Below are 144,179 nucleotides of genomic sequence, written 5' to 3'. Positions count from 1 at the left end.
TATACTGCAAGTGCTCAATAAATGCCAACTGTAATTCCTAGTGCTTGCCAGGAAGCCAGAACCCAGATTCCTACTACTCCAGGGTAACAAGGATTTTTCTCCACATTGAAACAGGAAAGCACCCCCTTCCCCTCTTCCCCTGTTTATTTGGAATGAGCAAAAATATTTTGTTCATTTTAGTAAATCTCATTCTCTCTACCACTTCTAGGTACCCTCTAAGTCAATAAAACCCCAACTTGGTTGCACATTAGAATCACCAAAGGAGCAGCTGAGGTCAATTAAATTAGATTACTTGGGGTGGAACCCAGGTGGCAGTATTTTTTTAAAACTCCCCAGGTAATTCCACGAGCAGCTAGGGTTGAAAACTGCTGTGTAAGTTCTCCGGGGGGCTTAGAATTTGCAAAAGAAATCAGTTGGCTTTGGGAATCTTGGACTGATGGTATTTCCCTCATAACAACTTGTAAAATGCAATGTCATTACAATGGTTCTGCCTTATGAAAGATTATGAATATGTTCTGTCTGCAAAAAATACTTACTGGAGTCTCTGAATCAAAAGGTAAGAGATTGTTCTTTCAAGATCCAATAGGTGGCACAAGGAGCCACTTACACAGGACAAGCGCTGGCCAGCAGAGAACTTGGATTTTCTGTTTCCAGGGGGCCTTCATCTTGGAGATGTCCTAGTCATGTTACACAATCATTCCGTAAGTAGCTATGTATAATAGGCCCCTTTGATATACTGATTATAGTTATTTTGGGTTTTCCTAAAGACAAAATATATGGTCTATAGGGTAGGTTCGAGTGAATCTAGTCTTCCCTAAGTATCTCCCCCAATATTTCACTCATCTGAAACTCATTAACTAAATGAAACCACTTAAATTCCAGTTGTCCTCACATGAAAGTGAAATAGCGGTTGGGCGCGGTGCTCACGCCTGTAATCCCAGCACTCTGGGAGGCCGAGGCAGGCAGATCATTTGAGGTGAGGAGTTCGAGACCAGCCTGACCAACATGGTGAGACCGCCCTCACCCCACAACCTGATCTCTACTAGAAATACAGAAATTAGCTGGGTGTGGTGACAGGCACCTGTAATGCTAGCTACTCAGGAGGCTGCGGCAGGAGAATCACTTGAACCTGGGAGGAGGAGGTTGCAGTGAGCTGAGATAGAGCCACTGCCCTCCAGCCTGGGTGACAGAGCAAAACTCCACCTCAAAAAAAAAAAAAAAAAGTGAAATAGCATTGGCTTTAAATATATTTTTATAGAGACACATAATCCAACAATCTACTAGAAGGGCTATTGTCATTATTAGTAGTGCCAGGCCTGTAGTCACTGAGTAGCATAAACTCTCAAGCAGTAGAGCACTGGTCAGTGAGCTTGGATGTGGGGAGGAAGGGGTAGGTGTGCTGATCAGCAGTGTTTGCTAATTTCCATGGTGAAAATATTCCTACTATGACCACTTTCAAGCTACTAAGATGAAGACACTTTACAGACAGTTGGGAAGAGATGAGCACAATCTTCTGATCGGTCATGCCTGAGACTTCTTTTTGGAATATTTCCATTATTATCAGAGCTGCTAATAAAATATCCCAAAATGATCATTTTGGGATTCTTCTTCTCTATCCTCTGATCGAAAAGCAGGGAGCAGAAATTAAAAATGAGAGAAAGAATGATCTGTTAGACTAATCCACAGACTGGAAAATTGGACTTGAATAGAGAAAAATTGATCTTACTAATTTTACCTACCTGGGCATAACACATTACGCAGAGTAAGGGCTCTATGGGACATTGCTTTCTGACTTGTAAATAATATGATAATATATTACAAATAGAATCAGATTAGAGGCCAGGTGTGATGGCTCACACCTATAATCCTAGCACTTTGGGAGACCAAGGAAAGAGGATCATTTGAGCTCAGAAGTTTGAGACCAGGCTGGGCAACATAGTAAGAAACCATCTGTCCTGGAAAAAAAGAAAAAGAAAAAAAAATTCATTTCACATTAGGGACAATCCACTCCAATTTTAGAGAGCTCTATTGTTGCCTGTATTGTATAAAAATCTGTTTGTTTTTTAACTTAAATTCACCTATTGAAGTTCTGTCTAGGGAGGGAACATAGAAACACATATCATTCATTTTACAAACAAGTCTAGGCTGGGCACATTGGCTCACACCTATCAACCCAGCACTTTGGGAGGTCAAAGCAGGAGGATCACTTGAGGCCAGGAGTTCAAGACCAGCCTGAGCAACACAGGGAGACCCTATCTCTACCAAAAAATTAAAAAATTAGCTGGGCATGGTGGCACATGCCTATAGTCCGAGCTACTCAGGAGACTGAGGAGGGAGAATCACTTGAATCCAGGAATTTGAGATTATGAGTGAGCTATGATCTCACCACTGCACTCCAGCCTGGGTGACAGAGCAAGATTCTGTCTCTAAAAAAATAAAAATAAACTCTAGAGCTAATTAAGGATGATATTTCATCTCCTCTAAGGCTTTATTTCTCCAGGATGAGTACCATTGGCTCCTATAAACAGTTTCCCATCACCCTTATCACATTTCTCTAGTCATCCTCCAATTTGCCCATTTCTCTCTTAAAATAGGCCCAATGACTGAACACACTGCCAGCTGAGAATAACAGTACTTGTCCTGTTCAGATTATCATAAGTGTATCAGTACAGCCCAATATCACAAAGGTTTTTTTGTCAGTGCAGTGGTATCACACTGTTGATTTACATAAACTTACAGCTGACTAAAATCCTGTCCTTTAAAACTATTAGACCTCATACCTCTTATGCTATAATTGCATTTTAAGAAATCTAAATATGGGACTCCATGTTTGGGTCCCCTTCCACGAACACTCCCTTCATGGAAGCCATCTTTCTCTCTCCTGGATTTCTCCTTTGGAGTCCCATTCCACACTCTCTCGTGGAATCCTGTCTTCCCCTCCTAAATTCCATCTCTCTCTCTATTCCCTTCCACTCAGTGTGGAAACTGCTTTTCTCTCCTGAATTCCATCTTTCCAGATTCTCTTACTCAGTGTGAGAGCTAGCTGTTTCTTTCTCTCTCCTTCTCCTGTTTCTCTCTCTCTCTCTTTATATAAAATCACTTTCTACAAACAAAACAAAACAAAAACAGAAATCTAAATACAATGAATATACTAAAAACCACTGAATTGTATACTTTAATTGGTGAACTGTATGGTATATAAATTCTATCTCAATAAAGCTGTTAAAAAATCTACATGCAGGGGGAGTTGGGGAGAGATAGCATGGGGAGAAATGCCAGATGTAGGTGATGGGGAGGAAGGCAGCAAATCACACTGCCATGTGTATACCTTTGCAACAATCTTGCATGTTCTTCACATGTACCCCAAAACCTAAAATGCAATTAAAAAATCTACATGCAGGAAAGAAAGACAGTTGTATTTTATTAAATACCTGCTAAATTTTGCCAGGTACATTATCTCATATGATCTTTTCAACAATCCCTTTGGATTCTAGAGAAATTATGAAACTCATCTGGCTGGGCACAGTGGCTCATGCCTGTAATCCCAACACATTGGGAGGCAGAGGTGGGCAGATGATGAGGTCAGGAGTTTGAGACCAGCCTGACCAACATGGTGAAACCCCATCTCTACTAAAAATACAAAACTTAGCCGGGAGTGGTGGCACATTCCTGTAATCCCAGCTACTTGGGAGGCTGAGGCAGGAGACTCACTTGAACCCAGGAGGCAAGGCAGAGGTTGCAGTGAGTGGAGATCATGCCACTGCACTCTAGCCTGGGTGACAGAGTGAGACTCCACCTCAAAAAAACGAAACTTGTCCAAGTGGAGGAGCAAGGATTTGAATCTAGGTCTGTCCAGATGTTCATACTCCTGTCATCCTCGTTCCATCATGCCACACTGCCTCTTTGTTACTCTGCTGCAAGTGACTAGGGTGTCCGGGTAAAGTCAGTGGGAGGCGGTCTGCTAGGCAGGCAGAGCTTTGGGACCATATGGACCCTCAGAGTAAAGCAGGTGATATGGTACTTTAGAGAGCATCAAGGTTAGAAGGGTCTAGCAGGTGACACAAGTAGGTATCCATAAGTAAGTAAATGTGATTACTGGCTTGGGGAAAGTGGAGGTGGCAGAGTGGTGGGGAGATGCTGGGAAGAACAGTGTGAGTGACTCAGACTGCCAATGTGTGTCAGGCAGGACAAGGGGTAGGGAGAAAGGTCTCAGCTTATTAGAAAGAACAGGTGTAAGAAAATTAGAGTTCTGATTTTGAAGGGACCAAGGAGCTGCATGGGTTATGGAGGCAGGGGCTGAAGCTTGCTGAATCAAAGCATCAGATCCTATAACAGGGAATGAGAACTGAGATGAGAACTGAGACTCAATTCCAGGATGAAGGCAGAATCCCAGAAGCCAGAACCAGGGGGTCTGATCAATACAGGACAAGTCAGAGAGTAAACTAACTGCGTCTCCTTAACTACTGAGACAGGGCTTCTTCTTTTTTTTTTTTTTTTTTTTTTTCTCAAGGCAGAGTCTTGCTCTGTTGCCCAGGCTGGAGTGCAATGGTGTGATCTCGGCTGACTGCAACCTCCAACTCCTGGATTCAAGCGATTCTCCTGCCTCAGCCTCCCAAGTATCTGGGATTACAGGCATGCGCCCCCACGTCTGACCAATTTTATATTTTAGGTAGAGACAGGGTTTATCCTTGTTGGTCAGGCTGGTCTGGAACTCCCGACCTCAGATGATCCACCCACCTCAGCCTCCCAAAGTGCTGTGATTACAGGTATGAGCCACCATGCCTGGCTCCAGCTAATTTTTTTTAGTAGCGACGGGGTTTCACCATGCTGGCCAGGCTGGTCTCGAACTCCTGACCTTGTGATCCACCTGCCTCAACCTCCCAAAGTGCTGGGATTACAGGCATGAGCCACCATGCCCGGCCATGACAGGGCTTCTTAAAGCCTTCCATCTAGACAGAGGATTTGCATGTGAACCTTGGGCAGGGCCAAAGCTGCAGACAAGTGTCAAATGCCCCAGCAATGGGACTGACTGTCAGGAGAATTGGCAAGACCAGTGCCAATCCTGTTTTGCTCTGGGTGGCATCTATAATGCCATCCATCCACTTCCCTACTACAGAAGAAGGTTTATCAGGAAGTGACTAGGAGAACACATTATTTTAGGGATAAGTGTGAATCTGCTGCATTTAGTATTATCATCAGTAAAAATTATCTGTGTGCATGTCTGATTTAGATGGGCCGGTTGAGTGTGATGGGACTAGCAGGGTGGACGTGAACAGGCAGACCGTTTCTGTGCAACCCGAATCTCTGGCTAATCTTCTCTCTCTGCCGGCCCGCAGACTTAGCCAAGGCTCCTTGGGTTTCCAGGAACAGAGATCTCTCACACTTGCCTGAGCTAAAATGGAGAGTGTGCTGGGCATGGGCCAGAGCAGGAAGGGCACCCAGGCCTCATGGGGTGGGAACAAAGCCCTGAGAGGCCACTGCGAATGGAGACAGCTCTTGCCACCTCCCTTTTTCTCTTGAGGTGACCTGGTTTCTCATCTCTCTTTCTCCCTGACACTGTGTCAGTGTCCTATCTCCACAGCACGGTTTTTCTTCCAGGGTACATAGTGAAAATGGCCAGGCCAGCCCCCTGTTATAAGCTGTCCTAGTTCCAGGGCCAACTGTAACTGACCAGAGGCCTGTGTCCTAATTCCAGCTGCCCTGGAGAAAGAATCTGGTTGCTCAGCTTGGTTCAGGAGTGTCTACCCTGGTCGTCTTTGGCAGAGCCGCAGGGCTGCTTGAGGAGATAGTGACTGCTGGGGCCACCCCTGTGGAAGGGGGCTGGGGGAAACTTTTACGAAAGGAGGCACAGACTGAACAGAAGACCCTAAATGTGCCCACTCCCTCCAGGCGTCTCTGTTGCCTTTGGCACTGCAGCTGGTGGCTCTGTGTCCTCCCCTCCAGGCTCCCTGCCTTCTTCCTCAAACTCCCAGCATTAATAGGACATCATTTGTTAACTGAAAACATTTTCTCCGTAAACTTCAGCAAACTGGTGGTGAATGTCTACCACAGAAACATTTTTTCATGTGGAATAATCAAATCTGGGGACCACATGTTGAGGGGAAAAACCATTTAAACTAAAGACATGCCAAGTACATTGGGACTGACTCAGTTTATAAGGATCTACATGTGTCTAACAGCATATTTTACAACCAACAAAATTACTATGCATAATAAGTATGCACAGTAATTTTTAAACAGCCCTCACATTATGTCTAAATGAGAACTATCTTATTCACACTTCTTCAAGTGGTCAAAGAAGAAAATCTGAAATTAGAGGTGAGAAGCAAAAAATCTAGAGGTTCTGACCTAAGCGGGTTCCTGCTTCTGATTTATAAGGTGCCATTAAGGGAAATATGGGGCCCGTTGTTAAATCCAAAGGCTATGCTGTTAGCCTTGGAGAGCAACTAAGGCTCTTTCCTCCACAATCTCTGATCATGGTGGTGGTGGTGATGATGATATCATCATGCTAAGCACTCTTCACACGGATTATCTAGTTTACTCTTTACAACATCCCTATGAAGTGGATAGTAATATTACCCCCATTTTACACATGAGGAAACTGAGGCACAGAGGTAGTTAACTTCCATTCCTAAGTTCTCAGAAATGGTAACTTGCAGAGCCAGCCTATAAACCTAAGTCTGGCTAAAGCTAAAGACCTTTGATCCTTATGAATATAATATATCTAGATCTTGCAACAAGATTTTTTTTTTTTAATTTTGAAAACAAAGCTCCCTAATGGACATTAAGCCTTCCTATCATTTTCATCACCACTCATTAGGTCTTTTTATTTCCACTGCATTTGAAACAACATCTTTTGTGTTTCCTGTAAGGAAGTACTGAGGTTGAGGGCATAAAAATGATTAAGACCCTCTTGGGGTTTTTGAGAAGCTCAAGGTCATCTAATATTAGGAAGAGGCTATATCAGCATAATTATAACATATATAACAACATTATAATAATAATATTCAATATGATATGTCATCCTAGAAACACAGGGCTCTAGGAGATAAAGGGAAGGAGCGGTCACATCCACTCAGTATATACAAGGTATGATTTGCTGCATGTGAATGTTGCTAGATGAATCGTGTGAAAGAGACAGAAATCCCATGTTAGCCAAAGTAACCAACAGTTCCCAGGTGTGATCCTCAGTGGGACCACTATGATTCTGGTAAGTTAGGTAGCCACGTGTATTAGTCTGTTCTCACATTGCTATGAAGAACTACTTGAGACTGGGTAATTTATTTTTATTATTATTTTTGTTTGAGACGGAGTTTCGCTCTTGTTACCCAGGCTGGAGTGCAATGGCGCAATCTTGGCTCATCGCAACCTCCCCCCGGGTTCAAGCAATTCTCCTGCCTCTGCCTCCTGAGTAGCTGGGACTACAGGCGCGCGTCACCATGGAGACTGGGTAATTTATAAAGAAAAGACATTTGATTCACAGTTCCACAGGTTGTACGGGAGGCATGGCTGGGGAGGCCTCAGGAAACTTACAATCACGGTAGAAGCGAAGGGGAAGCAGGCAGGTCTTACCATGGTCGGAGAAGGAGGAAGAGAGTGAAAGGGGAGGTGTTACATACTTTTAAACAACCAGATGTCATGAGAACTCACTATTACAAGAGCAGCAAGGGGGAAGTCTGTCCCCATGATCCAATCATCTCCCACCAGGCCTCTCCTCCAACACTGGGGAATACAATGTAGATATGAGATTTCGTCAGGGATGCAAATCCAAACCATATCACCATATCTTTAAGTGAAATAGGAAAGACACAAGACTTTAAAGGAAGAAACGAATCCTAGATAGGCCTGAGCCTTGTAGCGTGTTCTCAGTAAGCAGTGTCCCTGAAGAAAAGACTGCTAGCTATTGCGAGCTGTCAGCCAGCAAACCCAGGCAGGGATGATAGGAAGACCTGCAGGGGAGATCTTTGGAAAGAGTTCTTCCCTCAGTGTGACACTTTAGATCTCTAGGATCTCTCCAGAACAGTCCCTGGAATGAATGGATACACCTTGTTCTTTGTACTTTGATTGCAAAAGCCAGCCCATCATCTGCCACCGGCTGCACTCAGTGAATCTTGGTGCTGCCTGCCATGCAGACATCTGAGATATGTGTTGATTACATGCTCTGCCCCCACTGCCATTACTAAGCCCTGCTTTCTGTTCAGGCGATGTGAGCTGGCTGTGCCTTCCTGCTCCTCTGTTGTCTGCAGCAGTCTGCGATCAGGACTTAGAGGCTTAACCATGGCAGTGGAAAGCAGGATGCTCTCCAAACTTAGCTGACTTTGGATAAAATAGCTCTAAAGCTCTTTTTCATTTATATACAACTTTACATTACAAAGCCCATCACAATCATCATTAATTAAACCTGCCACTCATTGCCCTCTGAGGTAGAGCTGAATGAGTCCGCTCATTTTACAGCTGACAAAACAGACAGAGAGGCTTAAGGATTTGCTGAAGTGAAGGGGGGTTCAATCAAGGAAGTCTGGCATGATTCCCTTTCTAGTTCATTCTTCGTCTCCTGGAGGAGGCCTTCAAAACGCCTAGCTCCTAGCTCCGAGCAGCTAAAGGAAGCCAACTGGGGAGAGGAACTTGGCAGAGCAGCTGTGGCTATCTAGAACAGAACATCAGTGTGAGGTTTGGATGATGTGAACACTTCCGTGTCATGTTTTCCTGATTCTCAGTGGATATTACACACATGTGTGCAGACACACACACACACACACACATGCACACATGCGCACACCCACACATGCGTGCGCATACACGCTCACAGGCACACATGCACACACACACAGAGTTTTCTCTTGTTGGGCCAGGTAGCAGAAGGATGTCAGAAGGTAGTTGGAACGCTGGTTGGCAGCAATGCTCTGTTTGACCTGGTGGCAAAGTGGCGCATCCATTACCCTCCTTGCCAACCACTTGCCAGAACCCTTATATTAGAATTTTAAACAAACTCAAAATCAAATACATTCCAAGGACAGGCCCAGTTTCCCATTTTGTGGAACCTAGAGCAAGAATGAAAATAAAAACCCATGTATCATATGTCTAAATATTTAAAAATTCTAGCCAAAGCTAACAAACTTGGGTTTCCCACCTTGACTGATACACCTTTACAATGATGCAGATAATTGGTTTGATTTTAGGATATTTCAGCTCCTTAGAGCTCCATATCAAAATGTGGTGGCTCAGGAGAGCAGCCCTGGCTCAGACCAATGCCCTTCCTCCACCCCTCAAATTGGGCCCACATCAGAAAGGGCCTCATCATGATGTGGATTCTAGCCCCTATGTCCAAGCATTGGCCATATCGCCACCCCCTTCTGGTTGCAACTTGGGCGTATGGCCCAACTGTACAGTCCACCCTCAGAAGGATAGATCAGGGCCGGGCGCAATGGCTCACACCTGTAATCGCAGCCCTTTGGGAGGTTCACTTGAGGTTAGGAGTTTGAGACCATCCTGGCCAACATGGTGAAACCTTGTCTCTACTAAAAATACAAAAATTAGCAGGGCATGGTAGTGAGTGCCTGTAATCCCAATTACTTGGGAGGCTAAGGCAGGAGAATCGCTTGAACCTGGGAAGTGGAGGTTGCAGTGAGCCATTGTGCCATTGTGCTCTAGCCTGGGCAACAGAGCAAGACTCCACCTCAAAAAAAAAAAAAAAAAAGAAAGAAAGAGCAGGAGAACAGAAGAGCCCACACCAGTCTTGGAGCAGGGCCATTGGCAGGAAATTCTGAGTTCTGAGTACCTGGAATGTAGCCTAAAATGATGGCATGGCTCTGGGTGAGTAAATTCACTTAGCCCGTAGACTCCTTGTCCAGTGGGGAGGACTGACCAGAAAAGAACAAGGGTAGCATAGGGCTCTCTACATAGTGGGTCACAGGGGAGAGGCCCCTCTTGCCAAGACTTAAGAGCAAATCATATCTGGCCAAATAATAAATAAGCCAAAGGTGTGAGCTAATACAGTCTACACAAATCTGGGTACCATTATTTCTACCTAAACTATAAAACACAGAGGCATGAGCTGCTTCAAGTATTTTATCTGCTACCTCCAATAAATAACTTATTTATTCTTGGCAGGAGTTATGATCTCTAGTAGGTATAAGGGCCAGAGACCAAATGAATGAGCTCTGTATGTAAATATTTTACTGGTAAGGTTGCACTCCCATACAAAACCAGACATCAAAACTCTAGAAGGTGATCCTAGGTCAGTGTCACTGCTGCCTCCCCAGAATGGACCAAGGGGAAGGATGAAGAGAAGCTGGACTTCCTGGACTGCTGGGCATTGCTGTGGCAGCTTGGGTCAGTCAAGGTTGTGAGGAGCTGTGAGACAAAACAGCTTCTGTCCACATCATTTTCTTCAGAATCAGGGTCATGATCGTAGTCCTGGCTCTGAGATACAAAGAAGCCAAAATTATGAGCTTCCTTATTGTTAACCGTATCTCAGTTTTGCATAAACTTTTACAACATTTAATATTAAGGGAAATATGTCCACATGTAAAAAGTATTTTCATCACCAAATTCTCGAGGCAAAAGATGTAAGGAAATGTGTGCAGTGTTTATTTTGATGCAAATTCATTGTTGTATGTTTAAACGCTAATAGCACTGAATTCTGGATTCTTGGCTCAGGCAAGGGTTAGTACAACTTTCTCCCACAGTATTGTTCCTAATATATGAGGGACACATTCCTTAATGATCTTTGGAGGTATGTTATATAATTTAATTTCCTTTACATTTTTTGTTTCTGAGATGGAGTCTCGCTCTGTTGCCCAGGCTGGAGTGAAATGGCCAGATCTCAGCTCACCTCCGCCTCCCAGGGGGTTCAAGTGATTCTCCTGCCTCATCCTCCCGAGTAGCTGGGATTACACGTACCCACCACCATGCCCAGCTATTTTTGTATTTTTATTAGAGACGGGATTTCACCACGTTGGCCAGGCAGGTCTAGAACTCCTGACCTCAGGTGATCCACCCGCCTCAGGCTCCCAAAGTGCTGGGATTATAGGCATGAGCCACCATTCCCGGCCTCATTTAAATTTTTTTTTTTTTCTTTCCCTATGGAGGTAGAAACAGAGCCCAAATCAGAATTTAAAAGTTGTTTCACACTAGTAGGTGGTGATCCCTTCTGGGGTGTGAACAGGTAGGTTCTCTTCCTACCCCCTTCACCTTCTCCACAACAGAGCCACTATCTGTTCAGACAGAGCCACTCTGAAAAGCTATGGACAATTTGTATTCCCTGACTGATCCCATTTTTGGTTGTCACTTGGCAACTTGGTCTATGTCGCAGCCTGTATAAAAGCATCCAGTTTCCCAATAGCATCTCTGAAACCTCTCTCAATGCAGTTTGGGTTCCCGTGTCATCATGATTTATCCTCCTTGCTCATCAGTTAAGGTGGATTGTGGGTCCAAAGTAGGTGGCTCAACGCTGGTCAGTAAGAGCTTGCTGGGATGGTCCACCCAAGAGCATCGCTGATGACTGCTAGTAAAACCCAATGTCATTGATACTGAGTGGGGTAACCTTCTATTTATTAACAATAGTTAGGGAATGAGGTGTTTAATACATTGGGTAATCCACTTAATTATAGACTACCAGTGTCTAAAGAAATATAAACTAGTTTTGAAAGAACTATAAGGCTGGGCATGATGGCTCACGCCTGGAATCCCAGCACTCTGGGAGCCTGAGGCGGGTGGATCACTTGAAGTCAGGAGATCGAGAGCAGCCTGGTCAACATGGTGAAAACCCATCTCCACAAAAAAATACAGAAATTAGCCGGGAGTGGTGGTGCATGCCTGTAATCCAAGCTACTTGGGAGGCTGTGGCAGGAGAATCGCTTCAACCTGAGAGGCAGGAGTTGCAATGAGGGGAGATCGAACCACTGCACTTCAGCCTGGGTGACAGAGTAAGACTCTGTCTCAAAAAAAAAAAAAAAGAAGAAGAAAGAAAGAGGAACAAAGAACTTTAAACTAGCACAGCAGTACATTACCAGCATATCATAATTCTACCTAGTATTTTAACTATTTAAGTGTGCATCCCATCTCCCATAAAGGCCATAGGCTTCTTCAGGAATGGTCTGTGTCAGTTTTATCTTTATTCCTCTTATGGTATCTTGCAAGTTGCTTTATATATTGTAGGTGCTAAAAGAGTTTTTATTGAATGAATGAAACTATAGAACACAAACTATCATTTACCAACATGACTTAATCCTTCTTTGATGACTCAGAAGGCCCTCCAGAATCACACATTTCAAGGTTGTTATTACGTGTGTTATCCTGGGGATGTTTAAGCACAGACCAAGTAGCTGAAAGGGGAATTCTGCAGTGACTGAAAGATCGGACTTGATAACTACCAGCTCATTCCAATTCTTTGTGTATGTGTTGAGAAGTCAAATATAGAAATGATCTCATTTATTATTACCTGAAAGAAACACCACATCACAGTACAATTATGATCTGGTGTTTGTGAAACCAGGAGATTACAAGTGAAAACTGTTAAATGGCTTCTGTTAATAAGAAAACCAGATTTCATGATCCTTCAGTATGATAAGTCAATTAATCTGAAAAGGGAGGATATCATTAGTGCTGTGAGTGTATTATTACCATTATTTAATTTTATTTTATTAAAGCCTGCTCGTTAGATTACAATTTACTAATGCAAATATATTTGTCACTATGTGGCTAATATATGCCAAGCCTGTGTTAGTCATTAGGGATACAATGTGAATATAATTCATGCCCTCAAGAAATTTAAGTAATTCATCTGTAAAAACATTTCATTGTGCAGATCATTTTTACAGCACTTTAAATGTCAATGTGGGAAATTAGCCTGGGTGTGATGTGACCCTCTAACCTGTGCTATAACTCGTTCAAAATACAGAATAGTACAAAGGAAAAAATACCAATGTTAGCTTAATTACTTGACATTAGTGTTTTTCTGAAAAACACAGTATACAGAATGTTCATTCAGAATTCCAGGTAAATATGTTTCTGCGTGGAAGGTGATTTTAATTTCAGTTTAGTGCAAGGTCTGCTAGCCCCCCAGAACTTCAGGGTGAAGCAGCCTCCCCAGGTGGGGAGGAGAGAGCCATCACAGTGCCCAACCCTCTTCTCTGATCTTCCTGTGGATCTGATAGTGACAGGGGTGGTGGCAGGGAGCCCTGCCCTGGAACTCAGGAGAAGCCTGGGAGGCAGGGACAGGTGTTCTCAGTCCAGTCTGTCAGGTATTGTTGTAATGGATGCTGCCGTCATTCCTCACAGCTCCTTGTAAACATGTTGATTTTCAGCTCTATAGGAGAACTTTGCCATTTAGTGTTTTCATATCTAAAACTAAGGCAGGGTGGCTCAGCCTCTAATCCCAGCACTTTGCAAACCCGAGGTGGGCGGATCACTTCAGGCAAGAAGTGTGAGACCAGCCTGGGCAACACGGTGAAACCCCATCTCTACCAAAAAAATATAAAAATTAGCTGGGCGTGAGTGGTGTGGGCCTGTGTTCCCAGCTACTCACGAGGCTGAGATCGAAGGTCACCTTGAGCCTGGGAGGCAGAGGTTGCAGTAAGCCAAGATCACCCCACTGCACTCCAGCCTTGGTGACAGAGAGACCCTGTCTCAAAAATAAATAAATAAATAAATGAAAATAAAAATAAGGGCCAGGCACAGTGGCTCACGCCTGTAATCCCAGCACTTTGGGAGGCCGAGGCAGGCGGATCGCCTGAGGTCACGAGTTCGAGACCAGACTGGCCAATATGATGAAACCCTATCTCTACTAAAAGTACGCTGGGTGTGGTGGCGCAGGCCTGTAGTCCCAGCTACTCGGAAGGCTGAGGCAGAGAACTGCTTGAACCCAGGAGGAGGAGGTTGCAGTGAACCGAGATCGTGCCACCGCACTCCAGCCTGGGTGACAGATTGAGACTGCATCCCCCCAACCCCGCAAAAAAAGAGGGTTCAGATGAAATCAGTTTCCCAACATACAGTGTGCAGGAGGACACAAGTCCCATAAGATGCGCCATCAGAATGGACTGTGTGGAAAGCCATGTGCTACACCTTGCAGTGGAGACTCACAGTGGCGCCTCCGCACACTGACCCCAGAGAAGCTGCACAGTCCAAACAATTGAAAGCAGCATTTCTCAAAAGACTTAGCCCTGAAACCCTTTCTTCTCGTATCACCTACTAGCATCTGCTGACTCACTTAATGTTCTGAGATACACATTTTGAGAAACCCTAGAACATCTCTATAGTTATTGTGTTTTTGTTGTTTATTGAGATGGTCTTACTCTGTCACCCAGGCTGGAGTGTAGTGGCGCAATCTCAGTTCACTGCAACCCCTTCCTTGCGGATTCAAGCAATTCTCCTGCCTCAGACTCACGAGTAGCTGGGATTAGAGGCCAGTGCCACCACGCCTGACTAATTTTTGTATTTTTAGTAGAGACGGGGTTTCATCCTGTTGGCCAGATGGTCTCGTGATCTGCCCACCTCGGCCTCCTAAACTGCTGGGGTTACAGGTATGAGCCACCGCAACCGGCCTAGACATTGGTTTTTATGGCCTCTTAAAGCAAAAAGTAGTCTTAGAAATCAGAGGTCCATTGAGGTTAGATAGTCTGTCAGGGATCTCATTACTGGGCAGACTAGGTTCGTCTCATTTGTCAATTTCTTATATTCTGTATTCTCATAACCTTGATGAATAAAATTTTACTGTAAGAAAAGTTAGACAAAGCATCAGCGATTTAAATCCACAGACAATTCCTAAGCCTTGGAGTTTCTACTGTTAGGTGAACACTATTGGTTGAAGGGACTCCTGATTAAGCAAAGTGATTAGAAATACTATATTTTCTAATGAAGGCTATCTATAGGCTAGTGGAGATGTTACTGAATAGAAAATTACACACAATTCAAGAAGCCAATGAGAAGAGCAAAAGGAGAAACAGTACGGAGTCCAAAGCCCAGGTAATTAGCTCTTGGTGATGAAAAGTAAATTACTTTTTTTGATACTGAGCTCAAGGAGATCCTCTGATTTTTTATTAAGTATGAGTCACAGATTCAGTTGGTGTCAGATCTTTAAAAAGAGAACTGATACTATACTGACCTTAAAGTCTCTTGTCTTTAAGGTCAGCTTGAAAAAAATCTCACACCTCTCTCCACTTGGTCTTTGCCTTGAGTTAAAAGTACAAAAATAATGTTCGGCTTTAATCCCTTTTCTTGCAGTTTGCCTGTAAAGAATTCTTTAAGTTGGTGTCTAAGTAAACAACGGTATTCTCCCAGCAGTGAATTCCACTGGCTATTCCACAGTCCCACCTATAGTATAGCCTAGCCCCAAAGTAATTAAAGAAGCAAGCAATTTGCATTCTTTTTCTACAAAACTACTCTTGAGTAGCAGATGGCAAACACAAATGTTTTGCTCTAGAGACATATGGAAATCTCTCTGTTTCATAAAAGCCTCAATAAATATTAAACCCCAAATGATGCCATTCATTGCAGAAATAAAATGTGATAATCCCCCAAACAGGCCTAATTAGGCCATAGAGCTACTTGAGTTTCTGAAAGCGATTGGTGGGAAATGGCTATGTGATTGGGATTTCATTCTTGGTTTCTCTTAATCTGAATATTCAACCTGGCCCAAAGGAGTCACCTATTCAGCCTTATTTATTCAGCATTCTATTAGGTTATCATCATCATTCAACCTTGTAATTTTAAAAGTGAAAAATCAAAGAGTCCTGCTTGATTTCATATTAACTCTTCAGTTCTGTCTGAAGCAGTGAGAGTAAGGAATTTCACAAAGGGATAGGGTGTTTTACCATAGGTTTTGGAGCAATTCAACACGTTCTCTAATTAACTCTGTCTATAAGCCCTTGCTGCTGTTAAACAAGGAAAAAAAAAAAAGTCAGAGACAGGCGCAGTAGTGTGCTCCTGTTCAGTCCTAGCTATTCGAGAGGCTGAGGCAGGAGGATCACTTGAGCTCAGAAGTTTGAGGTTACATTGAGCTAAGATTGTGCCTGTGAATAGCCATTGCACTCCAGACTATGGAACATTGTGAGACTCTGCCTCTCACTCTCTCTCTCTCTCTCTCTCTCTCTCTCGTCTATGTTTAAGGTTATTCGGTAAATGATTATTCATATTAACTAGTAATTGCAGGCATAAATCTGATTGGAGTTGGCTCAAAATACAAAGCAGAATTTCATTTTTCTCTTAACACAATAGTTTGGCAATCCAATAAATCATTGTTGTCATCTCAGGACTGAAACTTTGCACTCCTTAGAAAGAGAGAAGCACTGATAACTGAGTCATAAGGCTGACTTAAATGTTGTTTAGAACAAGGAACTAGGTCTTGAGCTCCTTTCCTGGCTCCACACCCTGCATGGCCTCAATGGGACTCACAAGGCCTCTGTGGCTCCTGATAAATCCCCTGATTCACCAGGGTGTTTGGGTAGCCTGGGAGACCATTGTGTAAAAGACCAGAACTTCCAGATCTCAGGACATCTGTTATGGGAGCCTGGAATCAAGAGCTTAAAGGATTTTACAAATGGGAATGAATAATCTCATTCAGCTTCTCTCATTTTACAGTTAGGGAAACTGAGGCACAGAAAGGTTGTGCTTGTTTAAGGTCATAGAACTAGTTAGTGGCAGAGAGGGAAACAGAACTCAGGTCATCGGATGCTGAGTTCAGTCCCTTTTGTCATTACAAAGTCCCAGGACAGATTTGTCAGAGCCTGACAGAAAAATTAGAAAGTTTGCTTCAGGAACCAGTTAAGGGTATGAAGCCCACTTTAAACTCTTTGCTGCCAAAATGGGCTTTATACCCTTAGCTGATTCCTGAAGTAGGGCAGAAAAGGGACCAGGTGTCCAAGTGCCTAGGCTCTGGGTGACCCATTCCCTCCTCAAGGAGGCCATATTTCCTTCTTCCCAGTTAAGCATCAATCCATCTGTGTAGAGAATGACAAATCAGACTTTTCCTGCGTTCAGTTCTGTGATTTCTGCAATGTAATCAATCACTTGATAGTACTTGACACAAATATCCAAGTGATGGCCAGGTGTGGTGGCTCACGCCGGTAATCCCAGCACTTTGGGAGGCCGAGGTGGGCAGATCACCAGAGGTCAGGAGTTTGAGACCAGCCGGACGAATATGGTGAAACTCTGTCTCTACTAAAAATACAAAAACTAGCCAGGTGTGGTGGCGCATGCCTGAAATCCCAGCTACTCAGGAGGCTGAGGCACGAGGATTGCTTGAACCTGGGAGGCACAGGTTGCTGTGAGCTGAGATTGTGCCACTGCACTTCAGCCTGGGCAATACCGTGAGACTCAGTCTCAAAAACAAGTGAACAAATATTCCTGTGCATTTGACACTTAAACACAGATGGTGCTCATTTGTTGGTTTCCCAGCCTTATCTTTTCCCGTCTTCACTAATAGAACCCTGTGTTTAGGGTGAGGCTGACTCTGCCAGTTGACTGAGGCCACTCTCTTGGGCCCTGGATTGGTTCAGGAAAGCACAGTCAAGGCCCATGCAACTCAATTCCTTCCTCCCAGTTAAGCTTCAATCTTTTGATGCTTAGCATTTATTTGAACTCTTGGGGAAAAGAATTCTCTACATTCTGCTCTGTTTGAATCTGGAAGCATGGTGCCCCAGGAGTTTCAGGAAGACGTTTTGCAACCACATGGGGCTCGCCTGTTGAAATAAGTACTATTTTGAATACGCGTTGCTAAGAAGCTGACAGAGAGAAACCAGGAATTGGGCGTGTCATTTGAGCTGCTGGATTAAGCGTCACCGGTCACTAGGCCTATATCTGATTATTTCAGTATAGAATTAAATATTTTTGTTGTTTAAATAAGCATTTTTATTTAGGTCATTTAGTATTCTCTTATTTACTACCATAGCATCCCAATACCTGTTCTGATGCTGATTGTGAGTTTCAGCACATCTTGACTTCGCTATTGGGTAAGAGTCCATTTTAAAGACTTAAAAAAAAAATCTTTTGGCCCCAAAAGACTTTTAAAAAAACCTTCAAGTTTACAAGAAGCTGTACCGAAAATGCAAAGTCCTTACTGCACGTCTTACTTTACACAAAATCCTACAAAATCGCAATGCCTAGCTTAATGAAAGGAATGAATTTTACTAATATTTGATTCTTAGCAACTTTATTAAAAGAAAAAGAAATAATATAAGAGGTATTAGAATGATTCCTGCCAAGCCACTCTTTTTTTTTTTATTGTACTTTACTTCTGGGGTACATGTGCAGATCTTGCAGGATTGTTGCATAGGTACAAACATGCCATGGTGGTTTGCTACCTCCATCCTCCCGTCACCTACATCAGGCATTTCTCCCAATGTTATCCCTCCCAATGTCTATACCCCCCGATGTCCCTTCCCTAGCCCCCACCCCCCACCCCCCCAAACAGACCCCAGTGTGTGATGTTCCCCTCCCTGTGCCCATGTGTTCTCATTATTCAACATCCACCTATGAGTGAGAACATGTGGTGTTTGGTTTTCTGTTCTTGTGTCAGTATGCTGAGAATGATGGTTTCCAGATTCATCCATGTCCCTACAAAGGACATGAACTCATCTTTTTTTTTATGGCTGCATAGTATTCAGCACTCTTTACAATAGCAAAGACCCAAATGCCCATCAGTGATAGACTGGAAAAAGAAAATGTGGCACCTATACACCAAGCCAGTCTTTAGTGCAGGAGTCCTCAAACCCCGAGGCAGTGAACCGGTTCCGTCAGTGACCTGTTAGGAAACTGGCTACACATATCAGGAGGTGAGCAGCAGGTGAGCACAAGCATTATCACCTGTGCTCTGCCTCCTGTCAGAACAGAGGTGGCATTAGATTCTCAGAAGAGCACGAACTCTATTGTGAACTGTGTGTGCGAGGGATCTAGGTTGCGTACTCCTTATGAGAATCTAATGCCTAGGCTGGGCACGGTGGCATACACCTATAATCCCAGCACTTTGGGAGGCTGAGGCAGGTGGAGTACCGGAGGTCAGGAGTTTGAGACCATCTTGGCCAACACGGTAAAACCCCATCTCTACTAAAAACACAAAAATTAGCTGGGCATAGTGGTGTGCACCTGTAATCCCAGCTACTCGGGAGGCTGAGGCAGGAGAATCGCTTGAACCCAGGGGATGGAGGTTGCAGTGAGCCAAGTGCACTGCACTCCAGACTGGGAAACAGGGTGAGACTCCATCTCAAAAGGAAAATAAAAAGAATCAAATGCCTGATGGTCTGTCACAGTCTCCCATCACCCCCAGATGGGACCATCTAGTTGCAGGAAAATAAGCTCAAGGCTCCCACTGATTCTACCTGATGGTGGGTTATATAATTATATCATTATATATTACAATATAATATAGAAATAAAGTACACAATAAATGTAATGTACTTGACTCATCCCTAACCCATCCCCCTGTACCTCCTGGTCCGTGGAAAAATTATCTTCCACAAAACCAGTCCCTGGTGCCAAAAAGGTTGGGGATCAATGCTTTAGTGGATTAAAATATTGAGCCCCTCTCTCTAGGTATGCTAAGCTGCACCTCCTCTTTCTGTGGGCTGGACTTATCCAGAACTGGTGGATCCAGAATAGCTGCAACTTCGCTGCCTTCTTCTCTATTCTAGGTGATTAGGTATCTACCTCTGGCCCCCAAAAAAAGAATTTTGCCTTCATCTGGGCATTGGCCTTAGCCCTTGCCCATACTCTAGAGGCCTATGCCAAAGATAGCCTCTTATTCAGTCATGTTTATTAACTCAGAGCTGAGGGATGTACAGTGTCCTCCCATCCCTCCATACCATGCTGACTTTGTTATGAGAAGCTAGGTTTATAGAGACTTGTTAGTCAAGCAGATACTATATTTTCATGTAGCAATTTTTGGGGGTCTTATCATCTCTCATTTTTATTTAACTTTTGCATCCAGTGGTGATACGCATAATATGTAACAATCAGTCTGGCATGAACACTTGACCAATTAGATTGGAAGACTGGTCAATCAGAATGGATGCTCAAATAATCAAAGTCGACACCCAACCAATCAGAATGGATGCCTCACTAACCTAAATGAAAAGCCAACCAATCACAATGGACACTTGAACTATCAAAATAAATGCAGCGTGTACCAGCCTCACATTTACCGTTGAACTTTTCACTTGTGGGCTCTCCCCTCAATTAGGTGGGAGCAAACTGAGGGCAAGGACCACATGAGACACCTTTTTGTATCCTCCAGTTGGTCTTGCTTAGCTGATTTCATAGTGTGAACTTAATGAATGTTTGAGTGGACATTCTTCACCCAGTGATTGCTCAGGAAATATCAGTGAGTGGAAAGGGTACACTTTGTCCCTCTGATTAGGATAATTGTAGAATTCTACACTGGAGTATCACTAAATATCATGTGTTTTTATGACACACAGGTGATATGATAAATTGGTATTTTTAAGGGCTTATCATTCAATGTGATCTTGACAAACCAGAAAAATAATATATAATTATACTGATTTCTTAAACAAAACAATGAATAATGTACTTAACGAATGAATAACATATAAATACAAGGTAGAATACAAATAGAAAGGTATTAGTGAGGTCCCAAACACATGTTATAGCAAATAATAAACTAAAGGTGTCCAGATGTTATAAAATTAGCTAGTCAGCTGATATGCCAGTCAGATCTTCATTCATTCATTCAACACCTTGAGTACCTACTATGTGTAAAACATCATGCTAAACATGCTGGGGATGCAGCAGTATATTAGCAAAGTCTCTTTCCTCAAAGAGCTCAACTTTTAAGGGAGCAGACAAAGAAGCACACAAACCATTCGATAACAGAGAGAGAACTTATTCCACAGCTGAGTCATCAGTCAATGAAGATAATCACCATAAAGGACATCTTTGTAGCCCACCGGGACAGCTGTGCTCAACAGATGGCAGAGGGCCAGAACCTAAGAGTGGTTAGGCAGAAGTGTCAACCGAGATGGGTACACACTGATTTCCAGAGGCTGCTTTGCCTTTAATTTTTCAGGACGATGTAAGCTCCTGGATTCTTGTAAGATACAATTAAGGGGAGGAAAAGTCCCAAAAATAACTGATATTAGGCCGGGCGCAGTGGCTCACGCCTGTGATCTCAGCACTTTGGGAGGCTAAGGCGGGCATATCACCTGAGGTCAGGAGTTTGATACCAGCCTGGGCAACATGGTAAAATCCTGTCTCTACTAAAAATATAAAAATTAGCCAGGCATGGTGGCGGGTGCCTGTAATCTCAACTACTAGGGAGGCTGAGGCAGGAGAATCGCTTGAACACAGGAGGCAGAGGTTGCAGTGAGTTGAGATCGTGCCATTGCACTCCAGCCTAGGCAACAAGAGTGAATCTCCATCTTAAAGAAATAAAATAAAATAAAAAGAAAAATCTGATATTGGTTTTGCCAGGCTTTGACAAGCAGGGTCTCAGCCAAATTTAATTTTGTTAAAACAATTAAGAAAGGTGACATTTCTTGCTCTCAGTGTTACAGATCAACTTAAACTAGTTTTAAAATTCTTAAATTATTTTGAAAATTTGCTTAGAGAACACACAGACCCTCAAGATTGTGTTTGTAGAATCTTGGGAGTAGACCCCTAAGATGAATACATTACTGTGGAGAGTGAATAATGCCTTTGGAATTGTGCAACATGGCAGTCTTGCTTGCTACTAGGAAGAAAGCTAGCCTGAGGACAAAGTAAACACAGAGGAGAACAGGAATAAGAGAACACAGGAAAATGAACTAAAGCCTTGATCAAAACCAGCCTAAAACTCACATAGACCACATACCAGACAGACCTCCTTTCAGCATCATAACCCACCTCCTTAGAAACTTCACAGGGAAGAACTCCGATGCAGCCTGGGTCACATGCCCACCTCTGTGGCATGTGGAGTGAACTGGCATGATTCACAGCCACCATTAGAAAGTGGAGCAGCTTTCCAAAAGCAGAAAGAGTGTTGGTATGACAAAATTCACAGAAGGTAGACTCCTTGGGCATCTAGATTTCTGTAGTCAAGCTGTCATGTACAATGTTAACCCTATAAAAGGCTTCAATAAACATTTGCTACATCAAATTGAATGTGCTGGTCTGCCTAGCGCTCTCAGCGATGCAGTATTTACAGGGTGGGCTTGGGAAACTGACAGAAAGTACTGATGTGGTGTACTCAGAGCACAGTAACATGGAGTTTAAAATGGGGTCCACTGATGGCACTCAGAGAAAGAAGAAACAGTGGCAGCCAGCAACCTGCTACCTGAGGTAACCACAGTGCTACAAATATACTTAACATCCAATCCTTTGAGCAGAATGCCTTGATTCAATAGTACTCAGTGACTACTTCCAGAATCTGATTTCTAAATAACGTTGTTGCACAAACTATGGAAATGAATAATGTGTAAAAGAAAAAAACCTGATTCTTCTTGAAGTAGTATCAGTATGTCAAAATGCTTGAATGGTTTAACAGTGGTACACAAACTTACCAGCTAGAAAGTCCCAATATTATATATACTTGGTAGCAGAGAAAAACTGGGGAAGTGAAAATAAGACAACATTATTATTTTTTTAAAATTCCCATCAATTAACAAAATTCCCCTAAGAAAACTTACGGACTTTAAAATTCCTAATGCTAGTTTCTCTTTTGAAATTAATCTCTTTACCATACCGGCACATTTTCATTCATATAGAAAGAGAATGAAAATAGTTGCATACAGACGGTGGGACTAAACATCATTTTAATAAATATACATTATTAGAAAGAAAGAAATTTCACTGGTCCTTGCAGAATTTTTTCCCCTTCTTTTCCAGGAATGAGGAGGAAGGTATAGAACAGTCCACACTGTTCAGACCATGGCTGAAGCCACATTCAGCGGCTTGCTCCAGGACTGGCTTGGGAAAGACGGCTCAGCCTGCGCCAGAGGGCAGAATCCTTCTTCATTAGGGGCAGGCACTGTGACTTTGACCTCATTAGAGCTTTGTTCCTATCTAGTGGGCCCTAGGAATGAGACATTCCGTAAGCAGCAGAAGCAGCAGCCCTCTGGCTATTGTGTGATCAATAAGTTAATGATGATGCATTTCATCTTTTATCCACAGAGAAAATGAAGTTCTATTCTAGGACCAAGTCTTCTGCCACAATGGGACTGAGAATGGCACTGTACGTGAAGTTAAAGGCACACAAGATGTGTATTAGTAAAGCCTGCTGGCTTGCTCAACTAACTGTCCCCGTTTTTTGTTTTTTTCTTTTCTTTTCTTATTCCACTAATGGTGGAGTCCACTGGTTCCCTTAATTACCTCTAGCCTTCCAGAAGGTGTATCCTTACAGCTAAGGTAAATGTCTGGACCAGCGGTTCTCAAATATTTTGGTCTCAAGACCCCCTTACCCTCTTAAAAATTATTGAAGACTCCAAAGAGCTTTTGTTCATGTGGGTTTTATCTGTCGGCATCTGACACATTAGAAATTAAAACTTGGAAGGCAGAACAACAGATGAGAGACAGAGAGGCCTGGCAGGATGGACTCCTGGTCCCACACCTCCTTAGCCTTTTGCTTCCACATTACCTGAACCAGTCAACTCCCCTTTCACAACAGCTTATCTGGTTAGGTTTCTACCACTAGCAAATGAAAGAGGACTGAACAATATATCCACAAAACAAAGAATTAGCCGAAGACAATAAATAATAAAGGATTAACTTGAGTGTAACAGAATGCTGTTTCCCTCCTATATTTGTCATCAGTTAATTGAGAGCCTACTGAAGAGTAATGAATATTACCATCACTGCCAACAGTTCTACAGTGCCTTATGGGTTTCGAAGAACCTTCACGTTTAGCATTTCACTTAATTTTCAGTAGAATCCTATGAAGTATCTTGTCTCATATCCATTTTGCAGATGAGAAAACTGAGATGTACAGTGCCTTCGTGACTTGTCACAGCGGCTAGGCAGCAGAGCCAAGACTAAATTCAAATCTTATTCTCTAAGTTCCCGTGGTCCGGTTCCCGCCTCACAGGATGCTTGCAGATTTATGGGGCACAGACCTGTAGCACAAGGCTTCCCAGATTTAAAAATCCAACGTCCTGCGGGGATAGGGGAACGATCAGCGTAGTAGATCCTCTAAATACCTACCGTGTTTGGCTCTGGTCTGTGTGATTCGAAGAAAGGGGCACGAGTGAGGTTCGAGTTAGCACGGGAACCATTCTTTCCCAGCTCTGTGACTGAGGGGCTGCGGGTGGGGGGTTACAGCGGTGCTAGGCATGGCCTGGGAGAGAAGCTGGATAATGCACTCTGCAAAAACCCGTAGGCTGCGCCACAGCAGCTCCAAGGAAAGAAAGCATCTCTGCTCCGGGTCTCCGCGGAAGAGATGCGGGAACTACGGGTTTCTGATTCTGAGGTCCTGGATTTGCAAGGAGCCCGCACACAAAGAAATAACAAAGTTAAGTTCCGGCGGCTTGACCAGCAGAGTTCGAAACGGAGCCTCCCTTCCCAGCTCCGGTGGAAACGCCTCCACCCTCTCACCCCACCCACAGCAAGTCTTTTATCCACTGTAGCCGCTAGGACGGACAGTCCGCGCGGGTCACGCCCGAAGCTCCCCGGAGGAACTACAAGTCCCATGAAGCCTCGGGTAGCGGGCGGTGATGACGAAGCCCTCGCGGATTGGCAGTATGGGGCGGGGCGCGCAGGCCTTCTCCGAGTGGAGGGGCGGGGAGAGGGGCGGGGCGAGCAGCGGCGGATTGACGGGCACGCCCCCTCGCCCGCGGCCCCCTCCCCGCCTCTCTCCGCCGCCTCCTCTGGCTCCCCGGTCAGAGGGCCGGAGCGAGAAGATGGCGAAGACGTACGATTATCTGTTCAAGCTGCTGCTGATCGGCGATTCGGGGGTGGGCAAGACCTGCCTTCTGTTCCGATTCTCAGAGGACGCCTTTAACACCACCTTCATCTCCACCATCGGTGAGGGAGGGGCTGCGGCCCGGGACCGGGGAGAGAATTGGGGGGCGGGTACGAGGGGACGGGAAGAGGGCGGGGGGCGCTTGGGAGCCCGGGAGAGGAGACTCCGGGGACTGCAGGGTGGCGGGGGCACTGAGAGGGACGAGGGCGTGAGGGAGAGGGGCGAGCGGGGCGAGCGGAGACCTGAGGCTGGGGCGAAGGGGGATCTTGGGGGCAAAGGAAGGAGAAGGGGAACAGACGAACAAGGAATTGGGGGTTTGGGGGAAAGGGAGGGTTCGGAGACTGACAGGGAGGGGTCCTAGAGGGACAAAATGTGTTGGGGGGAAGACGCAGGAAATCTCATGTAGCGAGAGAAGGGGATAGTGGACGTGAAAATGGATTAAAAGACAAGAGAGGAAGGAAATGTGAAAGGGGAAATGAGGGGTGGGGGGAATGAGAGGGATGTGAAGTAAAGGAACAGACGACACAAGGGACAGAGAGGTGAGAGCCAGGCAATTGGAAGGGAATTCAGGGGAATGGGCGGTCAGGAGGTGAGGAAGAAGGGGGACGCTGGCCACAGGAGGTCTGGACAGAGATGTCGTAGGAGGGGGCAGAGGAAAATTGCAGGTGGAAGAAGAGTTCAAGGGACTAGAGGGCGGAATGAGGATACTTAGTGGAGAAAGTAAAGGAGAGCTGGGTGTGAGACAGAAAGGAAAAGCAGAAGCAACATCGTAGTAAAGGGAGGTTGAGCAGAGAAGACGGGAGATGGAAAAGGGAGGAAATGGAAAGTAGTAGTGTGCAGGACTAGTTCCAGTAACTGATTACCATTTTCTCTTTACTTCCTTTGGGTCAAGTGCAGGAGAAAGCAAAATGTGACTAATGCTGGAATAATGTCTATAGAGCGTTAATTTGTTCTGTGATTGTTAATGGATGTTAAGGGAATTGGTGACTTTTGGAAATTATGTGGTCAGGAAAATATGGTTCACCTCCTTACTACCACCTCCTGAGAGGCAAGCCTTCTCGGTATTTTAAGTCCTTGGGTTTGAATGTTTAACAACTTCTCAGCCAAGGAATTGATCTTACATTCTGCCCACCTCCCGCCTCCTTGTATATTTTGCTTTGGTTCTAATTATTGTTAAATGAATCACAACATGCGATATACCTCCCAGTTACTTCCAATTGATTCAAGAGTTTTTCTGATCTTGGCTGGAGCTGTCCTTCCTACTTTTGTACTGGGAGACACGGTGTTCAGGTAACAACATCTCTTAACTTACCATAAACTGAAGACCAAGTCAAAGCTGGTTTTAAGCTCTTAGAAATGAACACCTTAACATCATTTTCTCTTGTTAAATAGCTGCAGATTAATTAAGTACCTTAAGAGTCTCAGCTTTTGGTTGTCTTGGTGATGTTTCTGGCCTCTAATAATAGCTTATTTAGGCATCTTTCATATGGTTCTTACAGCATATTTCACCATGAATTTCTGGGTTGGGAAATAATAGGGAGCTAGGGCTTTGGTAATACATGTGTTTACATATTTGTGTATTTTTGAGGATAATTTATCTTTTTGTAAAAGAGAGTATTTGGTATAGAGCACTCTTTACGTATTAGAAAAGACTGTGGTTTGTTTGTTCATTCTGGTGTCTTTCATATAGATTGAATGATCTAAAACCTCCTGTGATGTCTGGGCTTAAGGAAGTTTGAATTGCAAGTTCTTGGCAGTCAGTCTTGAGTGGGACTTTTTCTTTTCTGAGAAAGCACATTTTAAATGTCATCTCTCAAGTATAAGCCTAAGATTTGGTGGTAGCTGTTGGTACAGCAACTGAAGGGCGTGAATTTTTAACACATATTAATTACAAAGCCTCAAATAATGACTTTTCATTGTCGAATGCATACCGCAATACAGATGATAAGGGATAATTTCTAACAAGTTGAGTGGGTGTCCTTTTGGCCATTCTGTGTTTGATCCTCCGAGGAGTATCTCCTGCCTTGAAAGTAAGTGAATCTCGCTGATGCTGTTTCTCTTAAGTTTCTTGGATGACTTGCTTGTTTGTAATATTTTTATTCATTTTCTCTATTTTTCCTTCTTTTTGTCCTGTGTTTCCTGTAAGGATGTCTGCTTCCTTTGAAAATAGTAGCTTTGGCCGGGCGCGGTGGCTCAAGCCTGTAATCCCAGCACTTTGGGAGGCCGAGGCGGGTGGATCACGAGGTCAAGAGATCGAGACCATCCTGGTCAGCACAGTGAAACCCCGTCTCTACTAAAACTACAAAAAATTAGCTGGGCATGGTGGCGCGTGCCTGTAATCCCAGCTACTCGGGAGGCTGAGGCAGGAGAATTGCCTGAACCCAGGAGGCGGAGGTTGTGGTGAGCCGAGATCGCGCCATTGCACTCCAGCCTGGGTAACAATAGTGAAACTCCGTCCCCCCCAAAAAAAAAAAAAAAAGAAAAGAAAATAGTAGCTTTTAAAAATTACTTTTCATTTTGAAGGATTCAAGTCTGTGAGTCAATTTCAAAAAAAAAAAATGATGGAAATGAGGCTCTTTGGAGGATTAACAGCTATGAAGGCGTGAAAAGGAGCATCTTGAAACAGGTTAGAATAGGAAGTGGACATTAAAAGGAGGTGAATCTCATGGGAGATCTGGGTCTTTATATTTTCTGTGAGGTGGATGTGGTAAAAAGAGGCTGTGAGCTGTGCCTTCAGTTGATGTGGAGGAGGGGAAATCCCATCCATACCTCTTATTTAGGCCCGGAGCTCCAACAGGAAGTGGTAGCACACTGCCTTCAGACAGCAGAATTTATATACCTGAAACCTAATGCTGTGCAGTCAAAATTAAGCTGGGAAAATAAGGTGAATGTTAGCACCATTCTGGTTCCACAGAGTCTTCACTGCTTACAAGCATAGATTTTGGGTGTTCTAATCTCTAGCAACCACTTCCCCAGGCCTCTCACCTCATTCCCAGGTGATCTGAAGTTGTTGAGGTGACAGTTGGTGGACCATCTCCTCCCTAGTCATGAAGTACCTAGGTATGTAAGCTTTTCTGAGTGGGTTTTGATGAAGTCTGCCACAGCGTTGCTGACAACACTTCATAAGCTCTGTGTCACATGGAAAAGATGTATTTCTTAACGCCTGGGGTTTGTGTGTATGTGTTTTGGTAGATATGTATGGGTGTCTGTTTCTTCCCATGAAGAGACATTTTAAGTCTTAATTTTGCTTTGTCAAAGTTATAGTAGTTGTAATAATGGAAATCTGCCATCTTTCAACACTGTTTTGATAGGGGTTTTGTCATTATGCAGGGAAGGAGACAATAGTCATTTTGATTCCAGATGTAGTTATCTCACAGATACTTTCTTCTTCTCATTTCTCCGAGGTCCTGGCTGGGTGTGGTGGCTCACGCTTGTAATCCTAGCACTTTGGGAGACTGAGATGGGAGGGAGGATCGCTTGAAGCCAGGAGTTCCAAGACCAGCCTGGGGAACATAGTGACACCCTGTCTCTACAAAAATACAAAAATTCCCCAAACATGGTGGTGTGTGCCTATAGTCCTAGCTACTTGGAGGCTGGGGCAGGAAGATAACTTGAGGCCAGGAGTTTGACACCAGTCTGGGCAACATAGTAGGACCCACATCTCTACAAAAAGTAAATTAAAAAATTAGCCAGGTGGAGTGGTACACACCTGTAGTACTACTTACTCGGGAGGCTGAGGCAGGAGGATCACTTGAGCTCAGGAGTTCAAGGTTACAGTAAGCTATAATCGCACCACTGCACTCCAGCCTGGGAGACAGAGTGGGATTCTGTCTCTAAAAAATAAATAGATAGGCCAGGTGCCATGGCTTACACCAGTAATCCCAGCACTTTGGAAGGTCAAGGCAGGTAGATCACGAGGTCAAGAGATCGAGACCATCCTGGCCAACATGGTAAAACCAACCTTGACTAAAAAAACCAAAAAATTAGCTGAGCATGGTGGCACATGCCTGTAGTCCCAGCTACTCGGGAGGCTGAGGCAGGAGAATTGCTTGAACCTGGGAGGCAGAGATTGCAGTTAGCCGAGATCGCGCCACTGCACTCCAGCCTGGGTGACAGAGCAAGACCCTGTCTCAAAAATAAATAAATAGATAGATAGATAAGTAAATAAAGTCTTGCTATCTCCTCTGATATCCCAGGTTCCTACATTTCCTTTTTGCTCTTTGAAGGGTGGTGAAAGATTTTCTTTTATTCGACTTATTGAGGATCTTCTAGTATATCCATCAATAATATTAGTTAACTATGGATAAGGGATGTTTTATCCATTTGAAATTATTGGTCCAGTGCCTAGGACCAACTAGCCTTTCAGTTCAAATGTTTGAAAATTGAGTTTTTTTTTAATTGGCTCTAAAAAACCCTTATGTAATTATAATTAACATTTAATTAAGTGTCTGTAAAATGTAACATTAAGACAACTAGGAATGGCAATACAGTTAGCTATAGATTATATTTCCTATGGGAAATGGATGCATTTTAATATTGACGTGAGAGCATACCGACATCTTGAAATGCCCTGGACAGAACAAGGTACTGGTTGAACAAAAAACAGATAACCCAGCCCTGTCCTCTGACAGGAGAATCAGAGCTTCTTCCCTTTGCCATCTCTCTCCTGCCCTGCCCCCTTCTTCCTGTTAGATATTTCCTGAGTGGTTTCATTATTTAGTATAGTCATAGTTTAAGAGCAGAAAGAGTCTTAGAAATTATTTACTTTATTCCTGTCCCAATTTTATAAATAAAAACAATGAGGGTTTAATTGACACCCTCAAAATTACACAACTGATTATAGCAGATCCTGTGGTGAAACCTCAAATCCAAGTCTGTGTCACTTTTCACAACTGAGCTGCTACTACTCCTAATCAGTATGATTGTCCCCATAAATTCAAGTCATCACCTATTCCAGGGAAGAATTAGAGTTTGCACATACGCCTTTATGTGAGGACAGTTAAGATATTTCCATTTTGATTAGCCAGTTGTGTTCAGGTGAATAGCAAATGTTACTACAACGTTCAGTTGGAGTTTATACTGGAATGACAGCGCATAGCTGTCCTTTGTCCTTTCTTTCCGTGTCTGTAGTTTCAGGTTAGGAGATCAAAGTGTATCCCATCATTAGAGTTTCTTCCATATGTAAAATAACTAATGAAATCATATTAATGAGGGTATGTTGCTAATTGTCACAGCTTAGTCTCATCACAGTAATTTTAGACATTTTATTCTGTAACACTGCATATTTTTCTTGGGTTCACTTTCCTTAAAATCAGCAGTTAGCATGCTATAGCCCGTGGGCCAAGCGTGACCTGCAGCCTGTTTTTTGTGCAGATCACAGGCTAAGAATGGTTTTTCCATGGTTTAAAGGTTACTAAAAAATAAAACAGTATGCAAAAGAGACCATATGTGTCCCACAAAGCTTGAAAATATTTACTAACTGGTTCTTTGTAGAAAGTTTGCTGACCGTTGCCTAAAATTAAAAACTGTTTTTGGTTGGTAGCATTTCAAAGCTTTTATCAAGACTTATTGACTGAAAAACAAACTTAGTCATATTTACATTTTTATCCAAGAATGATATCCGCATTTGGCCGAGCATAATCCAGATATGTAGAGCAAGTTGATTTTCATTTTCATAGTTTTCCTTGGTTTCAACTTCTCAAACAAAAAATATGCAAGGAACATGCAAGTTCAAATTGAACATTTTGTACATAAAGCCTTATTTTAATGTCGTTGTGTTCTTTCAAAGCTGTCAGTGGATTTCCCATCTAATCAATGACTTTGATAACAACTCTGGTTCAGAAAAAGTAGAATTTGATACTTGATCATAAAGGGTTAAACTCATCTCCTCAATCGGTGTTCTAGTGAATGAAAAAAGCATTCCTACATATAAAGGATAGGCATGGGGAAACTGAGTCTTGGGTACAAATATGAGTCTCTCAGAAGAATGTGTACTTTAATGAAGAGCTTCACCAGCTGCTCTGCAGGCAGCAAGTCAGGGAGGAGGTTCTCTTGGCAACAGCAGTGAGATTGTTTGGATCCACTGAGAAAAGCTGGAGGGAAATAGGTTTAGATATTGTCTCAGAGGGAAATAAGTCCAGTCTTTGAGGACAGGAAAAATTTAGCAGTATCTTTTTGAATTGAATCATAGATCCTGAAGTAGATGAGCCTGAGGCTGGCTGTGCTCTAGGTCCGCCTGTCTGCGCCCAGCTCTGGACATCAGCTCTCCTGCATGTGTTAGAATTGTTACTTGAGAATATTTTGCAGGAATAGAGTTTTCATAGCATGAGAAGATGGTTGGGGTGAGGATGGGGAAGAAGATTTTAGGTGGCGAGTAATATTGTGGAGTACGATATAACTAAGCTTCGGAAATGCAAGCAGCCATGGACACATAAAAAGGGAAATTCAAGGTAAGATTGTAGATTCTGACTGCCTAGGTTAGGGGTTGCAGACTCAAATGGGTCTGATGGGAACTATGAATAAAGGGATTGGCCCCACATGGGAAGCAGCAGGGTGTGATGTGGAGCCTGGTGTATGTATTCCCTCTCTCAGAGAGTGGCTGATTTTCATTTGCAGCTTTATTGTTGCCTTGCTGGAAAAGCATCACATATTTCAAGATTAGCTGAAAATTTCTCATAAAAACCCAACGTTATGGGCAATTAAAAAAAAAAACAAAACCCAAAGCAAACAAAAAACAATGTGAGGGCCATTAGAGTAAGGGCCAAGCAGACATGTCTGTGAGCTAGATGAGGACTATGAGCTACCAGCTAGCAAAGTAGGCATGGCCATCAAGGATGGATGGTGGTTACGGTACTTTAGAATAGATCCTTTATCAGACCTGGTCTTGGTATGAAAAAGCATTAAATTATTTTCATTTTCTAGGGAGATGAAGTGGACTGTTAGGTTTGGCATTATGGAGATAGTGTGTTGAAGTAAGAGCAATGGGCATCTGCTCTCTAGCTTTGTGGTCTTTGGGGAGTCAGTTATCCTTCTAGGGCCATAGTTCCTTCAATTATAGCAGAGCGTAAGAATACTGTGTCTACCTTTCATCGTTGCTGTGAGCTCCTTAAGGCAAAAATCAAGTCACATTCACCTTTTAAATCTCCAAGGCCTGTATTAAATGTCTGGAGGGTTGAATCGTGAAAGCCCTATATGAGCTGGAAAGCATTTCTTGAATTTGTTACTATTCTCTTTCATAGTATTATAGATGATTAGATGATATTTGAGTTAACATGAAAAGAAAGTGTTTAATTTGAATTAACACAGGAATGTTACTTCCCCCAGTATAAAATGCTGCATATCTTTCTATAATCAGTTTTAAAGGGTTGTTTTAGAATATCAAAGATATTTCACTTATCTTTCAGTCTCCATAATAAGCTGTTTTAACACCCAGCTTCCAACCCCCCACTAACATAAATACCAAATAGAAAATGAGTGAAATCACTGGGTTTGCATTATAAGAGCCATTTCAGCTTTGTCTCTGCCCATTAGCTTCAAACAATGCAACAGATGCCTGTTAACAGTTTCATGCCCATTTTTAATTAGCAGATGGAGCTGTGTTTGTGTCTGTGTTCTGCCCAGCACTCATCTGAGTGACAGGGTAGTGGGTGGATTAGACCTGGACTGGGCGTTTGGGTTGAATAAGGCCAAATTCTATTTTTAAAAATATTTATGTAAACATTTTTATATAGACCCCTTGTATATCTCACTGGAATAGCATATGCCTATAGTACATTGATGTTTATGGTTATGTTTTCCTCTTGTCTTACAGGAAAAAAAATGATCATTTTATAGTTTAAATATAGGTTTTCTTTAGTCTCAAAACTGTCATGAAGTGGCTTTCTTTTCCTTCCTCTCTCTCTCTCTCTCTTTCTTTCTTTCTTTTTTCAACAGTCTTGCTCTGTTGCCAGGCTGGAGCAATCTCAGCTCACTGCAACCTCCACCTCCTGGTCTCCAGCAGTCCTGCTTTAGCCTCCACAGTAGCTGGGACCACAGGTGTACACTTCCATGCCTGGTTAATTTTTGTATTTTTTATAAGACAAGATTTTTATGTGTTGTCCAGGCTGATCTCGAACTCCTGAGCTCAAGTGATCCATGTGCTTCGGCCTCCCAAAGTGTTAGGATTACAGGTGTGAGCCACCATACCTGGCTGAAGTGGCTTTCTTTAAAGACCCATTTCAATATTTTGGCATAGTATGTTGAAGAATATGCAAAGCTGGGATGAAAAATGTCAATATTGATAGATTGGTAGTGACTGCCAGGAATGCTATGTTCTGTTCAGTTCTGAGGTCCCCAGTGAGCTCAGCATGGCTGAGGGCTGTGATGGATTCCTATTGTCTGCCATAGACAACAGGGAAAGAGAGGGAGGGTGGCAACTTCCTATACATTTGCTGTTTTCTAAAATGAATAGGTAGCTATTTGCTGTCTAACATGTTATGGCTAAATTTCAGTATTAGTAATATTATTAGTAAATAATGATTAGATATAGTATGTCTGGAGAGGTGCCCTTTTCCTATGTTCAGTTTTGTGTTTTGGGATTTTTCTTATTTCCAGTTGAATTAATAAGAACCTGAAAGGAGGTAGGCACCTGATTGTCCTTAGAGGAAGAAACAAATCGGCTTTTCAGAAAAAGTTACCTAGTTGCTTTGGACTTTGGGAAGCTACGTAAAGTGGTGGAAACAGTTCTCCACAGCAGCTTACTTAGCTGTGAAGGAAGTATTTTCTTATTGTCCTACTTGTAGCATTTAGCATTAGTTTAATTAAGCACTTTGGTATTTACCTGTTACTACAACTTTGGACATTTTCCAGGGAGCTCTAATCTTCCTCAGCCCCGAATTTTAATTCTTGGCTCTCAGGGAGAATGCCAACACTCTGGTTGTTCTCATGTTCATCACATTTGGGCTTGCTACCACTGAGAAAGCCTGAGTAATGGTGCTGCTTGTGGTCTCCTGGTAGCACTGCAGGATTTCAAAGCACATTGCAAAAGCTGAATTAGGTGTGGAATCCCACTTCATCATGCTAAAAACCATCCACAGAGCTGTTAAGCAACGTGTAGTATTGCATGGCCTTCTGCTGGCAGAGCTAGGACTGGTGTGGCTTCCCATATCACGTTATAATTTTGCACTTTTGCAAAGAACTTGGTGGTAATTATTTTAATAAATCATAGATAATATCCTGATGTATAAAGTGGAAAGACAATCTTTGAAGATGTGTGATCAAGTTTTAATGTGAAATATTGGATGATTTATTAAAAGTTGAATTGTAAATTCATTTCTTACGCAATATTTGTTAATCTGGGATGGATATTGCAGCATACTCTAATCTCCTTACACACACATACATGTGAATACACCAAATCCATTACAAGAAAAAGAGTTTGTGTTGTGAGATGTCAGTGACTAACCCTTCTGTAATTTGTTTATTGCTTATAAATGTGGATGTGATCGCTGTTTGTGGTTTTCAACAAGGAGTCTTTTACTTTTTCTCTTCTAGAGATCTCTGAGTAAAATCTTGATAGAGCATGGAAAATAATTTTTTATTGAGAGCCAAGTGCTTTACTTTCGGAATGATTCCAACCACTTTATTATTTCATTGTCCCTTAGCACCTCACCCATACCAAGATTTAAGGAGAGGGGATTAGTCTGGGGAGAGAGAAATGAAAACATCTCCCCTCCTCCATCCGTTTCTTTGGCTACTTGGTTCAGTGTCTTTTTGCTTTTGTCAGCAGTTGGAGCAAACTGTTGGGTGAAGAGTTAGAAACTTCTCTGTAGAATAGTTTGAGAATTAATAGTGACCTTTGACTTCTATATTTCTTTATATTGTTTAGAACTAGATGATTTTAAAAAATTGGTGCCAGTCTCAGTCATAACCAGTAATGAACACAGACCAGGGTGTTGTCTGCAAACAAAATAATTTGAGTAATTGCATTCCCTATTTTGTCTACATTGTTTTGAAAATTTCCAACCTTTTAGAAGCATGAAAAACTTGTGGAAAAAGTGAAATAATTTCTTTCACATACACAAAATTCCATTATAATCAAGTTGAAAAACTTTCATATATAAGTATATATAATATCATCAGAGGTATGTCTTTACTTTGGCCGTTCAGCCTTCAACTTTGTTTTTTTCTTTTTTTTTTTTGAGACTTTGTCACCAGGCTGGAATGAGTGGCCTCCTGTGTATCACCCCACCCAGCTAATTTTTGTATTTTTTGTGGAAACTTGGTTTCATCACGTTGCCCCGGTTAGTCTTGAACTCCTGAGTTCAAGTGATCTGCCCATCTCGACCTCCCAAAGTGCTAGGATTACAGGTGTGAGCCACCGTCCCCAGCCAGCCTTTACCTTTGATAAGCACTATTACCTTTTAAATTTCTGTTGTGATCTTATTGTATGATTTACCAGTTTTTCTTCAAGTTATCTCTTAATTCTTATTTTAAAAAATATGTAGGGCTGTGAAAAACAATTGGTTTGTGTTTTGAATTACTCATGGCACAAACCCTTCCTGAAAACCTCAGACTAGCCTGTTTTCTGATCACAAAGGGTGAGTGCAGGCCTCAGTCTTCAGATCTCTTCTAGCTGCAGCATTCTGTGAGTCTGTGAAATCAAACAGTGTATATAAAAGGGTTTGTCTTTTTCTTTCTTCAGTAAATGATTGTGGATGAGGATTCTCTGCACTGGTAGACACTAGTGTTTTGATGACATGAAGACGGAAGAAGTAGCATTAGTTAATTCAAACAAGCCTGTATTGATCTTGTAAATTGGCTAAAATCTTTGTTGTACTAAAGGGACTGGTTAATGTTTTTGAATCCCGTTCTTTAAATGCTTTGGTTTGGGTCATAAAGCTAAACATCATCAGAAAAATAACTTCCTGAAAATTGTGAAAGTATTTCTTTGAGAAGAAATGTATAAAGCATTTTCAAATAGTCTCATTTTCTTTCTGTAAAACTGGTGAGGCTAGATACAGTGGCTCACACATGCAATCCCAGCACTTTGGGAGGCCGAGGAGGGAGGAGCCCTTGAGCCCAGGAGTTCAAGACCAGCCTGGGCAACATAGTGAGACACCCATCACCCCAAAAGGATAAACAAGACAAGACAAAACAAACAAACAAAAAACTCATGGTGAGGTAGGTGGAAAATAATCTAAAATAATAGGAAGCCCTTTGCTGGTGCTAAATTTCCATTTGACAGATGATGGGTCTAAGGCCTAGAGGCACCGGAGTTGCCCAAGGTCACACAATACCTGACATTGAACATTCATTTTTAAATTTCAAATCTATTTTCTCTTACACCCCATGTGCCTTTATTTCTCTTGCTATGAAAAGACAGTGATGGTTTGACATACAGTCTGGGTGTAGTTAACATTTTGTGGGAGAACAGAAAGGAACTGGACTAGGAGATCTGGAATGCAAGTACATCTTCGGCCCTTGATTAGCCTTTTGCTTTGGGGTTAAAAGGGAGTGGCTGGGGGTAGGTGAGTTCTTAACTAGAACTCCAAGAACCCCTTTCCCTCCTTGCTTAGGAAGTTGGGGGTAGGGATACTGTAGTGGTTTGTTAGTCAGCTACTCATGCCAAACGTTAGGTCATGGTCATTCTCACTAAATTCACTCATTCAACACTTTTTGGTCTGCAAAATTTTGAAAGGGGAGAGAGTTAGGGAGTGTCCAGGCAATTTTAACACAATGATGAAAAGGTCTTCAAAGGAGTAAATCTAAGTGTTTATGAGCGTGCAGAGGAGAGGTTGGGGAAGGTTGCCAGGAGGGAATTACATCTCAGCTCAGATTGGAACCCGAAGGAGGAGTTAGTTGGGTAGAACAGAAGAGAGTAAGGAGGGAGGCTCTCTGCCCACCAGAGAGACCGCATAGCCCTTGAAGGGGGAACTTGAAGACATCTTGTTCGGCTGATGCCTCAGGTAAATGACAGAAGTGACAAGAGGCGAAGTTGGGTCATTAGAGGGTAGAAGTGCTTCTAACCTTATTCAAGAGTCTGGACTTTATCCGGGAGCAGTAGGGAGCCACTGTGGGATCATACATGGGGAGGCTGATTAGTACGTTAAGAGACATTTCCGGCAGTGGGTCCTTCCGGGGGGGTGACATTCAGCCGGCCATTTGGGGCGATGGACTTTCCATCCCAGAACCATGGCCCAATTTATCCGTAACCTTGTGGAGAAGACCCCGGCGCTGGTGAACGCTGCTGTGACTTATTCGAAGCCTCAGTTGGCCACATTTTGGTACTATGCCAAGGTTGAGCTGATTCCTCCCACCCCTGCTGAGATCCCTAGAGCTATTCAGAGCCTGAAAGAAATAGTCAATAGCGCTCAGACTGGTAGCTTCAAACAACTCACAGTTAAGGAAGCTGTGCTGAATGGTTTGGTGGCCACTGAGGTGTTGATGTGGTTTTATGTTGGAGAGATCATAGGCAAGCGTGGCATCATTGGCTATGATGTTTGAAGACCAATCTTTAACATCTGGTTATATTTGATTTATTATTTGAGTGTTGTTGGACCACGTGTGATCAGACTGCTATCTGAATAAAATAAGATGTGTTAAAAAAAAAAAAAAAAGAAAGAAAGAGACATTTCCCTTCACTTGGACCTTTGCCATTTACAAAATACTTTCACTGGCCAGGCGCGGTGGCTCACACCTGTAATTCCAGCACTTTGGGAGGCCTAGACAGGTGGATCACTTGAGGTTGGCGTTTGAGACCAGCCAGACCAACATGGAGAAACCCCACCTTGTTAAAAAAAGAAAAAAGAACTTATGTTATTACTTTATATATACTCAATAATCATATAAGGTAGAAGATGCTATCTCCTTGTTCTAGACAAGGTAACTAAAGTTCTGAGAGGTTAATTGACTTGATTAATCAAGTAAGAAGCTAGAGGGGCCAAGACATGAGCCTCGCACTTCAGTTCTGGACTGCACTGTGTGTGCAACAGCCTGTTCCTCTCAAAACAGGTGCTGGAGTTTTCCACGGGACTCAGTATGTTGGGCCCTTAGCCATAGGACCAGTCCTTTTCAGTGGTCTGTGAGAACTATTTAAACTGGCCAGCAAACCCTTGAAAAGAATGTTGAGTGAAAAGATGAGATCAACCTCTTCTTGGACAAGCCTGGGTAATAGCTAATGCAAACATGCATCAAGTTCCCTCTGGGGCTCCAGAGGTCAGTGGGCTTGTGGTTTTGGGCTGTCTTCTGGCTTCTAACTCAGGCCCTTAGGAAGCAGTCAAATATGTGCACAGCAGAATGGAGACAGGAGAGCACAGAGTTTAATTATGAATCTGACTCTTTTGTGAAAAGGAAACTAATGATATCAGAAATCTCAGTGTTGCTGTCCACATGGGGCCTGTTGGTTTGTTATGCTTGCATGCCGTTGGCCTTAGACTACTAAGTGCTAGGAACAGCTACCTTAATTGTGAGCTTCCTTCCTTGCCAAAGGCTTCATGTAAGCCTGTCCTCCTATTTGAGGGTGAAATTGCATCTACTGTAGCTTTTGTTTGTAAAAACCCTGTTTGGCAAAGTTTTCCTCACAGACACAGTGGCATTGTAAACTAGATGAACACCTGATTTGTTTAAGTCTCCGTAATGCCACTGTGAGCCAGAAAGCAGAGAAGCCTAAGCAGCTTGACTTTTGATATAACAGAGTCCACTTGATAAAACTCGTGAGCTTCCCTCATAGGGAAGCCTCTGAGCCCTACCTTAGCCTTTCTAGTCTTGATTTATGCAGTGATCATTGGTTTCTCTATGGCCCAAAAAGATTAGGAGCAGGGCTGAGAGCCTCTTGGAGGCAGGCCACCAACATCAGAGAAGAAAAAGTGGCAGTATGGGACTATGGAAATGACATTCAGTATATGACTTCAGATAAGTCCACAGTAAACTTCCTGGGCTTTTATTTCTTCATGTGTAAAAAGGAAATGTTCTAGATACACTGTAAAGTCTCTGTCAAAACTCTGGTCCTAAGTTATCACCAATGGAGTCACTGACAAAATGGAAAAAGTAGACATAAGGACTCAAAATAATGGTGTAGATAAAGAACTTGGGCTTTTGAGATAGAAACTCCAAAGTTCAAATTCTCATTCTACTACTTCCTATTTGAGAGCCTTGGACAAATTATTCAACCATTGTCTTTATTATGAGAAGGATAGTAACTCCCTTGCAGGACTTTTTTTTTTTTTTGAGAATTGAATGCTGTTATTGTGTATATGATATGTTTGGCACATGGGAAGCACACACAAAGAGTGTGTGTAAATGTGTATGAACGAAATCAGTCCCTAGTTGACTGAGGGCAGGTCCAGACAGCTGTTAAGAACCTTGGTAATCTTTGGGGGCTTGCTTCATTGTTATAGCACTTGATTTTAATAAGAGTTAACATTTATTGAGTGCTTACTGTATACCAAATACTGTTCTAGTCATTAATATTATTCATGGATTGAGCCATTTAATTCTCACAACAGTGCCTTAGTTGTGTTCTGTTATCCCCGTTTTCTTTTTTTTTTTTTTTTTTGAAACGGAGTTTTGCTCTTGTTGCCCAGGCTGGAGTACAATGGCGCGATCTCGGCTCACCGCAACCTCCGCCTCCCGGGTTCAGGCAATTCTCCTGCCCCAGCCTCCTGAGTCGCTGGGATTACAGGCACGCGCCGCCATGCCCAGCTAATTTTTTGTATTTTTAGTAGAGACGGGGTTTCACCATGTTGACCAGGATGGTCTCGATCTCTTGACCTCGTGATCCACCCGCCTCGGCCTCCCACAGTGCTGGGATTACAGGCTTGAGCCACCGCGCCCGGCCTGTTATCCCCGTTTTCTGAATGAGATAACTGAGGTACAGAATGGTTGAATAACCTTTCAAGATCATATAGCTAATAAAGTCTAGTTCCAGAATCCATTTGTCACCCCATACTTTTTTCTGTCCCAACAGTGACTCAGAAATACTTTTTCTGATTCATTATCTTCAGGGAGGTAGTATTGTGCAGGGTGAATTGTGGGTGCCACTCCTTACCAGCTGGATGACCTTGGTGAGTTCTTTAACCTACGTGGTCTCCTAATTCCTCTTCTCTGCAGAGCATTGTCATGAGCCAGCTGAGTGAAGTACTGTGGTAAAGCATTAATGAAGCACAGGGCCTGTCGTGCAGTCAGGCTCAGTATTTGGTGAGGGTTTTCATTTTATCCAGGTAATGTAAGAAGCACCTGTTAGGATGAGCTCCATACAAAATATGAATGGAAGCATTCATTTTGGTTACTTAAAGGAATGTATATCAGTTTTCTAGAAAATTACTTCTTAATAAAGTTTAGGAGTGCATGCATTTTACAAAGCTATAATTAGAAATATTTGTCTTCAAACTCATCCCCAGAGTGACAATGATTATCCCTTACATCAGCTGGCGTAAGGAGGCGTTGAAAATCAGCCCTTGATGGCTGGCTGTGGTGGCTCACGCCTGTAATCCCAGCACTTTGGGAGGCTGACCCAGGCAGATCATGAGGTCAGAAGATCGAGACCATCTTGGCTAACATGTTGAAACCCCATCTCTACTAAAAATACAAAAAATTAGCTGGGTATGGTGGTATGGTACGTTCCTGTAGTCCCAGCTACTTGGGAGGCTGAGGCAGGTGAATCACTTGAACCCAGGAGGCAGAGGTTGCAGTGAACCAAGATCCCACCACTACACTCCAGCATGGGTGACAGAGCAAGACTCTGTCTTAAAAAAAAAAAAAAATCAGCCCTTGACCTCGGTGCAGCGTGTTAGTGTAATATAAGGAGCAACTTCTTCCAATTGCTGCAGACTCTCAGGGCATCTTGAATTACCACTTTGGATGAAAACATAAACAAAAAACAGCATAGAATACCCCGTCTAGAAGGGACAAATGTTTCCATTTAAATATTCTAGTTCAATACCCTCTGGTAAGGGCCCTGAATTTTAAGTACAGTGAGTTTCTGAGTGAAATCTCCTGAATTTTAATGAGTTTGTTTGCATACATGAATTCGAACAATACATTAAATCTTAAAACACGTTAGCTGATTTTAATGGAGTAAATTGCCCAACTTGAAAGTTAGTAAATAGGTTTTTCTTTCCCTAATAATGAAGATGATACTTTCATCTCAAAAAAGCCATTAATCATACTTTTACAGTATCAATATGTGCTGTTAATTTCTTTTTCATCTTTAAACTGTCTCAAGAGATTTAGGAAAATAAATGTGCATAAAGTATGATTTCCCGCCTTTAACACTTTTTCTCATACAAGAATGAGGGCTGGGCGCAGTGGCACACACCTATAATCCCAGCACTTTGGGAGGCTGAGGCGGGAGGCTCACTTGAGCTCAGGAGTTCAAGACCAGTTTAGGCAACATAAAGAGACCTCATCTCTACAAAAAAATAAAAAAAATTAGCTCATGTGGTCATGTGCCTGTAGTCCCACCTACTCACGAGGCTGAGGTCAGAGGATTACTTGAGCCCAGGAGGTCAAGGCTGCAGTGAGCTATGATGGCACCACTGAACTACAGCCTGGGCAACAGAGAGAGACATTGTCTAAAAGAATAAATAAATAAATAAAGGATGCACGCACACACGGATGATAGTTGGTAGGGACAAGGGCAGGAAGGGCCTCAAGCCAGTGTAAGTAAGGAGGACAGATTTTGTTCTGATTATAGTTCAAAGGGTTACATTCAGGGAAGTGACACTTTTTTTTTTTTTTTTTTTTTTTGAGATAGAGTTTTGCTCTTGTTGCCCAGCTTGGTGTGCAATGGCGCCATCTCAGCTCACTGCAACTTCCGCCTCCTGGGTTTAAGCAATTCTTCTGCCTCAGCCTCCTGAATGGCTGGAATTACAGGCGCCCGCCACAGTGCCTGGCTAATTTTTGTGTTTTTAGTAGAGATGGGGTTTTGCCATGTTGTCCAGGCTGGTCTCAAACTCCTAACCTGAGGTGATCTGCCTGCCTCGGCCTCCCAAATTGCTGGGGTTACAGGTGTGAGCCACCGCACACGGCCCACACATTTCTTTGCTCTGAAAACATGTCAGGTTCATAAGAAGTGACACATTTGATTTATGATTTTAAAAGCAGTTTGAAGAGCGTTCATTTTAAAGTTTAATGGCACTGAAAAACAATGCCATGAAACCCTCTGGTCCAGCCTATTCCCTAAAATTTTGATGTACTCAGAAAAGTATCTTGTAAAAAATGTTCAGATGGTGAGAGTTGTACTTTCTAATAAAGCATACAGATTATGATGGGGAGTACAGCTCATGTGCAGTAAAAGCAGTGAAATGTGCCTAGATGGTGGAAGAGCCGGAGCTTTCAGGGCCTGTTGTACCGGATTGGAAGCGCCCGAAGGACAGGAACTGTCACTGGCTTCTTCAGAGCTCCTTTATCTGGTGCTCAGGCACACAGTATCTGTTTGTGGAATAAATGAACTAACACCATGTATTTCCTTCTGGATTGACTCTTAGGCTCCTGCAGTAGTGATATCTCCCCCATTAGCATGTACATAAGCTTCAAAGCATTTGTAATTACCACCTGTTAGTGCCTATGGTCTTTTTCTAGATGTGAGAGCAATCAAATCAGCCCATTTCTTTTTTTACCCAGAATATTTACCTATAGTAATAAATGCCCGCTAACTTCATTTATGCCACACATAAAGGTACAGTTCCTGGTGCAGAGAAGACCCTCAGTAATGTTTTTTTAATGACTGTGCAGTTGATAGCCCCTAGCAGTCTCCTTAAGTGGCAGCTGTTGGTGTTTCACTAAAATCATAGCAGAAGACTCCCCTCTTCCACTCATTTTCCTGAAAAGATCCTCAGCTCCCTAACAAGTCGGTCCTCAGCATCCTTTCTCACTATTCCTAATTTCTTGGTGTTTTCACCTTCCCTTGTTTCTTTCTCCCTTCTCTCCAAGGAGCCAGTGCTAACCTGTCGATCGGTATGCTTGATGTAGTAATACCTTCCCACTCTCCGGGAGCTGGCCCTGGCAGTCGTTCCCTTCCCTCCTGCATCCTGTCTTCTCTGTCTGGTTCTCTACGTGCCCTTTCTGCTCTGCTTTCAACCCTTTTGAAATCATCCTCCTTCTCACTAGGAAATCCTGTACATTCGCTACTTTCTCAAGTCACCCATCTCCCCTTTTCCCCTTCCGTGTTCCTTTGTTTAATTTCTTAAAAGAGAGAAGTCTTGTCCCCTGTTTCCTCACTCATTAGCCCCCTTCAGAACTGCACTCAGGTCATTATGGCCTCCTTAACAGCAGTCTGGCAGTCCTTGTTGTCTTGGCCTCTCAGCAGCATTTCACACTGTTTATTATCTGTTCCTTGAAACTCATTCCTCCTTTGGCTTTCAGGAATTGTCTGCTTTAGCATAATTCCTGCTCTTCTAACTGCTCCTCCCCTTTCCACTGGTGGTCCCATTTTGCCTTTTAATGGAAGTCACTTCCAAGTATCTCTACTCTATGTTTTCCTTTAGAAATTAGACACTTTAGGCCGGGCACGGTGGCTCACGCCTGTAATCCCAGCACTTTGGGAGGCCGAGGCGGGTGGATCACAAGGTCAATTTATCGAGACTATCCTGGTCAACAAGGAGAAACCCGTCTCTACTAAAAATACAAAAATTAGCTGGGCGTGGTGGCGCACGCCTGTAGTCCCAGCTACTCGGGAGGCTGAGGCAGGAGAATTGCTTGAACCCGGGAGGCGGAGGTTGCAGTGAGCCGAGATCGCGCCATTGCACTCCAGCCTGGGTAACAAGAGCAAAACTCCATCTCAAAAAAAAAAAAGAAAAAAAAAGAAATTAGACACTTTAATAAAATTTGTAGTTAGGTCCATCTGTGTGATTGTTGCATTAATGTCCGTCTGTTCTGCCTGATTGTAAACTCCACAAGTGCACATACCAGATCTGTTATGGTTCTCATTATATCCCTAGTTCCTCCTGCAGTCCTAGGCGTGTGTGAGTGCTCAAAAGCTCCCACGTGGTGATGGAGCTAAGCTTGCCTGCCCCCTTCCATGTGTGACTACCCAACTTCCCGTCTCCTCTTTCCAGCCTCTCTCAAGACTCCTCTGTGTGCATCCCACCCCACAGTCAGTTCATTTCTTCCTTTTATCTAGCACCCTTTCATGAATTGTCATGTATATTTTTGACCCTTTCATCATTTTTTTTTTTAGGCATCTAGGATCAAAACACGGAAGTCATCTTTGACTCTTTTCCCCAATTCTTACATACAATTTGTTTCCAAGTGCTTTCCATTCTTTCTTCTGCCACCCTAATTGAGGCCCTCCATACCTCTCTCTTGGACTTTACCATCTCCTCCTCAGTGCCCCGACCACTTCCAGTATCATTTGGGCAGCGTCCTTCCACAATTCCATTCTACTAATTTGCTTCAAGCAAATTAGTTTTAGAGCATAGATCTGATTATCATATTAATCCTTTATGCCTCCCTTAAAAGCCTTATTTTTAACTTTTCTCACCGGAATACATCATCCTTGGCCTATCATTCCAAACTCCCAACAGTGTGGCTTCAGCTGTCTCGCTCTCTGTTTTTCACAAGAGTCCTAAACTCTAACCCAGGAACCCTCAACATCTGTGCTGGGTGGGCTGTGGTCACATTTTCACCTAACCAGTGTAAGGGTTTTACACGCCCTTACTTGAGAAAAAAATGCCATTTTTAAGTCTCTGAGATGATGTGCTTTTTACATTTTTGGAATTAAAATGCTCCTTTACTTATAAAATGCTGGTAATAAGAAATGGTCATTATCTTACTATCTTTGAGAAAGAAAAAACTATTGTAATAGAATTCTTGCTATTTTGTTTCTCTAAGGGAGAGAAGTTTTCTCCCTAAGCAAACTTTATGGCATGCACAGTGCCTGGCTTTCAGCTTCTCTTATTCTCCATATCACCACCTTTTATTTCCCCCTGTACATTTTACTAATTCACAAAATTAAAAAGTCTAAGAACCGCTGCTCTACTGCTCTGCCCAGAATGGGAGGTTCCAAGAACACACCTCATTTCGGCCTGTTGTCATCTGTCTTTCCTGATGTACCTCATATGTCACTTTCTTTATGAGACCATGTCAGAATTGTCTCCCTTTTCCCCCAACCCAACCACCAAGATGCTTTCTCTTTCTTCATTGGGACTTTGTACCCTATAATACTTTGGTCTTTCATGTGGCACTTACCATGTTGTTCCTATAAGTAGAACCATCTTTCTTTGATTCTTTGTTTCCCCAACCCTCCACTTCCATGATAACTGTTTTGTTTTGTTTTTTTTTTTGAGAGGGAGTCTCCCTCTGTCACCCAGGCTGGAGTGCAATGGTGATCTCGGCTCACTGCAACCTCCGCCTCCCAGGTTCAAGCGATTCTTCTGCCTCAGCCTCCTGAGTAGCTGGGATTACAGGCACTCGCCACCATGCCCAGCTAATTTTTTGCATATTTTTTTTGTTTTGAGGCAGAGTCTTGCTCTGTCGCCAGGAACCAGGCTGTAGTGAGTGGCATGATCTCAGCTCACTGCAGTCTCTGCCACCTGGGTTCAAGCAATTCTCCTCCCTCAGCCTCCCGAGTAGCTGAGATTACAGGCATGCACCACCACGCCCACCTAATTTTTGTGTTTTTTAGTAGAGATGGGGTTTCACCACGTTGGCCAGGATGGTCTCGATCTCTTGACCTCGTGATCCACCCGCCTTGGCCTCCCAAAGTGCTAGGATTACAGGTGTAAGCCACTGCACCCCAGGTGTAAGCCACTGCACCCGGCCAAAAATGTATCAAAGTAGTAGACTCAAATCTCATGTTGAAGCTAAAGGCTGGCTCTTTTGTAAGTTTCTGTTAATCCATTTTCAAACTGCATTTGTATTTTTAATTTTATTTATTTATTTATTTTGAGATGGAGTCTCTTGTTGCCCAGGCTAGAATGCAATGGCTAAATCTCAGCTCACTGCAACCTCTGCCTCCAGTGTTCAAGCGATTCTTCTACCTCAGCCTCTGAGTAGCTGGGATTATAGGTGCCTGCCACCTGCCTGGTTAATTTTTGTACTTTTAGTGGAGACGGGATTTCTCCTTCTTGGCCAGGCTGGTCTCAAACTCCTGACCTCAGGTGATCCACCCACCTCTGTCTCCCAAAGGGCTGGGATTACAGGTATGAGCCACCGTGCCCAGCCAATTTTTTGTATTTTTAGTAGAGATGGAGTTTTGCCATGTTGCCCAAGCTGGTTTCAAACTCCTGAGCTCAGGCAATTTGCCCGCCTCGGCCTACCAAAATGCTGGGACTCAAGATAAATTTCTTTAGGACAGAAACATGTTTTGTCTTTGTGTTATTTGCATTGCCAAATGCTGTACTTGGTACATATTTGGTGCTTGAAAAATTGTCATTGAACTGAAATTTCAGGATGATACTGATGCAGTAATTTGATGAGGTAAAACTGTCATTTTTTGGGGAAGGGAGCCTTTAAAGGTATTAGCTTAGATTTTTTTTTCTGGTGATTCTGAAATTAGAATTACAGTTGCTTACTGAAACATGTTAGGAACAATTGCCCGTTTATCTTTTTTTTATTATTATTATACTTTTAGTCCTGGGATACATGTGTAGAACGTGCAGGTTTGTTACCTAGGTATACACGTGCCATTGTGGTTCGCTATACTCATCAACCCATCTACATTAGGTATTTCTCCTAATGCTTTCCCTCCCCTAGCCCCCACCCCCGACAGGCCCTGGTGTATGATGTTCCCCTCCTGTGTCCGTGTGTTCTCATTGTTCAACTCCCTCCCACTCATGAGTGAGAACACGCGATGCAGTGTTTGGTTTTCTGTTCCTGTGTTAGTTTGCTGAGAATGACCATTTATCTTTTAAAGATAAAATAATCTTAGATGGCAACTCTAAACATCTCAGAGTGGGATTCGGGCCTGCTATGGTTGTGGTGGCAAAGTGGAGAAGTTGCATGTTTCATTGGCATTCTTTTGTGAAAATTGTTTTTTTTTTTTTTAATTTCGACAGAAGAGGCCCTGAAAATCTTCTTTTTCCCCAGGTAAGAGGCTATGGTTTCTTCGCCTCTGGCCCTCTCTAGAGCTGTCAGAACCCTGTGAACATTGGCCTGATTTAGACAATGAGGCTTTCTCTGTGTCTTTGAGAAAGCCATCTTTGTGCTATGCACAGCACTGTCACTTTTATTCTTCATTACAAAATGTTTCCTTAATGAATTTGGTTTTTCTTCCTGCTTTGTCTACCTCTTCTCTCTCCCCTAAAATCTTTTGTTCCTGAGATTGAATTGTGTAAAGGCAAACCTGGGTAGGAGAAAGGTAGTGCCACAGCTAGGCCTCCTGCTGTCTGCACAAGGCAACCTTTGGTGCCGTCCAAGTACCTGCTACCTCCAGCTTCCCAACCTTCTGTGGATCATTTTTCAATTTTTTTCCACCAAAGCACTGAGATAATTTTGGACGTGGGGAATGTGGCAGGGTTTCTGACACGGAAGACCCTGAAAGGAGCAGGAAGTATGTGCCATGGCCGCCCCCTGTCTTTTCTATTGAAAAAGAGGTGGGCGAGTAGTGGGTGGTAGCTGCAGCCGTAGGCAAGGCCCATTCTTGGCCTTTTTTTTTCTCCGCTATAGGCCGGTTTTTGTTGAGTAGCTGATATGCAAATAAAAGATGAGAAATTTAATTGTCTTCTGAGGAGAACAAAGAGAAATTTAATTGTCTCCTTAACATCACACCCATAGGCATTTTCTAGCAGCATACTGGAGGTACTGTGTGGTGTGGGTCTGATTAGCTTTGAAGAGCCAGAGCTCAGCTCAACCTGAGGAAGCCTCTTTTACCAAAAGATACCAGTACACAAGGGACTCATCGGAGCTCTTGCAATATCAAAAGATTAACAGCAGGGAAAGAGTTTGGGGGAGGATTCTATGGTTGGTTTGAGATGTGTGTCTTATCTGCAAAAACCCAAATAAAAGTGAAAGATCAGCTCGATCAGCTCTGCTTTTATTAGCTTAAGTTTTTTTGTTAAAATCTCTTCTGGCCTAACTTTTCTTTTTTGACAAGAGAACAAATAATAGAATATCCTTTGTAGATCAGAAGTATAGAAATTACTGAGAATATGGGAAATGCTTCACACATGTTCCTGAAACTACAGCCAGATTGAGTGAATTCTTGTCTCTTTCTGTGTTGAGAGGTTGGGAGATTATTGTCTCACGTGCTGGGGTATTATAACTGCGTTCTACGCCAGACTGTATGTTCACCATCTCTCTCATTGAGAGGCTTGTTTAACCCTATTATATCCTTAATTTTGATGGCCATTCGAATAGGAAAGAATGTTTACGCAAGACTTTAGAGAGAGCCATAGTTTGAAATTTCCTTTATAAGCTTCGTGATAGTGTATTTAATGTTTACTTTCTATAAATGTATCTTCTTAAAGGTACAGGTAGTGTGTAGAGTTCAAAATTAACTTCTGGTGTTTTATTTATTTATTTTTGCCAAGCACAACATTTTTCTTATTGTCCCATATTGACTGGCACTAGTCAATTGGTGACTAGTGACTGGTCATGATAGATATTGGTAGACATCTCATTGCCATTATGGCTGAAGGGGAGTTGCCCCTAGGTGATCATGCAACATCATGAAGAGCCCTGTGTTTTTTCCTTTTTTTAGAGACAGGATTTCACTATGTCGCCTAGGCTGGAGTGCAGTGGCACAATCATGGCTTACTGCAGCCTCGACTTCCCAGGCTTAGGTGATTCTCCCACCTCAGCTTCCCAAGTAGCTGAGACTACAGGTGTGTGCCACCATGCCCAGCTCATTTTATTTTATGTTTTTTTTTTTAGAGAAAGAGGCTCTCTGTGTTGACCAGGCTGGTCTTGAACTCCTGGGCTCAAGCAGTCCTCCTGCCTCAGCCTCCCAAAGTGCTGGGATTATGGGTGTGAGCCACAGTGCCTGACCTAAGAGCCCCATCTTCCTGCACAGTGCATTATAGTCTTTCCTTCTGAGTTGGTGTAGAGGCATCCTTGGTGTATAACAAGCAGAGCATGCTGAACTAGTTCACAGCAAAAAACAAACAACAAAAATGTGATATCCAGGTTGTTCTTGGATAGGTCACCATGCTTATCATTTTAAACGTCTAGGGTTGTGAGTTAAAGTTGTTAAGGGAGGGATTTCACTGGCACATTTTCTGTTTCAGTTCATATTCATCTGTGACTCATATTTATTCTAGTCTAACCTCATTTTGCTTGAAAATTTTTGTACTAGAAAATGTCACTTTCAATTAGGGGAGGGGAAATTCTGATTGGGGATCAGAAGAGTCAAGTTGTATTAGTGATGATTTGGCATCACTTTTGATTCAAGGTAAAAACACAGAATCCCTACAAGGAAGAATGTTGTAAAGTACAAAGCGATTCATATAACTAGATAGGCAAAAGGAAATGTCACTGTCGAGCTTTACTGTGGGAAGAGGGGGAGGTGAAGGAAATTATTACAAAATTTTTATATGTGATGAGGAGACAGCCTCTGGATTTCCCCAAATATTTCCGTATTCCCTAAAACAGCTCTAGTGAATTGCTTCATGATCGGTGTATGAATAGAAAGACACTAGAATTCTTAAACTTGATCTTGAAAGGCCCATCTTCGTATATAATCATTCACAGATGTCCGTATGTGATTATATATTCCCATAGTGAGGCAATGATAAATGTAAATGAGAACCATGATATAATTTTGCCTTGCTTGCGTGCACATTTTCAGAATATAATTAAAAGCACATGTCACTGTCAGTAGTTAACTATGAGGTTTGTCATAGTTTTTTATAAGACTTTGGCAGAGCCCTAAAGAATGTTTTAGTGCCTAAGTGCTCCCTCCCTCCCTCTCTTCCTCCCTTCTTTCCTTCCTTTCCTTCCTCCTCTTTGGAATCAAAAGGGAACTCTCTAGGTTCTGCCTATTTTCTTTTCAGAACTAGGGATAATTTCAAGTTGTACGCAGGTTAATTTTCATTATTCCCTGCTGATACCTGAAATTGTAACTAAATTATTACTAGATAATTCCTTTCTGACTTCTTCCTTCAAATAAAATCCAGTGAGGATAAATGTTTTCTAGGTACGATTTCACTACCAAAACCAGGTGGATATGTGTGGAAGGGGACGTGGAGGGAAGCAGAGTTTAGGCTAGGGATCCAGTTATAATGTAACTTAGGTCAGTTGATTGGTGCTTAGTAAATCACGGTTTTCTGTAGAGTGCCAAATGCTCAGAAAATCTGTACTGCATAAAGAATTTCTTGTTCAAGTCTATTTAGTTACTGTACTTATGCCTAAACTGGAATGTGTGCCTCTTTTAAATTCAATAAGCTGTGCATTTGTGACTGTAGATGATACCGCTTTCATTTTAAAAATAATGATAAAAGTTTAAGTTGTAATATGGACATTTTTTTTTTTTTTAAAAACCCCAAACAAAACAATCTTCTTTCTTGTCATGGGGAATTCCTACATGAGTTATTTCCAACTGCTTTTGTTTATATGAGTGTTGAAACTTAAAATAAGTAAATTGTCTTCCAAATAATTTTCTACATTTTCCATGTATTCCCATATCTTGTATCTGCTCTCAAGAACAAAACAAAAGTGGTTTTGAGGCCAGGCACTGTGGCTCACGCCTGTAAACCCAGCACTTTGGGAGGCTGAGGTGGGCGGATCTAGAGGTCGGGAGTTCGAGACTAGCTTGGGCAACATGGTGAAACCCCGGTTCTACTAAAAACACAAAAATTAGCTAGGCATGGTGGCGCGTGCCTGTTGTCCCAGCTACTTGGGAGGCTGAGGCAGGAGAAGTGCTTGAACCTGGGAGGCAGAGGTTGCAGTAAGCTGAGATCGCATCGTTGTACTCCAGACTGGACAACAGAGTGACACTTCATCTCAGGAAAAAAAAAAAAAGTGGTTTTCTGCTTTTTACTAAGGTGTAAAATGTTGAAATTTCCAGTGTTTAAAAACTCTGATTGGCCACTCCTTAAAAATTCTGATTGGCCATTCCTTTCAAGATATTACAGTGTGGGAAGTAAAGGATCTAATGTAGTTATCCAAGAGTTTTATTTCAGTTTGAAAAAGAATTCACCAATGGTGTTGAATTCCTTGGAAATAGGTGTTCTCAGTTTCTTTTCTTTTTTTTTTTTTTTTTTTTTGAGATGGAGTCTTACTCTGTCATCCAGGCTGGAATACAGGGCCGTGATTTCTGCTCACTACAGTCTCCGCCTCCCGGGTTGCAATGATTACAGGCACATGCCACCACGTCCAGCTAATTTTTGTATTTTTAGTAGAGATGGGATTTCACCATTTTGGCCAGGCTGGTCTCAAACTCCTGACCTCAGGTGATCCACCTGCCACAACCTCCCAAAGTGCTAAGATTATAGGCATGAGCCACCGTACCAGGCACAGTTTCTGACACTTCACAAAGCTTTTGCATCTGACAGTGGATGTGACCAGGGTGGGTTTTCTTGCTTCCAATTTCAGCAGCCGTTCATTTCTCTTTTTTAATGTAACCCTTGAGCTGTGAGGGTTACAATCTGTTTCTGAGAATTCGTGTTTCTTATCTTTTCCTCCTAAAACTACATATAGTGGTGTTTTTGCCTTCCAAACAAACAATAAAAATAATTTCCTATGGAATACACATATAGTATTTAATTTTATTTTTCTTGTTTACTAATGTCTTTAAAATTGAATAGCATCTAGAGCTCTCTGTCCTCAGACCTTCCATCTCATTCTTATGGAATCAGGAGTCTGTGATTTCCATAGGATTCTGAGCTCTTTTCCCATTCCAGACACAAAAGATACCTGCTGTTGCTGTTTGTGACCAAATACCATATTTGTCGAAAACCACCAACAGGGGCTCTGGGAATGTGGAAGCTGAAGACATCACACTTGATAATTCAGTCCAAGGGCCCTTTCTCCCTCATATCTATTCCTTCTTTCTGGAATTTAGACCTTTGCCTTTCTGCAGCTGTCTCATTGTGAAAATGTGAGTACTTTCATATTAGATCTTACTCATTGGTGCATTGATTTTATTTTAAAATTCATTTGTATACTTCTATCCTGCTGATTAAAGTATTCCAAAAGTTGTCTTCGTATTTTTTACTTAATGCTGGGTTTTCAAAGATATTAAATGAAAAACTGCCTTCTAGTCAATATTAAGCTTGTAAAGAGTAGGAAGTAGTTTTTATGCTTATGTAAAAATTTAGCCAATTAACATTGTATCTTTGTCATATTGCATTTCTTTGTAGTCTTGGAAGGAATTGAGAATCCCTGTGTGATAGACTTTGCTACTTGTAAAATGGACTATCAAAAGGAAAGTTCTTTCTACTTCATTTTGAAAAATGCCTAAGGTCCTCATAATTTTCATTTTTATTTAATCAGTTTTAAAATTGTCAACTCAGGCTTATTTTCACAACCCTTTACTTTTTACTGAAAGTTGAAGTGGGAATTGGCAGAAGATTCAGAAAAAAAGAGGAACTATATTCTATTTGCCCTTAATAATTTACCCTATAGGCCAGGCACAGCTGCTCATGCCTGTAATCCCAGCACTTTGGGAGGCTGAGGCAGGATGATTGCTTGAGCCCAGGACTTTGTGACCAGACTGGACAGCATGGCAAGACCCTATCTCTGTAAAAAAATTTTAAAATTAGCCAAGCGTGGTGACATGCACCTGTGGTCCCAGCCACTCTGGAGGCTGAGGTGGGAGGATCACTTGAACCCAGGAGGTTGAGGCCGCAGTGAGCCTTGTTTGCACCACTGCACTCCAGTCTGGGCAACAGAATGAGACCCTGTCTCAAAAAAAGGAAAAAAAAGAAAATTACCCTATTCAAGAGTCTATGATTAGCATCTTAGCACCCACCATATGATGTTTTTCTTCTCTATAATTTTTCATATATATTATCTACTGTGACTTCTCCTCTTTTTTAATGTCCATAAAAATGTTTCAATCCAGCTTTTATTTAATTTAATTAATTTATTTATTTTGGAGACAGAGGCTGGCTCTTTTGCCTAGGCTGGAGTGCAGTAACACAGTCTCAGCTCACTGCAACCTCTGCCTCCTGGTTTCATGCAATTCTCCTGCCTCAGCCTCCTGAGTGGCTGGGACTACAGGTGCACACCACCACCCCTGGCTAATTTTTCTTATTTTAGTAGAGATAGGGTTTCACATGTTGCCCAAGCTGATCTCGAACTTTTGAGCTCAGGCAATCTACCCGCCGTGGCCTCCCAAAGTGCTGGGATTACAGGCGTGAGCCACCACGCCCGGCCTCAACCCAACTTTTAAACATTAAGTGCCACTGATTTAAAAGTTCTGACCTGAGGCCAGGCGTGGTGGCTCACTTCTGTAATCCCAGCACTTTGAGAGGCCGAGGGGTGGATCATGAGGTCAGGAGTTTGAGACCAGCTTGTCCGATATGGTGAAACCCCTTCTGTACTAAAAATGCAAAAATTAGCCGGCATGGTGGCGTGCGCCTATAGTCTCAGGTACTCAGGTGGCTGAGACAGCAGAATCGCTTGAACGCAGGAGGCGGTGGTTGCAGTGAACGGAGATTGCCCCACTGCACTCCAGCCTGGGCAACAACGTGAGACTCTGTCTCAAAAAAAAAAAAAAGTTCCTACTTGTAAAATATTCCTCCTTTTTCAGTTATAAGGCAGTATAAGTGCAGTAGTCTCTGTTGCTAACACACTGGGGGACTTTTGCTGGAGAGAAGTTGGCCCCTGACTAGATGCATATGGGTTGAGTTCATCTATGTTTCTCTTAGTTTACCTTATCTTTAGAAAGAATAATCAGATATCTCATTAGATAAATCATATATGATTAACGTATGATTAGTCAGATAAAAGGAATCCGGATGTACTTCGAAGAAACTAATGAAAAGATGGTACATGTGGGGGCCTAGAGGAATAAGCATAAAGGAATTAGGATCGTTCTGTATGATTACTTTCTTTTTGTGTAAAAGATGTAAAAATAAAGGTCCTTGACATTTAAAAATATTGAATGGAATATGGGGTTTTTCCATTGGAATTTTCTAATGTTTTGCAGCAATTTTTTCCAGCAGCAATTTAGACATTTAAGGAAAATGTTTTTTTCACAATGTGCCATGTTTTCGGGTCAGTGAGAAAGCCTTAACCAAGACTATTGTTTGGCAGTACTGTTTATAATAACTCCAGATCCTTGACCAAATTTGGAGAGTCACTTATGGCCATTTGAAACCAAACGAAGGATTAAAGGACTAATGATTCTGAATACCTCCAGTGTTTTCCCCAAGCTTGAGAAGAGTTTCATTCAGCTATAAAATGCTCACTGTGCACATGAGTGGTTTTCCTGCTGTATAATTAAAGCATTGCCTTTAATAATATTTTGTTACCTTTACCTTAGCTTGTCTTTTTAATTTGAGGAAAATTTAAAAACCTAAACAATTAAAAGTAAGATATGATAAAGACAGTTTTTCAGAGGAGAGAAGGGCAGATTTCTATGTTTATTCCACTTAATATCTATATCAAATATTTGTAACAAAAGCAGAGTCTCACTATAAAATTATTCTTCTAGGGGCAAGATTCTTTTCCCTAAATTGACAGTACAAAGCTCACATAGTAATAACTGCTGTTAAAATAGACACTAAGAACTAAAGAGCTAACGCTTAGGTTCCAAATTAAGGGAAGCTGCCGTTTTCTGAAATAATGTGTCTTTTTTAAAAGGACCAGTTCCTTTTTGCCTTTTTCTGTCCTTCCTCCCTTCCTTCCTGTTGCTCCATGTATGTTGTGCATGTGGTTATCTGTCCTTTTTTTTTTTTTTTTTCCTCTACCCCTTATGTTTGCAAGATAAATGTGCCAGCGGGAGATGATACAACAACCGAGTTCATTATTCCAGTCTTATTGCTTTCTAGAAGTATAAGCAAGTTACTTATCTAGACCTCTGTTTGCTCTTATGTTAAATGGGGATTAAAGCCCCCTTGCAGGCTTGTTTGTTATGAGAATAGTGATAAAGTATATTCAGTACCTATCACAGTGCCTGGCCCTAAGTGGGCTGTTGAGAAGTGATAGCTATTTTTATTAATGATAGCCTATCCCATTATAGCTGTCAGCATCATTATCTGTTGAGCCGGGATCTCAGGAGAGTATCTTGAAGATATTATTGGACTCCACTATTCAGCATTATCTAATCTGAAGATCCTTTTGTTTGGCTGCATTTTGTTCTACTTAGCCATTCTGGATTGTTTTAAGCTGGAGTCATTGATTTTTGCAGGCAATTATTTCCCCATTTAAAGGGTATAGTCCCACTTCATTCATTTGAAATGAGGTCAGTTACCAAACTGCTGAACTCTTCTGGCCTTTTGTGATGGGCCTTTCTCTCTTTCGTTTCTTGGCCTTAGGCTGATAAATCAAAGATCTCAGGTGAGAGAGGAATTTCTGGCAGTCATACTCTATAAGTATTGGGCATGTTGCTTAAGCAGTATTTCCATTATTGGAATTCTCCTTTTTTCCTTTAAATCTTAGCCTCCCTGCTCCTTAATATGTTACTTTACTCACAAAATAGGAAGAAAAAAATAGCTTTAATATAGCCTCTTAAGTAACAAATATTTAAAGGCAACTATACACAAGACCTTGAAGTTGTCATTTTTCTCTCTCTCACTAAAAAGTGAAGCTAAAGTGACCTTTCCTTCCAGCAGTGGATTCTTTTTTTTTTTCTTTTTTTTTAAAGAAAGAGATCTAGAGAGAGAATGTGACCTTTACTTGACTTCCAGAATGTTCTTTAAGCCAGTGTTTTCAGTATGGGTTGCAACTCATTACTGGGTAATGAAGTCAATTTACTGTGTCCAGACCAACTTTTTTTTTTTTTTTTTTTTTTAAACAGAGGGAAAGAGAACAGACAAGAACATGAGAATAGAAAAGAGAGTACAGAGTCCACTGTACATGTAAGAGTAATAAGGAGTAAGGTCCAGTGCTATTTTATGAAACTTTTGTTTCAGTTATGTAAGTATGTATACATGTGGAATGTGTTGTTATATAAAAATTATTTCTTTTCTGGGTCAAAAAAGTCAGAAAGCCACTGCTGTGGGGCAGTTTGCCACTGAAGACTTGTCTCATTTTTTAGAAAAACCAATTCTATGGAGGCTGTATTTGATCAGACAGATTCTGTTTTTTTCCATGAAAGAAAACTGGGTCCTTTACTGCTGAGCCTATTTTGATGGGAAGGCTTCTGCTGCTGGCTTAACTGGCTGTGTTTTTGAGAGGTTCACTTGGGTAAGAGTCTATTGTCTCTCTCCTTTTTTGGTTTACTGCTTTCTGCTCTTTCTGCATAGACTCTGGAAGCCATTCTAGCTGTTGGGTCAATGGCAGAAGTTTCCACACAGCATAGAGACATCTGCAACATTCGGTTTTGTGATTGTTGTTCAAGTGTTAAGAAAATTATGGTTTCTTGGCCGGGCGCGGTGGCTCAAGCCTGTAATCCCAGCACTTTGGGAGGCCGAGGCGGGTGGATCACGAGGTCAAGAGATCGAGACCATCCTGGTCAACATGGTGAAACCCCGTCTCTACTAAAAATACAAAAAATTAGCTGGGCATGGTGGCGCGTGCCTGTAATCCCAGGTACTCAGGAGGCTGAGGCAGGAGAATTGCCTGAACCTAGGAGGCGGAGGTTGCGGTGAGCCGAGATCGCGCCATTGCACTCCAGCCTGGGTAACAAGAGTGAAACTCTGTCTCAAAAAAAAAAAAAAAAAAAAAAAAAAAAAGAAAATTATGGTTTCTGGCTGGGCGCAGTGGCTCATGCCTGTAATCCGAGAACTTTGGGAGGCCGAGGTGGCTGGATCACAAGGTCAAGAAATCAAGACCATCCTGGCCAACATGGTGAAACCCCATCTCTACTAAAAATATAAAAAAATTAGCTGGATGTGATGGCACGTGCCTGTAGTCCCAGCTATTAGGGAGGCTGAGGCAGGAGAATTGCTTGAAACTGGAAGGTAGAGGTTGCAGTGAGCCAAGATCACACCACTGCACTCCAGCCTGGTGATGGAGCAAGACTCCGTCTCAAAAAAATAAAAATAAAAAGAAAGAAAATTATGATTTCTGAAGAAAGTAAGACTTTCTAACCAACATGATATAACCAATTCTTTCCCTCCACTTCAATGGTAGCCCTTGTGTCAGGCTTCTTAATATAATTACAGAATTGGTATTTATTTCAGTATGTTGAATTTTAAATAATCACCTGAACCCCTAAATCTATCTAAATTTACTTGTGATTTTTAAGGCTTAGAATTGAGACAATGGTAGAAGAACCTTTCATTCCATTCCATTTCTCTAGAAGAGACTGCATTGTTGCCTTTTCTTCATTCTAAAATGAAGACATCTACTTTATGTATGCTTAGTACTGTTTTGTCATTTGTACTTTTCTTAATAATTTAAGAAAATTTTAGGCCAGTGTTTTTAATATGGGTTGCAACCCTTTATTGGGTCATGAAGTCAATTTATTGTGTACAGACCAACTTTTTTTTTAATGGAGAGAAAGACAATAGACAAGAACATAAGAACAGAAAAAAGAGTACAGTGTTCATTGCACATATAAGAGTAAGGAGGAGTAAGAGTCAAGTGCTATTTTATGAAACTTTTAGTGGTTTCATATTTTAGTGGGTTTTTGTGTTTTGGTTTTTGTTTTATCACTTAAAGTTACTCAAATATGTAACTTCATTTGCCAGCCATTAAGATGCATCCCAGTAGGATCAGTCTTGACATATGTGAACCTGACTGTATTTCAAAGTAATTGATTAATGTCAAGAAGTATTTATTGAGTGCCTGTTACCTGCTTGGCAAATAGGAGTGAGGTTCCAAATGAAGTGCTATAAGTAAAAGATGAGGCTGCTGCTTTTAAAAGGGTTTATCTTTCGTTTATCCCTTTAAACATTTACCAGGCACTTACTCAATCAGCCATATACAGTGCCAGATCCTCTGTTCAAGTGTAATTGGGAAGGTAAAACTTATATGAAACAACAAAAATAATTAATTGCCACATCTAATGATGTATATTCTAAATTCTGTAGGAGTTTAGGGTGAGAATGAGCAGAGTTGGCTGGGATAACTGGAGGACGGAGGAGATAGAGTTTCTGAATCTTGAAGCACTTTCAAGATTCAGATGGAAAGGATGGAGAATGTTCCAGACAGTGGGGAGATCTTGAAAAATGCTTAGAGGCAGGGAATACCACAGAGCATCAAGGAGGCATTTCTGAGTTGTGTGTTGAGGAACTGTGAAAAATCAGGTTGGATATGTTGGATGGGGCCATTTATTTTAAGATGGGTGATTGTAGAGTTACATAAACTAAAAAGGTGTCCAGTATCCTGTGGTACATACAGTCTACTTTGGGAGAAGGGAGGGATTATAAATAATTGATAAAGCTATATGGTGTGTATTATGATGGAAGCTGGTACTGTGCTGGAAGTATTATAAGCAAAAAGCTTGAGTGGCCATGTCAGTGGTAACCTTTGAGCTATATTAGTACTGCTCTGGCTTAGGGCTTGGCAACATCGCTGACTCAGTGACAAACTTCCTTTTTGGAAGGCCTGGCTCCTGACTTGCCAGCATATGACACTCCCAGTTCACCAGGTCATCCTGTCCCAAGCTGCCCCACTGATTGTGAAGCTACAAGACAGTCCTGGCCAGAAATCATCTCCACCTCTAGCCGGGGATCCCACCACATGGCTAGACAGGTTCCTGAATGGACTTGTCCTTCAGGACTGGGGCTTGGTTGGGGGTGTGTACATGTGCTTGCCTTCTACCCTGGGCTCACCAAATAATACTGTAAATGTCTTCAAAGCAATTATTAAAGGTGATTATTGCTATGATTTCATTTTTTGATTCTCCATTTATTTCACTTCTGTCTGCTTACATATTTACCTACTCAGTGTTTGTGGAGATGTATATCAGTCAGCTTTTACAGTCATATAACCCCAAAATCTGTTGCTTGTAACAGTCACACATTTGATTATTGCAGCTGAGGGTTAATGGTAGCCCTTGGTCAGTTTTCTCTCAGATTCATTCTTCCTTCTTTCTCCATCCAGGCTCCGGGGTCAGCTAGCTTCAGGCTGGATTCAGCTGATTAGAGAAACTAGCAGGAAGTGGTGCAAGAGGAGAAAGGGAGAAACTCGATATTTCTCTTTTTCCTTTCCTGCCTTGGGTGGCTTCTCCAGCAGAGACTGTTTCTCTCTGGCTTTAGTTCTCACTGGACAGGCCCCGCATGGTTCTTGTCACGTGACTCCAGGGCTTTAATTCCCACAACACCGTCTCCTCCTTTTGTCTCCCCGGCTTTGGTAGTGACTCCCTGCTGTTGTTAAACCTTTTACCATCCCCAATAGGACTTGCAGCAACTTAATGGCTTATATAGCCAGTTTCCTCTATTAAATTCCTTCTGTTGTAAATACAGTCATGCAACCACATAACAACATTTTGGTGAATGACGGATCACGTATACAATGGTGGTCCTGTAAGATGATGATGATGATTTGAGATGGAGTCTCACTCTGTTGCTCAGGCTGGAGTGTAGTGGCCCAATCTCGGCTCACTGCAACCTCTGCTTCCTGGGTTCAAGTGATTCTCCTGCCTCAGTCTCCCAAGTAACTGGGACCACAGGCATGTGCCATGACGCCTGGCTAATTTTTTTTTAAATATATTTTTAATAGAGATGGGGTTTTGCCATGTTAGGCAGGCTGGTCTTGAACTCCTGACTTCAAGTGATCCACCCACCTTGGCCTCCCAAAGTGTGGGATTACAGGTGTAAGCCACCATGTCCAGCCCCCATAAGATTATAATGGAGCTAAAACAGTTCTATTGCATAGTGACATCATAACCATTGTAACATTGTACTACAGTTACTTTATTTTTTAAATATAATTTTGGTGTAGCCTAAGTTTATAGTGTTTATAGAGTCTACAGTAGTGTACAGTAATTCACTCACCATTCACTCATTGATTCATTCAGAGCAACTTCCAGTCCTGCAAGCTCCTTTCATGGTAAATACCCTATACAGGTATACCACGTTTTGTCTTTTATGCCGTGTTTTTACTGTACCTTTTCTATGTTTAGACGTTTAAATACACAAATACTTACCATTGTGTTACAGTTGCCTACAGTGTTTAGTGCAGTAACATACTATATAGGTTTGTAGCCTAGGAGCAATAAATAGGCTATACCACGTAGTCTAGGTGTGTAGTACACACTATGATGTTTGCACAAAGATGAAGCCACCTAACAACGCATTTCTCAGAACCTTCCGGTTGTTAAGTGACACATGACTGTACTCGAAGTGATTTCTTTTTCTTCACTAGATCCTGACGGATACACTGTTCCAAAAAAGGAGTTTTTCTTTTGTCTTTTTTGTTGTTTTCTTCTATAGTGCGGCCTCGGATAGAGGAATAAAAAGAACCCATTTTATTACCCCACAAAATGTCTCCTAATGAAGCAGTGTGATATAACAGACAGGATATTGCATTTGGAATCACTGTCATTTATAGCACTGTAGTGCTGGGTAAGTCACTCTTTCTCTCTGTGGAGGTACTTATGATTCCTGTTATACCTACATCTTCAGGGTTGTCTGTGATGATCAAAACACGGAAATTCATTAGAAACCATCAGGCTTTATTCAAGTGATGCAGGGAGCCTCAATTATGTTACAGAACAGTCTACCAGCTGGCCATGTTTTATTTTATTTATGTTTATCATTTGCAGTTGTTTCCAACATAGTTTCTTTCTCATTATAAACTCAGAATTGGAAGAAGCAACTGTGATTCGATAGAGAAAAGTTATACAAAACATTCGTCTCAGGTTGGAAGATATTTATGTGTATTTAAAAGGTAGTCTTCAAATGGCCAAGTACATTTGACCACTGATAATACCCCAGGTATCCAAAATTTTTTAGTTCTTCCTAGCTTTACTGTAGAACCAAGAGCATGTTTCCTGGAGCAGCATGATTGTCACAGTCTCTGTCACATAGGCTAACATGGAATGGATTTCAGTCATATGAGTGGAAAATTACCTATTGCCCATCTTCTCAACATCTCTTATTTTGGACATTGCCTTGGGAGAGAGCTTCATTCTGATTCAAAACAGACCTACATAGATGGAGTCTTCTCTAGTTTGCCAGGATGATCAGATCTATTTCAGATTAATCTAGAAATGAGAATTTCCTAATAAAATGGCTATGCTAAGCATACTCAGAGACTCGAAGAACTAGTTCCCAATATATAGGTCTACCACAAATGGACCAATTTTCCTTTTGTGATCTCAGCATAATCTGGAGTTAGGTTCAGCTTTAAGGGATGTATTGGAAACAGATTCCTCCCAAATCTTCCATAATCTAAGCTAGTACCTCCTCCAGGGTGGACTCTAAAGGGTGACTCTCCTGTTAGCGTCACTCAAGACACAGAATTCTCATCCTTAGCTCAATGAGGGGAGATGAGATGTCAGAGATGGTCAGACATGGGTTGAAACCCTATCTCTGCCACTTTCTTATTGTTTTGTACAAGTTACTTAACCTCCTAGAGCTGCAGGTTCTTTGTCAGTGAAATGGGGGTTAGTGATGGCTATTTCCTATAGTTTTACCTGGCACGTGGTATGTACACGATAAATATAATATCATGTTTAACGTACTATCATCATGTTTATCAGACAAAGGACTTTGGAGTCAGGAATCAAGTCTATAGCTGCGCTACGGAAGTTTGCTGGTTTGCTGAGTCCCTTAGCTTTTGTTAATGTAACTTAACCATGATAGAGTTTTTAATAGTATCATTCCTTACAAATATGTTTGATAATTTTTATTTTCAGCTAGTCATCAAAGCTCTTACAATTCAGAGAGAATTTCAAACTTGACCAAGACTATAGTTTATTTACTGGAGTACTGGAGAGAATGTGAAAGTGATGGCATATTGAGTACTTTTAATTTTTTTTTACTGTCTTATATTTCAAGCCAAATTTGTTTCTAAACAACGTGAAAAGTTACTAGTACCACTTTTGACATTTGTGACAGACAAATGCCACTTGCTTACTCTTAGCCTTTTGGGAGATAAATATATACTTGCTTATGGACATGACAGAATTAAAACAGACAGTTTCAAATCTTAGGAAATCATGTTTTTTTGTCTTCATCTATTGTTAGTTTCTGCTACTGCAGGGTGAACCTTAGAATATTGTCTTTAACAAAGATACAAGCATGGAGTAGGATTTTCACATTATGAATTTTAATGACTACTAGCCTAGGAGCTCCTTGAGACTCATAACTTTTCATTGTTGTATTCCTCTGCCTAACACAGTGTCAGGCTCATGGAGGTGCCCACTATTTCTTTTTTTTTTTTCCTTGTTTAGCTCATTGGCAAGAATAATATTTTTTTCCTTCTCTCTTTCTTTTTCTTTTCTTTTTGAAAGAAGTCCTTTCTCTGTCACCCAGGCTGGAATGCAGTCACATGATCATAGCTCACTGTAACCTTGACTTCCTGGACTCAAGTGATCGTCCCGCCTCAGCCCCTTGAGTAGCTGCGACTACAGGCACTTGCCACCATGCCCAGCTAATTTTTGTATTGTTTGTAGAGACAGGATTTTGCCATGTTCCGAGGCTGGTCTTGAACTCCTGGGCTCAAGTGATCCTCTCGCTTATGCCTCCCAAAGTGCTGGGATTACAGGTGTGAGCCACTGTGCCCAGCTACTCCTTCCTTGTCAAGTTAAATCTTGAAATTTGTCCAATTTGATTTTCACTAAATTGGACTTACATTTGACTAAGGTAAACCTTACTGTACTTGTCATGTGTGGTTGAGCACTCTAGCCATATCTGTTAACATAGCTAGAATGAAGCAGCCTCCATCAGTTTTCTGTTCTACAATTTGATAAACGGATTACACTCACACGTAGGATAAGGAATTGGTTGTAAATATGATAAGGAGCCAAATCTCCCACTTTTCTGACTGCGGTATCAAAATCTACAAATATGGACATTAACCTTCAGCTCTGAAGGTTTATTACCTATGCAAAATAGATTACATAACAGTTTTTCAGAATGCACACTTTTTTTTCTGCTTTCTTCTTTCACTCTCAGAAATTCATGCAAAGATCTGCCATCTATGGTTGTGATCTATTCCTAAAATGGCCAGTGACATTTTCCTTCACACCTCTCATTCTGCTGACAACCATTTGAGGTTAAAAATACATAGTCATTGTGTTTCATGTTTCTTAACTTCTTTGTGTTACAGGAAAAGGGGTCCGATCCAGACCCCAAGAGAGGGTTCTTTGATCTCATGCAAGCAAGAATTGAGGGCAAGTCTGCAGTGCAAAGTGAAAGCGAGTTTATTAAGAAAGTAAAGGAGTGAAAGAATGGCAACTCCATAGACAGAGCAGCCTCAAGGTCTGCTGGTTGCCCATTTTTATGGTTATTTTTTGATGATATGCTAACCAAGGGGTGGATTATTCATGCCTCCCCATTTTAGACCATATAGGGTAACTTCATGATGTTGCCATGGCATTTATAAACTGTCATGGCGCTTGTGGGAGTGTAGCAGTGAGGACAGCCAGAGGTTGTTTGGTTTTGGTGGGTTGTGGCCAGCTCCTTTACTGCAACCTGTTTTATCAGCAACGTCTTTATGACCTGTATTGCTGTGGTTCACATGCCTCTGATGTTTGCATCCCCCTTTGTTTGCATTTCATGACCTAATGACAATGCAGACCAAAGTGAGAATACCAAAATTGTGACCACCAGATAATGGACTTCCTGCCCCAGGCTTGCCTGAGGACATCCTTGAAATGACACTGTGTCTGTAAAGTTATCAGTGAGTGAAAAGTTCTGTTTTTGTTTTTTATATTAGTAACTTAGGGTTACTGTTAGGGTGCTGCAAAAGTACTTTTGGATCCGTCAGAAACTGGGTAAATGAAGTTAACATTGTAAATACTAACTTCTCAGTTGCAGAGATAAATTGACAACTTGATGTTCAATTTTGTTTTGTTTAGTTTTCGTTGTTTTCCTCAACTGTTTATGTATGGGAACATGCTCTGTCCACCCCTTGTATACCCAGGAACCCAGAATTCTTCACCCTCTGAACCCCTGGATTTATTTTTTAAATAATCTGTATATACTTCTGTTTTGTTTTGTTCTTAACTTCATTTGTATTATGGGGCTTTATAAGCAGAAGGATGAATTAAAAATATAACAAATCAAATTGTTCACCGAAGCTGCATTTCCTCTTTGTCTATGTGGGAATTCACCATGATCCAATGAGCGCCCCCTCTTTTCTTTTCTTCCTTTTCTTTCTCTTTCACAGGGTCTCACTTTGTCACCCACGCTGGAGTGTAGTTACCCAGGCTGGAGACACAAACATAGCTCCCTGTAGCCTAAACCTCCTAGGCTCAAGCAGCTCTCCCATCTTAGCCTCCCAAGTAGCTGGGACTACAGGCACACACCACCATGCCCAGCTCATTGTTTTATTTTTTTGTAGAGGTGAGGTTTCCTGTGTTGCCCAAGCTGGTTTCAAACTCCTGGGCTCAAGCAAGCGATCCTCCTGCCTTGGTCTCTCAAAGTGCTTTGATTATAGGTGTGAGCCATCAAACCCTGCCCCAGTGAGCTCACTTTATTAAAACTTGCACTGTTGCTCTCTCCTGGTTTACAGCTGATTAGATTAAGTGAATGTTGTTAATAAATTATGGTATGGCAAACTCAGAATTATCTGTGTTAATTAGGGACAGGAATAGCCTGGAAAAATGATGCCTTTCCTCCTGGGTTTGTTTCTGCAGATGGCCATGAAACCGCATGTGAAAGCAAGTTCATGTCTTGATCCCTTTCTTTGTTTCCCACACACTGTCTTGCAGGTGACAGCAAATAAACCAGAACTGTAGTATTAGAGAAACAGGAACAATTTTGTCTGGGCTCTTTGGTAGATAATGATTACAGTTCCCACTTAACACCAGCTCTTTCAGGTGGATCGTGTGAATTAGTTGTTTGGTGTCCTTTTTTGTGCTTTTTTCCCATGAAAACAACATTATACTGAATGCTAAGATTTTGCAGGGGCAGTCCCTAAAAGCTTCTTTAATTCAGAATTTGAAGTAGACGTACAGTGAGTACTGTTTTCATTATCGTATGTATATTTTCTTCAAAATTTATTGATGCAAAAATAATATGAGTAAGTGAAAATTTTAGTTTATAATTTTGAAAATCATCTCATATTAATATACTTAGCCTAATATAACTACTTTATTGTTTTACATGTTGCTTTCTATATGTACATATATTTTCTGCATAGTTGCAGACATAGTGCATTTTATGTTTTGCCATGTGTATAACATGATAACATAAATTTTCAGATCTCTATATAATCTTGGTAACAATCAAGGATCATTTTTAATAGCTTCAAAATGTTCCTTCATGGTATATAAGACACAAAGGCTTCAGTGGCTACCCCAGAATTGGCAAATAAGGAGAGGAGGAAAGCTATTTTCCAGGAAGTATGTCTGTACGTGCTTAAGAGAAGGCATACTTTGTGGTTGCTCACTCCCAGGTATTCTGCTGTAGAAATAAGGGTCATTGCCCTTCAGGGCTCAAGGTCAGGCTAGAGATTTCCAAATGAGTCTTTGGTCTTTTACGTGTCAGTCATTTGGGGTGACTGCCTGATGAAGACCTGTTTAAAAAGCATTTTGTAACTTTGCAGAATGTACCTGAGGAAGACAGGTACTCACAGACATTCAGTGGTCTTTAATGTATTTCTCCAGTATTTGAAAAGAACTGTGGCCAGGCCTGGTGGCTGATGCCTGTAACCCTAACACTTTGGGAGGCCAAGGTGGGTGGATGACCTGAGGTCAGGAGTTCCAGCCAGCCTGGCCAGCATGGTGAAATCATGTTTCTACTAAAAATACAAAAATCAGCTGGGTGTGGTGGCACGTGCCTGTAGTTGCAGCTACTTGGGATGCTGAGGCACAAGAATCTCTTGAACCCCAGAGGCAAAGATTGCAGTGAGCTGAGATGTACCACAGCACTCTGGCCTAGGTGATAGAGCAACACTCTGTCTAAAAAAAAAAAAAAAAAAAAAAAACAAGAAAGTAATAGAGGACAGAATCCTTTGTTAGAAGAATGAGCACAATGGCTCACATCTGTAATCTCAGCACTTTGGGATGCCAAGGCAGGTGAATCACCTGAGGTCAGGAGTTCAAGACCAGCCTGACCAGCATAGTGAAACCCCATCTCTACTAAAATATGAAAAAAATAGCCGGGCATGATGGCGAGTGCCTGTAATCCCAGCTACTCGGGAGGCTGAGATTGGAGAATCGCTTGAACCCGGGAGACGGTGGTTGCAGTGAGCCGAGATCGCACCACTGCACTACAGCCTGGGTAACTGAGTGAGATTCTGTCTCAAAAAAAAAAAAAAAAAAAAAGTTAGAAGAATGACTTTATTTTAAGGTGAATGGCTACATATATAGATAAGCGTAATTGGCCATGAAGGTTATAGAGTGTTGTCACCTTCAAACTTTTGTTTCATAGAGGATTGTGCTTACAAATCAGGAGGATGTAGTCACTGGTAGTTTTTCATTTTTGGTTGAGAAAAATATGCCATTTTTGTTGATTTTTTTTTTTTTTGGTCTCATCCTTTTACCTGCATTACTCGGTTTGTTTTAACATTAGTCATCAGCAATAGCTTATTATAATTATCCATTCATCACACTGGCTACAGTGAGCTGTAAGTGCTGCTTAATTGTCATACACTTTTGTGGCATTGTTGTTGGTTTTGATCAAGAAAAGACTTGTTAACTAGATTGAGAACACTGTGAGTTTGCAGTTATGTTTGTTTATTTTATAATCTCTTATCACTTTTTATTTAGAGAAAAGTCAGTGGGATAAGAGGATGGAAGAAGGGAGAGACAGGCCTGCAGGAGAAAGAGTATTATTTTATTTATTTATTATTATTTTAGAGACAGGGCCCTGCTCTGTTTCCCAGGTGGGAGTGAAGTGGCGCAATCATAGCTCACTATAACCTTGAACTCCTAGGCTCAAATGATCCTCTTGCCTCTGTCTCCTGAGTAGCTAGGACTATAGGCATGTGCCACTGCACCCAGATGATTTTTAATTTAATATAATTCATTTTGTAGAGATGGACTCCCACTCTGTTGCCCAGGCTGGGAGAGTATGACGTTAGATTTTTCTCTGTTGTCTCTAGTAATTTGGTAAAGACCCTTCCTCCTCTCCTACCTGCTAAAATGTCAATTTGTATTAACTGGGTGGGGAAAATTAACAAATTTTACGGTTCACACCAATATAAGCTGTACAAAGTGACTTGGGAATTTTCCTGGAAAGTAAAAAATATATATATATAGCTAAAATTTGTGTTAACCCTGATTGCTATCTGATACATTAGATGGGTAACAATCTTTTCAATATTTTTATTTTAAGAATTTATTCTGAGCCGGTCGCGGTGGCTCACGCCTGTAATCCCAGCACTTTGGGAGGCCGAGGCGGGTGGATCACGAGGTCAAGAGATCGAGACCATCCTGGTCAACATGGTGAAACCCCGTCTCTACTAAAAATACAAAAAATCAGCTGGGCGTGGTGGCGCATGCCTGTAATCCCAGCTACTCAGGAGGCTGAGGCAGGAGAATTGCCTGAACCCAGGAGGCGGAGTTTGCGGTGAGCCGAGATCGCGCCATTTCACTCCAGCCGGGATAACAGAGGAGGGGAACCACCGTTCCAAAAAAAAAAAAAAAAAAGAATTTATTCTAAAAGGGAAAAGAATCATTTGTTTTTAGTTAGTTGTACTATGTAGCGTTACTACTTAGTTCTATCACTTTTTTTTTTTTTTTTTTAGCTTTCACTTACCTCTAAATGAATGGAACATATGATATGTGGTCAATACTTGGAAAAAGCCAAATAATCAGTTTCACTGCATTTTTGGTGCAGCATCATTGGAATGTAGTTGTCATTTTTTCCAGTGATAATTCCAGTGATGTGGCAATATGGACTTCCTATAGCAATAGTGCCTTAGTACCTAAAATCAGGGATTTGCTTTTTTTTTTTTTTTTTTTAACTTCAGTTTTTGAATGTCTACGGAGTATTCACCTCACCCTTAAATGAAGCAGACCTGACTGAGTTGTCAGAATTCAAACAAGGAGATTCTAGGTTTAGGAAGTAGAGATTCATTCAAGAGGGGCTTTCCCGCTACAAAGGTACACTTTATTGTAAATAATGCTTGGAGCAGAAGAGACGTGACTGGTTTTGTTTTGGAGTAGTTTGGTTCTTGAGATAGTGATGAATTAATAATGGGGAAAGAAATGGAGGTCTCAGAGGCATTCTGAACTTTTATTCTTTAAGAAAGGTTAGTTTACCAATTAGGCCCTTTATGAAAAGAGACTTTATTGAAAATAAAATATCTGTTCATTGAGAATCTCTAAAATCCACGTTTTGACATCGTCAAGCTTATTGCTACTTCCAGATTGAGTAACACTTGAAACACATTTCCTTTTCAAAGTGCAGGATTTGCAAAAGAGACTTGTCATGAATTCATTTGGCCTGGCTCAAATGGTGAGCTGAATGCTGGGTAATCTCTGCTGGCTCCTTAATCAGATTTTAAATTCTCAGTGCTTCCTAATTGTTTCTACATACTTTGAGTTGTAGCTGTGTTATTACACTTTATTTGCTATTTCTGTCTTTCTTGATTTTTGGTAGTTCTAGCATTTAGAAATCTTTTATTTGTGATTCAACACATAGTTATATTTTAGTTATCATTTGATATAAAATTATTTATTTTGCTTGTTTATTTCCCAGAGATATGTTAAGGGTTAATTAGATCATTATATTTTAATCTTACAAATTAAAGCCCTTCGAAACTCAAATAGAGACATTATTTAAAACTATTCTTATCTATACTATTTTTATATCTGAAATGCATGTTTATGGCTCAAAGAAAAATTAGTAAATTCTTCCTAATTTCTGGAATTAGTTTATGAATTTGTTATATTTTGTTGGTATGATTAGATTTTATGGGTACAGCTGTCATATGAAGAATGCCAAGAATTGAATTTAATTTAGTAACAAATAGAAAATTCTAAAAGAGTATAAAGCCATTCAGCTTTTTCAGCAGGAAGTGGTAATATGTGTCACTGTTGACTTATATGTAAATGGCATTTAATTTACCACTTCCTATTCATAGGATGGAAGAACCAAACAAATCAGAAAATTCTAGTTTATCTTCTTAGTTTATCAGGTTTTTTTTTTTTTTTTTTTTTTGAGACAGAGGTTCGCTCTTGTTACCCAGGCTGGAGTGCAATGGCGCGATCTCGGCTCACCGCAACCTCCGCCTCCTGGGTTCAGGCAATTCTCCTGCCTCAGCCTCCTGAGTAGCTGGGATTACAGGCACGCGCCACCATGCCCAGCTAATTTTTTGTATTTTTGGTAGAGACGGGGTTTCACCATGTTGACCAAGATGGTCTCGATCTCTTGACCTCGTGATCCACCCGCCTCGGCCTCCCACAGTGCTGGGATTACAGGCTTGAGCCACCGCGCCCGGCCTATCAGGTTTTTTTTTTAAGGGCAAGTTATATTTGCTGACCATTTGTTTGTCCCCCTTATAAAAATGCCCCATTGGTGGAGGTTGCAGTGAACCGAGATTACACCACTGCGCTCCAGCCTGGGCAACAGAGCGAGACTCTGTCTCAAAAAAAAAACAAAAAAGCCCCCTTTTCCTCTGTTGGGTTGAACAAAGCTAATATTTGGCTGCCAGTAATCATTTCACGCTGTTTTATAAACTTACTTTTTATAAATGTTTTATAAACTTACTTTTATTGTGTTTCCTCCTAAACTTTAGACTTCCAAATTTTCAAACAAAAAAACAGTAAATTTTAATATAAATAAACAAAAATTTAAATAGTTCTAAATATATTCAGCAAAATAATTTATACTTGGTGAAAATAGCTTTATAACTTATATAATGTATATTTATGAAAGAACAATGCCTTGAACTCTTTACTTTCAATCTAAGTAATACTCTTTTCTTTTTTTTTTTTTTTTTTTTTTTTTTTTTTTTTTTTTTTTTTGAGAACAGTCTCACGCCATTGCCAGGGCTGGTGAGTGGTGGTGCAATGATTATAGCTCACTGCAGCCTTTAACTCCTGGGCTTAAGCTGTTCTCCCATGTGGGCCTCCCTAGTCGCTAGGACCACAGGCATGTGCCACCACACCCAGCTAATTTTTATTTTTATTTTTTTATAGAAATGGGAGTCTCACTATGTTGCCCAGGCTGGTCTCCAACTCCTGGCCTCAAGTGATCCACCCACCTCAGCCTCCCTAAGTGCTGGGATTACAGGCGTGAGCCGCTGTTCCCAGCCTCAATCAAAGTAACCTTCTTAATTTATTTCTACCTTTATAGCCTCAATTAAAGTAACCTTCTTAATTTATTTCTACCTTTATATTTTCTCCAAGTCCTTTATTTTGAGAAAAAAATATTTTAAAGCTTCAGTTTATGACTCATGTTTTATTTCAGTAATCCATTTTTCTAATTAGAGATTTCAACTAATTATCCTAAAATCAGCTACTCTAAAATTTCATTAATCTAAGTTCACACACAAAAGCATAAGCAAAATATGATTGTCAGAGTTTCAAAACTGACAAGAACTGTATCTTTATTGTTAATAAAAATCTTAAGCGAGGAGGTGAATGTAGCATTTCTTTAAAGTGGACTTCAATATTTGGGAAACTTTTTTTCTATTTCTGGATGATCTCTGAAATGTAAATAGACAAACCACATAACCCATATTCAGATAACCTGGGATTACACATGTTTCCAAATGTACTTTTGAAACAAAGTCCTTTTTTTTTCCTTTTTAATTGTAAAAGCATAGTATTTAACTTCTGCTTCTTAAAGTGGGTCAAAGGGGATAGATACAACCCTTGTAGAAAAATGTGCAGTGCTGTGAGTAAACCCAGCATTGAAATCTTGCCTTACCATTCACTGAAAGGCTGAATGACCCGGAAGTCTGAATTTTTTTTCATGATTCTCATAACTGCAGCCAAATTAGTCTTTTAAAGAAATTCAGTGGGAACCAGGTGTAGAAAACCTTAGTTGAAGGTCCCTGATGTTTTCCTACCCCTGATTTTCCTGGACCAGCAGACTTCCCCAGGAGACCCAAGTTAGTGCCCAAGACAGGAGAGCTGTGTGTTCTAAGTTGCAACACCCACCGGCCAAAATGCATCAAGTCACAGCTTATGCTGAAGGTCAGGAGAACTAGCTGGCCCTAAAGAGAGAGTTCCGAAGGCCAAGAAAAGTACTCTTTCCCACACTCCAGCAATGGTATCCTTTCACCCATTCACAAACCCTGGGGCAACCTCCCTATTCTCTTGAAACAGAAAAGATTATGTTATTAACATCTGTTGACTGACTGATTTGACTTTAGTGTAAAAGAGCCTTGTCAGTTTGTCCCTTTCCCATGTTCAATTATGTGTAATTTGTGGATGAAAAGTGGCGCAGTACTGCTCATTCCAAGTTCCTTTTCCCTGTTAGATCTGTTAACTATGGACTTGGGCCAGGTTGAAAGTTTCCTTCTCTCTGTTTTGCTGGCCAAGCCCTTCCCCTCATCTGCCTCCAGCGACATGACTAGTTGCTGAGAAATATCTGATAAGCAGTACTCTGGGTAAGTGCTTGCTCCTTACCCCTCACTGGTGCCTCACAGTGAGGTATCTGCCAGCCTTGGGTGACCTGTGGGTTGCCCTGGACAATACAGAAACCTCAAATACCACACTGCCTTCTTCTCAGAGGTTCAGGAAAGATCCCCCCTTCCCTCCAAAGCTCCCGCCCCAAGGGTAGGGCAGTGGCTGTCTTCCTCCTTCTCCCAATGAAGGGAAAATCAGAACTCCTTTGTTCTTCCTGCCAGAGTGCCACTCCCAACAGTGATCCAAATGTGGATTCTTCACTTGTCCTTGGTCCAAGTCAAAGCTCTTTTTCCTCAAGGTGGAGAAGAAAAATCCCTGAACACCCTGCTTGAAATCAGAGTAGCTAGCATGCCTTGCCACCCCAGTTCCCTGTTCAGCCCCTCACTCTCTGAACTTGATCCAATCTGAACTTGATCCAATATTAGTTATCTGGAAATCTGACATGTGAAGGCATGCATTCATTAATGATAGTAGAAAAATCAACCAAAATGTTAGAGATAAAAGGTATCCTAGAAGATTTAGGCAAAAAGCAGGTACTGCCACCCTTGTTAGATATAAAGCAGGGCTGTAACCCACTGGTGACCAGGTATGGATCAGGTGGGCTGTCAAGGGCTCACAGGACCTCTTTATACTGAATTGAATAAGGGTGATAGAGCCTGCTTTTCCCCTGACTAAATATTCTGAGGTACCCCTCATCTCTAAAATATGGTTTGGTTTTTTACTGCCATTAATGAACGTAACTCCATATGTGTTTTCCAGGTAGCTAGTACTTGCTTTTTAAAATAATTTTGAAAACTTTCAGACATATTAAGGTATAGCTAATATAAAACATTCCCATGTCCATGTACCTACCACTCAGTTTTATAAATAATAAATTATAGAGCTGCAGTCTCCTATGAATCTCTCCTTTTCCATTTCTCTCCAGAGGTATCAGTTATCCTTAATTTGTTAATAATCATTCCTATCCATTTTTTATACTTTGATTACACATGGATTATATATAATATATATGTAATCCATGTAAAGTATATATATAATCTATGTATAACACATATATATAATCCATGTGTAAAGTATATATATGAGATAAATTCTATGGTTTTGGCATTTTAAATATTTCTTTCAGAAATACACAAATTGATTTGACTGTATATTTCTGCAGCTTGTTCTTTTCACTTAGCATCATCTTTTTTAGATTCATCCATGTTGATAAATATGGCTTTTGTTCACTGCTCGAGTATTCCTTCTCTTCTTGGATACCAAGGCATTCTCCTATTGGTGGACCTTTCAATTGTTGCCCATGTTCTATACTGTGACCCTGAAAGAGGAGGTTTCCCCAGCAAGACATGGACAATCTTGCATATATCTCTTTAGGAAGGCCTGATCTTTAAATGCCAAAACTTGATTTTAATCTAACCTTTTTTTATTGGTCTTCATGAATCTGGGTAAATTGGTGCACCTCTCTTGGCCTCAGTTTTCTTAGCTATACAGACAGGCCTGAACTAAATGATCTCTGAGGTACTTCTCAGGTCTATAATTCTATGATTCTCTTTCATACTTATTTCTCTGCCTCATGTTCTGAGCAGCCATTTAGCATAAGAGTCAATTCAGGAAAGCAAAATGCATTAGAGAGAGATTTTAAATTCAAAATGAAAATGTCTTTGAGTCATTCCTTTGGGAATGTTTTCTTAAATTTATATTTCCTATTGTATTGACTAGGTAAATATTAATGAGGAAACTGGGACCACTTTAAAACCATCAAAAAATGAAAGTTGAGGCCTGTTTGAGAAACATGGAAATACCTTTGGAATCTTACCTCTTAAACTTAGATGTTGGATTGTGTTTCCAGCTGGGGGGGCTGCATGACTCCTGGTAGGTCATGAATTGCTCGTGAGTCAGGATGACTCAGGGTCGTCATTTTGAACATGAATTATTATATTATGTGCTGCCAAAAAATGATGCTCTCAAAAAGACTTTTGGAATATAAAAGGCTCTTTAAAAAATTTGCGGGTGCATAGTAGATGTATATATTTATGAGTTACATGAGATATTTTGATACAGGCATGCAATGAGTAATAATCATCACATCAGAGTAAATGGGGTATCCATCACCTCCAGCATTTTTATCCTTTGTGTTACACACAGTTCAATTATACTTTTAGTTATTTTAAAATGTATAATTAAATTATTTTTGGTTATAGTCCCCCTGTTGTGCTAGCAAATACTAGGTCTTATTCGTTCTAAGTATTTTTTGTACCCGTTAACCATTCCTGCTTTCCCCCACCCCACCACTGCCCTTCCAAGCTTCTGATAACCATTCTTCTACTCTCTATCTCCATGAATTCAATTATTTTAAGTTTTAGCTCCCACAAATAAATGAGAACATTCAAAGTTTGTCTTCATGTACCTGGCTTATTTCACTTAACAAAATGATCTCCAGTTCCATCCATGTTGATGCAAATGACAGGATCCCATTCTTTTTATGACTGAATAGAATTCATCCATTGTGTATATATATATATATACCATGTTTTCTTTATCCATTCCTCTGTTAATGGATGGTTAGGTTGCTTTCTAATCTTGGCTATTGTGAATAGTGCTTCAATAAACATGGGGGTGCAGTTACTTCTTTAACATACTGATTTCCTTTCTTTTGGAGCAGGATTGCTGAGTATATACAGCTCTGTATCTGATTTTGTGAGGAACCTTCAAACTGTTCTCCGTAGTGGTTGTACTGATTTACATTCCCAGCCACAGGGTACAAGGGTTCCCTTTTCTCCACATCCCTGCCAGCATTTGTTATTGCATATCTTTTGGATAAAAGCAATTTTAACTAGAGTGAGATGATATCTCATTGTAGTGTTGATTTGCATTTCTCTGATGATCAATGATGTTGAGTACCTTTTCATATATCTGTTTGCCATTTGTATGTCTTCTTTTGAGGAAGGTCTTTTTAGGTCTTCTGCTCATTTTAAAATCAGATCATTAGATTTTTTCTTGTAGAGCTGTTTGAGCTCCTTATATATTCTGATTATTACTAGCTTGTCAGATGGGTAGTTTGTAAATATTTTTTCCCATTCTATGGGTTGTCTCTTCACTTTGCTGATTGTTTCCTTTGCTGTACAAAAGCTTTTTAACTTGATGTGATTCCATTTGTTCATTTTTGCATTGGTTGACTGTTTTTGCAAATAATTACTCTAGAAATATTTGCCCAGTCCAACATCCTGGAGAGTTTCCCCAATGTTTTCTTTTAGTGGTTTCATGGTTTGAGATCTTAGATTTAAGTCTTTAATCTATTTTGATTTTTGTGTATGGCAAGAGATAGGGGTCTAGTTTCATTTTTCTGCATATGGATATCCAGTTTTCTCAGCACCATTTATTGGTGAGACTGTACTTTCCCCAATGTATGTACTTGGCGCTTTTGTAAAAATGAGTTCTCTATAAATGTATGGATTTATCTCTGGGTTCTCTATTCTGTTCCACTGATCTATTTCTCTATTTTTATGCTAATACCATGCCATTTTAGTTACTATAGCTCTATAGTATAATTTAAACAAAGGGTTTTTTGACCTTAAGGATAATGCCCTTCAGAAGCTATGTTTTTTGAGATTGAATAGTTCTTTTAAATCTAAAAAAAAAAAAAAAGGTTGCTCCGTTACTGCCAGAATGACCTGTGGTTCTTGCTGCTATTCGTGTGACAGCCTCCTCCTTCTTTGTAGTCTCTAGTCAGCTGGGACTAGGGGATAAGCCAAGGCTTTGGACTTGTGGGTTCAAGGACTCTCCTAGCAGCTGTAGTCACAGTTAAGCGCAGAGATATTGTGGCAGCTACTTGGGCTGCTCATTGTCCCCGCCTTTTTTTCCCTTATTTTCTGGTTCTTAGCCAAACACTAATCACATTGATCACAGAGTAATAGCAGAGCTCTTTCATATAGATATGTTTCATATAGCTATGAATATAAAATTTTATTAGATAGATTTGAGATATAGAGGATAAATAATGTGTTTATAATATAGAGGATATTATTATTGTTCTCAGCAGCCTTTTTATTCTACTATTTTTAGCAGCCCTATGGATTCTAGGAATGACCCAGCTCCAGGGATAGGCCTTGATTAATCTAAATTTAGAGACGGGATTTAGATTAATCCAATCTTGGTAATTTCCCGTGGCAGTGATTAGTTCAGGAATTCAGCCTTACCCTGCCAGAACATGACATTCCCATGGTTATAAGTCCAGAAATGAGACACGAAGGAAAAATCGTTGGAGACTTTGGGGAAAGGCACTCTTACTTTTGAGAAGCAGAGGAAAATGATCTCTTTTCTTCTGGTGTTGCTGTTGTGGTCAGGAACTGCTCTCAGTCAAGAGTGTGAAATTGATATTCCCTGGAGGGCAGAGCCCAGGGAGGTGCAGATAAATGAGCTGGAGCCCTAGATTGAGCCATCTCTGAACCCCAGCTCACCCACTGGGCTTGTTATAGATGAGTCAACAAATTACCTTAAGCTATTTTGATTTGGGGCTTCTGCTGTTTGCAGCTGAAAGCATCCTAATTATATTATCATTTTACAGCTAATTATTCTTTTAATCCCTGGAATAGCATCAGAAAATTGTCGTTATTTTAAATTTTAACATGAATGTTAATCCACTACTGATATTATTGTCAAGTTAATTGTAATGTACCTTTATTTTCTTATTGGGATAAGATTTCTCAGCATCTTAACTACTGTTACTATACTATATTAAGAAATTTCTAAAATTGTTTTTGGTTTGTTTGTTTGTTTTTTTGAGACAGAGTTCCCCTGTGTTGCTCAGGCTGGCGTGCAGTGGTGCAGTCTCAGCTCAGTGCAACCTCCATTTACTGGGTTCAAGCAATTCTCCTGCCTCAGCTTCCCCAGTAGCTGGGATTACAGGCACCCACCACCACCCTAGCTAATTTTTGTATTTTTAGTAGAGACAGAGTTTCACCATGTTGGTCAGGCTGGTCTTGAACTCCTGACCTCATGATCCGCCTAGTTTGGCCTCCCAAAGTACTGGGATTACGGTACTGGGTTACTATACTCATGTTTCTGTGCACAACCTAACTGGCAAAGAGAGGATGGGGTCTTTGCATGATTTGAGAGCAATTGCAGGGCACCATGTTAATAAAACCCCAAAACAGGATTAAATCACTGTGCAAAAGCCAGGCCTTGAGGTGGGAATGGGCATGGCTGAGTGGAGAGCTGAGGAGAAAAGAGAGAGAACTACATGGGTAGACTAGCATCCTCCGAGAAGGCTGCAAAGTGAGGTGGTCATGCAGGAGTGGAGGAAATGAGGTGTGGGGCCCCCTGAGAGAAGCAAAAGGCCTCATCTGTAGAAACTCTGAGGTTTGCAGTATCAGGGGAATGGTACATCTGGTGGGAAAGGCTGTATCACCAGGCTGAGGAAGTTGGCTCCACGGCTTCTTAAGTAGTGTAGTGACACTGTTACAGGGATTGTTGCAAGTTATTCTAGAAGTGGCATGTAGGGGAATTAGACCGGGGGAGATGTTGGCCCAGTATCCTGGAAAGCTATTACAAATAATCCACGCATGAAGTGGCAAGAGCTGTGAGCTATAGGGTTATAGACTCAATGTGTAATCTCTTAGGTTTATATGGAATTTCAGAGTTCCCAGAGCACATTCACACACATCGTCTAATTTATCTAATTAGATCCTGTCGACCTTTTTTTATGGATTAGGAAATATAGGTTTAGAGCAGTTAAGCAGCCTGTTCACAAGTTGTTAGTGACAGAACCTTTTCAATGAATTTTTACCACTTTTAGTGAAATTCTTACTTTCTAAAACTGTTACCTATTTTAGGTCCCGCTTACCTTTTTTTCCATGTTGTGCTAATTTGACTTTGTTTACTTGTCTGTCAACTGGCCCTTGACAGCAGCATAAGCAAAAGCTAAATGCCATAGTTCACAGCTTTTATAAACATTGAAAACCTTTGAGTAGTGAAAAGATGGCTAAGTATCAACATCTTGTAGAACTTCTTTGCATAACTGAAAGGTGATGTTTCTAACAAATAAGAAAACGTCTCAGTCAGTAGAAAGTTTTTGAAGTATTTTAGATGAATGGCGAGTAAGTGAGAATTTAAGAAGCCTCAAATTGGCATTGTTGAGTGAAGATGGTAAAGTTGCCCATGACTTCCAATTACAGGCAAAATCAACCTTAAAAGAACAGGAATTACTATCTTAATAAGCCAGAATAAGGAAAATATTAATCGAAACAAATATTCTGGTGTACATTGTCTTTTCTTCTTTTCTTTAAAATGTGAATGAAGATTGGGCATCCTAGCTTACGCCTGTAATCCCAGCATTTTGGGAGGCTGAGGCAGGCGGATCACATGAGGCCAGGAATTCGAGACCAGCCTGGTCAACATGGTGAAATCCTGTCTCTACTGAAAATACCAAATTTAGCTGGGTCTGGTGCCGCACACCGGTAATCCCAGCTATTTGGGAGGCTGAGGTGTGAGGTGGGAGAATTGCTTGACCCCAGGAGGGGGTGGTTGCAGTGAGCCGAGATCACACCACTGTACTCGAGCCTTAGCAACAGAAGAAGACCCTGTCTCAAAAAAAAAAGTGAATGAACTATTAAGTAGTAAAATATTGGACATAAGCCTTTTAATTTATTTATTCAGGTATACAACAGGCATTTTGAAAGTCATCATTTTTTATGTTTTATTGTGGTAAAAACATGTAAGTTGCAATTTTAACCATTTTTAAGTGTACGGTTCAGTAGCATTACACATGTTCACACTGTTGTGCACCTGATCTCTAGAACTATTTCATCTTGCAAATCTGAAACTCCAAACCTATTAAACAACTATTCCTTTCCCCCTCTCTTTGGATCCTGGTAACTGCCATTGTACTACGTCCTGTTTCTAAGGATTTGGAAAGTCATGAATGTCTTTTTAAATGTTAATCTGAAGAAACATTTATTGAGTACCTACCAGGTGTTGGGCACTGTTCTTGATGCCAGGCCCAAAGAGAGGTAAAAGATAGAGGAGGATTCCTAGAGGGTCTTTGTTACACTGGATTTGGAGGCATGTAAAACATAAATCAATATAAATCAATGTCTGTTAAGTCTTAAATGAGTGATCGCAACCATCCATTTTGTCAGATGCTAGCAGTAATATTTATGCTGAGTTAAAGGGTTTTGTGTCACCTTTACAGACCCTGAAATGTTGAGGGAGGTACCTTAGAGGAGAAAATGTGAGCCAGATAACTTGGGAATTTTGGGTATCAGATTGTATCAGGTTGGTGCAAAAGTAATTGTGGTTTTCACCATTGTTTTTAAATATTTTGAATTATAAAAGTAGTGGCAAACACTGCAATTACTTTTGTGCCAACCTGATATTTATTAATAATTTATTGTTATTAGTGAGGGGAAATAATGATGGAGAAGGTGTTCTGCTAAATTGGCTTTGGTGTAATTGTTGCCTATTTCAAGATTCACAAGAGTGCCTAAAAAGGCTCCCTGGGGGAAATGTACCACACAGAGAAAAAGGGGGAAAGTCAATTGGTTTATGTCTATGCATTGTATAAAGCTGGAGCTGGGAAGCAGCCTTTTGGGGTGCTTTCAATGTTTACATGAAGAAATATCATAGTAACATAGCAGTTGAATGCTTCCCACCTAAAAAAAATTGGAGTTAATGGTTAAGTCAATTTAGAGGATATATAATTTATATGTTTTCCTGAAATTTTTTGGAAACCACTTTAAGGGGTTCTGTATAGCAGTGGTCCCCAACCTTTTTGCCACCGGGGACAAGTTTCATGGAAGACAGTTTTTCCTCTAGGGACTGGAAGTGATGGTGGTGTGGGGGCTTTGGATGGTTTAGGAATGATTCAAACACATTACATTTATTATGCACTTTATTTCTGTTATTATTACATTGTAATATATAAGGAAATAATTATACAACTCACCAGTGTAGAATCAGTGGGAGCCCTGAGCTTGTTTTCCTGCAACAAGATGGTCTTATCTGGGGGTGATAGGAGACAGTGACAGATCATTAGGTGTTAGATTCTTGTAAAGAGTGCATAACCCAGATCCCCCACATGCGCAGTTCACAGTAGGGTTTGCACACCTATGAGATCTAATGCTGCTGCTGATCTGACAGGGGGCTGAGCTCACGCGGTAATGCAAGCAGTGGGGAGTGGCCGTAAATACAGATGAAGCTTGCTTGTCTGCCACTCATCTCCTGCTGTGCAGCCCAGTACTGGTCTGTGGCCCAGGGGTTGGGAACCCCTGCTGGATAGAATGTAAAAGAATAGAAAAATCTAAACAAAGCTGAGTAGCCAGATGATGAGGATTTAGCAAATTGCAATGAAGTTGTATTCAGTAACTGGTGTCTGAAAGCTTATTCCTGATATATGATGGAGCTTGCTGATATCTGTCAAGGGCTTTGTGGTTTTTTTGTAGCTGAAATTGATAAATAAGTTTGGAGCTAGCATAGCGAGGGGAAATAAGTGAGGGAGGGGTTGAACTTTTGAAGTGCCAGAGCCCTTCAAAAGGCAAAGCCCTTCAAAAGCCAAAACTTTTGGCTTCAGGTTAGAATCATCTGGGAAACTTTAAAAATTACCAGTGCCCAGGTCCTACCCTTGACCAATTAACTCACAATCTCAGAATTTGGAGAAGGGAGCAGGCTTAATCATGAGTATTCTTTTTAACATTTTTCAGGGATCTCAGTCCATTTTCTGCTGCTATGACAGTACCTGAAATTGTGTCGTTTATAATAAACAGGAATGTATTTAGCTCATGGTTCTGGAGGTCAGGAAGTCCAAGGATATGACATCAGCATCTGGTGAAGACCTTCATGCTTCATTATTTCATGCTGAATGACTAGAAGGGCAAGTGTACTCATACAGAAGAGAATGTAGGAGGAGCAGGACTCTTATAAAAATCTATTCTCAAGATAACTAACTCACTCCTGTGATAAGGACAGTCTTTCCTACAGGCTCCACATGAATCACCTCTGAAAGCTTCTACCTCTTAGTACTTAGTATCTCTGAGGTCCGACAATGGCAATCTAATTTCAATGTGAGTTTTGGAGGAGACATTCGGATCATAGTACCAGGCAATTCTAGAGTACAGCCAGGACTAAAATCCATTCTGCCTGTTTCAGCTCTAGCCAGTAATCTGTGGGGAACATTTATTAAAATAAATGTTTTTTTATTATATAAAATTTATATAAAATATTATTATAAAATAAAATACTCGCTAACTATATAAAATGATATGCAGGGTTTCCCTCCCCTACTGTCAAATAGGCAGATTTTTTTTTCCTTAGTCAATTGCAGAATCTGAAGAAAAAAATGGAAGGAGATGGAGGAAAATATTTTAAAGAGGTCCCATCGCCACCTTTAGGGAAGGGCTAGGGGTGAGGAGTAGGAGTAGGTAGGAAGCATTGTCCGTATGTACTTCAGGAAATAGGAAATATGGCATGTTCTCAATCTATCTAAATTATATAACTTTGCAGGATGTGATCCATTTGTGTCAGAATAATGAGGCATATAATACATTGCATTTAACATGTGTGGGAATTCTTTGCTGAGTAATTAGCATTCCTTTCTCCAGCCTGTATTCAGAGGAAACATACCATTCACACCCTCTCTGTGTTCACATTTTCCAGTGCGTTGGAGAGCTTTTTTTCAATAGAAATCTTTGTCCTCTTCCTAATGAGACTTGATTATATCTGAAGAAACTTAACATATCTTTCCTTGTTTTTCTGGCAGGAATTGATTTTAAAATCAGAACGATAGAACTAGATGGAAAGAAAATTAAGCTTCAGATATGGTAAGTAAACACACACACACACACAGTTTCTGCTTTAATTGGGAATTGAAAGTAGGAATTAAATGTGAATTGTTTTAAGTTGCAGGCATCTTGTGATAGCTAAAACATCTTTCCTTGATCAGAATCAAGGGGAAATAAGTAAATATTAGGAATCCTTCAAACATATCTCCACCAAGAGTTGGGAAGGTGAGAGAGGGTACTAACTGTTGGAGCCAGAAGAGATCCGATAGCTAATTTTTCCAAAACTGTAATTTGTGAGGGGAGGAAACTAAATTCTAAGGAATACAAATTACTTCTTCATCATGGTTGTTGTAGCTGATAAGGCAAAGTAGTCATATCGTAGGAACCCTTGGCAGGAAGTACAGATCCAGGTTCCAGCCACAAGGCCTCCAAACTGAGGGCTTTGGGCCGGTTATTTTCCTTCTCAGGGTCTCCTTTTTCTCACTTGTAAATTGGTTGGATTGATGACGTTGGAGATCCCCTCCAGCTATGACGTTTTATAATTTATTTGCATATTTTTTATTAAATAGAAAAATGAAGACCTTTGGACTGAGAAAAAAAGGGAGAAAATCATGTCATAGTTCAGGCTGCTCTGTAAGATATTTTTAAACACACTTTTTTTCTCATACATAGCAAAGTACTTCTGACACCAGATGTCAGGGGGTTCTCCCCGCCACCACCAGGTAATTCTCCAGCAGATGCCAACTGGGGTGTCCTATACTTTTTCTTCTTTTTAAAAAAATTTTCATTTTCTCTCTGGGTGTCCTATAATTTAGTCAACTTTGATACGGTCTACCTAGAGATAGCGTCAGATCCCACAGGTTGAGGGCTGGGTCCCACAGTATTCGCACTTCAGCTGCCAGTTGCAAGTACAAGTTAAATATCCCTTATCCGAAATACTTGGGAACTGAAATGTTTCAGATTTTGGATTTTCTTGCGTTTTGGAGTATTTGCATATGCATCATGAGATATCTTGGGGATGGGACCCAAGTCTAAACACGAAATTCATTTATGTTTCATATACAGCTAATACACGTAAAGCTGAACATAACTTTATACAATATTTTAATAAAAAATTTTAAAATAAACTGTGTTGTATGCCTACATTTTGACTGTGACCCATCACATAAGATCAGGTATGGAATCTTCCACTGTGGCATCATGTTGGCACTCAAAAAGTTTTGGATTTAGGAGTTTAGATTTTGGATTTTCAGATTAGGAATACTCAACTGTAGTAGGTTGTCACCTATACTTCTGACCAACTGGCTATAAACTGGGGTTCTGATGATCTCCTCCTCTGATTTCATTAACTTACTAGAGCAGCTCACAGAACTCAGGGAAACATGTTTACCCATTTATTATAAAGGATATTGCAAGGAAGACAGATGAACAGCCAGATGGAAGAGATGCACAGGGCAAGGCATGTGGGAAGGGGTGAGGAACTTACACACTTTCTTCCTTGTGGGAGGGGGCAAACACCCTCCAGGCACAACCAGCACCTCCATGTGTCTCACTATTCTGAAGCTCTCCAAACCCAGTCCTTTTGGATTTTTATGGAAGTTTCATTATGTAGCCATGATTGATTATATCATGGGCCATTGGTGATTAGGTTAACCTTGAGCCCCTCTCCCTTCTCCAGAGATCGGGTGGTGGGACTGAAAGTTCCAGCCTGCTGATCCCTTGGTTGGTTCTCCTGGCAACCAAGCCTCCTATCCTGGGGCTGGACAGGAGCCCCAGCCACCAGTTACTTCTTTAGCACACAGAAAGAACTTCATCACTTTGTTGGATATTCTGAGGATTTTAGGATTTGTGTTCCAAGAACCAGAAGCAGAGACCAAATATGTTTCTTATTATATGTGTTTCTTATTGGATCATACTTGTCACAGCTACTATAATAAAAATACCATAGACTGGGTGTCTTAAACAATAAACATTTATTTCTCACAGTTCTGGAGGTTAGGAAATGGAAGATGAGGGTGCCAGCAGACCCAGTGTCTAGTGAAGGCTTGCTTCCTAGTTTGTAGACAGCTGTCTCACCTGTATCCTCACATGGTCCAGAGAGATGTTATCTCTCTGGTGTCTCTTAGAAGGGCACCTTTCACAGGGGCTCCACTCTCATGACCTAATTACCTCCCAAAGTCCCCCTATCTAAATACCATCACATTGAGGATCAGGCTTCAACAAATAAATGTTGGAGGAACACAAACTATCAGTCCTTAGGCTGTTTCCCAACTCTCATGTTGCAGTATGCAAGGCAGAGATCTTATGATTACCCAATTCTGGTTCATAAACTCCTGAAGCATTTGTTCAACTGCAGTGAAAAAATATGGTTCTTCCAGATTGCTAGGTTGAATGTTTTTGACTTGAACTCAGAGGCTCTTGTTAGATTTTTTTTTAACCTCCTAGAAGCTGGTTTAATTTCTTTCAGTTCAGTGCTTTCCATTTGGAGCTTTGGAAGGTTTTTAGTGATGTTTGCTGATCTAATATGTAATAATGACAGCAGTAGATAAAACGTAGAATTCAGCACTAAGAACGAGGCAGGGCTAAAGAGTAAAGTTATACATATTAGCTTTTGCCTTAGGCTCGATTTCTTTTTTGAATCTCAGAACTGGGATAGAAGAATATTCCCTAGCCCTTCTTTTATAGAGAAGGGACTGAGAGTGATTAAGTCCACCTGAGGGCACATGCGATGAAGCGGGGACAACTACTCAACCGCCCTGGAACATAGTGGTTGGCTTCCTAGTGGTTTCCAGTGTGCTTCATTAGAAAATGTTGTGAAGGTTACCATGCATTGCCCTTTCTACCCATTAGTATTGAACAGGAAGCCAATATTTTACAGATTTAAAAAATTACGTCTTTTCTCATGATCCCCTCCTTGGATTTCTCAGAGAATTTCTGACTCTGTGCTATGTAGTCCTGATCAGTAAGTGCTTCTGGGAGACTGGGTGATCAGCTAATTCTAACTTAATAGAGAATAGCCACAACATCATGGCACTATCTGTCATGACCCTTAGCAACAAAATTGTCTCCATTCAGTCCTCACAACTTACATTTAACATAGTAGTGTTTCTCTTCCATCCTTACTGTAAAGCTGGTTCTAGGTCAACAGTATGTTCATATCGAGAAAATATGGTTAGTCTGCTCAAATGTGCTTGGCTTCCATTTCCCCATGATTTGTTAGTTATGTATCAAACAAGTGCCCCTTGTACCTAATCCTGATCAGAGAGAATGACAGGATAAGATGGCTTTTTGTGAGGCCTGGACTGAAGCTGAACAGCTGAGACCTAAGAGGCTTGTCTCCTTCAAGAGTATGAGCTGGGCCGGGCGCCATGGCTCATGCATGTAATCCCAGCACTTTGGGAGTCCAAGGTGGGCAGATCATGAGGTCAAGAAATCGAGACCATCCTGGCCAATATGGTGAAACCCCGTCTCTACTAAAAATACAAAAATTAGCCAGGCATGGTGACGGGTGCCTATAGTCCTAGCTACTGAGGAGGCCGAGGCAGGAGAATCGCTTGAACCCGGAAGGCGGAAGTTGCAGTGAGCCAAGATGGCGCCACTCCGCTCCAGCCTGGGTGACAGAGCGAGACTCCATCTAAAAAAAAAAAGAAATAGTATGAGCTGTTTAGTGGCAGAGTTGGGGCCTAGATCCTCTGAGCCTGTTTCCTCATCTGCAGAACTTGGATGCTGGTAGCACACAGAACCCCCTCCCCTACCCCGGTGGGCTGTGGTAGACATCACATGAGTGCAGTTTGAAAGTATTTTGTAAGGTATATGTCTATGTTAAGGTATTTATTGTTTTAACTTATGATATTCCTTTGGGCCTTCATCTTTTATTATGGTTTGGGATGTACTAGATTTCTAATGTATTTCCACAAATGCCTCTTTCTTGCCGCAATTATGTTGTCTTAGTAGCACAGGGAATGAATTCTGGCTGGAAGTGGCAAATTTGAGAATATTGCTTTTCTCAAGTATGAAGGAAATGTAACATCCTTTATAGAATTGCTTCTATAAATGAAATCAGAAACTATTGTATTTTTTAGAATGCATTTTAATGGTATCCTATCAGCTAAAAAGCAAAAATATATGAAGGTTTATATAGTTTTGACATGTTGTTTATGTATGAAAGTCTTTGGAAACATTGTCAAGATTTATGTGTTGAACTCCAGGTCCCCATGAAATCATGGGCTCCATAGCTGAAAAAGTTCTTGAGGAGATCTATTTTATTGTGCTCTGCTGAGCAGAATGTACACAGTAATAATAAGTCCAGCTCGATTGCTTGCTTTCTATAGAAATCAGACATTCAGGCAAGAAAGCAAAGTGCTTTAATCATTAAGCACTTACAAAAAGGATTATAACTACCTCGGGGAGTCCAAGAATTTAGAACTATTGTCTATTCCCTCCCACATGTGTTTGACTAACATGACACACCAGTTCCTACCAGGATTTTTCTGTGTATTTTTTTGTTGCTGCATTTATCAAGGTCTGGGTTTTTCACCCGAGTCATTGTGAGCTCTTGACAGGCTCCCGTGGCCACCACCGCCTCCAGCTCGCAGATATGCAGTGGGCTCCCTTTGTGTCTCATTCTCCTTTCCCCTGTGACCACTCACCCTGAGCAGACCAGAATTACATCTCCTACAGCAGGGTCTCTCCTCAGTGATGCTGGTGATGACTTTAAAAACCACTCTCCTTTGTTTCATATTTTAGGGACACAGCGGGTCAGGAAAGATTCCGAACAATCACGACAGCGTACTACAGAGGAGCCATGGTGAGTGTGTTGTAGGGTGTTGTAACTCTTCAGGTGGAAGTAAAACATGAATGTTTGTTTGCCAAGATTATAGGATTCAAGTTGGAGTCTAGTGCAATGGAGAAGAATAAATTTGGTGATGGGGAAGACATTTTTTGGTTGTGTTTAGCAACTGTATACTTTGCCATTGGTCTTCATCCTAATAATCAGGTGATTAACTTGTAGATGTTCTAGAACTCCTCCACACATTCTGAAGTGATTGTATATTTTTATTATTTTTCCTTTTATTAATACCTTTTGGCAATCTTAGCAAACCACAACCCCTATGACTAAGTATTCCTTTGTTATAGTCTTTTGTCATTCAGCCCTGCCGCCATTATCTCTTATGTCACCACCTCCACAACATCCACTGCTGTGGCTCCATCTCTCTGTCACCCTCTGACCACCATTCTACCAGCCAGCCAGAAAGCAGCAGAATGATCTGTGACCCTGAGGCTTAGAATCTGGTGAATCTTGACTACCGAGTTCTTTGCTGAATCCTGGCATTTTCCTTGCTGTCATAACTTCATCACTTGCTATGTTCTATCGTAAGATGCTTCATCTATTCAGTGCACTTTTATTGCTTTTTGGCTCTGGGCAGTGTGATGCTGTGAGTACAGTGCTATGTAAGGCAGCTTGGAAGCTGCCTTACTTCCACGAGCTATGCTGAACCATGTCTAGAATGCCAGGCCCAGACCACAGCTTCATCTCTGGTGTTTAGGCCTAAGCCAAGCGCAAGTTAGAGTTTTGAATTATGATGAAATCTAGTATGCTCAGAGAGTCTTTGAAGGTTGAACAACCGAGATCATGAACCCCAACCTGGTAGATATAGGTACCAGCTGCCATCATTCCCAACTCATTGCTTAAAAGATTCTTGTATTCCTGGGAGTGCTGCTAGGGTGACAGAGCTGAAGGGGTAATAGCTGTCCCCACACCTCTAGGAAGATGTGGTCTGCACCTACAGATCCTCACTGACATGCTGCCCTTCCTCCTCCACCACCACTCACCCTCCAGTGTTTGCGTTGCATCATAACCCATCCCCACAGAAAGATTAGGCATTCCTTTTTAAAGCTGTAGTGTACCACTAACCATTTTATGTGTATTTGTTCCCCACACTCCACCCTATAATACTTTTAAGATTGTGAAGGGTCATCATTTTAATACAAATAGCTGCCAGCCAATCTGTTTTGCTTAGACTGGAATCAATGGGAATGGGCTTCTTATATGTGCCAGGAAGACATTTGTTTGTTGTTTGTTTGTTTCCCCCAGGAAGAAATTTTAGGAATAAAAAGAACATCGTAACAGGGATGATTTGGAATAGTTTACAGGTAATTCTGCTTAGAGACATCTGAGACACACGTCCCTTTCTATTGAGCAGTTTTTTGCATGCTGCGAATGACATGCTGACACAATTTCCATGCTCATTTTCACTTGAAGATGGGCAGGGGCACTCAGAATATGGGAGTAAACGATGCGCTTGGATGTCTGGCTCCAGTTCATAGTATGAAGAAAGAGGGCACGAAAATGTATTAAATAACACATTTAGATTCGAGGATCATCTTTTAATTTATCTACTGCCTAGTCTTTCCCCACATTACTTCAGATAATTAGAAATTGTTGCTATTCTAAATAGTATTATCTTCTACATTTTGAAGGTAGTGGTTTTTTGTCTTTGTTCTGCTGTATACAATGCCAGTGTCTGACACATAGTAAAGGCTCAAAAAATGCTTGGTGAAGGGCGAGTCAGTGGGAAATTTTACACTCAGAAAGCATCTTCGATAAATCTCCAGGGAATCCTGCTCTGCCCGAGTCTTGGATCTCTCAAGTCATCTATTCCAATGGGTTGTGGCGCCCCCAGTTTTCAGTAAGTGGTGGTTATGGCAGGTTTAGTTGGTTGGTTCAGATATGTGGCATGTTGACCAGCACTATGCTGGAGTCTGTCACCGTGGCATTTCAAACACAGCAGCAGCATTCATAGACATAGCAGTGATCCTGATGGACAGTTGGGATTTGGGAGAAAACAGGATCATATCATTACATTATTAAAATTTCTCATAGACCAACACCATCTTCTGAATTCTTAGGAAGCAATTCTTCTTGTGGATATATTCTAGATATATAAAGTTTTAACTGTTACACTTGAATTTGTATTTCTGACTGATTCTTAATATCAATGAGCTTAAAAACATAAGAAAATAGGTGAATGTTTTCTGCTATTGAAACTGAAGATATACATTAATAATAGCTGCCATTTATTGAGTCCAAGCTATGTCCCAGGCTCTAAGTGAAGTAGTTTACAAGTATCTCAGTAGATCTTCAAAATGATCTGGCGTGGAAGAAGTATTGTCTTCGTTCTGTAAATGAGGACATGGAGACTGAGAGGAATAAAATAAAGTCTCCAGGATCTCCCAGTTAATATGTGGGGGAGCCCGAGTTAAAAGCCTCAGACTCTAGAGCTTGTGCTCACAACACCACACCATGTTCATACTTTCTGTGCTAACCAGTAAAATGAAACTTCATGATGACATGGCATATAAATAATCTGGGTTGTTCATACAGTCAAAAGGATAGTAGAACTAGGGCAGTTATTTGGTATTGTAGGCAGCCAAATACATTGCATCAGGAATTATGCAGAATTCACTTTGATTTGTTTTTATTGTGGTAAAATATAAATAAGAGAACATTTACCATTTTAACCATTTTAAAATGTATAGTTCTCTACTTTGACTTTTTTTTTTTTGAGACAGTTTTGCTCTTGTTACTCAGGCTGGAGTGCAATGGCATGATCTTGGTTCACTGCAGCCTCCACCTCCCAGGTTCAAGTGATTCTCCTGCCTCAGCCTCCCGAGTAGCTGGGATTACAGCCATACACCATCTCGCTCAGCTAATTTTGTATTTTCAGTAGAGATGGGGTTTCACCATGTTGGCCAGGCTGGTCTTGAACTCCTGACCTCAGGTGATCGGCCCGCCTCGGCCTCCCAAAGCAATGGGATTACAAGCATGAGCCACTGCACCTGGCCTGACCTTTTTAAAATAAAATTATTTACATTGAGACAATTGTAACATCACTTTTATAGCATGTAGCCAAAGTGAAACATTTGTATCTGAGCTGGAAGGAGGGGGGATAGAGGAGTTGTTTGTCATTTAAAAGATATGTATGATTTTCTGGTTGCAAAATGATACATATACTGTAGAAAACTTTGAAAATCCCAAGAAATCATCTAAAATCCCACCACTCTGAGAGATATATTCTGTTAATGTTTTATTTCCTGTATTCCTTTCTATGTGTATATGTGTGTTTTGTATGATTTATATTTATTTATATTGATATTTTATATTTACTTACCAAGTTGGAAGCCAGACCTGGAAGGACTTCCCCTATCATACTAAGGAATTTTAATTTAATTCTGAGGGTAATGGAGAGGTGCTAAAGGATTTTGATCAATGAAACGATAATTCTTGTGCCTTTATGGAAAGTGGATTACAGGACATTAAGAATGAAAACAGGGGCCGGGTACGGTGGCTCACACCTGTAATCCCAACACTTTGGGAGACTAAGGTTGGTAGATCACAAGGTTGGGAGTTCGAGAGCAGCCTGGCTAGCATGGTGAAACCCGGTCTCTACTAAAAATACAAAAAATTAGCCAGGCATGGTGGTGCGCACCTGTAATACTGGCTACTTGGTAGGCTGAGGTAGAGAATTGCTTGAACCTGGGAGGCAAGGGTTGCAGTGAGCCAAGATCTCACCACTGCACTCCAGCCTGGGCGACAGAGTGAGACTTCGTCTCAAAAAAAAAAAAAAAATGGAATGAAAGCAGGAAAGCTGGATGTAGCGACCCATGCCCATAATCTCAGCAGCCCGGGAGGCGGAGGTCGGAGGACTGTTTGAGTTCAGAAGTTTGAGGCCAACCTGGGCAACATAGCAAGACCTCGACTCTAAAAAAAAGAAAGAAATTAAAAGAATAAAATTAATAAGGGAGATCAATTAAAGATGACAGGAATCCAGGTAAAGACTAATTTGTGAGAATCTGAATAAGGCCATATGTGTTGTAGGTAAGATTCTGGAATATTTAAGTGATTGGGTCTCCAGGACTTAGTTACTGATTGGCTATAGAGAAGATAACTCCCACATTTGCTTGGGTTGGCTGACAGGGTTACTTTGACCAAAATGGTAATACAAGGACAAATAGAAGATTCAGAGGAGATGAGACATCCTCATGCTTTTACTTTGTTGAGTTTGCTGTGACCACAGGGAATATCTGTTGGCCAGTGTCTAGGCAGTGGTCTCTCAAGTACCTTTGGCCCCAGCTTAGCCCTTCGGCCTCATCCTGTGCCCTCTGCCCATTAGATCTGTCCAGCCTTACCAAGCTGACTTTCTTTCACTCAATCCAGTGGTCTCTGGTTCAACATCAGCAAAAGATTTACGATATTTCTGCTATTTACTAGGTACCTAGACTTCCCCTCTTCACCCCAGCTCCTAGCCCTTTGCCTAGTTTAAGTCTACTAAGTTCCCAGGCTTTGGCTTTAATGTCATTTCCTCAGGGAAGCCTCCACTGCTCACTCTAGCCCCTCAACCAGATTCAATTACACCCCTAGCATATGAGCTCCCCATGTATCTTCATAGCAATTTTCAAAATTATAATTAATTGTATATGTATTGGCTCATTGTCGGCTGTCTTTTCCAGGCATCTACAAGAGGAAGAGACCTTTTCTATCTTGTTCACTGCTAGTAGCATCTAGTATAGTATCATGTGCACAGTAGGTGCTCACTAAATATTTGTGTAGTGGATGGAAAGGTGAGTAGATCTAGTATTTAGTACAGAAGTGTGGTCTGGGATATAGATTTTGGAATAGTTAGCATACACGATGTTAGTTGAAACATTTGGAAGGTAAAGCTTTTAGAAATACCAGACATGGGGTCTTTAACAATATGACATGAATGCCTTACATTAAACCAGTATAAGATTTTAAATGTCTGTGATAAACAGTGACATTTCGATCAGCCTATATAAAAAATAAATTTGAAGCAGTGTGGTCTCAGTCTTAGGAGAAGAGTGAAAAGCGAGGTAGTTTCTTCTTGGGATAAACAAGTGCACAATGGAAGTGATTAACTCTTACTTTCAATGTTATCTCTGTTTTGACTCAGCTTCAATTGGTGCTGATTGTTATCGTGTTAGGTAAAAAGGTTGTATCACCTTTACCACAATCACTAATTCATTAAAGGTTAACAGTGAAAATGTTAACCGGCTTTTTATTTACATGGTGAGATCAATGGAATAATCTATTTATTGATTTTGGTTTCTGTGTACTTTTCAAATTTATTATGAACCCATTTTTTTCTTTCTTTTTTTTTTTTTTTTTTTTTGAGATGGAGTTTCACTCTTGTTGCCCAGGCTGGAGTACAATGGTGAGATCTTGGCTCACCGCGAGATCTGCCTTCTGGGTTCAAGCGATTGTCCTGCCGCGGGCTCCCTAGTAGCTGGGATTACAGGCATGCACCACCACACCTGGCTAATTTTGTATTTTGTATTTTTAGTAGAGACAGGGTGTCTCCATGTTGGTCAGGCTGGTCTCAAACTCTTGACCTCAGGTGATTCTCCTGCCTTGGCCTCTGAAAGTGCTGGGATTACAGGCATGAGCCACTGCGCCCGGCTGAAGCCTTTTTTAAAGGCAAAAAAATGGACAAACAAGCCGGGCGCGGTGGCTCACGCCTGTAATCCCAGCACTTTGGGAGGCCGAGGCGGGTGGATCACGAGGTCAAGAGATCGAGACCATCCTGGTCAACATGGTGAAACCCCGTCTCTACTAAAAATACAAAAAAAAAAAAAAAATCAGCTGGGCGTGGTGGCGCATGCCTGTAATCCCAGCTACTCAGGAGGCTGAGGCAAGAGAATTGCCTGAACCCAGGAGGTGGAGGTTGCGGTGAGCCGAGATCGTGCCATTGCACTCCAGCCTGGGCAACGAGAGTGAAACTCTGTCTCAAAAAAAAAAAAAAAAAAAAAAAGGACAAACAAAAGGGTAGGAGTACATTGACATTATATACTATAAATATATAAAGTACTAAATAAACATTTTTCCCCCTTCTAGGGCATTATGCTGGTCTATGACATCACAAATGAAAAATCCTTTGACAATATTAAAAATTGGATCAGAAACATTGAAGAGGTATGTGCAGAAAGAGAATGGTGACATTGGACAAGAGTCCTGCTGGGTGCTTGTAAAAGGTTCCTCTGTCTCTGCAAGGCAGCTCAGCTGCGTAGAAGCAGGCCATGGGCAAGTTGGACACCTCTCTCTCTGAAGAGTGCCATAAATCTCTGGTGCTGCCAGTGTTACTACTGGGAGGCAGAGGGACAGAGAAGTAATGCCACAAGATTTTAAGCTTTGGCCAGATATGGGAAACAGTTTAATCCTAGATCACATTTTACACATGAAGAAACTGGGACCAGAAAGGAGTTATTTGCCTGTGCTCATATAGCCTTTAAAACGGAGAACTGGCTAGGCTCAGTGGCTCTCGCCTGTAATCCCAGCACTTTGGGAGGCCGGGGCTGGTGGATCACCTGAGGTCAGGAGTTTGAGACCAGCCTGACCAACATTCAGCATGGAGAAGCCCAGTCTCTAAAAAATCAGGATTAAAACATCTGGTTCCCAGCCTCTATCCCACCATGCTGTTTGGTTAGCAACAGTATCTCTTTACTAACTGGCAACTTTTTGCCCTTCTGACATTTTCTCCATCTTGGATGTTTGAAATTGTTTTAATTCCAGGATAATTGGTATTAAGATTTTTTTAATGTCTTTGTCAGTTAAGAAAGAAATTTGACTCTGAAATAATTTTGTACACGTTTCTATTAACCTACATGAATTTCTTTTTTAAATAGTTCAGAATCCAGAATACCTTCTCCACTGGTTCACTCAGTACCAAGTTTTTGTACTTCTTTGACCCAAACAAATATTTGGAAATTTTGTCATTAGATCACCATAAGCTTTACTTGTGTTTGTTCGACCTTCTTTCCAAACCTCGGGGAGAAGGTTTGCACAGGCTCTGTGAGGGCTCTTGTGCTATAGCTTTGCCCCTCCTCCCATCTTTAAACTTTTCTCTGAATTAGGCCTGTGTGAGTGAAACATTATTTGTCTTATTAAATTCATGTGTTTCTGACAGGTCGGATTTGTCTATTAAGTAACGGGTTTTTCTCAGGCTGTTTTTATAGCATGCTATTTTCTCCCTGCAGCATGCCTCTTCCGATGTTGAAAGAATGATCCTGGGTAACAAATGTGATATGAATGACAAAAGACAAGTGTCAAAAGAAAGAGGGGAGAAGGTAAATGTGAATGGAATGGATAAAGGTTGGAATCTACTCACATTAAGCATTTCTTTTCTTCATATTATTTAATTATTGATTTAAGTTTTTTTTTTTTAGTCTGTGTTTTAATCCTTTTAAATTGGATATCAACAACAAAGAGATGTAATCCATACTTGAATGGTGTGAATTAGCATTCGAGATCCAGCTCCCTATACTGCTTGGTCATGACTCATTCCTAAAGAATTTGCTAATGTGTTCTGGGAGATACAAATTGGTCCTTTCTTAGATTCCTGCAGCTTAGAGTTCATGCTCTTTCTTCCAGATTTGTGTGAAAATGCCCATTTTTGAAGTTAAAGTAATTCATTCTTTTTGAAAAAAAACTAGTTATAGGATAAGTGACGTTTAAACGGTAATCGTTTTCCAATTCATTTTTTTCCTTAAGAATATTTTACTACACATTAGTTTTAGGTTTTATGGATAAATTCCTTGTAACTGATGAGGGTATGGATGTCATTTATACACTGCTTATGGGCATTTCTCTCTTTTGTGTCCTGTAAAACAGAAGAGTATTTTGTACACATATTTACTTCTGTGGCAGATTCGAAATTGACTTAGAAGCTCCACTTTTTAAGTCTTGGAATTTTGCTTTAGCCTTTAAAAAAAATCATACATGCAAAATGAATTTTCTTTTCTTTCTTTTTTTCTTTTTTTTGAGACAGAGTCTTGTTCTTTTGCCCATGTTGGAGTGCAGTGGCAAAATCTCAGCTCACTGCAACCTCTACCTCCTGGATTCAAGCAATTCTTGTGCCTCAGCCTCCGAGAAGCTGAGATTATAAGCATGTGCCACCACACCTGGCTAATTTTTGTATTTTTAGTAGAGACAAGGTTTTGCCATGTTGGCCAGGCTGGCCTTGAACTCCTGGCCTCAAGCAATCTACCTGCCCCGGCCTCCCAAAGTGCTGGGATTACAGGTGTGAGACACCGTGCCCGGCCACATTTTGTTTTTCAATCTGACTGAACTTTTGATGCAAACATTTTTCCCCTAAAAACATTCACTTAATTTTAGTGTTGTAAATGAACTAGGAACTTTTTGAGGACTATCTAAGAGTTAACAATTTGTCTCAATCAATAGAAATCAAAGTATGAATACTTTAGTATTTAAGCTTTTGTTCTATTCTGAACTCATTTATTAAAAGAAAAAAAAATCATTGAAAGTCAATACAGTTTTTTGTTTTTCATTTGAGACGGAGTTTCACTCTTGCCACCCAGGCTGGAGTGCAAAGGCACCATCTCGGCTCACTGCAGCCTCCACCTCCCTGGTTCAAGTGATTCTCTTGTCTCAGCCTCCTGAGTAGCTGGGACTATAGACGCCTGCTGCCACACCTGGCTAATTTTTGTTTTTTTTTTTTTTAGTAGGGACGGGGTTTAACCATGTTGGCCAAGCTGGTCTCTTAACTCCTGACCTCAGGTGATCTGCCCGCCTTGGCCTCCCAAACTGTTGGGATTACAGGCGTGAGCCACTGCACTTGGCCTAAAAGTCAGTATAGTAACTGCTGGAGAATTATACTTTGGGAGCAGATAAAAGGAATGAATGAATCCCAAAATAATGGTAGTGTTACCAATGGAGGGTCTTGACTATGAGTCATCCAGGTTCTTGGCATTTTGAGCAAAGAATTGGACAAAACACACAAACCAAGCAATGAAAGAATGAAGCCCAAAAAAAGCACAGATTTATTGAAATGAAAGTACACTCCACAGTATGGGAGTGGGCTCGAGCAAGCAGCTTAAGAGCACTGGTTACAGAATTTTCTGGTGTTTAAATACCCTTTAGAAATTTCCCGTGGGTAACTTGGCTTACACCCTATGTAAATGAAGTAGTGGCTCATGACCAGTCTGATTGGTTGCCCTCCACGTCCAATCAGAGGATGAAATGAAGTTACAAGGTTATACCCTGCACAGAAACTCTGATTGGTTGTGGGAGGGGACCAATCAGAGGTACTTTACATTTTTCATCTGTGAGGCAGAAAAGGGGAGGAGGTTGCAAAAGGGAGTACCCCCTGTTCTTTTGTTACTTGGGCATGGAAGGCTGGGGCTTTTCTTTTTATTTAGTTGTAGGAAGTCAGTGTGAATTGGCCTTAGGTTCCCTGCCTCCAGACCCTATTCTCCTGCCTTGGGAGGGTGGGTATTTATCCCATATTAGAGAACTGAAAGTACAAAAAAAGAAAAAAAAAGATAAATACTGAAATTATTATTTTATTTTATTTTATTTATTTATTTATTTATTTATTTTTGAGATGGAGTCCCTTTCTGTCACCCAGGCTGGAATGCAGTGGTGCAATCTTGGCTCACTCCAACCTCCACCTCCCGGGTTCAAGCGATTCTCCTGCCCCAGCCTCCTGAGTAGCTGGGACTACAGCCACATGCCACCATGCCTGACTAATTTTTTGTATTTTTAGTAGAGACGGGGTTTCACTGTGTCAGCCAGGATGGTCTTGATCTCTTGACCTGGAGATCTGCCCACCTCGGCCTCCCAAAGTGCTGGGATTACAGCTGTGAGCCACCGTGTCCAGCCTTAAATTATGTTTTAAATGGAAGTTGTGCCATCTTTCTTATGATGATTATGTTAAATTATTAAATTCCAAATGCAGTAGAAGAAAACGAAGAAATTTGAGAACCACAGGAATTCTGAAATAGATATCCTACCTTTGGGACTTTGAAAAACCTAAGAAATATAAATGCATTGTATGTTCAAGCATCTTTTGCTAAACTGAAATATTTCTATTTGCCTTTCAGCTAGCAATTGACTATGGGATTAAATTCTTGGAGACAAGTGCAAAATCCAGTACAAATGTAGAAGAGGTAAGAAGGAAGCGTTTGGTGACTTGTTACGGAGCAGCACTGCTTCTTAGGGGCCTGTGTTCAAACAGCTCTCAAAGGCTTGGCATTTTCTGACCTATTGAATGCCTTTTGTTGACCCACCTCCACTCTGTACACTTTTGTGCTTCTGATTTTTATGTAGACGCTGGTTGTTGAATTTCTAGCATAAGCCTCCATCTGGGTTATATTAGATTGTGCAGTTAAGATTCACAGGATAGAAGATAGAAGTTCAGGTTTGCTTTGTTTGGGCAGCTGGAAATCCTGGACTAGAAGACCAACCAGTGTGCTGTGCTCATTCACGTCATCCCGTATGCCTGCAGCACAAGAGTTAAATCACTTTCAGGGCTGTACACTCTCAAGGGAGAGTTAAAGTGTTAAGTTTATTGGACACATTCCCTTAGTATACACATTTGAGGTAGGTTAAGCACAATAAATTGTTAACATAGTGGCATTTAGTAGAAACAAGAAAGCGTGTTTATCAGACAGTGGCTTTAATAAATTTTCACTAAGTTAGCTGTTAAGGAAAACCAAACCATCTAAAGTCTTACAAGAATAGATTTTCTTCAATACTTAATGTAGATGATCAGTTGATGGGTGCAGCAAACCCCCATGGCACATGTATACCTATGTGAGAAACCTGCATGTTCTGCACATGTATCCCAGGAGAGAGAGAGAGAGACAAAGAGAGAAGGGAGGGAGGGAAGGAAGGAAGGAGAGAAAGAAAGGAAAGAAAGAGAAAGAAAGAAAAGGGAGAGAAAGAGAGAGTAGAAAGGAAAGAAAGAAAAGGTTTTCTTCACCAAAAAGAACTGTTGAGAGAGAGAAGGAAAGAAAGAATAGATTTTCTTCACGAAAAGAAGAACTGTTGATACTTTCTTTTGTCTCTCTCTCTCTTTTTTTTTTTTTTTTTTTTTTGAGATAGACTCTCACTCTACTGAAGTGCAGTGGCATGATCTTGGTTCACTGCAACCTCCGCCTCCTGGGTTCAAGCAGTTCTCCTGCCTCAGCCTCTTGAGTAGCTGGGATTAGGAACATGCCACCATGCCTGGCTAATTTTTGTTTGTTTGTTTGTTTGTTTTGAGACAGAGTCTTGCTGTGTCACCAGGCGCCAGGCTGGAGTGCAGTGGCAGGATCTTGGCTCACTGCAACCTCTGCCTCCCAGGTTCAAGCAATTCTCCTGTCTCAGCCTCCTGAGTAGCTGGGAATACAGGCATGTGCCACCACGCCCCGCTGATTTTTGTATTTTTAGTAGAGACGGGGTTTCACTGTGTTGGCCAGGATGGTCTTGATCTCTTGACCTCATGATCCACCTGCCATGGCCTCCCAAAGTGCTGGGATTACAGGCGTGAGCTACCACACCTGGCCATTTTTGTATTTTTAATAGCAATGGATTTCACCATGTTGGCCAGGCTGGTCTCAAACTCTTGACCTCAGGTGATCCACCCGCCTCAGCCTCCCGAAGTACTGGGATTACAGGCGTGAACCACCATGCCTGGCCTGATTTTTTTTTTTTTTTTTTTTTTGAGATGGAGTCTTGCTCTGTTGCCAGGCTGGAGTACAGTGGCATGATCTCTGCTCACTACAACCTCCGTCTCCCAGGTTCAAGCAATTCCCCTGCCTCAGCTTCCCAAGTAGCTGAAACTACGGGCACACGCCATCACACCTGGCTGATTTTTTTTGTATTTTAGTAGAGACAAGGTTTCACCATGGCCAGGATGGTCTCGATCTCCTGACCTCGTGATCCACCCACCTCGGCCTCCCAAAGTGCTGGGATTCCAGGCGTCAGCCCCCATGCCCAGCCCGATATTGTCTTTTTTATAAAAACATTTTTTTCAAGTGATCATAAAAATAATACACTTAATTTACATGTGATATGTGTTAATACATGTAATTCTCTTAATAATATTGATGGTCTCATAAACATTTAATTTCCTAGGTTACTCACTGTTCATCATAACTTAATGGTTAAAAATTGAGACCCACATGACTTTATTAGCCAGTAGATACTGATCAGAACCTTTTCCTTGTTTTAAATAACAGTTATTTGTTTAGGTTGGCCAGTGGGTGTTAGGAAACAGGAAGCCTCTACTGATTTATTTACACAAGCTTAGATAAGCAGAAAAATGCTTCCCTCTGCTTGCTACAAAAGGATTTCCCGCCATCAGAAATAGTCCAAGTTAAAAATGAGCAAAAGATCTGAATAGACATTTCTCAAAAGAAGACAAATGGCCAGCAGGTATATGAAAAAATGCCCAACATCACTAATCATCAGGGCAATGCATATCAAAACTACAGTGAGCTACCATCTCGCCCCAGTTAAAATGGCTTTTATCAAAGAGATAGGCAATAACAAATGCTAGAAAGGATGTAGAGAAAGGGAAACTCTCATATACTGTGGGTAGGAATGTAAATTAGTACAGCCACTATGGAGAACAGTCAGAAAACTAAAAATAGAACTACCATATGATCCAGCAGTCTCACTACTGGTGGGTATTTACCCAAAAGAAAGGAAATCAGTATATCAACCTAGGTGTCCATCAGTGGATGAATGGACAAAGAAAATGTGATATATATACCCAATGGAATACTATTCAGCCATAAAAAAGAATGAAATCCTATCATTTGCAGCAGTATAGATTCATACTGGGAGCTGCCTGACCTGCTTATTCTAGCCAGGCATACAGATGGCAGCAACTTTGCCAGAGCTTTTAATCAGTGTAAACTCATAGGTGACGAGTTTGACAGTGAGGCACTGACAATGAGTAATAATAGTAGTTGTCATATTTTTTTATTTGTTTGGATTGGAAATAATCCTTTTTGTGAACAATGTTTGGGGATCAGTGTTGGGAACAAAGAGGCTGACGTAACAGTGGGTTTAGCATGGAGATAAATGAAGACTCTTTAACAGTTCTTGGCTTTGTAGAAAAATAAATTGATGATGGGTTTAAAAAATACTTGGTTTGTATCAAGAGACATTATGGATAAATTATCACCAAGATTAATCAGATTTGCCCTGCTTCTATTTGAACTGACTTCTACGGTAGGGAATTTACCTGAGAGCTCCAGGAACTGTTGGGATTTTGGAGTGTTCAGACACAGAAGATTATACATATTCAGGTACAAAAGTGAGAGCAATTTGAAAGAAAAGGTCAGAAAGAAAAAGTAGAGATTTTTGTGAAGACAGATTTTAGAACTATAGGATAATACATAATTATTCTTTCACTCATTATACCAGATACTCGGCATCTCCTGGATCAGCACTGTGCCCTGCTCTAGGGTCATGGGGTAGCTTAGACAGAGCTTCCGTCCTGTTTTTGGTGTACTGAGGAAGTTACTCGTGACTCAACAAGTGTGTTATTGTGATAGATATTATATCACATGAAGAAAATATTTGATGAATGAATGATAGTTTGATAACATTGGAAAATGTTTATGATACAATCTCAAAAGAGTAAACACGTGCTAACTATGATTACAATTGTTATTTTCTTAATGTAAAACTTTAAAGTGGTATATTTATACTGAAATAATAAACAATTATGTATTTCTATTTTAAAATAAGTTAGGCTGGTGGCTCACACCTGTAGTCCCAGCTACTCAGGAGACTGAGGTGGGAGGATTGCTTGAGCCCAGGAGTCCCAATCCACCAGGGCAACCTAGCAAGACCCCATCTATGGGGGAAAGGGAATAAATATATATAGTGAATATATAATAATTAAAATGTTTTGTTTTACCTACAGGCATTTTTTACACTTGCACGAGATATAATGACAAAACTCAACAGAAAAATGGTTTGTATCACTTATAATTTTTATTTCCATTATGCTCTTTATTTGCCATTTGATGAAAAGGATAGATCTAATTATAATATATTCACATAAAACTCAGTTTTTTCCTGACTCAAGTACTCATTTGGTTGAACTCTGATTCTTAGTTCTGTTTGTTGAGGATTCTTATTTCTGAACTGCAGCTGTGTCAGTTCTTTCATCTGGCTGTTTAAGTGATCTTTAATTGAATTTTGATCAAAATAATGAAAATAATAATAGCATAAATTATATTTTTGCCATCAAGTTATCCAGTTCAGTTTTCATGTGACAGATATTTATATCTACATAACTATGACCTTGAAATTGCTAAAGTTTGCTTAAATTTGAAACTGTCTCAGTGGCAAATTATTAAGACAGCCTTGAAAGGTTTTTTTTGTCCTGAGTCCTTAGTATAATTGCATGCTATATACTACTCATTTTTCTTACCTCTAACAGAATTTTCTATGTCAGTATCTTAACATTGTTTCCTTCATTATCTTTGAAACTGTACACTCCATTGGAACCAGAAATAGAAGCTTCCTATCTAATATATTATTGATATAAAAGCTGCTATCATAAGGGGATTTTCCTCTTTTTAATTCACCATTTCCAAAGAAAAAGACAGCATTGGTGCTTAAGTAGTTCCCTTTCTAATAAAATACTCGAGAGAATACACATTTCACTAGAATACACATTTCACATGATCTGGTTAGTTATTTAAATTTTTTTTGGTAACTGAGGTCAAACCATGAAACTTTTATTTCCTTAGTAACTTTATCTTCTATTTTTCAGAATGACAGCAATTCAGCAGGAGCAGGTGGACCAGTGAAAATAACAGAAAACCGATCAAAGAAGACCAGTTTCTTTCGTTGCTCGCTACTTTGATGAACTCTTTCTGAGAGACTGCAGCACACCTAGAGGGCCCTTTCCTGCTTCTCTGAAAGCACAGGTCACCCAGCCTCAGAATCACACCTCCTGGCTGCTGCTGAGAGCACCACTGAACTTAGACCTCTCGACACAGAATGCCAAGTGGATTCCAGCCTCATGGCCTAGCAAAAGAACAGGCTCCTTTTTTCAAACATGGAAGCAATGAAGTGGAGACACATGCAGGACCTAACTCGTTTTTTCCTTGTTTTATTACCTGTTGCAGAAGCTGTTACCTTTCTTTTTTACTGTGCACATCAGTGTTAGTTATCCTTTCCCTATTTCAGCACAATCTTAGACTCATATTTGCACACTTTTGTGTCATGAAGTTCTGGGAAAATTTGTAATTTGGTGATGTTAAAAGCAGAGCATTTAGAGCAGAGGTTAATATACTAAAATTAAAGGGTATTTGGTCTGGTTCATAAGGTCAAATATTACTGCCTTGGTAGCATTTATTTAAGGGCTTTTTCTTAAATAAAAATCATTAAATGCATTTTTAAAATTTACTGAAATACCCATCTAGTCATCAAAAGCCACAATTTCTTTATTTCTTCAGATTATTAAGAGCTTTGCCTCATCCCTGACCTATTTGCCAGAGTCTGGGTAGCTGAATGAATCACTTTTTAAAATGATTACCTCTGCCTAATCTATAGAAACTGCATCAGGAAATAATCACAATCTCATTTTTCCTTGGGGTTTGTATTTGCTATTCTTTCTCATGTTTGACTTACTGTAATCATTCAGTTACTTAAAACTGACAACATAGTTGAACATTATTATCTGTTTCTATCTGTGAACTTCTTGAGCTGAAATTTTATGTGGGCTGAGAGATATACCATTTAGAGTTTTAGTTCAGCATTTAACTGTGCTTCTGTCAATATGGATATGTAATATATTTTTTCCTAGCTTCATTCCTTAGCTGACTGGTTTAGTTGTAATACCAAATTCCTACCATAATCCCTGTCTACAAAAGTTAATAAGAGTTAGGTAGATGTTAGTGTGTGTAACAAGACGTTGTAGATGTTAGTTTGTAGAAAGCTTACCTGTAGAGAGGGACATTAACTTGTTGATACAAATTTAATAGAGCTAGCTCTTGGTAATGGTGAAAATAATGATTTTTGGTTGTTTTTATTTAGGGGGTATTTTTAGAAATAAAAGTACTTAGACCTAGTGCCGCCTCTAGGAAAAGTCTTTTCATTAGAGAAAATAGGACCAAGGTTTCAGTTTTAAAACAGCTGTTGTTGAATGTGTAGAACCCAGTTCCATCTGTTTAGTTCATTGTTATAGAACTTAGTCCAGTCATTCGGGCTAAAGCCAACCAAAAGCTTAGTTGCCTTTTTCAACAAACACTGGTACTGGTATACTTTTTGTAGATGAAACCATCGCAAGGTATTTAGTGTTAATTTACGTGCCAAATTCAGATCACTGTGTCATTGCTGTTACTCTAGCCTTCAGTGTCATAACACAGCGAGGGATGATACAGAGGGGATGAGGGAAATGAATTCTGTTCATTATTCTTCCTGGTATACCTGTTTTGCTTCACAAAGACTACTATCATGCTGGATAGGAACAGGAGATGGAAGCAGAAAGGGATTGCTTATTACCACAGAGAATTCTCTTCAAATTAAGATGTGGCATTAGAATGCTTGGACCAGTCAATCTTTCATACTTATTTGAAAATATGGAAGAATTTAGCAGCTGCAAATATTCCCAAGCTATTTTTAATAGACATACTAACTTGTTGACAAATTTCAGCCTCTGTAATTTTTTTTTTTTTTTGTAATTACCTATAGGCTTAAAAGTCATCCATTGCTGTTCTAGTATAATTAGTAGTTCTGTCATTGAAAGTTGATTGTAATTCTACTGTCTTAAAATTAAATACATTTTCAAAAGGAAAACATAATTTTTTAGGAACATCTTATATTTACTATTTCCTGAAAAAAATCCAAGCAGTTAAGCTTTCTGGATGGTAACAAAGTACTTTCTAAAAGACAAGTGCTATGACACCATGTATGAATGTAATTCTCTTAGTAATTTACCTCTGACTATTTGGTGTCTTAACACTTTGGTTTATATAATCTCAGGGGTTGTCTGCAAACCAAAACTGACATATTCTGTGGTTAGCTTTTGTTATTATTTTTAACATAGTGCTTTCATTTGGTTGTATTTCTTCTTCTTTTGTCTTATACTAACTAGTATAACTTTTGTCTTATAATAACTAGTCTCCATGAACTTCACTTGAAAGAGCCTGTAAAAGTTAGAAGAGTCTAAAAGTGCTCTTTGAAGTAGCAGCAAATTGGGAGTATATGCTCTGTTATATAGAAATAAATTGTCCTTGCTATTTTCTTACATTTAGCTTTGCTAAATTGTATATACATTGAGCTAAGACCTTAGGAAATTCACTTTCTGCATGGTAAAATGACCCAATAAATATTCCACTTTGCTTAATAATGTACATACAGTGCATTATTTTTTCTATTTGTAGATGAATTTAATGACAGATAATTGTCTGTTCCCTGCTGAAACTGAAGAAATCTAGTTTTTTGTGAACATTTTTGTGGTCTTATGGATAAGGTACATGAAGATTTTTGCAGCAGTATTAGTGGTTCAGTAGCTGCACTTTATTATCAGTGTATTGATTTTTGACAATGGTTGGACTAGACCTTTCGAATAGAGTCTGAGGGTATCAGACAGTGAAAATGTGCTGTAACTAAGTAGCATGTAAATCAATTGATTGTAAAATGTTTCACTGGGAACTTATTTTAGCTATATTTTACTTCGGACAGATTATGATAAAATAATCTACCTGTGCATCAGTTAGTAGGTGCTGCAGGGTTTCTTACTATTTACATAAACATTTTGTGCAGTCTTTGTTATAAATTTTCAGAAGACTACTCTTTACTTTGAAGGACTATTTTTTAATTATACCTCATTTAGCTAATTAGTATTCTAATACCTGGTAGAAAAACAGTGAGCCAGCCTTTAAGCATCTAACAAAATTTAGATTCTGTTTTGTTTTGAACTGAAGACATCATTGAGAAAAGTAGGAATTACTAGCTTAGAATAGAGCATACATGTCATATCCAGTAGCTTAAAAAAAGTATTATCTCCCTGTCTCCGTTAATTTAGCTGTGCAATAGAGATGCGTTTTTGCAGAAGTTTCTAAGTAAGAGATTATAACTCCATTACACAGGTTCCGAATGCTGAGAGTCTATATTAAGGCTTATAAAGTTTTCCCTGTGATCAGTAAGTGATACATTTAAGCAGACATTCTTTTCAAGTTCGTGACTTAGATTCCTTTACAAATTTAGTTCTCAATCTTTAAAGATGAGCTTCTAAGCTTAAAATTTTAAAACCACATTTCATTATGTTGGTTTACTTACTGTAAATTTTAAGCACTCATTTCTGCAATCACGTTTCTTCAATTTTTTTTTTTTTTTTTAACAGAAAAGACATTCCTTTTCCCCTGTTACATCCAAAGGGAGCGCAGGGGTAGGCAGAAAGGAATGTCTAAAAATGAAATCCCTTGATATAGAGGGACCTAGACGGACAGGATATGCTAAAAGAATTTCAAATTCTAGCACAATTTTAGAGTAGAACCAGTCTTTTTTTTTTTTTTAGACTAATAAAATTAATGGCTGTCATGTTCACTATGAAAAAATCTAAATGACTGAAATGTTGAGAAATAAAGATTAGCAAACCATTATTTTAGGGATATTTTCAAATTATACTTCATTTCTTGAAATGCGTGTGCCATATGCAATTGCATTTCTTGTGCCAAGAAACTAATAGAACTTATTTCACTTTCTTACCTTTTTAAAAAATGTGAATTTCGTAGTTCATTTCTGTGGCCTTACTGATGGGTTTTATTTTGTTTGCAGCTGACACTGCAGTTCCTCTCATGCAAAATACCATAAACTGATGAAAATCATGCCCCTAATGGAAGCTCTCTAGTTTTTACATATAATTATCCTACTGTACATGTTTAAACATATTTTATTTTTGCTCCAATGGCTTAATGTGAAAAGCTCTTGCAGATAAGTGGACCTGTCACGTGGTTAATCTTGTTTAAGCCAATTCATTAACTGTGTACTGATACTGATGCTATGTTTTTTTTTAAATGGATTTCATTCCAGGTGAACTTTTTTTTTATAATAATGTTCGTCTAAAATAAAAACTACATAATGAAAATGAAAATACTCATGACTCTGAAATGGACTGCACATTTTAAAAATGTTTCTGCAAATCTGGGCCAGGTGTGGTGGCTCACGCCTGTGGTCCTGGCACTTTGGGAGGCTGGGGCGGGCTTATCACTTGAGGTTGAGAGTTAGAAACCAGCCTGGCCAGCATGGTGAGACTCCCATCTCTACAACAAAATTACAAAATACAAAAATTAGCCCAGCGTGGCGGTGCACGCCTGTGGTCCCAGCTGCTCAGAAGGCTGAGGCTGGAGAATCTCTTGGACTCAGGAGATGGAGGTTGCCATGAGCCGGGATTGGGCCACTGCACCCCAGCCTGGGAGATGGAGTGAGACCCTGTCTCAGAAAAATAAATAAAATGAAATAAAAAGTTTCTGCAAATTTGATAGGTATATGATTCAAACCGTGGCAGACTTGAGATATTTTAGCAAACGTTATATCTGACCCAGGGTTGTTTAAAGACCTAGAAACATAGGTCAGGCACGGTGCCTCATACCTGTAATCCCAGCACTTTGGGAGGCCAAGGTGGGCAGATGATCTGAAGTCAGGAGTTTGAGACCGGCCTGACCAACATGGAGAAACCCCGTCTCTACTAAAATACAAAATGAGCCGGGCATGGTGGTGCATGCCTGTAATCCCAGCTACTTGGGATGCTGAAGCAAGATAATGGTTTGAACCCAGGACGCAGAGGTTGCAGTGAGCCAAGGTCATACCATTGCACTCCAGCCTGAGCAACAAGAGTGAAACTCTGTCTCAAAAGAAAAAAAAAAAGACCTAGAAAAATAGCCAGCTCTCCTGTTAATCATACTTAGCTCAGCATACATTGAGGTTATTCTGTTGTGGAACCTACAGCTTTAAATTGGTCACCCTTCCCTTCTTAGTCTTTGAAAATCTAGTTTCTGTTTCTGCTGTTTTGTTTTCACTTTAAAATAATGCAGTTTCGTGTGTGTGTGTGTGTGTGTGTGTGTGTGTGTGTGAGAGAGAGAGAGAGAGAGAAGGGCTTTAGATGGAGCTCTTCTCTGTCACCCAGGCAATGGCCCAATCTCAGCTTATTGCAACCTCCACCTCCCAGGTTCAAGCGATTTTCCTGCCTCAGCCTCCTGAGTAGCTGGGATTACAGGCACATACCACCATGACCAGCTAATTTTGTATTTTTAGTAAGAGATGGGGTTTTGCCACGTTGGCTAGGCTGGTCTTGAACTCCTGACCTCAGATGATCCACCTGCCTCAGCCTCCCAAACTGCTGGTGGGACTACAGGCATTACCCAACCCAACTAATTTTTTTTTTTTTTTCGGTAGAGACAGGGTTTCACTATGTTGCCCAGGCTGATCTCGAACTCCTAGGCTCAAGTGATCCTCTCCAGCTCAGACTGAAAGGACTGAATTTGATGGCACCAGCACTGTTGACACTCTCCCACTTTGTTTGCATATGTTCCCACTCTCAGTCTTTCCCATTTATCCCACAGCCATTTCAAACCTTCCTGATTCTTCTCAAGCTTTCTACCTCTTCCCTGTCCCTCTTCATGGACATATCTTTCACCTCCCTCCTTCCAGAGAAAAGCATCAGTCACAAAACAGTTTATCCTCCTCTTCCTCCCTAATCTACAATCCACCTTCATCCTCACCTCTTTCCTCTTGGTCCCAGAGGCATTCTTTTTTTTTTTTTTTTTTTTCTTTTGAGACAGAGTCTCCCTTTGTCACCCAGGCTGGAGTGCAGTGGCACAATCTCAGCTCACTGCAAACTCCACCTCCCAGGTTCAAACAATTCTTCTGCCTCAGACTCCCAGGTAGCTGGGATTACAGGCGCATACCACCACGCCTGGCTAATTTTTGTATATATTTAGTAGAGATGGGGTTTCACCATGTTGGCCAGGCTGGTCTTGAGCTCCTGACTTCAGGTCATCCACCTGCCTCGGCCTCCCAAAGTGCTGGGATTACAGGCATGAGCCAATACACCCAGCCCCTAGCTAACTTCTTTGCAGCATTTCATGGGTATATTTCTCTCTCCCCCACTCAAGAAATGTTCTTTCCTTGGCTTCTGTGACAGTATTCTCTTGATTCCCACTTGTGCACAATAATTTCACCCATTTTCATGGCTGTTTAAATGCTCATAACTTCTATGGTATGGCTGAAAAATGCCCTTCCCCGCCTTCCCCTCCCCTCCTCAAGGATGGCCATGTCTTAATCCCTGGAACCTGTGAATTTACTTTATAAGTCAAAAAGGACTTTGCAGAGGGGATCAAGATAAGGATCATGAGATGGGAGATTATCCTGATCCAAGTGGACCCAGTGTAATCCCAGGGCTCCTTCTCATGAGAGGACAGGAAGAGTCAGAAGAAAGCCACGTGATGATGCACACAGAGGGAGAACAGGTGCTGTGATGCCATGCATGCCCATGAGCCAAGGAATGTGGGCAGCCTCCAGGATCTGGAAAAGGATTCTCCCCTACCCTCCAGAAGGAACCAGCCTGTCCAACACCTTGATTTTAGCCCAGGTCAGACCCATTTTGTACTTAATGACCTCCAGAACTGTGAGACTAAGTTTGTGCTGCTTTATGTCACTAAGTTTGTGGTAATTTAGCACAGCAGCAATAGGAAGCTAAACCAGTTTTCAAACGTGTATCTCTAGCCCCAACCACGTTCCAGAGGGCCAGATCTCAAAGTTACCTTTGTACCAGACACCCGCCCTTGGATCTGCTATAGGTACCTCACACACACAACATGTCTGAAACTCAAACTCAACTCTGTCTCTTCCCCTTCCACAAGCAAACCCCAGTTCCAGGGGAGCAGCCTGTCCTTTTTCCATCATAATAAGTAGCACTATCATCTGTCTAGATCCTTAGTCAACCTCCAGATTTTATGGGTTCTACCTCTATTTACTTGTCCATTATTACTGCCGTCTTTGTTGAGGTCCCCTCAGCTTCTGCCTAGATCACTGTAACCTCTCCAAACCAGTCTCTCCCCACCTCTAATTTTATTTTCCTCCAATTCAGTTTTCGCAGTGCTGTTTTACAGGTGGCATCTTATCCTGCCCCTGCCATATACAATGCTTTAGTGGTACTGCCTAACCTTGGGGTAAAAACTCCTTTGCATGGCAAACAAAGTCCTTTGCCATCCCCATGTCTTTCTCTCCAGCCTTAGATCTTGTCACAGCTTAACTCATATTCTTTTCTTTTTCTTTCTTTCTTTCCTTTCCTTTTCTTTCTTTCTTTCCTTTCTTTCCTTCCTTTCCTTTCTCTCTCTCTCTCTTTCTCTCTTTCTCTCTTTCTCTCTTTTTCGAGATGGAGTTTTGCTCTTCTTGCCCAGTCTGGAGTGCAATGGTGCCATCTTGGTTCACTGCAACCTCCGCCTCCTGGGTTCAAGCGATTCTCTAGCCTCAGCCTCTCGAGTAGCTAAGATTACAGGCATGTGCCACCACACCTGGTTAATTTTGTATTTTTAGTAGATACCGGGTTTCTCCATGTTGGTCAGGCTGGTCTCAAACTCCTGACCTCAGGTGATCCACCCGCCTCGGCCTCCCAAAGTGCTGGGATTACAGGCGTGAGCCACCACGCCTGGCCCATAGTCTTCTTTTCAACCTCATAAGTAACTGCAGTTCCCCAACACATCATATCATTTTATTCCTTTGCTTACGTTGCTCCTTCTGCTGACTTCCTGCTTCTTTACCTGGCTGGCTTCCACTTTCTTTCAAGACTCACTGAGGGGCTGGGCATGGTAATCCCAGCACTTTGGGAGGCCAAGGCAGGCAGATCACTTGAGGTCAGGAGTTCAAGGCCAGCCTGGCCAACATGGTGAAACCCTGTCTCTACTAAAAACACAAAAATAGCCGGGCGTGGTGGCAGGCACCTGTAATCCTAGCTACTAGGGAGGCTGAGGCAGGAGAATCACTAAACTCAGGAGGTGGAGTTGCAGTGAACCAAAATCACACCACTGCACTCTAGCCTGGGCAACACAGCAAGACTCTGTCTCAAAAAAAAAAAAAAAAAAAAAAAAGACTCACTGAGCGTTTCTCTGGTAACATTTTGGCCACAACCCACCCCTACTTAGAAGCCTCCTGTGGGCCAGGAGGGGTGGCTCACACCTGTAATCCCAGCACTTTGGGAGACCAAGGTGGGTGGATCATGAGGTCAGGAGATCGAGACCATCCTGGCCAACATGGCAAAACCCAGTCTCTACTAAAAATACAAAAAAATAGCTGGGCGTGGTGGCACCGTGCCTGTAGTCTCGGCTACTCAGGAGGTGGAGGCAGGAGAATTGCTTGAACCAGGGAGGCAGAGGTTGCAGTGAGCCAAGATCACACCACTGCACTCCAGCCTGGGCAACAGAATGAGACTCTGTCTCAAAAAAAAGAAAAAAGCTTCCTGTGTATGCCCAAAGTATCACTCACCACACATATTTGAGTTGTCTGTTTACTTTCCTTCCCCACTAGATAGACTCTAAGCTCCTGAAGGGTGGGAGTTGTGTCTTTAGTTTTTGTATCTACCATACCCAGTAAGGGGCCTGGCACAGGGTAGGTGTTTAATAAATGAAATAATCGCCTGGCACAGTGGCTCACACCTGTAATCCCAACACTCTGGGAGGCTAAGGCAGGTGGGTCGCTTGAGCTCAGGGGTTGGAGACCAGCCTGGGCAACATAAAGAAACCCCAACTCTACAAAAAAATACAAACATTATACGGGCGCAGTGGCACGCACCAGTAGTTCCAGCTACTCTGGAGGCTTAAGTGGGAGGATCACTTGTGCCCAGGAAGTTAGGCTGCAATGAGCTGTGATAGTGCCACTGCCCTGCAGCCTGGGCCACAGAAGTGAGATCCTGTGTCAAAATAATAACTCAGAATCAGTGAACTTCAGTCATCATCAAAATTAACATGCCCATGAAGTAAGTGAAGTGCAATTTGGGAGCCAAGTGTGATTTAAAAGTTTGGTTCTGTCTTTACCTTTCTTTGAGACAGTATCACTCTGTCATCCGGGCTGAAGTGCAGTGGTGCGATCTTAGCTCACTGCAGCCTCAATCTCCCAGGATCAAGTGATTCTCCCACCTCAGCCTCCTGAGTTGTTGGGACTACAGGCATGGGCCACCATGCCTGGGTAAATTTTTTTTTTTTTTTTTTTTTTTTTGAGACGGAGTTCCACTCTGTTGCCCAGACTGGAGTGTAGTGGTGCAATCTCGGCTCACTGCAACCTCTGCCTCCCAGTTTCAAGCGATTCTCCTGCCTCAGCCTCCAGAGTAGCTAGGGTTACAAGCATGCACCACCACACCCGGCTAACTTTTTGTTATTTTTAGTAGAGATGGGGTTTCTCCATGTTGGCCAGGTCAGTCTCAAACTCCTGACCTCAGATGATCTGCCCGCCTTGGCCTCCCAAAGTGCTGGCATTACAGGTGTGAGCCACTGCACCTGGTCTACTTTTTGTATTTTTTGTAGAAACGGGATTCACCATGTTGCCTAGGCTGGTCTTGAAGCAATCCTCCTATCCTGGCCTCACATTATTATATGATCTTTATTGTGGTTCTTATCTTACACAATTTTAATCTTTGTTAAATACCTTACAGGCGTCCCCAATCCCCGGGACATAGATAGGTACTGATCTGTGGCTTGTTAGGAACTGGGCCACATAGCAGTAGGTGAGTGGCAGGCCAGCCAGCATTACTGCCTGAACTCTGCCTCCTGCCAGATCAATGGCGACATCATATTCTCATAAGACTATAAACTCTATTGTGAACTGTGCGTGTGAGGGATCTAAGTTTGTGCTCCTTATGAGAATCTAATGCCTGATGATCTGAGTTGGAACAGTTTCATCCTGAAACCATCCCCCTCACCCCAACCCACAGTCCATGGAAAAATTGTCTTCCACAAAACCAGTCCCTACTACCAAAAAGGTTGAGGACCACTGCCTTATACTCTCTTAATCTGTGTTAAATATCTTATACTAATCTTTAGAGTAAGAAGGGTTTGCTTTTAATAAGAACACCCAGAATGTTGTTTAGGTATTGATAAATTGAGTGAAACCTCTATCCCCCTTCATGCTTCCAACCCGCAAGATTAAGGTGTTCCAATATTAGTTCCAAGGACATATGAGAATGAACCATAGCAAATAAAATAAATATATATTTGCCTTAAAGTAGTAGAAAGAAAAATAGAAATTGCTGTGGTTAAGAATGGCAACTGCTAAATACATGAAATGAGTTTTTGTTCCTTATGAGTAAATATTACAATGAAATCTCATGGAAGCACTTCATACAGGTAGTCACATTAATCAATAAATTATCAAAAAAGTCTCAGGCTTCAGTTGAGGCAGCTGGATCTAGCAAAAAGAGTCCTGAACTAGAAATCAAGACTTCAGGTTCCAAGCTGGTTCTGCTGCTCATTAATGGAGCATTTTCTAGGCTTTGTTTATCCTCTGTTGGCTTTTTAAAAAATTATATTGGATTATCTCTAAGTCCTTTCCCAGCTCTAAAATTCCGAGAAACACTAGTAATTTCTCTAAGGCAGATCATCTGATTCTTTACTATCATTGCAATTTTCTCTCTGATGTCTAAATGAAGATTAGTTTTATGGTTTATAAATTTGGAACATAAATTAAATCAACTTGGCATTGTAACCACGGATACTTACTATAAACTAGGTAGTAATTCTTTATCTGATTTCTTATGACCAATATTTGCCCTCCTTGTTTTTGTTTCTTCAGGTTTCTTCCTCTTGCATTGCCTTTATTTATTTATTTACTTATTTACTTTTGAGTTGGAGTCTCCCTCTGTCACCCAGGCTGGAGTGCAGTGGCATGATCTCGTCTCACTGCAACCTCTGCCTCCCAGGTTCAAGTGATTTTCGTGCCTCAGTCTCCTGAGTGGCTGAGACTCTACAGGCATGTGCCACCACGCCCAGTTAATTTTTGTATTTTTAGTAGAGACGGGGTTTCACCATATAGGCCAGGCTGGTCTCAAACTCCTAACCTCAAGTGATCCGCCCACCTCAGCCTCCCAAAGTGCTGGGATTGCAGGTGTGAACCATGGTACCCAGCCACTTCCTCTTGTATTGCCTTTAAAAAAAGTTTGCTTGTGAGTATTGTCTGTAAGCTGAAGTTGAATGAACTCTAAGAGTATGTAGTTAAGACTGTCATCGTGTACCATCAACATAACCAGTGTTGCTTAAAACCTGGATCCTATGGTTGACTCCTATAGGGCTGGTAACTTCCCTCTGTCCTTCAGGATCACAGCAGGATCAAAACTACATCACTTGTTACCAAGGAAACTGGGGGGAGTATTCTGAGGATCCTTCCATTTCCTGTCTTCCTCCAGCTGGTGTCCTGTCTCTTTTCCTCCAAAGCAAAATTTCTCCATTTTCTCCTCTTTCCTTTTTTTCTTACCACACATTCATGTAAGAAGATTTTACAGACTGCCTTTTATCCCTATGTCTGGGAGGGTCACTGATGACCTCTGTATGGCTAAATCCAGTGGACGTAATTCACTAGCAGCTTTTTGTTTGTTTGTTTTTGTTTTTGTTTTGTGACAGAGGCTCACTCTGTGGCCCAGGTTGGAGGGCAGTGGTGCAATCTCGGCTCACTGCAACTTCTGCCTCCCAGGTTCAAGTGATTCTCCTGCTTCAGCCTCCCAAGTAGCTGGGATTATAGATGCACGCCACCATGCCTGGCTAATTTCTGTTTCACCATGTTGGCCAGGTTGGTCTCAAACTCCTGACCTCAGGTGATCCGCCACCCTCGACCTCCCAAAGTGCTGGGATTACAGGAGTGAGCTACCGCGCCTGGCCGCTTGTTTAACTTCTCGACAGCGCTTCTTTGTGAAATGTTTTCCTTTTGGCTTCCACAGCACCATATTCCCTGGTTTTCCTGCTACCCTCTTGGCCACTTCTTTTCAGTTTCTTCTGAGGTTCCTCTTCTCCTCATACCTTTAAATGTTGGTGTTCTGGCACAGGCCTTATTCTGGCTTTACTGGCTATCTAGGTGATTCTATGTACTCTCACGGCTTCAGGTATTCTGGTCTCAATGCTGATGTTCAGTCCAAGTCTCTCCTGATCCTGATACGTAGCTGTCTACTGAACACCTCCATTTGGAGTGCTGCACATATCTCAATCTCAAGGCATCCAACATGAAGGCGGGGCACGGTGGCTCATGGCTATAATCCCAGCACTTTGGGAGACTGAGGTGGGCAGATCACTTGAGGCCAGGAGTTGAAGACTGGCCTGGCCAACATCATGAAACTCTGTTTCTACTAAAATACAAAAATAACCCAGACATGGTAGCACATGCCTATAGTCCCAGCTACTCGGGAGGCTGAGGCAGGAGAATCACTTGAACCCAGGAGAATTGCTTGAACCCAGGAGGAAGAGGTTGCAGTGAGCTGCAATTGCGCCACTGCACTCCAGCTTGGGCGACAGAGTGAGACTCTGTCTCCAAAACAACAAAATAACAAAATGGTTCCTATTATTAGGTCTACTTTGCCATATTTTCTCCTCCTTCTGTCTCCACAGCATTCACTTAAGCCTGAAACCTCCAGAAGCCCTCATCCTTGATTCTTCCCCGTCTCACTCTCTGTAGTTCACTAGTCACTAAATTCTGTTTGTACAATTCCTAAACTTCTATTAAATTTGTCTGCTTCCCTCCAAAGTCCTGCTAAATCCCTGATTCAGGCCACCGCCATCTCATGCCTGCGTTACACTGATGACCTCCAGTCTGGAATCTCATTTTCCATATCTTTACAAAGCAGATCTATCACTCTGAACTGTTGTCTCGACCTGAGTTTTGACAGGTGTTGTGCTGGATACGACCATTCAAATTACAGTCACTGGCATCTGAAGAAGTATTCTGTGGGAGTAAATGGAAAATATATATGACTTTTAAATGGGCAAAGATGATACTTTTCTGTAAGAATACCTGCAGTTGTATTATTTGAAGGTCCATTTTCAGAGGTGAGCCGCAAAACATTTGTTAGGTCCCAACTTTTGTCTACCAGTGTTTGTTTTTTTTAATGTGAATTACCAACATCTTTTGCTTTGTTTTGTTTTGAGATGGAGTCTCACTTAGTTGCCAGGCTGGAGTGCAGTGGCGCAATCTCGGCTCACTGAAACCTCCACCTTCTAGATTCAAGTGATTCTCCTGCCTCAGCCCCCTGAGTAGCTGGGACTACGGGCACTTGCCACCACACCTGGTTAATTTTTGTATTTTTAGTAGAGACGGGTTTCACCATATTGGCCAGGATGATCCGCCCACCTCGGCCTCCCAAAGTGCTGGCATTACAGGCATGAGCCACTGCGCCTGGCCCAAAATCTTTATTCATGATGGGCATTAAAGAAGGTGTAGGAGTGAGTGGTTAACACTTACATAGCACTTACCTGTGTCAGGCACGTTGATCAAAATAACCAACGAAGTATTATTATTAAAGAAAAATCTAACTTGGATGTGAATGATCAGAGAACTTAATTTTTAATTTTTAAACCTTGTAGAAATTGTTAAATTAATATAAAGTAGATGTTTATAACTTACACTTTTTAAATTATTTCACTTACTGAACAGATAATAATGAACTTCTAGGTGCCGAGGAAACAACTAAGAGCAGAGCAAAGTCCCTGTCCCCAAAGTCCCTGACCCTTCCTCATCGCCGGGGGAGGCGATTGCGCCGGGAAACCCGGACGCCGGGGCTCCCTTCCCCCGCTGGGGTTACCCGCGACCCTCGGCGCCCCCACCACGCAGCTGGACCTTGTTGGGTTTCGGATGGGAGGAGGGAGTTCACATTTTAACGGGGAAGAAGGATAAGCTAGTGAAATGGACCACTGTGAGAGGACAGAGCAGGGAGATGTCACTATTGCTTGCAGGGTGGACACAGAATGCCTGCAAAAACAACTTTTTTGAAGATTTGGGGGGAAAATTTTTGGCCAAAAAGCTCTGAGAAGGGCAGCTTCTTCCACCACTATTTCACCATTTTACCATCTGTGGGTTATCACCGGGGTCACTGCTATCCCAGCCTAGTCTTTATACAGGATGCAGCACGAACTTCCCGCAACTATCCAAACGGTAAAATGTGCTTTAAAGAAAAGGCTAGTTAAAAAGGAATCCTGCCAGTGCCTGCAGTACTTTTTTCTTTAGTCTCTTTAGTTGACTTGAAATCTCTGCCCGTTCTCAGTGCATGCGGCTCAAAGGTGGGCTGGCGAGCTCCCCTTCTCTTAGCCACCTCGCGGCCCACACTGGGACCGGATCCAGGCATATCTGCAGGCGGGCGGGCGATGGCTCAGGCCCTAACGTCGTCGAGGACGCCAGCCTCCAGATCAGCAGCTGCGGCTTGGCCTGGGCGCTTCCGGACACCGGCTAGAGCGGAAGGCCCAGCGGTGAGGTCCCCGCTCCCCGCCTTCAGCCCGTAGGGGCGCCCTCAGCCCACGCCCCGCCCCATCGCCTTGGCCCTTGTGCTTTGCCTCCACGCCCCGCCCCCGCCCCGCGCCCCACGAGCCCCGCCCCCGCCCGCGAGCCCCGCTCAGCCCCGCCCCCGTGCCCGCCCCTCCCCCAGCATCCCGCTCGGCCCTGCCCCCGAGCCCCACCTACTGAACCCCACCAGCGCCGGTAGCATCTAGCGTCCCCTACGGGCCCCGGGTCGGCTTCCGCGGTCGCCATGACGGCGGCCGTGTTCTTCGGCTGCGCCTTCATCGCCTTCGGGCCTGCGCTCGCCCTCTATGTCTTCACCATCGCCACCGAGCCGCTGCGTATCATCTTCCTCATCGCCGGGTGAGGCGACTGCGCCGGGAAACGCGGACGCCGGGGCTCCCCTCCCCCCCTTGGGTTACCTGAGACCCTTGGCGCCCCCACCGCGCGGCTCGACCTTGTTGCGTTTCTGACGGGAGGAGGGTTGACAGGGGGAGAGCGGAGATCCGGCTTCCCCGAGGCGCCTCGCCCTCCTAGGAGAAAGCGCACACTGGGGGTCAGGGCCTTTTGCCTGGGGCCCATGGGTGGGTTTGGTGAGCCGTGTAGCCACTAAAGTATAAAAAAATTATGGATAAGTTCATACATGCATTCTCTGTATCCTTCATTTTCTGGAGGGAGAGTCCCTAATTTCCCTCACATTCCCAAAGGCATCTGTAATCCCCAAAGGGTTAAGAACCGTTGGCGTCTGGGATGGTAGTGCGCGATCTCTGCCAATTAGAATCACCTGGGACCAGCTGCTTTGAAACTTGCCGATGCCCACCCCCACCGCGATCCATTGAGTCACAATGTCTAGGAGGTGGGATTCGGGCTTCAGTTGTTTTTTTTTAAGCTCTTTTTGGATGATTCCGGAGTGCAGCCGAAGAGTGGAAACCTGTAAAAACACCGAAGCACCTGACTATGCATCTCCTTCTGGGAGCTTGATAAATATGGAACTCTGGTGTCCCATCCCAGTCGTCACCTGGTTATTGCTTGCACATACCATGTCGTCGTCCCCCCCCAACCCCCCCCCCACCCCGTGAGTCTCTCTTGGCACCAGACTAGGCCAGTGATTTCCACTTTTCTGCGTTTCTTCACCTCCCACAAACGTTTTCGAAGTGCTTCATTACATTTCATTTAAAAAATAAGAGAGATTTGGGAAAAGGTTTGTAAAGCTTGCCACAATCCTTAGAATCCACAGAGACGTGGATACTGATCCAGATGAGAACACAGGTTTTCAAGTTGAATTTTATACCAATCACTTTATTAATAGAGATGTAGATATTTTTCTGGAAAAGATGCTCATCTTTGCAGATATCTGACCAGTAATCTGTAATTTCTTGTAGTTTTTAAGGCTATGAAAATTGCAGTAATCAAGGTTGTATATTTTCTTGTTTTGGCTCATCAGTGGGCAGAGCATTGATTAGAAAGAGTACCAAATAGCTAAGTTTCTAGCTAGACAGTCCTTGGCAGATAGAGTGCAGACGTACCAGCAAATACCAGGGTCACTGAAAAAAGAGTAACTTGGGAAATCTCACTATTCCTCTGGGACATGTTTGTCTCACTACAGAAAAGGCACCTTTAAGAACAACTGATGAAAAGCATCACTTTATGAGGACTTTTTTTCCAACCCATATTAAAAAGCCAAGAAATCTCTTCCTTCTAAAGGAGGGTCCCCCCCACACCCGCCTTTAGATCATTATTAATCCTGTACTGATGTTCACTTGTAACTTTTTTTCCCCCATTTTTCAGAGCTTTCTTCTGGTTGGTGTCTCTGCTGATTTCATCGTTTGTTTGGTTCATGGCAAGAGTCATTACTGACAACAAAGATGGACCAATACAGAAATATCTGCTGATCTTTGGAGCATTGGTCTCAGTCTTTATCCAAGAAATGTTCCGATTTGCATATTATAGACTCCTAAAGTAAGTTAAATACCTGCCTTCCCTTCCCTCCTCCCCCCAGTTAGATTTTAGTTATGATTTGGTCATTTGAAACATGAATATAGATTTGTATCTGTATCCTCCTACATAATTCTTAGCCAAGAGTTCGGTCCATTTCCAGCCTGAAAATATTCAGTGTTCTTTTATCTTGTGCACATTTCTTCTTTCCTTTCTTCCTTCATTCAAAAAATATTTCTTGAGAATCAATGCCAGACACTATCCTAAGTACTGGGGATGTACCAGTGATTAAAGACAGAGTCTCTGTCTTCATGGAGCTTACAGTAGGAGGAGACAGACAACAAATGAATGAACAAGAAATACACCATTTTGGTAGATGAGTGTCATGGAGACAAATAAGCTAGGGAGGCATTACAACAACTACAGAAATCATTCCAGCTTAGAATGTTCTTCTCTTTGCCACAACCTAAGACAAATAATTCCTTTTTTTTTTTTTGAGATGCAGTTTTTGCTGTTGTTGCTAGGCTGATGTGCAATGGCGAGACCTCTGCTCACGGCAACCTCCGCCTCCCAGGTTCAAGCCATTCTCCTGCCTCAGCCTCCCTAGTAGCTGAAATTACAGGCGTGCATCACCACGCCCCACTGATTTTTATAAGTTTAGTAAAGACAGTTTCACCATGTTGGCCAGGCTGGTTTCAAACTCCTGACCTTAAGTGATCCACCCACCTGGGCTTCCAAAGTGCTGGGACTACAGGCATGAGCCACTGAGCCCAGTCAAGATAAAGAATTCTTATGGAGACCATGCCTTTTATTATTTTGATGGTAGTAGGGGAAAATGAGAGTTCATTTTGTGATACAGCCTGTAGTTTAAAACCTATAATAGGAAAATACATTTTTAAAAAAGCCTTAGGTTTCCCTATTAGGCCAGAAAGTAGGTCTTCTCTAGGACTCAGGAGGACCTCACTATGAAACTGCTGATTTGAAACACAGCTGGAACTTGGAATTATATTTCCTTTCAGGCAGTCATGAGATTAGCTTTGATTATGTAGTAAGACTTAGTAAAGAGTGATAAATGTGCTGTCTTTTTTCATTTCTGTAAATGAAGTAATTAAGGGTCTCCATGAATTTCATGGATATAACCAAGAGGAACCTCAACAACAACTCTTTTCATTAGGCTTCTGATAACGTTCTTACCAATATGCTATGTTTTCTGTATTTTTTACTCTTTGCTTTTAATAGCAGATACTGAATTTCCTTTTCATAATGAAGGAATTTAAATTAGAAATGGAAAACCAGGAAGCCATTGCTTAGAAGCAGAAATCATATCTTAGAAAAGTTTCAAAAATGAAATTCCCATTAGTCCCTGGAAATATTACATGGGAACAAATAAATATGAAAGGTAACATTGAAATTTCCATGGTAATACAACATCCCTAACAGATGGACATCTAATTGTGTTTGAATGTTTCTGGTATGTTGCAGTTACACCATTCTACAGTTTTAAGCTTAACTGTAGAATATGATTAATGTAACCAGATCTATCTCCACTGGGCTAGGTAGCTCATGCCTATAACCCTAACACTTTGGGAAGTGGGCTGACTGCTTGAGCTGAGGAGTTCGAGACTAGCCTGGGCAACATGGCAAAACCCTGTCTCTACAAAAAACACAAAAATTAACCAGGCACAGTTGGTCCCATTCCTTCAGGTGGCTGAGGTGGGAGGATCACTTGAACCTAGTAGGCGGAAGATGTAGTGAGCTGTGATTGCACTACTGTGCTCCAGCCTGGGCAGCAGAGCCAGACCCTGTCTCAAACACACTCACACACACACACACCCACGCACACCCTTCTGACCTTGACCCTGCGCACCAGGTAAATGAAGTCTCTGCTACGTGGTTATCAGCATGTCCCTTTCAAGGTTGAACAGTCCTCCTTTCTTCACCTGGACCTCAGCAAGCATGGTTGTGGCTTCCAAACCTTTCCAAAAGAAAGGCTGTTTTTTCTTTTTGGTCAGTGGACATGACCCTTTTTGTCAGTGCCTGGTTTTTGCCTGTGCTCAGGACCTGGCACAGTATTCCGCAGTGAGGTCTAAGTAGTGCCCCCACCTGGGCACTGTACCCTTCACAGCTCAGCCTCACGTTGCACTGGGTTTTCCTGTCAGTGACGTCATTGGCTCATATACATTTTCATACAGTGGGTCTAATTTTGGGAAAAAAAAAAAAAAAAAAAAAAACAAACCTTAATTTCTAATTCAGAATTTAAAGTTTAGGATTTGTATGTTCTAAAACCTGAATTCCCAGAGTGCCCAAATGAGTATGAGCTGTTCTTCACTCGCTTGCATCTTCATGGTTTCCACGTGAAATGCCAACATTTTCCTGGCACTAACTTAGAGACCCAAATGACTGTAGCTGAACATAGATCCACATTTTTTTGTTCCTCTTTTTTTTTTTTTTAATTTTAATGTTTTAAATTTTCTTTTTACAGTGAGGAGCAAGGGCCTACTTTTTTAATGAGGGCAGGAAAGGAGTAGGGCCACATGAGGAAGAAATTACTGTTCAGTTGTCAGTCTGTAGGCTTGAATGCCAGGATGTTCAGAGAAGCCTCTCTAGCCTCCTAGGGAAACCATGTTTGCTTTTCTGAAAGGACCTTTGGAAATTTTAAACAATTGGTAGAACAGACTTGTATTAACAGGTACCTTTGTTTGCGTTTGCAAAATGAAGCTTTTACAAGCCTTTAGAATATTCAAAACGTTCCCAGCAAATTTGAGAAATAGATGTTATGTAGTCGTATGAAAACAAGTTTAAAAATTGTAATGCTTATTTGTGACTAACATTTATATGAATATATTTACATTGCTCTCTTATGCTATACTATGTTCAAATATAGGGGCTTTATTTTAATCAATATTTTATCGCCACTGACAAAGTAGGCCTTGAACTTTTAAATTTAAAGTGCTACCTCAAACTTTTGCTATCAGAATTTGGTGCCAAGATTAAAACGTGGAGAGTTTATACCAGTTTTTATAAATATATGGAATTGGATCAAAATATTCATTGCAATCTAATAATAAATAATAATTTTATTTCGTGGGTTAGGCCGTAGTCACTTAATCTTAATAATCTTATTCTTCATGAAATAGTAACCTTCAGCCTGGCAGAGCCTTGCATAATGAGAAATTGGCATGTGACAACAAGGGGTAGCCCTTTCTACAGTCATTAAAAAAAAAAAAAATCCAAGTTATGTTGCTTAAAACATAATGGCATTTTGCCAAGAACATACAGTTTAGGCAACTCTATGTTGCTTGAAACTCCTCTATGTTGCCTAAAACAGACATTAGGATTTTTTCTGTTTGGATGGAAATTTTTGTAATTTAATTCAATTTTGTCTTACAATGTTGATTCCATAAATATGTTGTAATTTTAGAAAACCTTCCATTTATAGAAAAAATGTTAAGATAACCATTGCTACAACTTTTAAGCAACATGTCTATTTTAAAAAATTCCTAAAATGGTGTATTTAACTTGTATTCATATTCCTTTCTCTCCCTCATACGCACATTCAAAAATAGAACAAATGAGAAAGATGGTATGATTTATCAATAGTTTTTCAAAGTTTATATTTTTAAAATTTGAATTGTTTCTCTTTTTGTTTTTGGAAACACAATAATAAATGCAAACAAAGAATTTTCCACTTGAGTAAAATGGAAGTGAACACAGAAACGGGTTATCAATGTTTTGTACTTTCTCACTTCCTGATGTTAACATCGAGAACTCTTAGCTGTTACTTTTCCTCCCATGTACTTCCATAATATAGAATTAGGAAGTTTATTCATCTTTTGAATTTGTTTATTTAATATATTTGTGATAGTAGTACTTTGCTATATGAAATAGCTAAAATCTTTGATTGATTCACTGATTTGCCGTCTCTCTCTGCCACCCAGGCTCGAGTGCAGTGGCGCAATTGTGGCTCACTGCAACTTCCGCCTCCGGGGCTCAAGCAATCCTCCCACCCTCAGCCTCCTGAGTAGCTAGGACGATAGGTGCCTGCCACCACACCCAGCTCATTTTTGTATTTTTTTGGTAGAGAAATAGTCTCCCTATGTAGCCCAGGCTGATCTTGAATTCCTGAGCTCAAGCAACCTGTCTACATCGACCTCCCAAAATGCTGGTATTACAGATGTGAGCCCACATGCCCCGCCTATTTATCTCTTAAATTGGATTATTTTGTCTTTTTATTATTGAGTTGTAAGAGTTCTGTAGATGTAAGTTCTTTTTCAAATATGATTTGCAAATATTTTCTGCCATCTTTGTTGTGTTTTCACTTTCTTGATCGTGTCCTTTGCAGCATCAGAGTTTTTAATTTTGACGAGGTTCATCTATTTACTTTTTCTTTTGTTGCTCGTGGTTTAGGTGTTCGTATTTGAGAAATTACTACTCAATCCAAGGCCATAAAGACTGACACCTATGTATGCTTCTATGTATAGTTTTAGCTCTTATGGCTGGACTTTTCACACATTTTAGTTTTTATATATGGTGTAAGGTAAGGGTCTGCCTTCATTCTTTTGTATGTGATTATTTAGTATTCCGCCACCATGTATTAAAAAGACCACTTTCTTTCCTCGTTGAGTCATCGTGCCCTCTTGTTGAAAATCAAGAGACTGTAAATATAAAGATTTATTTCTGGACTCTCAATTTTATTCTGTTAATCTATGTATCACCCTTACACCAGTATCAGATGATCTTGAATACTTTACTTTTGTAGTAAGTTTTTTTTGTTGTTGTTGTTTTTTTGGTGAGACAAAGTTTCACTCTTGTTGCTCAGGCTGGGATGCACTGGCAAGATCCTGGCTCACTGCAACCTCCACCTCCCGAGTTCAAGCAATTCTCCTGCCTCAGCCTCCCAAGTAGCTGGGATTACAGGCATGTGCCACCACACCCAGCTAATTTTTTATATTTTTAGTGGAGACAGGGTTTCACCACATTGACCAGGCTAGTCTTGAAATCCTGATCTCGGGTGATCCGCCCACCTTGGCCTCCCAAAGTGCTGAAAATATAGGTGTGAGCCACTGTGCCCAGCCTGTAGTAAGATTTCAAATGGAGAAGTGTAAGTCTTTTAACTTTGTTGTTTTTTACAAAAACCAGTAACAGTTGTTTATTATCATTATGAAGTATTATATACTGTACATAGTTGTATGTGTTATGGCAGGGTCTCTCTCTCTCTCTCTCTGTTGCCCAGGCTAGAGTAGAGTGGTGCACTCATCTCACTGCAGCTTCCACCTCCTTGCCTCAAGCTGTCCTCCCACCTCAGCCTCCCAGGTAGCTGGGACTACAGGTGTACGCCACCACACCTGGCTCATTTTTGTATTTTTTTGTAGAGACAAGGATTCACCATGTTGCCCAAGCTGATCACAAACTTCTGGGCTCAAGTGACTTGTTTGCCTTGACCTCCTAAAATGCTGGCATTATACGTGGGGGCCACTGTGCCCCGCAAATATGTGCAGTGTTTTTATATGACTGGCAGTGCAGTAGGTTTGCCTACACCAACATCACCACAAACACGGGAGTGATGCATTTTGCAACAACATCATGACGTCACTAGGCAATAGGGATTTTTAGCTCCATTATAATAAGGACAACCATTGTAATCCATTGTTGACTGAAATGTTGCTATGCAGCACATAACTGTATTTCATTTTATTTACTTTTAGGTTCAAGGGTACATGTGCAAGTTTGTTATATGGGTAAATTGCAATCCTCCCCCTCCTCCCACTCTAGTCTCAGCTAGGCCCCAGTATCTGTTGTTCCCTTCTTTGTGTCCACATGGACACAAGTCTTTTATTTATTATTGAGCAATTTATATAAGACAGAAATCTTCCAAAATTTATTGATTCTACTATATTGATACATTTGTTGACAGAGATTATTACTATATTTTATGTCCCATAAGCTTTAATTAGCTCTTAACAATATCACTATGAGGGGTAAGTTTATTTAGGAAAATTGGGCATTTTAGTTGTTTACTGCTACAGAGAAAGAAGATGGTAACTTAAATTTTTGGTTCATGTCCTCACTACCAAACACCACTTCCAGATGGACAGCACCAAAATGGCAGGTTTTTTTGTTTCTTTTGAGTCTAGAAAAGCAAAGGACCCCTTCACTAGGCTTATTCCTATTTTGGTTGAATTCTACATTGCCTTAATTTAATGTAATCAATGCTATTTATATTTATGTAATGAATAAGCTGATTATAATGAATATGCATACCTTGAAATTTAAAATAACACAATGCCCAGAAAATAAGTATCTTCTGGTTAATTTAATTGTCTATTGCTAGAGTTAACCTGTCTCGTTCCAGCATTTGCTAAAAAATTATTTTTAAAATGGTTTAGTTCTTTTGTTGTCTTAATAAATATACTTTATAGTAAATATAATTTAAATGTTCTTTGAGTCAGGATTTTACATTATTGCAGAGTTTTCTCACCAACAAGGATTGGTAATAGTGATGCTAGTAGAATTGACCAGCCACATTTAGCATTCCTAACACATCTGCGTGGGACTCATGGTAAGCTTATTAATTGGCCACAGCAGAAGCATGCATGAGATCACTCTGAAGATCATCGCTTTATTTTATTTTTTGTAGAGAGAGGACCTTGCTGTGTTGCCCAGGCTGGTCTCAAACTCTTGGATGCAAGTGATCCTTCTGCCTTGGCCTCTCAAAGTGCTGAGATTATAGGCATAAGCCACCATGCTCAGGCTAATAATCTATAAGCTATATATAAATTAAACATGTATGTACTATATATTAAGAATAAGGAGAGATTAGTGATTACCAGCCGTTGGTAGAGACAGCTGCTTTAGCAAATTGCTGCCTGAAGTGGACTTTGAAAGATGCGTGCAGTTTAGGTTCTACAGAATGGAAGATACAAGGGAGGGTGGCAGAATAAGTATAGCCCTGGTAGAAGATAGAACAAAGTGCCAACAAAGCAGGAATAACGTTACAGTACTTTGGGAAGGGAGAAAAAACCCAGAGTGGTAGATCCCATAGGATATTGAATTAAATATTTGCCAAGGTCAGAAAGCAATTGGAAGAATTGTGGTTTTTATCTTTCAAAATTCAATTCCTGATGGCTTGTTTGCTTATATTTTTCTTACCGTTTTATGTGAATGTCAAAGAAAAGGTAAAAAGTAGTTGGAAATTTTGGTTGATTTTAGTTCATTGAAAATTTGCCAGGTTTTGTTTAACTGAATTATAGATTTAGAGCATAACCTGATGCAAAGCCTCATTGAGTATCTGGGTTTGAAGTGTCTTGTTGGACTTTCCTGATACAATGCTCTTTCCTTTTTTCTTAATTCATGTGTGGTTTTATTTTAGAAAAGCCAGTGAGGGTTTGAAGAGTATAAACCCAGGTGAGACAGCACCCTCTATGCGACTGCTGGCCTATGGTAAGTTAAAACCACATGGTTTCATTAAGAAAAAAAATCAGACTTGGCATAGAAGTCATTTGTATCTTTTGTATCTTTGTAGATTTCAAGTAATTTTTTTATTGCTGCCTTGGCCTGTTGGTGTACATGTTTGCTTATTATCCCAGCTTTCCAGGTTCCTTTTGTAAAGGAAAAGTGATTGCAAGTGACCCTTCCCTGTATGTTCATTATATATTAACCAGGTTTGAAAGTTAGGTTTTTAATGTGTATATACCCTAGTTAACTAAGATTTTCTGAGTGATAAAACTGTTACTTTCTCTGAATCTTGCCATGACTTTGGCTGTTCTAGGAGGACTCTTGGTATTAAAGCGGTTAATATCTCTGCATATTATACTTTGAGAATGATGTTTAAGATTGGATCTAGGTTTCCCAGTTTGGCTCAGGAACACATAGTTCCCCTTTACACTCAATTTTAGTTCTAAGCTGTCAAACTGAACTCTGTGGACTCTGTTATCAAAAAGTAAAGCCAGAGTTTTGGCATTGTATCCTCTGTCTCACCTATTGTATGCCTTTCTAGACCTTTTTCTCCCCTTTTTCATTACTCTGCTGCATTCTACCATTCATTTCCTTTGCTCTTCCCCCTTCTCTCTCCATTCCTCATTTAGCCAAGCACATGACTCTCCAGCCAGCTGCCTGCTACTTCAGGGAGAACATAAGCACCCTTTTCCCTCCAACACACTTGTATTAACTAGTCCTTGGAAATTTGACTTGAAAATAAATCTTGGCAGGAAAAGAGTTAACAGTGTTTTTCTTCCTCCTTAGTTTCTGGCTTGGGCTTTGGAATCATGAGTGGAGTATTTTCCTTTGTGAATACCCTATCTGACTCATTGGGGCCAGGCACAGTGGGCATTCATGGAGATTCTCCTCAGTTCTTCCTTAATTCAGGTATGTGTCTTATAGCTGTCAATATTCAGCCTTCTAGTGTAAATAGTCATTCTTTTTTTTTTTTTTTTTTTTTTTTGAGACGGAGCCTCGCACTGTCACCCAGGCTGTAGTGCAGTGGTGTGATCTTGGCTCACTGCAACCTCTGCCACCTGGGTTCAAGCAGTTCTCCTGCCTCAGCATCCCGAGTAGCTAAGACTTCAGGCGCGTGCCACCATGCCCAGCTAATTTTTGTATTTTTTAGTAGAGATGGTGTTTCACCATGTTGGCCAGGATGGTCTTGATCTCTTGACCTTGTGATCCACACACCTCAGCCTCCTAAAGTGCTGGGATTACAGGCATGAGCCACCGCGCCAGGCCATCTAAATGATGATTCTTGCTGGAGTTCACCGCCTTAGAAATTCCAGTGAATAGGAATTTTACATTATTTCTCTTAAAGACAAAATACTCTAAAGTAAAAAAGACTTAGGAAAATAAAAATTTTGGTTAGAGTGTTTTAGAATTTTAGAGTGGAATTTAGCTTGCATAAAATTTATTTTTATTTTGTTGTACTATCAATGTTGCTGTATAGTTGAAGTGTTAGAAGTGATTTTTTAAGGCCATGTTGCTCTTTTTGGTTCTCATGATTTTATGTTGTCTTCAGTAGAAGCCCTAATCTATAATTGTCTTTGTGGTGCTTTTTGTGGGAATAGGCAGTATAATTTAATCTTGAAATTGAGAGGAAAAAATGGCATAATAGATGAGTTGATCATTTCATCCAAACGATGCGACTAAAAGGACCAACTTATTTCAAATTACTTTTTCATCCATGAGCTAAAAACTGTCATGATGATGCAACGATCGCAAATCTGAGAGTTGGTAGAGCATAGATTTCCTCCACACTCCACAAGAAGGCTCATGAAAATAGGGGAAAACACCCATTGTATTTTTAGTCATTTCCACAACAGTTATGCCATTAAAATAACTGAGTTCACATGCATGTTATTTTAATTATATGATTTATATGTTATTTTAATAACATCTATGCCGGAGCTCCTCAGGGAGCTTACCCTCTAATAGGGGAATAAGATGAAAAAAAGTGAATAAGCATTCCAGTAACAGTTTAAGGTAATAATAGAAAAGAAATAAAGAGGTATGACCAACTTTTATTTTTTTTTTTTTTTGAGACAGAGTCTTGCTCTGTCACCCAGGCTGGAGTGCAATGACCCGATCTTGGCTCACTGTAACGTCCGCCTCTCAGGTTCCAGGGATTCTTCTGTCTCAGTCTCCCGAGTAGTTAGGATTACAGGTGCTTACCACAATCCCTGGCTAATTTTTGTACTTTTAGTAGAGACAGGGTTTTACCATGTTGGTCAGACTGGGCTTGAACTCCTGACCTCAGGTGATCCACCCACCTCAGCCTCCCAAAGTGCTGGGATTACAGGTGTAAGCCACCGCACCCGGCCAGGTATGACCAATTTAAAAAAATTTTTCTGCAATAATTTAGAGGCATGCTCAATGTCATAGTTATCCTAAGCCCAATGGACTTGGCATTCTCAGTAGACTCTTTGTTTCCATTTCAGGTCAGGCCTTGACATCTCCTCTCTAGATTACCACCATCTGCCCCCAATAGATTAGTCTTTCCTTGACACACTTTCCATGTGAATCCTGTTTGCAACTACTAAACTAATCTTCCCTGTTGCAAAAATGATTTGGTTTTTCAGGGCCTACAGGATAGAGTCAAGGCCCTTTAAATCTGGCTGTAAGTTAGAGGACAATAAAGTGTGTTCATGGGTCATACTTATTTTGATGCTTCCAACATAGCAAATTATCTTTCTTTTGAACATTTCATCATTGGAATATTTCTGGCAAATACGTTAATGATTGATTATATTGAGTGTTAGGTCTTTAAAACAAATGTGATATTAGTCCCAATATAAGTTAATAAAACATAATTGCAGGGGGTGTTAGTGCTACTGTTTTCTGTTTTCTTACGCTGCTAACACGGTTCTGTCTCCCTGCTAGTTTTTTGATATACAAGTTTTGCCAGCTTCTTTCACTAGATGGTGCTAATTCCCTTTAGTGACCTAGGCTGTTTTCATAAAACATTTACAATGATTCTTTTGGCAGAACGTAAAAGAAAGATTTGATACCAATTTGGACTTGTATTTGTAATTTCTATGAATTAAAGGAAGAACTCAATATTCAATGAGATACCTTAATGTCTTTTGCCAAGTTAGGATTTTGGATTGGCCATGTTATAAATTTGTATCTACAGAATGAAAGAATGGTGTTGTTTTATCATGTGCAAGTTTCTTATTGTTATAACATTCTTTGAAGCATAAACTTTATAAATTTAAGAAATTAATTTTTATTACATTTGAAAATAAGACCCCCAAATTTATATTTATTGTATTTATGTTACTTATAACTATTTGTAATTACCATTATTTAGACACAACTCATTTTTGTCAGGTAAGTCTGTAACTTTATATGTTTCACATATTCCATTACAAATGCCTAAATGATAATAAGAATAAATAAGGAATGTAGGGTCACTAATTACAGATTGAGCATCCTTAATCCAAAAATCCAAAATTCAAAATGTTCCAACATCCAAAACTTCCTTCACCAACACGACACCACAAGTAGGAAATTCCACACCTGACCTTATGTGATGGGTCACAGAGCAAGAGAAAACTTTGTTTCATGCACAAAATTATTAAAAATATTGTGTAAAATTACCTTCAGCCTATGCATATCAGATATATATGAAGTATAAATGAATTTCATGTTTTGTCCAGGTGTGGTGGCTCATGCCTGTAATCCCAACACTTTGGGAAGCCAGGGCAGGAGTATCACTTGAGCTCAGGAGTTTGAGACCAGCCTGGGCAATGTAATGAGACTTTGTCTCTACTAAAAATTTAAAAACTTAGCTGGGTGTCATGGTGCACACCATGGTCCTAGCTACTCAGGAGGCCGAGGTGGGAGAATCACTTGAGCCCAGGAGGTTGAGACTGCAGTGAGCTGTGATCGTCCCACTGCAATCCAGCCTAGGTGACAGAGGGATACCCTGTTTCAAGAAAAAGAAAAGAATTTCATGTTTAAATTTGAGTCTTATCCCCTAACATTGTATATGTAGAAATATATATGCACAAATATTTCAAAATTCAAAAAAATCTAAAATTTGAAACACTTCTATTCCCAAACATTTCAGATAAGGGATATTCAGCCTGTAGTTATATATCTGTCTATACTAGTGTATGTTAATAAAATCCATACTATATCATACCTGTATGTACATAGGTTTTCATGTTACAAACAGGCATAGTTTATAAATAATGTTTATTTATAGGTTACTTCTTTTTTATTTGTCATTATGTTGTAGGCTAGTCTTACATTTTACTAAAATCATTACTGTTTCTCGGTAATGGTGTATAGAGACACAAGTATGGGAATTGCAATCCTAGGTTCAAGTCTTATCCTGGCTCATTAATTCAGTATTTTGGGCAAGTCCATCTGATTATTGAATCACTCATTCCACAAATAAATATGAAGTGTTTTAGTCTAAAGGAGTTATACCAAGCTATGAAAATACAGCCCAATTACCATTCTTAATTTCAATTCATAGTGGGGAATAAAGACAAACAGCTAATTACTATAAAGCATGATGGGTGCTACAGTGAAATGAGGATGAGCCATGGGACACAAAAGACAGGCTCTAACCCATGCTTTCAGGCCACAGTACCTTGCCATTGCAGCATTTATCACAGATGTGATGAACTGAGTAAAGGTGTAGTTATTTGTGTAACGTCTTATCTCCAGCTGGATGCTAAGCCATGCAAGTGCGAGACAACATCTGTATTGCTCACCGCTGTATCCTCAGCATCTTGTGGAGTCCTTTGTTTCTAGATGGTACTCAGTAAATACTAAGAAATATTAAAGCCAGGCACAGCTTAGGGAGGAAGTGCCATAATGAGTAGAGATCTACTTAAAGGGTGATTAATAGCTAGGGAGGCAAAGAAAGGGGTTGTCAACTTCTAGCAAACCTCCCAGTGCTGACTCCACAGTGATGAGGTAATTTGAGGCGAGTGTTTAGTCATTCCTCAGCATTGGCTAGGAGGACTTTAAACATTAATATCTTAGAGAAGGTTATTTGATTAGCGATTTATATCTGTATTACAGTAAATCAGGCCACAGAATTCTCTTACATTCTTTAAAACAAAAATGTTAAGTTAAATCCCCATTAGGGAAAGTGATTTTCAAAAGCATTCATTCAGCTCTGAGGCCTGATTCCCCTTTGCACCAGCTGATTGAGGGATCTCTCAAGAGTCTGGAGAGTTTCTGCAGCCAGGATGGAAGGAGGAGCGTCTCCTGCTTCATGGAACCCTGAAACCCCTGACTTTCTACTACTAAGAAAAAGGAGCCAAAAGCCCATTGATCTTCACATGCTGCCTCTGGGCAGCTGCAACTGAGCCTTGGCCTTAAGAAGTTGTCCTTTGCCTGTGGCTGCCACCACCCAGCAGCAGCCCTTGGCTTGCTCTGACCTAGTTAGAGATACCCTGCCTGTGTTAGGGGAAGCCAGGTGATGGCAATTTATGTGCTGGCAGGAAGCCAGTATTAGATGCAATTGCTGTCTTAGGCCATTGGCTTTGCAAGGAGAGAAAAGTAGATATCAGGAATGAGAGAAAGGAACACGTGAAAATTAGGGTACTTATGAATCTGTGTGTTAGAGCATTTGGGGTATATTCAGGAAGGGTGAAGGAGCCAAATAATAAATGTTTCTTGAAGATAACACTGAAACGTTTTGCTTAGAAATAGGTTAGAAATATTCACTACCAAGATATTTTGACTTAGAAGATTATTCGAAGAGGAAGTCCATTATCGACTAGACAGAGTTGTCACAAACTGATATACAGTACTTGTTAGAATTATTTGGCTTTCTGATTAATGTATTACAACATTCGAAATTATAGAAGTTCCTTTAATCTGTATTAATATAAGCTAATGTTGATATGCTTAACTTAGGGAAGTTTTTTAAAGAATATTAGAACAGGCTGGGCATTATGGCTCAAGCCTGTAATTCCAGCACTTTGGGAAGCTGAGGTGGACAGATTGCTTGAACCCAGGAGTTCTAGACCAGACTGGGCAACATGGCAAAACCCTGCCTCTACCAAAAGTAGAAAAAAATTAGTTGGGCCTGGTGGTGCACATCTGTAGTCCCAGCTACTCAGGAGGCTGAGGTAGGAGGATTACTTGAGCCCAGGGAGGTCTAGGCTGTAGTGAGCCGTGATCGCACCACTGCACTCCAGTCTGGGTGACAAGAGTTGGGACCCTGTCTCAGAAAAAAAAGAATATTAGAACAAAGGAAATTTTGGAGTTAGATTCACTGAAGGACTTTTGGAATTTTATATTTGGGAACATTAACTGAGAAAGGTTTAGTAATTAAAAGGTGGTACGCTAGAGATACTATTGGCAAATTTTCATTTCTAGCTGGAATTTGTTCCATTTACTAATGAGAAGGGTTAAAATAGGATGTATGTAGCTGTTGACACATGTATGCTACATGTATGTGGCAAAATAATACAGATATCCAGGTCTGTTTCTGTTGGACCTCTTATCAACTACAAAGGAAAGAAAGAGTAAATATCAGCACAGCATTCTTTTTTGAGATGTAGTCTTGCTTTGTTGCCAGGCTGGAGTACAGTGGTGCGATCTCAGCTAACTGCAACCTCTGCTTCCCAGGTTCAAGTGATTCCCCTGCCTCAGCCTCCCAAATAGCTAGGATCTACAGGTGCACACCACCACGCCCAACTAATTTTTGTATTTTTAGTAGAGACGGGGTTTCACCATGTTGGCCAGGATGGTGTCGATCTTCCAACCCCATGATCTGCCTTGGGCTTCCAAAGTGCTGGTATTACAGGCGTGAGCCACCGTGCCTGGCCAATCTCAGCATAGCACATTGTGATAGCGAAGGCTGTGATGATCACCATCAAAGCCATCCAGAAATGAGTGCTGTCTACATAAATGAGTTGAATATGAACATAGCACAGTATTTTAGTACATGTCCAAGGGATCTCCTCTAGATATTATGTTACTAAAATGGTAAACTGAAGGGATGGGGAAAGGTTCTGTGAGACTGTGTTTCTTGCATTGTAATAGTCCCAGTTGCTAGAAAGTGCCTGGTCCATACTGGGCACTGCATACATACTTGTTATGTGCATTGATGAAAGAAGGGAAGAAGAAAATAAATGTAAGAGTAATAAAAAGTCAGAGGAAGAAATAATCTACAAGAGTGAAGAGGAATGCATTTTTGTTTTTTGTTTTTTTTATTTATTTTTTTGAGACATGGTCTAGTTCTGTTGCCCAGGCCAGAGTGCAGTGGTGCAGTCAGGGCTCACTGTAGCCTCCACCTCCATGGGCTCAGGTAATCCTCCCATGTCAGCCTCCTGAGTAGCTGAGACTACAGGTGCACACCACCATGCCTGGCTAATTTTTGTATTTGTTGTAGAGACAGGGTCTCCTTATGTTGCCCAAGCTGGTCTCGAACTCCTGGGCTCAAGTGGTCTGCCCACCTCAGCCTCCCAAGTGCTGGGATTACAGGTGTAAGCTACTATGCCCGGCCAGGAATGTGTTTTTAATACATAGTCAAGTGCCCAGGAGAGGTGGCATTTGAATTGGATTATAAATAAAAGATTTGGATGTGGTGAAATGGGGAGGGGTGGTGCTGAGGGGCAGAGTATTCAGACAAAGGGATAATCTATTTAAAAATAAAAAGGAAAACCAGAGGTATAGACAGAGTGAAGAAGAGTTCTGATTTTCTTCCATAGGGTGCAGTTGAAGATTACTAGAGAATATGATGTCAAGGTAATTGGTAACTAGATTGTAGAGGTCCTTGAATGCTAGTCTGCCATGTATGAACCTGACTTTGGAGGCAATGTCAATCCATCAGACTTCTTAGTAAGAAGGACCAAGAAATACTAGAATTTGGAAGAAATTTGCCCAGAACTTCATGACACAAAAGTGTGCAAATATAAGTCTAAGATTATGCTGCAATAGGAAAGGGTAACTAACACTGATGTGCAAAGTAAAAAGGTCAGGGCTAATGATATCTTGAGGATGCTTGCCTAAAAATCACAGAATAATGCACTTTTGGACAAGAATAGACTGAAAATTTTATAAGTGAGAGCATTTTAAGTGACTATAGGAGCATAACTGTGTCTCAGTGTCACTGGTAAAGAGTTCTTTCCCCACTCCATATTGGTTGCAAAGAAAGAACATCCCATTGTAAAAGGCAGTAAAGTTTCATTCTCTGGCCAGAGAATGGAGGAGGTGAACTCCTGCGCTAAATGTACCTTCTTCCCAAACAATAGAAGGCAATCGGATTTTTAAAAAGGGCTAGGAAGGAACGGGGCAGGAAAGGAATGTTAGCATGTGCAGGATGGGACTCTAGACATGAAGGCGCAGTTCATGAACATATGTCTTCATATATTATATGGACACAAAATGGCAAGGGTTTTCTTTCAGGGGAGGGAATTTTAGCACTGTAATGATATGCTGATGATCTAAAGGCAAATAGGAGTCATCTGTTCCAGTTTGAGGTGGTTTTGTGAGGTCTTCTCTGGTGTTTGGGCAGGGGTCAAAGAAGCTCTGGTGCTGTCTGGAGCCATCTGGTTTCTTTAAGGAGCTGTGCCTATAGGTAAAGGAACTAAAGAAAAACAGTTAAAAACCAAGGACCTTTCCTGATTATTTCATTAGGGCTGCCCTAGCAACATCAATATTCAGAGAGAATGGCAAACATAAGCTGCCAGACAGATTACACCTCAACAGTGTCATTGCTTTCTCTTGACATTTGATTGTCATCTAGATTCCAAAAAACCCTTAGAGTATGAACACTTTATGATTTTGTAAAAAATCAGTGTTTCCATTTATGTCAGTTTCTGCCTTGATCCTGTCTGACACAGAAAATTTAAAACATAAACTGCACTCCTGGGCTTCTTCAGCGGTCCCAGATCCCCGCCATCACCAAACATCTGTCTCCAGGGATGCTTCCCATTCCAGGATCATCACTGAGATTATTGTACATCACTTTAGCTTCATCTGCCATAGCCACAAAATTTTGGAAACGATTTCTCTTCTACTTTAGTTGAAATATCTACCACCACTTACTGAAATGATGACACTGTTACACCAGATGTAACAGCCTTCTCTCCTCTAACCACAAGAGTTACATCTTTTAAATATTGTTTTGCATGTTTTAGACTTCATATCAATGAAATAATAGGTATTTTTTCACATTATGGTTTTCTTTTCTACATAACATTAGATTCTTGAGATCATTTATATTGTAGACCATATAGTATTCCATTGTATGAATAGAGCATGATTTATTTGTCCATTCTGGTAATGATGGACATATTTCATTATTACAGACAGTGCTGACATAAGCTTAGCATATGCTCCTTATGCAGATGTGTACACTTCTCTAGAGCAGTGATTCTGAAGCTTGACCATGCATCAGAATCACCTGGAGGGCTGTTTAAACACAGATTGCTAGGCTCCCACCCCACTGTTTCTGATTCAGGAAGTGTGGGGTAGGTCCCCATAATTTGAGTTTCTGACAAGTTCCCAGGTGCAGGTGATCTATTAATTTCAGAACTAATTGCTTCAGAGTGTAGCTCTAGCTGCAGAATTGCTGGAGTGAAATAGAGAATGCAAATTCCACTTTAATTTGTAATGCTAGACTGTTTTCCTATCAGCAGTATGAAAGAGAGTTGTCAGACTTGAATTTTTGCCAGTCTGTTGGGTGTTATAGTTTCTTATTAGGTGGCTGAAAGAGGAAATCTAGATGCCTTTTTTTTTATTATGTTAAACTTTGCAGACTATATAGGGCTTGCCCACTTAATAAAGACTATTATCCAGCACACAGGATACACAGACACAACACACACACAGAGGTAGTGTTCCCTAGAAAAGCGTGGTGGTGCTGATAAAATTAAATGCCAGTTGCTTAAGAAGCATCGTAGATGATTATTGTGATTTTTTGACAGTATTTTTTCATTTTTATTTCATTTTCTTCTAGCTAAGTAAGCACAGTTTGAAATACTTATGACAATAATTTTACAGTTCCACAAACAGTGTCACAACATGCATAAACAATGTTCTTGACACTACTTCAAACATTTATAAGACAGGTTATGAATTAGGCTTGTTTGGAATTGGCTAGATGAACTAGTGTTACAGATGGCTAGATATTTAGACTACTGAAAAGGCCAAATGGATATTAATTGTAGCAATTTGATTATTAATCTTTATAAGTAAGTGAGAACCTCTACTAAAAAATGTGTTTCTAAGGGTTTTTAAAATTGGTTTATATGAGAGCATATAAAGCTATAAAAGTTGAATCAATTGGCTAACCACATTTTCGAAGAGGTCCACAAGGCATTTGGGAGTTCCTGAAATACTTTACCTGTTATTGTTATGATGTTGTCAGTTATACCACTGCAGGTTCCCATAGTAAAACAATCAAAGGTTGCACTTGTTGAAAATTCCTTCCCTGAAGCTGACTGTATTCTAACTGATTTAGAATAGAATATGACTGTATTCTAACTGATTTATGGAAACTTGTAACTGTTAAACTATGTAAGTGCTCAGTGAACTGTATCACAAAATGGCGATAAAAAAATCTTTAAATCCACTTTTGAGAACCCATAACCCCTGCTTCCACATCCTTTCCCTGCCTTCAGCAAATAAGATGAAATCTGGACATTCACATCTATTGTAAAGTAAATAACAATGGAAGCAGAACTCAAGGAAAATACATGTGGGTTTCTCAGCCTAACCAGTCACTGTCTACCGGCCTAACATTCAGTCTTAAATACTCAGTTCTACTACTACCCATTCTCAGAAGTGTTTCTCCCTTCACTGCCTCTTCTGTGGGTATCATAACACTTAACACACTAAATTCTAATCATTGACTTTGTTTGACCCCTGTACTAGCAATTGCAGGCTGAATTGTCTGTTTTCATTTCATTATTTCCTGATCCTGGCAAGGTCTGGTACACATTAAATGCCCAACAAATGTTTGCTGAATGAATAAATTAATGAACAAATGAAACAGTATTGATTCTACATGTTGTAACTTTGTAATAAGTAATTTGTTACTTAAAACTGTGTTTAATACATGCCCCCTCTAAAAAAGAAAACTAGTATCTCAGCCTATTTTCAACAATACATTAATCCTCATGTTCATTTATTCATATTCACATATATGGTACTATTTTTTTTTTTTTTTTTTTTGAGACGGAGTTTCACTCTTGTTACCCAGACTGGAGTGCAATGGTGCAATCTCGGCTCACTGCAACCTCCGCGTCCTAGGTTCAGGCAATTCTCCTGCCTCAGCCTCCTGAGTAGCTGGGATTACAGGCACACGCCACCATGCCCAGCTGATTTTTTGTATTTTTAGTAGAGACGGGGTTTCACCATGTTGACCAGGATGGTCTCGATCTCTTGACCTCGTGATCCACCCACCTCAGCCTCCCAAAGTGCTGGGATTACAGGCGTGAGCCACCGTGCCCGGCTATATGGTACTGTTATACACTGGCACAATGTAGGATTAACATTCATTCGTATTCTTCATATTCACTATTGTGACTGCAGATTAGCACCAAAAAAACAATTTCTAACAAAATATGCCTCATAAAATGATATGTTCAAGCTTTGTGTTATCAATTTTCTTATCTAAGCTCATCTCTACTTTTGAATCAGGACTTTTTCATAGTAAAAGCAAAGTTTAACTGCTTTTTATTCTGATTTCTCTTTGATACAAAAACATACCATAAAGCAAGTTTCTGCTAGTTTTATTGAGAGAACCACTTTATGTTTCTTGCCTGTTTATGTTATTATAGGCAAAATTCCATTAAGTAAATTCTGATAGCCAATTTGATAGTTGTTGTAAATTCACTGATAGAAATTATATATATTATATAGCTTTCAGAACAGATTTATTAAAAAGAGTCAAGGCTTCAAGAAGTGAAAACTGGCATCTGAAATTTGAGGAAAAAGTGGCACATATATAATTCCTTCAGCAAGATCAGAGATTATTGTGTAGTATGGTATTCTTTATTTTGAAAATGTATGTGTAAAACTATAGAACTGTCAAGAAATAGCTAAGTTCTTTTTCTCCTTCACAGTAATGAAGGTTCCAATAAAGTACTTTCTATAGTAGTTTATTCTTCATAAATACATCACTATTATAATTGACTACTGAGAAATGAAAACATTTTAACTTAAAAAAAAATACAGAGCCCTTCTTGATTAACAGACTTTGTCTTAAATAGGATTTTATCTATAGTATCATATATATAAAATCCTTAAACAAGTAATCATTGAAACAAAGAAGTCAGTAAAAAAATATTATTATAACTGTATCACAGATCTCAGGAAACAGACATTCAGAAAATATTTAAGGCCACTCAGTAATAGCCTCTCATAAAACCCAACAAACCTTAAAATTGCAATTAGACTTAAAAGGGACCTAAACATTACTTCATGCTGAGCCAAAATTAGAAAAATCTTCCACTGTTGACATTTTCATGTTCTTAGTTTTTCAATCAAATGATCAGCTGTGATAAACCAATAGGAATTGACTCTATAAACCAACTTGGATAAGAAGCCAAGCTGATCCACTGGTGCCAGAGGTGCAAGTGGGAAATGGAACAGAACGGAGGCATATGAAAACCCATCATTACATTCATGAAGTCAGTGAAATTATTCCCTTCAAGAATGGTTTTTCCAACAGTTACTATGTTCTTAACCAGTTCTACTTGATCTTTCCTTAGAGATCTGCAATTTCCAATATGCTTCTTTGGCACCATAAGATAATGATGAGTTGCTGCTGGTTTGATATCTTTGTTTTTTTGTTGTTGTTGTTAATTTTTTTTAAAAAAAAGATGGTGTTTCATTATGATGGCCAGGCTGGTCTTGAACTCCTGACCTCAGGTGATCCACCCACCTCAGCCTCCCAAAGTGCTAGGATTACAGGCGTGAGCCACCGTGCCCAGCTGGTTTGATATCTTTGAAGCAAACTAGGTCCTCATTCTCGCAGTGCAGGAGTTCGGTGCCCGGGTCCTGCCGCCCTGCGATCCGGCAGAACACACAGGTGCTGTCATTGTCTCTGGGCTCCAGCTCCGGTGACTTAGCGGCGGCTTCGCAGTTCCCCACTGAGGAAGCCGTAGATTCTGTAGTCTCCGGGACCTTACAGTCGGTGGCCAGGTCGGCGCTGCAGCTCACCTGTTCATGCGTCATGGCACTCGCCCACTAGACACAGCCTAGAGCCTCGGCCTCTCCAGGGCTACAGGGCTCACGCAGGCTCCGTGTCCCACACCTCCTCCTTTTTACCTCGAGGCGTCGCCCCTTGCCTGGCGCTGGCCGGTGAGCCAGGTGGGGGGAGCGATTATTGTGATTTTAAATATTTTTCTTTTCTGTTTTGTTTTGAGATGGAGTCTTGCTCTGTTGCCCAGACTGGAGTGCAATGGTGTGATCTCGGCTCACTGCAATCTCTGCCTCCTGGCTTCAAGTGATTCTCCTGCCTCAGCCTCTCAAATAGCTGGGATTACAGGCACATGCCACCGTGCCCGATTAATTTTTGTATTTTTAGTAGAGATGGGGTTTCACCATGTTGGCCAGGCCGGTCTCAAACTCCTGATCTCAAGTAATCTGCCCACCTTAGCCTCCCAAAGTGCTGGGATTACAGGCATGAGCCACTGTGCCTGGCTGTGATTGTAAATATTTTCCCATTGGCCTTTTTCAAAAGGATACAAGGAAAAATTCCACTTTAGCGAGGAGCCTTGTTTAAACAGAAGGTATTCCTTTTCATTGAAGTCTCTCTTTACTAGGGCAGAAGGCTAATTGGGAAAAAGCTGGCTGGACATCACAATAATTTTATTGCATTCCTTAGGAAAGCTGCCTGAAAGCCAGATCTCAGTTGACCTATGGTTAAACAGATTCATATTCTAGACAAGAAGCTGTGGCAGAGCAGCCTCCTGTTCAGCAGTGTTGCTTTTTGAATGGGCAAACATGTGTCAAGGTCCTTTTCCTGTCAGGTGGTGGTAAACTCTCTGTCTGAGGTGCAGTGGACATTCTGAGAGCCCAAGCACAGTACAAGGGGGCTTGGTGGCTATGGTGTCTGTGGGAGTGACACTCATAGTTGACTGTCTTTCAGCTTTCATGACGCTGGTCATCATCCTGCTGCATGTGTTCTGGGGCATTGTCTTTTTTGATGGCTGTGAGAGGAAAAAGTGGTACATCCTCCTTATAGTTCTCCTGACCCATCTGCTGGTATCAGCCCAGGTGAGTGTTGCCGCCATGCACAGACTGTATTTTGGAACTCAAGTCTATGTATCTAAAATGCTAAATTCTATTCTGGGTGAAATACACGCTCATGAGACGGTGGGGAAATTCAGAAAATCTATTCAAGTGAATGAATGAGTCATCTCTTACCAGAGAAAGACCATCACTTTTAATTTTTTGGTAGATCTTATTAAAAGATTTTTTCCCCTGTTTATTTGCAGTGATTTGTCTTTCCGTAACCTCGGTCAGTTTGAAAAACTTTATTCTCTATGACAGCTACATGGAAGAGTTGCATGTTTTAGACTCAGCACTATCACTAGACCTTATTCTTAGCCCTTGTATAACACATATCCTTGGCTAGCATATTTTATTTAATAAAGTTTTTGTCTCTCTTTCTAACTAGAGTTTGATAATCAAAGATGGGGCCTTATCTTGCCAATCTTTGTATCTTCAATTCGTGGCACATAGTAGGTGGCCAGTAAATGTTGGTAAATATTAATAGTTGATAATATTCTTTTTCCTTTTTTGGCTGAAGGTAGATAATACTCTTTTTAATGATTAAAAGGAAAGAATTGGCTGGGTGTGGTGACTCACGCCTATAATCCCAGCAGTTTGGGAGGCTGAGGTGAGTGGATCATGAGGTCAGGAGTTTAAGACCAGCTTGGCCAAGATAGTGAAACCCTGTCTCTACTCAAATATATATATATACACACACAAAAATTAGCCGGGCATGGTGACGGGCACCTGTAATTCCAGCTATTCGGGAGGCTGAGGAAGAGAATCGCTTGAACCCGGGAGGTGGAGGTTGGAGTGAGCCGAGGTCGCACAACTGCTCTCCAGCCTGGGTGACAGAGTCAGACTCCAGGAAAGAACCTAGGAAGTTTGAAAAGTATCTACCAAAATGTTAATAGTAGTTCTCTCTCAATGGCAGATTTCAGAAAATGATTACATAATTGTTTTATTAAAATAACACACCTACAGAAAAGCATACAAATCAAAAGTATACACCTTGATGAATGTTCACAATGTGAACACACCTGTGTAACTAGCACCTAGATGACAATCAGAACATTCTCAGCCCCCAGGAGCCTCTTTATTCCACTAGTCACTGTCCCCACTAAGGGTGACTGTGATTCTAACTTCCAGCACCACAGCTCGGTGCTACCTTTTGGTATATCTATAAACGGAGCTGCACAACATTTGCCCTTGTGTCTGGCTCCGCTTGCTCAGCATATTTGTATGATTCATCTTTACATCACTAGTGGATTTCTAACAAGTTCCCAGGTGCAGGCGATCTATTATTTTCAGAACTAATTGCTTCAGAGTGTAGCTCTGGCTGCAGAATTGCTGGAGTGAAATAGAGAATGCAAATTCCCCTTTAATTTTTAATGCTAAACTGTTTTCCTTTAATTTTTAATGCTAGACTGTTTTCCTATCAGCAGTGTGAAAGATAGTTGTCAGACTTGAATGGCTCACTCATTGCTGCATAGTATTCTACCGTGTGTCTATACCATAATTTACCCATTCTACAGCAGTGAGGCATTGATGATGTTTCTCGTTTGAGATGGAGTCTCACCCTGTGGCCCAGGCTGGAGTGCAGTAGCACAATCACGGCTCATTGCAGCCTCAACCTCCCGGACTCAAGTGATTCTTCCACCTCACCCTCCCAAGTAGCTGGGACTACGGGCATGCACCATCATTCTTGGCTAATTTTAATTTTTAAATTTTCTGTAAAGATGAGCTCTCACTATGTTGCTCAGGCTTGTCTCAAACTCCTGGGCTCAAGCAATCCTCCTGCCTCAGCCCCTCAAAGTGTTGGGATTACAAGTGTGAGCCACCGTACCTGGCCTTCTCATTTTTAACGACTGTGAATAGTACTGCTGTGAATGTTCTGATGTATATCTCTTGGTGAACATGCACACACATGCATTTCTTTTGGCTATATGCCTAGGAGTGGGACTGCTGGGTCGTGGAGTGTACTCATGTCGACTCTTCATACCACTCAATTTTCAAAGTGTTTGTATCGCCTTACACTCTGCCATTAATTTACAAGTTGTGGTTCCTGCACCTCCTCACAACATTCTCTTTATTGTCAGCCATCCTGCTGGGTATGTCATGGTATCATAAATGCATAAATTAATAAATCATAGTAAAAGCTTTAATTTACATTTCCCTGATGAGGTTGAGCAAGTCTTCATTGGCCATTCGGATAATTCTTTCTGAAGTGGCTGTTTGAATCTTATGCCTATCTATTGGGTTATCTTTTTATTTTTGATTTTTAGGAGGTCTTTATGTTTTCTGTTTAAAAAAAGTCTTTTGTCAGATGTGTGTATTGCAAATAACTTTGATGGTGTGGTTTGTCTTTATATTCTCTTAATGTCTTTTGATGAACAAAAGTTCTTAATTTTATATAGTCTCATCAATTTTTCTCTTTATGCTTTTACTTTTTGAGCTTTTAAAATAAATGTTAACCTAGCTGAATTTCAAGTTTTAAAATTTGTTCTATTTTTCTCATTTTTGTGTTCTAATTTTCTACAACAATCATGTATTGCTTTTGTAATTGTTTAAAAGAGAAAAAAAATTTTAAGAACAACACAAAAGAGTGTAGCACTCTATATAATGAAAATTCAGTAGATTTGAAGTATAGAATTATTGTGAAGAGTAATCCAGACAATGCTCAATGCCTGCCATGCCCACAGAGGCCTCTTGAGAAGAACATTCTTTCTGCATAAGGCACTAACTGTAAAATCGACCACTTTCTTGGGACCTTCCTTGACCACCCTAAGGAGATCACCTTGTTTTTACCCATCCTAGCCTCATCACAATGATAATTATGCTGTCATAGCATTCATCACAACTTGTAACTAATTAAGTTGTTTCTTCATTCATTTCCGGCCTCCCTCGCTAGTACAGCAGCTCCATTAGGTAGAGACTTTGGTCTTCACCATGGTGTACACAGTATGTCTTGGCGTTCTGTTAGTGTTCTTTAAATGAATACACCTTTGGAACCCACAGCTGTTGCTCAACTGAAAAAGACTATTCCCTTATGTTCCCTTGAGTACCAAGGATTCATACTAAAGGAATTTGGACTTGTCTCACTTTCTTGCAAATTTTAAGAACCAATTTAACATAGAAATGAATAGAAAACTGGTTATGTGACATGCATCTTGTATTGTGTATTCCATTAGGTTCTGCCTAATGACTGCCTTCTAAGGTTACCATTTGAATACAGCAAAGCACGGGACCCACAGTGCCTGTTGACCAGCTTAGTTCTACATGTCTCGGGTCCATAACACATGACACACGTGTGTTGAAACACACCCAAGTTCTTGAAAGTATTTCATGCTTCCCTTTATCTTTGGTTATTCCACGTTTAATAAGCCTGCTGTTATTAGCCAAGCTGATTTATTTTTCTTTTGCAGACCTTCATAAGTCCTCATTATGGAATAAACCTGGGGTCGGCATTTATAATCCTGGTGCTCATGGGCATCTGGGCATTCTTTGTTGCGGGAGGCAGCTGCCGAAGCCTGAAACTCTGCCTACTCTGCCAAGACAAGGACTTTCTTCTTTACAACCAGCGCTCCAGATAACCTCTGGGAACCAGAGCTTCCCAAACTGCGGACTACATCTTTAGAGGAAGCACAACTGTGCCTTTTTCTAAAAATCCCTTTTTCTGGTGGAATTGAGAAAAAAACTATCCAGATACGAGTTCCATTCACTTGGCTTTCTCGCAACCACTCTCCGAAAAGGATGCCTCAGTGGTGCACGTCCTGGCTGCACGAGGATCACCTGGGGCAATGTAAAGCTTCTGGTTCTGGACTCCACCCTCCAGAGTTAATTGGCCTGGGCACGAGGTTGAGTTTTAAAAGCTTCCCAGGTGATTCCGATGTGCAGCCAGGCAGAGAACCACTGGTTTGGTATCCAAATAGGAGCTTCCTGAGAACGCCATAAGTGAATGAGTCTGTTTAACTGTCTCCTAACTCAACTTGTGCTGAGCAAGTAAGTATCTGAATGTCAAATCCTGGTTAACTTTTATCTCTCTCAGTTCTGAAGTCACAAGAGGCTAAAGGGCTATCACCCCTGTTAAGTGTTTTTGTGTACTTCACCATCTTAGAGAACACGGTAGGCTGTGCTTCTAAATCCAATAATAAATTACACTGACTATCATAATTTAGCCAAAGTCAGATACTGATGAAGTCGTATTTTTCTGAAGTTCTTCAATTCTGGGTTTTGCCTTCTGAGGCATTACATTGTTTTTGAGTATAGATTACATTTTATTCACTAAAAATGACTGTTTTCAACCTCCTGGGGAAGTTATTCTAAAATCAAGAATTTTTATGCAATGTCTATAATTCCTTCCCCTGTTTAAAGCTTTTCAATGGGCTTTGCCCCAAGGCCGTTGGCGGCAGCGTTGACCATCTGAGTGCCAGTTGCTGTGCTGGTTGAGGTGAAATGCATTCTTTTATCTCTGAGCAGCGGAGCTGAGTGGTGTGTCCTGGGACAGGCTTCACTGGAGCTGGTGGAAGTACAATTAGAAGCAGGAGGATATGAGCCAAAAGGGGGTTGTTGATGGTTTTCATTTGTTCATGTGATACTAACAAACACTTTCATCCAAATGGTTTAATGTAAAGTTGGAACTAGATCTTAAACTGCCGAATCTCACACTATTACATAATCCTTATGATCTTCATATCTAGTCAATGTCTCTGGGTTTTGGTACTAGATACAGCATTCCCTTTACAGGAATACCCAAGGTGTTCTTTCAGCTTCCAGATAACTGCTTTGATTTCCTTTATAAAGGGAGAATGCCAGCAAATCGTGCCTTTACTATTAGAAATTGTTCCCAGTTGATGTCTTTTGGGGAGCTGGTAGCGTGAAATGCAAATGACCTATACATTAAAGTGATGTCTCAGTGAATACCATACATGCAGTAGAACATTCAAAAGAGAAGAGCAGCAATGCTGAGGGGCTGGGGGCGTGACAGTGGCAGGACAGATGGCT

General features: G+C 41.0%; 3 protein-coding genes, 1 long non-coding RNA gene and 1 pseudogene across 6 annotated transcripts in view; 4 read left to right on the top strand and 1 right to left on the bottom strand.

The window, feature by feature from the left end:
* Positions 1-24,336: 24,336 nt before the first annotated feature.
* RAB8B (RAB8B, member RAS oncogene family) lies at positions 24,337-105,189 on the top strand. Of its 2 annotated transcripts, XM_032297222.1 has the most exons (8): positions 24,740-24,945; positions 81,244-81,304; positions 86,012-86,072; positions 92,178-92,255; positions 93,317-93,406; positions 96,182-96,247; positions 100,003-100,053; positions 100,861-105,189. In XM_032297222.1, exons 1-8 carry the CDS (start codon positions 24,822-24,824, stop codon positions 100,951-100,953), a joined length of 624 nt encoding a protein of 207 aa, XP_032153113.1. In that variant the 5' UTR covers positions 24,740-24,821; the 3' UTR covers positions 100,954-105,189. The 2 variants fall into 2 exon arrangements, with proteins under 2 accessions (XP_032153112.1, XP_032153113.1); XM_032297221.1 differs by lacking the exons at positions 81,244-81,304; positions 86,012-86,072; positions 92,178-92,255; ... (2 more) ...; positions 100,003-100,053; positions 100,861-105,189 and adding an exon at positions 25,992-26,003 and having other exon boundaries at positions 24,337-24,945.
* Positions 36,984-37,479, top strand: LOC116564265 (ATP synthase subunit g, mitochondrial). Its single transcript, XM_032297223.1, has one exon. It carries the CDS (start codon positions 37,055-37,057, stop codon positions 37,364-37,366), a length of 312 nt encoding a protein of 103 aa, XP_032153114.1. The 5' UTR covers positions 36,984-37,054; the 3' UTR covers positions 37,367-37,479.
* LOC116564266 lies at positions 39,661-57,693 on the top strand. The gene is made up of 2 exons (XR_004274820.1): positions 39,661-39,699; positions 56,921-57,693. It is a non-coding gene; the product is annotated as an uncharacterized LOC116564266 (long non-coding RNA).
* A 10,511-nt stretch (positions 105,190-115,700) lies between the features above and the next one.
* The window catches only part of APH1B (aph-1 homolog B, gamma-secretase subunit), a 28,659-nt gene continuing 180 nt past the window's right edge, over positions 115,701-144,179 (top strand). Inside the window, exons 1-6 of the mRNA XM_032297220.1 lie at positions 115,701-115,916; positions 117,342-117,512; positions 124,858-124,928; positions 125,730-125,852; positions 139,051-139,178; positions 142,601-144,179. The exon at positions 142,601-144,179 is cut by the window's right edge and continues 180 nt beyond it. Coding sequence (XP_032153111.1) covers positions 115,804-115,916; positions 117,342-117,512; positions 124,858-124,928; positions 125,730-125,852; positions 139,051-139,178; positions 142,601-142,768 — 774 coding nt within the window. The 5' untranslated portion in view covers positions 115,701-115,803 and the 3' untranslated portion in view covers positions 142,769-144,179. The remainder of the gene's footprint in view (positions 115,917-117,341; positions 117,513-124,857; positions 124,929-125,729; positions 125,853-139,050; positions 139,179-142,600) is intronic.
* On the bottom strand, positions 136,953-138,134 carry LOC116564263 (annotated as a pseudogene). Its single transcript, XR_004274819.1, has 2 exons — positions 137,903-138,134; positions 136,953-137,736 (listed from the first exon to the last, which is right to left on the bottom strand). The product of XR_004274819.1 is annotated as a histidine triad nucleotide-binding protein 3-like (transcript).

The sequence above is a fragment of the Sapajus apella genome, unplaced genomic scaffold, assembly GCF_009761245.1.
Source record: "Sapajus apella isolate SASKATOON/1434 unplaced genomic scaffold, GSC_monkey_1.0 scaffold37, whole genome shotgun sequence".
Classification (NCBI taxonomy): domain Eukaryota; kingdom Metazoa; phylum Chordata; class Mammalia; order Primates; family Cebidae; genus Sapajus; species Sapajus apella.
The sequence above is the reverse complement of the archived record's forward strand: the minus strand, read 5'-3'. Positions and strand labels throughout refer to the sequence as shown.

Bases quoted from the DNA above. Each gene is read 5' to 3' on its own strand.
- RAB8B (XM_032297222.1), top strand. From the start codon at position 24,822: ATGGCGAAGACGTACGATTATCTGTTCAAGCTGCTGCTGATCGGCGAT. The intron at 86,073-92,177 runs GTGAGTGTGTTG...TCCCCCTTCTAG, and splicing joins CGTACTACAGAGGAGCCATG to GGCATTATGCTGGTCTATGA. The intron at 100,054-100,860 runs GTTTGTATCACT...TCTATTTTTCAG, and splicing joins CAAAACTCAACAGAAAAATG to AATGACAGCAATTCAGCAGG.
- LOC116564265 (XM_032297223.1), top strand. From the start codon at position 37,055: ATGGCCCAATTTATCCGTAACCTTGTGGAGAAGACCCCGGCGCTGGTG.